The 142,241-nt window shown below is 44.7% G+C and overlaps 7 protein-coding genes and 3 pseudogenes across 23 annotated transcripts; 3 read left to right on the top strand and 7 right to left on the bottom strand.

The window, feature by feature from the left end:
* The first annotated feature begins 2,816 nt into the window (after positions 1-2,816).
* Positions 2,817-9,119, top strand: FAM111B (FAM111 trypsin like peptidase B). Of its 2 annotated transcripts, XM_045194391.3 has the most exons (4): positions 2,817-3,251; positions 4,013-4,062; positions 4,906-5,072; positions 6,596-9,119. In XM_045194391.3, exons 3-4 carry the CDS (start codon positions 4,992-4,994, stop codon positions 8,729-8,731), a joined length of 2,217 nt encoding a protein of 738 aa, XP_045050326.2. In that variant the 5' UTR covers positions 2,817-3,251; positions 4,013-4,062; positions 4,906-4,991; the 3' UTR covers positions 8,732-9,119. The 2 variants fall into 2 exon arrangements, with proteins under 2 accessions (XP_045050326.2, XP_024414908.2); XM_024559140.4 differs by lacking the exon at positions 4,013-4,062.
* Positions 9,120-11,202: 2,083 nt separating this feature from the next.
* Positions 11,203-20,660, top strand: FAM111A (FAM111 trypsin like peptidase A). Of its 15 annotated transcripts, none has more exons than XM_045194426.2 (7): positions 11,220-11,317; positions 12,805-12,834; positions 12,960-12,998; positions 13,404-13,486; positions 14,628-14,747; positions 15,299-15,384; positions 18,201-20,660. In XM_045194426.2, the coding sequence occupies exons 6-7, from the start codon at positions 15,304-15,306 to the stop codon at positions 19,950-19,952; spliced, it is 1,833 nt and encodes a 610-aa protein (XP_045050361.2). In that variant the 5' UTR covers positions 11,220-11,317; positions 12,805-12,834; positions 12,960-12,998; positions 13,404-13,486; positions 14,628-14,747; positions 15,299-15,303; the 3' UTR covers positions 19,953-20,660. The 15 variants fall into 15 exon arrangements, with proteins under 15 accessions (XP_053781821.1, XP_053781825.1, XP_053781822.1 ...); XM_045194424.2 differs by having other exon boundaries at positions 15,275-15,384; XM_045194411.2 differs by having other exon boundaries at positions 15,267-15,384.
* A 10,301-nt stretch (positions 20,661-30,961) lies between these two features.
* On the top strand, positions 30,962-58,465 carry DTX4 (deltex E3 ubiquitin ligase 4). The gene is made up of 9 exons (XM_053924362.2): positions 30,962-31,661; positions 39,751-40,474; positions 46,492-46,553; positions 46,910-47,071; positions 48,901-48,962; positions 49,855-50,007; positions 52,258-52,419; positions 56,437-56,526; positions 57,724-58,465. Exons 1-9 carry the CDS (start codon positions 31,451-31,453, stop codon positions 57,955-57,957), a joined length of 1,860 nt encoding a protein of 619 aa, XP_053780337.1. The 5' UTR covers positions 30,962-31,450; the 3' UTR covers positions 57,958-58,465.
* Positions 39,389-39,455, bottom strand: LOC112303573 (U4 spliceosomal RNA; annotated as a pseudogene).
* Positions 58,466-61,455: 2,990 nt separating the features above from the next.
* On the bottom strand, positions 61,456-65,828 carry MPEG1 (macrophage expressed 1). The gene has a single exon (XM_024559138.3). The coding sequence runs from the start codon at positions 65,762-65,764 to the stop codon at positions 63,611-63,613; it is 2,154 nt and encodes a 717-aa protein (XP_024414906.2). The 5' UTR covers positions 65,765-65,828; the 3' UTR covers positions 61,456-63,610.
* A 17,230-nt stretch (positions 65,829-83,058) lies between these two features.
* Positions 83,059-89,861, bottom strand: LOC112303557 (olfactory receptor 5A1-like). The gene is made up of 2 exons (XM_024559122.3): positions 89,729-89,861; positions 83,059-85,480 (listed from the first exon to the last, which is right to left on the bottom strand). Exon 2 carries the CDS (start codon positions 85,430-85,432, stop codon positions 84,470-84,472), a length of 963 nt encoding a protein of 320 aa, XP_024414890.2. The 5' UTR covers positions 85,433-85,480; positions 89,729-89,861; the 3' UTR covers positions 83,059-84,469.
* A 9,307-nt stretch (positions 89,862-99,168) lies between these two features.
* Positions 99,169-109,321, bottom strand: LOC112303571 (olfactory receptor 5AN6-like). 2 transcript variants are annotated; one of them, XM_053925090.2, is made up of 2 exons: positions 109,166-109,321; positions 99,169-100,604 (listed from the first exon to the last, which is right to left on the bottom strand). In XM_053925090.2, the coding sequence occupies exon 2, from the start codon at positions 100,591-100,593 to the stop codon at positions 99,769-99,771; it is 825 nt and encodes a 274-aa protein (XP_053781065.1). In that variant the 5' UTR covers positions 100,594-100,604; positions 109,166-109,321; the 3' UTR covers positions 99,169-99,768. The 2 variants fall into 2 exon arrangements, with proteins under 2 accessions (XP_053781065.1, XP_024414917.2); XM_024559149.4 differs by lacking the exon at positions 109,166-109,321 and having other exon boundaries at positions 99,169-100,704.
* A 1,915-nt stretch (positions 109,322-111,236) lies between these two features.
* LOC128780829 (olfactory receptor 5A1-like) lies at positions 111,237-112,340 on the bottom strand (annotated as a pseudogene).
* An 11,761-nt stretch (positions 112,341-124,101) lies between these two features.
* LOC128780991 (olfactory receptor 5AN6) lies at positions 124,102-133,341 on the bottom strand. Its single transcript, XM_053924986.2, has 2 exons — positions 133,131-133,341; positions 124,102-125,088 (listed from the first exon to the last, which is right to left on the bottom strand). The coding sequence occupies exons 1-2, from the start codon at positions 133,282-133,284 to the stop codon at positions 124,133-124,135; spliced, it is 1,110 nt and encodes a 369-aa protein (XP_053780961.1). The 5' UTR covers positions 133,285-133,341; the 3' UTR covers positions 124,102-124,132.
* Positions 133,342-135,207: 1,866 nt separating this feature from the next.
* Positions 135,208-136,135, bottom strand: LOC128780828 (olfactory receptor 5A1-like; annotated as a pseudogene).
* Between the last annotated feature and the right edge of the window lie 6,106 nt (positions 136,136-142,241).

Raw genomic sequence — 142,241 nt, 5'->3', positions numbered from 1 at the left:
CCCAGCTCCTTGAACCTAGCTGACGGCGGATGCTTCTCTTCTCTCTTCATTACCAGTCAGTGTCGCTTGAACTAATTAGTGAGATGCCATTTGAGGCGGCATCTCCCATTTCGGCGTGAAGTGTAAAGCTGACCCACACAAAGGAACCAACGGCCATCGGCCAGCTGGGTCAGGACCTATAGGTACAGAGCAGAGCAGCTGTTGTGGCTGTGCTTTGAGAGCTTCGACGCAAGCCCACGACAACTTGGCAGTAGTGACAGAATAAAGAGGGTTCAAGGAGGCTGTGGAGCCACCAAGGAAGCGTCAGGAAACGTCCCCTTCAGCTGATGTTTATGTGGAGCAGTTGGAATTTTTCAACACCCCTGGGAACCCTGAAAGGCCACCACTGCCCATCCCCTTGGCACTAGGGTCCTTGTTAAATGTATACAGTAAATCGTCTGCATTTTATTATAATGTAGCAAGAATACTTTTGGCCAAGTGGCAGGTGCTGGGGCAGTTTTACTGTTGTCAATCCCATACACTGGTGCAGACCACTACGTGGCTGGGAGAAGTGGGAATGCGTCGAATTCAGAGTCAGGGACAAGCCAATGCCTTTGGGTAGTGACTGTTTCATGAACCCCTGGAAGTCGCCGTACCAACAGGAGAATTACTGACACACACACTCCCACGTGCACACATACGCACCATTCATATAATACACAGCAGTCCCTCCCTCAGACTTCCCCACAAGAGTTAATACAGGCTTTATCTTTTCCTTGCTCAAGCCAAAGCCCGGGAGTCATCAAAGCAAAGCCCCCTTCTCTCTCATTTCTGGAACATCACATCCATAAACAAGCTGGTGGGCTTGCCCTTCAAAATAAATGTAGAATGAGACCGCTTCCCACAACTTCACCACTTTGAAATGCAGGGGCCCGCCAACCTTCCTGTGCATCCGCCCTCCTCCCCCCACAGTTTACTGTCCACGCTGCTGCCAATAATTTTTTTTCAAAACATAAACATATTATGTTACGCCCCTGCTTAAAACTGTTTAGAATACATCTCCCATTTATAATAAAATCCAGAAGTTTACTACCAGGTGCAGCAGCATGTGCAAGCACTCCTTAGGGTATATTTTATTCCAGGGCACATCTTCTGTCCCCAGACATGTCGGGCAACTGCCACAGCACCACTGACACCTGCCTCGTGTCCCTCCTCCCTTTTAGTCTCTACAGGTTCCGCAAGGAAAGACAAAACTTGTTCTCACCTCTGTCTGTGTGTACTTATCAGTCCCCTGTACCACTTGAGAATGATATAAGGAATAATCAGGACTTGATAAAATTATCAGTTGCTCCTTTTTTCATACTATTTTTACAGTTATGTGATTTGGTCATCGGCCTGCAGTAGCCGTGGTGTTGTGGCTGAGACGAGACAAATTCACACAGACTACCAAGTCCTGTGGAGGAAAAGGGAAGGCAGGACACTCTCTCAAGAAGACCACCCCAACCCTGCCTTGACAGGCTTTTATTGCTTTTCTGGGCACCTTACATGGAGGATGGTCCTCATTTACTGTGCACAGGTTCACTTTAGAGGTTACTTTTTACAGAAAACAAAGGACAGGTGTTGCTAATTACATCCATAAGGAAGGATATTTGCAAATGTAAAGGGAAAAGTGGTTGAACTGGTTACACTCATCCTTGGAAGGTTTAGCACAGATTTTAGAAAGTTACTTTAAAGATATGCAGTAAACATTTGCTGCCTCAATTAAGGGTGAGGGAGTTTTAGCTAAAAGCAAGTCTCAAAGCAACCTAGCAATGCAGGCCTGATTCTCCATGGGAGAACCTATCTGTGGGCTTGGGTCCTGTGTGCCGGACCTTGCTTTCCACTGGCCTTTCCAAGTGGGAGCTGGGCCCACGCCACGCAGAACAGTCTCCTATAATTATGCTCTTAAGGTTTGCTCTCTGCAAACCCCACCCAGCACCTGCAATGGGGCAGTGATTGTACTTCTCAGTGGATGATTCACATTAGGTCAAGTTAGGGAAAGCTTTCCCCTTTCAACCACCTACACCATCAACTTTCATGCAAACATCTGTTTCTCCCTGAGTTGCGGAAGGAGTTGTCACCGTCATCGCCTAGCAATTATATTCTCCCCCTTTGACCAGCTTTTCAAACATGGCACCCAATGCTGAAGGGATCTGCCCCCGTTCAGGATCTCAAACAGTGAGAGGTATTCTGAGGCCCCTTCAGAGCGCGCCTTCGACCATCCCCATCCGTTGGGAGATGCCTGACTCTGGAGTCCTCCAGCAGGACCTTCGGGTTCTGCATCTAGTGACGCGCCTCCTGCCCCCAGGAGCAGGGGTGCGGGCCTCCTCCTCCAGCCGCCAGAGTCCGCTGTGCATCAGCCCCTCGGACAATTTGTCTCACTTGCCCGTGGGGAGTGGGGAGGTGAAGTGAAGGTCCCCAAGCCCAGTAGACCCCGCACCACAGGAGCGGCTGCTTTGCGCCTGCTGTGGGGCCATTTGGTCGCCTTGAAGCCGGTGGAGCGCGGGGCACCGACGGACGCTCACGGGGCGCGGACGGCTGCCTCTGTGGAGTCTGGACGACGTTCCGCAGCAGCCGCCGGGTCGACGCCGGGATGCTGGTCCCACCGCGGTCCCCCACCCCGCAGCGGCGGAGGGCAGCGACCGCCGCGCGGCGGGGACCGGCCGTTCGCCCCGCAGGTCCTGAAGCTGGGCCCGCGGTTCCCACTCCGCTCCGCCCCGTGCAATCACAGCGGGGGAGCGGGGGGAGAATGACGTGTCACCCGGTTCCTGGTACACCCGTCCTGCGCTCCACCACCTCCGCGGGTGGCTACAGCGGACTCGGTGGGGCGGGGAAGGGATGACGAGTCGAGATTGCTCAACCTGTGTCCGGGAATGCAGAAGCCGGCTGCAGACCGAGTGTGGGAGCGAGTGGGTGGGTGGGATCCCGCAGGAACCTCACGATCCCGGGGAGGCGGAGAGAGGTTCTTCCCGGCCCCTTGCTCCCCACAGGCCAGACTGCTAGACCTTTCCCGCCGCGCCACTTGGGGGCCGCAACCTCGCCAGCTATTGGCCAGAAGCGGTGCCCGGTGTGGACCCGGGATTTCCCACTTCTTGCTGAGCCATCAGTTCACGAGACAGCCCGCTGAGCGCCGTCTCCAAATCTCCTGTCACTCCCAGGGCGGCGGCCACCACAAGGTCCAGGGCAGACTCTCGGCTTCTCGGCTTCACAGATTCTGAGTGGTTCTTCTGCATGTGAGTGGGACCTGGAGCTCTTAGGGGGTGGTTGGCGTGCACGTTTGGGGGGTCGGGGGCGGGGGAGAGGGAGGGAGAGGCCGCTTCCCACTGCGGGCAGCTCCCCACACCTGGAATGTCACTCGGAGACAGCCTAGGGAGCTGTTCCCACGGAGGTTTTGTGAGCAGCTGCGGGGCGGGAGGGGTGTGTGTTAAAGGAGCAACCAACCTCCAGGGCTGCACTCTAGACTCACTGGGCGGCGATCCTGGAGGGTGAGATCCTGTGACTTCCTTTGTCACAAGTCCACGGGCGGCAGGTAAAGCGCGGGCACAAAGTTTAATCTGAGCCAAGCTCCGTCCTCCCCAAATGAGAACACTGACATGCCCCCGTGGGGTGTAGGGACAGGGTTTGGGGAAAGGCATCCCCTGCTTGGTGTTTTGTTGAGGTGGGCTGGGGGTGGGGGTTCTTCTCTGCCCTTAGGTAGTTTCCACCGTTGCTGCCCTGTCCCTTCTTGGCTGAGTACTGGAGGGGAGCCCTCTGCCTGTGACCCAGAGCTTTGTTTCCTTGAAATCTCACCCCTATCCCCTGCAAAGAGGAACTCCAAAGGCCTCTGCCTTGCTGCCCCTTAGTGCACCCTGGCCTGGAATAGCGTCTCAGGGCCGTCACCCCCAGTAACCACAGGGTGCATTTCATCCGGGACGGTCCCTAAGTGCGTGGTGTCCAGTCCCTTGCCAGCCAAGGTTTCATTTATCTTGCCCATTTTGTCTTGTCCTGTTTCCAGACAGGAGGGTGACTCCAGTTCCTCTCACTCCATTTTGCCAAAAATCCAAGGTAATATCTGTTTCCATGTTCTTGTTCTGTCCAGGTGTCACTTGTGGGCCTGTTTCTGCTCATCGATTGATTGCTCTCCTCATTCGGGGCCGTACATCCCTGCTTCTGTCTATGCCTGATCATTTTGGATTGGATAGCAAGCTTGGTTAATGTCACATTTGGGGCAATTGCTGGGGATGCTCCTATTTCTCTCACTGTGCTTCCGCTTTGTTCTCATGCACAGTTACTGTCCTCGGAAACACTTGTGTCCTTGCAAGTCTTACCTTCCTGGTTTGTCAGGGGACACCAGAGTAGCCTTTCCTGGAGGGCTGCTTTTGTCCCGCTGTGGAGGGGACACCTGTCTGAATACTCTGCCTGGCAGCCCATGAATGATGAAGTTCTCTGGTGTGACTTTTGGGCACAGAAACCATTCTCAGCCCTGTGTGAGCCTCAGAATTGTCCTGTGTTTCCCTTTGGGGGGGGGGTCCTTCTTCTGGCTTCCAATAGCGTCCTCACTGTCCTACACTGATGGAGATTTGGCTGGAATTTCTTGGGGAGCCCACCACTGGCCTCCAACTCTCCATCTCTCTGTCTGGGTAGCTGCTGCTCTCCTCTCTCCCTAGTTCTCTGCCCCACAAACTCAAGCCCCCTAGCCCTCCCACGACTCTCAGCTTGTCTTCTCAACCCAGCGAAACTAGTAGGCTCTGTTCTGCTACCCCTCCCAACACGTGGACTAGAAACCCTCTGCAAAGCCATGAAGTCGTCCATAGGGCTTAGCTCAGTTGACCTCCCTCTCTCAGGGGTCAGAGATCATGGTCTTGAGTTGCCTGATGCCCAGTGTTTGAAAGCTGTCTTTTGTTTTAGTCTTTTCCAGTGGGAGGATCGACCCAGTCCCTGTTCCTTCTTCTGGGCCAGTAGTGAAAGTGAGTGAGATTCTCTTGGGGCTCATCATGGATTCCGTGAAATGTGAAGAGGACAAGTCACTCAGTGCCACTGAAAATGACCAGTCCTCTGGACCTGAAGTCACAGAGGTATGTCCGCACTTTGCACCTCCCACCAGGAACAGCACTCTCACCACAGGGCTGCCTGAGGGTCCTGGGAGGGGATAGTTCACATAGAATGGCAGTTATAATCCCTTCTTGTGCGCTGTCAAATTTGTCTGGGGACATCATCCACGTAAGTGCTTGTGAAAAATGAAATGATACCGTGTGAATTAACCACACAAAAAGTGCCTTGTTAGACAAGGTGACTACTCAAGAGAATATACATTTAATGTCATTGGGATCATAGACAGACGTAAATAGTAACAGTGCTAATATTTACTGAGAAGTGACTGTGTACCTGGGATTATGCCTTTCACTTCCTGTGGATTATCTTATTTAACATTTAATACAACTCTCTGCAGTAAGTATTATTGCTGTCCCCTTTTTACAAATGACGAAAGTGACACCGAACTTTATGAAAGTAACAAAAGTCATGGACTTCAGAGCAAGGATTTTTGCACCCAGTCAGTCAGGACCCAGTTTTTGATGAGCCCCCTTTTTTACTCCTAAATAGGCAAAAATGGTAATACTAAATCAAGGTAGACACAAGTGGTTGTAGGGTGCAGAGAGAAGAATGCTTATTTGTTTCTATATGGATATGCATATTTGTTTGCATTTGAATATGTCTACCTGTTGGTATAGCTAGCCAATCGTGTGATTTATCAAGCATTTCATTGTATTTCCTTATTTTTGTGGAAACTGTGTACGCATAGAAACTAAACAGATACTTAATGGGAACTTTTGAAAGGGGATGTTTCAAATGTCCACATGATGTATGAAGTATATCCAGCTTTACTAGTAAGGGAACAAGTGCAGACCGATTTTAAAACCAGGGAAATTAGGTGACATTTCATCTATCAATCGGCAAACATTTGTAATAATACCACTGAGATCCTTTAGAGAGTCAACTGCACAGCCGATCTTATTCGACAGTGGGGCAGATTGATGTGACTTATCTGGAAGGCAACTTGGCCATGGATTTGTTGTGAAATACATTGATAATCTTTGTCTCGGTATTTCCACAGAGGGGAATCTGGCCTAGGGAAATAATGAGATGGACAGACAGAAATGGTGTCACTGTAGAAATGTTTGTCATATCAAAGTAGTGAAACATTGGATACAGTCTAAATACCCAGCAATGGAAGAATAGATTAAAAATTATTGTACACTGAAATATAATATGGCCCATCGAATTCTGCTTTCAAAGGTTGTCTAGTGACATGTGAAAGCAACGGTGGATTGCTTAGTGACCAAGAAACTCTAAGATAGGTTAGTATAATTCAAGTAACTCAAGGTTTATATCTGCATATCAAATCTTTGAAGCAAAAAGAAAAATGCAGAATGATTATGTCTGGTGATGGACTAATGATGGATAATTTGCTCCATTATTCATCATCCATAGTACTATCTAATTTTTATCTAGAATATCGATAGGTTTTCCAATCATAAAAACATGAAACATCATGATTAAGAGTGATGCTTCTTGAAAGTTTCACCTTTCCTTTCTTAAGGGAGCTGTCATGAGGCAGACATGTTCGGGCACCACCGTTGATCCTTCTCCATCCGACACGGGCAAGTGTAGCAGCGCCGTTCAACGTGCAGTCCCTGGGCATGAAGCATCCCTTCAAATTCGGAACCCAGATTTGAGCAGGAGTGACAAATGTTATTTCACCTATACTTTAAAAAAAGGCTTCGGGAAATTGGACCATAGTGAGTTTACAGCACGTGGTGAACTCAATGACAGTATCTACTCAGCTCTGAGAGCCAACGACAATTTTTGTAAAAGGACGAAGAATCATTTCAATAAGAACATTTTTGTCTATGGACAGGAAGCAATAAAAGGATATATCAATTTAGGAATGCCCCTCAAGTGCCTACCAAAAGGTTCTAAACTTGAATTATCGGCTGTAAAGAGAAAAGGGAGTCAGAAGAAATATGATCAGATATTACGCCACTATGAAAATCCCAGCATCGAATGCATTCTTTTTCATGTTATGGCTATTGGGAGGACCACAAAGAGGATTGTTAACAACATGGCCCTTCATCAAAAGTCAAGTACACTTTGTATCTACGCCTTGAAGGGTGAGACTGTCAGAGAAGCCCTGTGCAAAGATGGCCGATTTCGGTCTGACCTGGATGAATTTGAGTGGAAACTCATAGAAAATCATACTATCTTTCATACAAAACAGTCCACTGTGGAGGAAGTAGCTGGAAAACTCTTAGAAATAGACATTCCTAGAAAGCCACCAGCCAGGAAACATTCCCCTCAAAAAATCAAACAGAAGGATGAAAATGCCACTGGTGAAGTCAGTCCCTGTGATGTGATGCCATCTCAGATTCAGGTCCACAAAACAGAGAAAGACGGAGAGTGTGAACATGTAGAACAGGACCGAGAAAAAGTTCTGCCACCTCAACGTCTAGGGCATGATATTGAGGGTAAGAAACGGCGAACAATTTTCAGAATTAAAAGTTATTACAGTAAAAGTTGCAAAAGCAAGCGTGGGAAACGAATTTCACATGTTCGGGAAAGGCCCCGTCTGGGTATGGAATGTGCTGTTAATTGGGACATCCAGGCAGAGGCAACTGGTCACTGGCTAAAGAACTGCCAGATGTTGGACAAAGTTATAATGCAGCAACATCCAAATTTCAGTGAAGATGCACATTGGATGAGAAATTATTTTCGAGAAGAACAGAAGAGAAGCAAACTGTCACCATTTCAACAATTCGGAATATATGAAAAGTGCTTTGGAAAACTGACTAACAATTCTACTTCAGTTGCAACCTATGAACTTCGTGCTAACCTTAGTAAGTCAGTTGGGTTCGTGAGATGGAACAATAACGGCATGAAAGGCAATGCTACTTGCTTTGTCTACAATGATGGTTACGTTTTCACCTGTCGACATGTAGTACTCTTTGTGGTGGGAGAAGGCACAGATCCAAGGTTGTGGCCACATATAATAAGCAAATGTGCACGGGTAACTTTCACTTACAAAACATTCTGCCCTCCTGATGAAGAATTCTTTTCCTTCGAGCCATGGCTTCACATGTCTGGTGAAGGTCCAGATTATGCCATTTTAAAACTAAGAGAAAATGGACATGGGTTTCCTCCAGGCCTAGTTGGACAAGTTTCCTCTCTGCCACCTAGTGGTTTGATTTGTTTAATTGGTCACCCAGAAGGCCGGACCAAGGAAATAGATGAGTGTGCTGTGATTACTGTAAAGGAACGCTTAGGGAGGTATTCCCGGCTCCACCAACATGAGGTGGCGGTGGCGGGACTGCAAGCTGCCACTCTTGACGTTTGCTCTATGTTTACCCCAAGAAGTTTCCCACCAGAGGCTTACAGCACTGACAGACTTAGTTATGATACTTGCTTTACGAGTGGGTCCTCCGGTTCCCCAGTGTTTAATGCAGATGGCAAAGTGGTTGCCATGCACTCCTTCGGGCAGTTTTATAAACGCGGAAATAAGGTGCGTGCCATCATTGAATTTGGCTATTCTATTGATTCAATTCTTTATGATCTCAAACAGAGAGATGAGCCCTTCTATACATTGTTGCATAGAGAAAACGGTAAGAACCTCAATCAAGGGGAAAATAACAAAAAAGAGTCATCACTTCAAGATGATCAGAGAGAACCCATGGAACATTAGGGAAAAAATGAGCCCTGGCCAGGTGGCTTAGCTGGTTGAAGGGCCATCCTGTACACCAAAAGTTTGCGGGTTTGATCCCCAGTCAGGGCACATACCTAAGCTGAGTGTTCGATTCCCAGTTGGGGCACATATGGGAGGCAATGAATCGATGTTTATCACTTGACAGTTTGTCTCTCCCTCTTTCTCTCTTTCTCTCACTCTCCCCCTTCACCCCTTCCTCACTCTAGCAAATTCAATAAACATATCTTTGGGAGGGGCTTAAAAATGAAAATATGTCAATAATTTAGAGCATCTAGAGCTGCTTCTTTAAGGTATAATGAACACGCTTTCTTCTTTAGAAAACTTAGAGAATTGTGTGGATGTGGATGTTGCTGAAATAAATACTGATGTTTTTTCTGCATTTGCTTATTTTTTTTAATTTGAAACAATCTCAAACCTCACTTAAAATACTTAGCTTCCTTTTTTGCATACAAAGAATTTGGCATTATCATCCTAAACGCCTGGGATGGGACCTCCACCCCATCTTTGTAACTGGTGAAATGATTCTCATTCTCTGAAAAGTTAATGGGAAAACACACCTTTAGAGTCTAGGGGAAAAGATGTATTGTTCTTCGAAACCCCCAAATTCTCTGGTAATCTTCATCATTTCCCTTCCGTGCTACCTGTGACATCAGCCTCTATTGCGAACACCAGCAGAAAACCCCAGCGTTTCCCTTCTGCCCTGGAGTTCTGCCCTCCTCTGGCAGATCTAAGGAGTGAGTCGCTTAGCCTCCAGGCCCACCCTTTCGTGCTCAGACATTTAGAGAGCTAAAAGCTAATTGGGTCTGTCTACTTTGCACTGAAGATTCTGGGTGTAAATCAGATTCATCTAAATGATACATTTGCATGTCATTTGCACACTGTCTTCTGCCCCCTCTGCTGGCACTAAGTCATAAAAAAGTGAGTGTGCGGAAATTAGAGTGTTGGCCACATTTGGAGTCAGGTCTAGTCACCAGCTACACCACGGGTATCCGGGCTCCTCACTACGGCCTACAAGATGCTTAGTGCCAATGGCATACGCAAGCACCCCGTAAAGCACATCTCATTTCTAGGGTATGCTTTGTGTCCCCAGAGATGTCAGGCAACTTCCACAGCACCGTTCTCCACCTTCTCTTGCCCCTCCTTCCTTTTTAATACCGGCAGGGTCTACAGGGAAAGACAATCAGCAAGTCCCTGCTTATGATAATTTGTTCACCACCTCTGTGTGTACGTGTGTTGGTACCAGTCAAGTGTACCACTTGAGGATGATTTAAGGAATAAGGGAGAATTGATAAAACTATCCGTTTTTCCTTTTTTTCTAACTTTTTTCATACTACTTTTACAATTATGCTCTTAAGGTTTGCTCTCTGCAAACCCCACCCAGCACCTGCAATGGGGCAGTGATTGTACTTCTCAGTGGATGATTCACATTAGGTCAAGTTAGGGAAAGCTTTCCCCTTTCAACCACCTACACCATCAACTTTCATGCAAACATCTGTTTCTCCCTGAGTTGCCGAAGGAGTTGTCACCGTCATCGCCTAGCAATTATATTCTCCCCCCTTGACCAGCTTTTCAAACATGGCACCCAATGCTGAAGGGATCTGCCCCCGTTCAGGTTCTCAAACAGTGAGAGGTTTTCTGAGGCCCCTTCAGAGCGCACCTTCGACCATCCGTTGGGAGATGCCTGACTCTGGAGTCTTCCAGCAGGACCTTCGGGTTCTGCATCTAGTGACGCGCCTCCTGGCCCCCAGGAGCAAGGGTGCGGGCCTCCTCCTCCAGCCGCCAGAGTCCGCTGTGCATCAGCCCCTCGGACAATTTGGCTCACTTGCCGGAGGGGAAGCGGGGAGGTGAAGTGAGGGTCCCCAAGTCCAGTAGACCCCGCACCGCAGGAGCGGGCTGCTTTGGGCCTGCTGTGGGGCCATTTGGTCGCCTGGAAGCCGGTGGAGCGCGGGGCACTGACAGAAGCCCACGGGACACGGCCGGCTGCCTCTGTGGAATCTACGCGACGTTCCGCAGCGGCCACTCCGCAGCCCAGGGCGGCGGGGACGGGCCATTCGCTCCGCTGCTCCTGAAGCTGGGCCGGCGGTTCCCGCTACGCGCTGCCCCGCGCAATCACAACGCGGGAAAATCGAGGGCCACTGGGCCCCTCCCCGGCCAGCCCGGGGCTCGCCCAGCTCCGCGAAGGCCACAGCCGACTCAGAGGGGTGGGGCAGGGATGGCGGGTCGGGAGTGCTCCCAGTCCTCCCCGGAGGGCAGACGCCGGCTGTGCAACCAGCGCGGGGGCGGGTGGAAGGGTGGGACCCGGCGGGAACGCTTGGGCGCCAGCGCTGCTGGGCGGGCTGGGTTCCAGACCGCGCGTCCCGGCTCGCCAGAGCTTTCCCGCCGCGCCACTTCGGGGCCGCAACCTCGCCAGCTATTGGCCAGAAGCGGTGCCCGTCAGCAGCGCGGGATTTTCCACTTCTTGCTGAGCCATCAATTCACGAGACAGCCCTCTGAGCACCGTCTTCAAAGCTTCTGCTACTCGCAGGGCGGAGGCCACGGCACGTTGGGGGCAGATTCTCGGCTTCTGTGAGTGGTTCTTGTGCATGAGAGTCGGACCTGGAGCTCTTAGAGGGTGGTTGGCGTGGAGGTTTGGTGGTTAGGGGGAGGGAGAGAGAGGCAACTTCCCATTGTGGGAGCCTCCATCTGGCTCCACGCTTCTAAAGATCAAGACTTCCAGACTGTCTAGGCCGCTGCTAACCCTGGAAGAGCCCTGTCGATATGAACGCGGAAAACCGTGCTACCGGTAGACAGGCAGTTACCCAAAGACCAGAAAGCTTTTCAAATCTCAGTCCCACCCGCTGCCTGCCCAGCTGGTCGGAGCTAACTTGGTTGCTCCCTACTGCGCAGCTCCAAGAACCGACCTCGACCTCGGGGTTAGCTCTAGATTAGAGTCCGCGTGCTAGTTGCAGGCGGGTGCTCATCAGTCTGCGGGGCTGGGAGAAGAAGGACCTGGGCCCCCCTCCTCTGGACTGCGTCGGATAGTACTGCCCACCTGCCTGCCCAAGACTGCACAGGTTTTATTTCAGTGGCTACTTCTTGTCAGGTGCTATGTACTGGGACGGAGGTGGGGGCCTGAGAGCATGGTGGTGGGCTTGATGGAGGCCTAGAGTCAGGTGGATCAGATCTCTGCGCTCTACAGCCTGGCTCAGCTCTAGCAGGCCAGGCCAGAGCAGAGAGAAGAGTGAGAAGGAGGAGTGGTTAGGGTAGGGTACGGAGACAGGGAGAAGAGAGTGGAGCAGAAGGGGAGAGAAGCAGGGGTGGCAGTAGGGTGGGAAGGAGGGAGAAGAGTGCATACTGAGCCAGAGGGAGAGGGAAGTAGTGGGGAGGAATAGAGAACACAGATCAGAGAGAGAGAGAGAGAGAGCGCGAGAGGGCGCGAGAGAAGAGATGAGGAGGGAGATGAAACAAGAGGAAGCCCTTGGGTCGGCTGGAAATGGACCAAGGACAGGCTGTATATTGCTCTGTACTGGAGGACATAGGGCCAGCCCTTTAGGTCAGCAGAGCCTTGCCCTCTCCAACCATAATGCTGGGTTTGGAGTTGGATAGCTTAGGACACTTCACATTTTGATACAGCATGGTTTAGTCTGGGTACCGAAAACTGTGTCTGGGAAGGGATGTGGAGTATTTTTTTAATCCTTTGCTCCCTCCACTCTGACTGCTCCACTCTGACAGCAACTAACTAACGTTCCTATCTTCCCAGTCAAACTCCCATTGTAAGTTTACTTTGTCTGTATGTTGTTTTTTGCTGTTCATTTTCCTGCAATTATATCATTCCAATGGAGTGTAAAACTCACAATTGTTCTTGCCCACTTTATATTTCTTTTTTGGTCCATGTGTACTAATCACTCCTAAGGCACCTAGGTCTTCTCTCAAATTCCAAAAGATGAGTCAGCAGGAGCAGACACAGCGAAACCCCACATTCTCTTAGTTTGGGGGCAGTAAGTTCCTGACTTCAAGGACCTTATACGACATGGCACATCTCCATTATAGGTATCTCATTTCTGTTTTCTTAGGGTCTCTGCTGTTTGCAAAGTCTTGCTGTGGTAAGTACATTGATGATAATAGTAATACTAACCATAGTAATACTTACTGGGCAACCTGTGCTGTGCCAGGCACTGTTCTAATGATTTTCCATTCATTTTATTCTTCGATCTTCACAACAATGGAGGCTGATCTCACTACTACTTCCATCTTAGAGGAGAGTAAGGTACAGTATTAATTAATATGCCCAAGGTCAAGCAGCTAGTAAATGGTAACCTGAAATTTGAAGCCAGGTGGACTTACAAAAACTAACACTGATATAGCACTTCCATGTTCATTATGTCATGTAGAATCATTGCCTCAGTTTACAAACAAAACTAAGGCTGAGAGAGGCTGAAGTGAGCTTGTTCAGAAGCTCATTACCAGCAAATGTTGAAGCCAGGGCTCCCACTGCACACTGGAATGGTGAAGAGACCAAGCATAGTCCCTATCGATTTGTTGTTGCCTCAAATTTTAAAATGGTATTTATTAGTGTAGTTAATAAATAGCTAAACTTGAAGCTAGTTATTCATGCTTTTTCATTTTTTTCAATTAACTGCTTACATTCAATATCATTTTGTGTTATTTGCAGGTGCACAGCACAGTAAATAGACAACCATATACTTTACAAAGTAATCCCCCCATAATCTAGCACTCACCTGCCACCACACACAGGTATTTTAATATTATTGACTATATGCCCTGTTCTTTATTTTACATCCTTGTGACTATTTTGTAACTAGCAATTGCATCTCTTAATCCCTTCACCTTTTCACCCACCTTTTCGTCAGTCAGTTGGTTCTCTGTATTTATGATTCTGTTTCTGTTTTCTTCATTCATTTATTTTGTTCTTTGGATTCCACACATAAGTGAAATCACATGGTATTTTTCTTTCTCTGACTCCTTGTTTCACTTAGCATAATACCATCTAGTCCATCCATACTGTCACAAATGGTAAGAGTTCATTCTTTTAACAGCTAAGTAATATTTCATTGTATACATGTACCAAATCTTCTTCAAAGCATAGTCTTTAGGCAAGTTCTACTTGACAAGAACTACAGGGGCTAAGCATAAATTAAGCAACAACACGAAGAAGCAAACCAGGAGGCAAACTGTCTGCTAACAATTTTTCTGTTCTTTTCTATAAATTAATTCTTTTCCTAGAATAAAAAAAACCTTAAGAGATATAATAATTAAAGACTACTTATGCACTTCACTTAGATCTTGTCTGAATAAATTAGTATTGTGATTATGTAAGAAAAAGTCCAAAATTTTTAGAGCTGGAAAGTGATCACTAAGGGTTAAAATGTCATGATATCTCTAACTGTAAAATCATCTAGTAACATAAAAATATGATGCAGATTTGCCAAAAAAATTTAGCAATTATTGGTCCTATGTGATAGGTATATGTAGGCTCATTATGTTATTCTCTTTTTTTACATAATAAAAAGTCATTAAAAGTATACTCTCTGGGCTTTGTGACCTTGAGTAAATACCTTAATGTCTCTGGGTGTTCAAGTTCTTTCCCAGTAAAATGGGACTAATCACACCTACCTCACAGGGGTGTAAGAATTATATAAGGTAGTTTATGAAAAGCATGTGAACAGGGCATAGCACGTCGTGTGCCTATGCCCTTCACTCACAGAAAGTATCTTTATAAACGTGTCTGTATTGAGGGCTTTCCACGTGACAGGCATTGTGTTAGACGTTGAGATACTGAAGACAGGCAGTTGCTGCCCACTCATGGTTTCCATTCTAGCGTATTTGTCATTATTGAAGATTTCACTCTTTTGCTTCGTTGTTCATTTTCCTCTAGGGAGACATCAGAGGACTACAGAGGGGGAAAATACCTCTTTAAACAAACAAAAAAGTCTAACAGCAACTAACTAAAGCAGCAACTAACTAACGTTCCTATCTTCCCAGTCAAACTCCCATTGTAAGTTTACTTTGTATGTTGTTTTCTGCTGTTCATTTTCCTGCAATTATACCATCCCCGTGCCATCTCTAACTTAAGTCGAGGCCATATTTTAACATTAATGGAACCAGAACACACTTTTTAATTCTCCACAGCAAACCCTCCTGAAGGGTATTTATACCTGCTCTTGATTTCCATCTCTGCCATGTCACTCTGGCCTTGGGGAGCTCACCTGCCTTCTCTGAGTTATACTTTCCCCACCTGCAAAAGCAGATGTACCTATTTTGCCTGGTACCTGTGGGTATTGGCAATTAGAGATAATTTTTGTATAGTATCCAGTATAGTTCTCCATCACGGGGAGCTTTTACTATTGGGGTGATTACAGTTGGTGGATAAACTGTCTACTTGCTAAGTTAACATCTCTGAGAAGGGCGTGGCTGGAGCTGAAGGGAAAGGTGGGACACGGGGTCCCCGTTAATCTTATCCTCTGCACAGTTAATGGTAGCTATGAAGATACTGCTCTAACTTGAGCCTTTCTAGTGTTTCAGCTGAACTGCCTGTTCCTCTTCAAGCCATCATGAGCTGTAAGAAACGCAGGTCACAGAAGGGCTCCTTGGATACAAAGGGAAACAAGAAAATTAAGGACTATTTTCCTCAGGTACAAAATGTTTGTAAATACTATTTACAGAATGTATCAATAGTAGACTTAGCCGTCCTTGACACTGGGCTTCATAGTCCTCCTGTCCAGAAATTATCCCATTGGATATAGGGAATGTTACATAAGTTAAAATCTTTCTCACTCATTTTTATTCTTTTCATTTTCATGGATGATGGTGAGGAGGAGTTTGTTTTTTTTTTCCCTTCTAGAAATAATATTTTATTTATTTATTTATTTGATATATTTATTTATTTTTAAAAAAAATTTTATTGTTATTCAATTACATTTGTATGTCTTTTCTCCCCATCCCTCCACCCCACCCCAGCCGAACCCACCTCCCTCCCCCACCTCCACCCTCCCCCTTGGTTTTGTCCACGTGTCCTTTATAGTAGTTCCTGTAATCCCCTCTTCCCACTGTCCCCACCCCTCCCCCCCCCCCCCGGCTATTGTTAGATTGTTCTTAATTTCAATGTCTCTGGTTATATTTTGTTTGCTTTTTTCTTCTATTGATTATGTTCCAGTTAAAGGTGAGATCATATGGTATTTGTCCCTCACCGCCTGGCTTATTTCACTTAGCATAATGCTCTCCAGTTTCATCCATGCCGTTGCAAAGGGTATAAGCTCCTTCTTTCTCTCTGCTGCATAGAATTCCATTGTGTAAATATACCATAGTTTTTGGATCCACTCGTTTGCTGATGGGCACTTAGGTTGCTTCTAGTACTTGGCTATTGTAAATTGTGCTGCTATGAACATTGGGGTGCACAGGTTCTTTTGAATTGGTGTTTCAGGGTTCTTAGAGTATAATCCCAGCAGTGGAATTGCTGGGTCAAAGGGCAGTTCCATTTTTAGTTTTCTGAGGAAATTCCATATTGTTTTCCACAGTGGCCTCACCAGTCTGCATTCCCACCAACAGTGCACTAGAGGAGTTTTAATAAAAATCTTAGCCATAGCAAGTCAGCCTTTAACAAAAAGCTATTGTAACACTTCCTGAACAACAACAAAAAAATCAAATATAATGTACAGTAAAATATGGAATAAAACCAAGATTAAAGTTATTTCATAGCTTGACAATATATACAATACCACGCAAATGTGGCTGATCTATTTGATAATGGCAATACAATTGTGTAAGGCTTTACAATTTATAAAACAATTTTTTAAATATTTATTCTTAATATAAGCTTATTAGGCAGGCAGGCAGGATTTTCTCATCCTCAATTTGGTTTATAAAGAGAGGAAAGAAATGAGTTTTTCCTAAGGCCGTAACGGGATGGAGACTTGGACTTAAGGTTGCTGACGTTAAGTGGGGCACTTTCTACTAACTGGGCTCTGTTATTACATCAAACCACTGAATCCCATCCCGAGTCTAAAATGCTCCTTGTGTTTATTAAGAAAAAGGCTGAGAGATGGCGAGCAATTGAGATTGCAACTTAAAAATCCCCTTTAAGTTTTGTTCTGATTCTAATTAGAACATCCAAGTAGGTAGAGAAGCCCAGCCAAGCCTGGCTCTCTTTTTCTCTGTCACACTCCATGACAGGCAAGCCAATAACCATGCAGGACCGACTCCAGGCCCCCTTTTAGGAAGTGTCTGTGTCTTCCGCAGAATCCTCTGAGTAATCCCTCAGCGTGTTCCGAGGGCTGCACGGCAAGGACGTTTCTGACAGCAGCAGGCTGAAGCGGATGCTCTTTGAGAGTTTGGATGTGTGTCCAGAATAAACTTACGTTACCTTATGTTTCTTCTCCTTTACCTAGAGTATTAGTACCATTACAAAGAAGGAAAATAAAAGTTAACCTACTAATGTGCTGATCATTGTGCTAGGCATTGTCACACACGATGTGACACTTAATTTTTACAACATTCCTGGCGTTGGTGTTCCCACTACCAGCAAGTGGCATCTGTCCCCACCCATGCCATGGTGACTATGACTTGGCAAAAATGTATCTTGTAGACGTAGGAATCAGATGCTCTTAATTTTTTATTGAATTTTTGGCATTTGATTAATCCTCCTTAGGTACTTCCTCTCCCATCCCCCAGCCCTGGTTTTTAAGATAATGCCCTATAAAAACATGAATTTACCAAAAATGTATTTGCAGTCTAATGGAAAAAACGTTGGACTGTATTGGAGTTCTCATACTCACTTCATTAATTGGTTATTGTGTAACCCTAAGAAAGGCACTTACAGGAGAAATTTTCTGTGCCTTGGTTTCTCCATTAAAAGGTCAGGAAGGCCATATTTGTTGCTCCTCATTTCATAGGAGTTTGGAATTAATTGATATAATGGGGGAAATAATTTGAGTTCTTTACATGGTAAATGCTGGGTGAATCAGGGTTTTGTTATTACAAATACAATATTATTATGTGCAAATAATTAGTTAACTGATGATGGTTTGTTTAACATTTAATCTCAATTATAAAATCAACAATGGTACTTTACTCCCGCTGATTTTGGTGTTTTAAGAACAACTTTTGGTGCAATCCATGAACTGTAGTAACAAATAGTAAAAATTACACAGCTGGAAATAGTAAACAAGACCTGAGAGAACACTGTGAGGGCTGGCAAACCTTCAAGCATCTCTGTTTTTGATGCATCTACAAAACAGTTGCTTTTCCTCATATATCTCATAAAAATGTACAAGTCTAACAGTATTCAAAGCTTATCTAACTGATGGGACAGGAAACTCACCTTATATTTTGTCTGTCAGCTCAAACTCTGATTTAATTCTATTCACTGGGGCTTTGCAGATTGGTTCTGAGTTTTCTATAGAAATTTTTGAGTTGCATTAATTGATTTACAGTCTTTAACATTTCCTTTTAGGTCAATAAAGAACAACAGGGTAATTCTAGTATTCCTCAAATGAAGAACGGCTCCAGAAGAAGCCCAAAAGATATAACTAATACCCAGGCTCAAGGACCCAAAGACCAGACTATATCCCAAAATAAGGTGCTTAACATTACTTTAGATGTACCTCACAGGAGAAACAAAAAAATGAAATACTGGATCACATGTAACGAGGGGCATACCTTATCAATGGCACTTGGTACTCTTCAGGCAGTCAAAGAAGAGAGAATAACTCAGCAAGGCAAAGAAATGCTGGTGCGGGGCACAGAAGGAATTGAAGGCTACCTAAACCTTGGAATGCCCCTCAGTTGTTTGCCTGAAAATTGCCACCTGGTAATGACATTTGCCCAGAGTAAAAGTGAGCAGAATGGAGAGAACCAGATATTTGGCCGGCATGACAAGGCATCTGCTGACTGTGTCAAATTTTTTATCCATGCAGTTGGGAAGAAGAGAAAAAGGATTGTCAAACGTGGGGAACTTCACAAAGAAGGGGTCAAACTCTGCGTCTACGCTTTCAAAGGAGAAACCATCAAAGAAGCTGTGTGCAAGGACGGCAGATTTCTTTCCTTTCTGGAGAGTGATGATTGGAAACTCATTTTAAACCTGGACTCCGTTGTAGAAAACACACAGCACGTGGACGACCTAGAGGGCAAGCTCTTCCAGGTTGAGGCTGAGGAAAGGAGGGCATCCGGGGCAGCAGCCACTCAGAGCTGTGATGTGGCAACCACTCGGAATTCGGAGTTGGAGGAAAGAAGCACCTTTGTGTCGAAAGGAGAAACTATGGCCCAGTACCCTAGTTTGCAAAGAGAAATGGAAGAAATTAGAGAAAGCTTCAAGAAAAAGATTAAAAAAAGACAGGGGAAGAAATTATATCTTGCACATAAAACAAACTTTGGGAAAGTGACAAAAAACGCTACTCCGGTTAAAACGTTCAAACTTCTTTCTCATCTCAGTGACTCAGTTGGGTACTTGTCGTGGGACAACAATGGAATGCGGGGTTCTGCCACCTGCTTTGTTTTTAGAGGGTTGTTCGTTTTCACTTGTCGGCATGTAATACACGACATTGTGGGAGAAGGAATAGAGCCAAGTAAGTGGGCAGGCATAATTGGCCAATGTGTGAGGGTGACGTTTGGTTACGAAGACAGCCAAGAAAAAGGGGACTACTTTTTCGTCAAATCTTGGTTTGAGATATGTGGTGAAACTCTTGATTATGCAGTTCTGGAACTGAAGGAAAATGGACAACCAGTACCTTTGGGATTATATAATGGAATTGGTCCTGTGCCCCTTAGTGGGTTGATATACATCATTGGCCATCCAGATGGAGAGGCAAAATCTGCTGATGCTTGTACTGTAATCCCTCAGGGTCAGCGAGTAGAGAAATATCGGGAACATCTGCAGACTCAGGGTTTCGATGAGCATATGCAGTTTATCCATATGTTCACGCAAAGAAGTTTCCAGGAAATGGCTCCCAGACCTGATATGATTACCTATGACACTAGTTTTTACTTTGGGTCATCTGGCTCACCAGTACTCGATTCAAAAGGTTCATTGGTGGCCATGCACAGTGCTGGCTTCCGTAATTACTACCAACCTGGGTTTTCCAGTATCATTGAGTTTGGCCCTACTATGGAATCCATCCTCCATGATATTAAGCAAAACCATAGAGCTTGGTATGAAAAAGTATGCATAATTTCACAGGAGGTAGAAATGGTGAGTGATGAGGATTGAGGACAGTGAGAATCCCATCTATTTCCGAGCTTTAAGACAATTGGCTATGGAATGTTATTCCACAGGCCGTGATGCTAGTTTTCTAAATTCAAAGTGGTTAATTGCTCCCTGACTGATGTAGCTCACTTGGCCGGTTCTTGTCCCACAGGGCGAAAGGTGGCCAGGTAGATTTCCAGCCACGGCACACGCCTTGGTTGTGGGCCCAGCCCCCAGTTGGGGCATTTGATAGACTTCTCTCTCTCTCTCTCTGTTTTCCTCCCTCCGTTCCCCTATCTCTGAAAGTAAGTAAATAAAATCTTTTTAAAATTATTGATTTCATCAATAAAAATCAATATTATTGACCACTTCTTTGCACCAAGCATTTCTCTAAGCCCATGTATAAACTAGTTCTAACAACTTTGTAAGATGTTATCTCTATTTTATTTCCTTTTTTAAAGACGTATTTTTAGAGAGAGTTTGCCTTTTCCAGAATGTCATGTAATGTAATCACATAGTTTATAGCTTTTTTCCGGTTGACTTCTTTCACTTAGCAATATGCAGTTGAAATTCTTCTGGGTCTTTTTATGGTTTGATAGCTCATTTCTTTGTATCACTGAATAATATCCTGTTATATTGGTATACCACCACTTGTTTATTTACTCACCTTTTGAGAGAGCTCTTACTTGTTTCTAGTTTTTGGTGATTATAAATAAAGTTCTTATGAGCATTTGTGTACAAATTTTTGAATGAACATATGTTTTCACTTCAGTTGGGTTAATACCAAGGAGTGTAATGACTGGACTGTGTGGTAGAGTCATGTTTAACTTCGTAAGTATTGTATCTGCCGAACTGTGTTCTAACGGGACTATACCACTTTGCATTCCCACAAGCATTGAGGGACAGGTTGTATTCATTCACATCCTCACCAGCATTGGGGTCTCACTTTTTTGGATTGTGGACATATTAATACTGTTGAAATGAGTGATATTCATCAGGGGGTTGTGAGATTAATTCATGAAATTGGGGCTGTCTTCGATGATTTAACATAGGTAAATATAGTTATGGTATCGGTCTATGCTCTGCCAGGAGAGTAAGAATTACTATACGTGTTACAAGAATGTGGTGTTGAGTTAGGATTAGGGGTTAGATGCGTGGGGGGAGCAGGGGAAGAGACGATCTATAAGGCTGCAGGCAGAGGAGTGAAGTAGCTGATTGACGTGGAGAAGTCTGAGACGGCCCCACCCCTTGTCACCATGATGGCTAAGTGACTACTCACAGAGAGGTTGCAAAATTGCCACGTCAGACAGAACCTACAAGTGGGAGCTTGTGTAGATATTACACAATCCTGTCTCACTTCCATGGCCGTCCAAAACATAATGCTTAACACTTCATTTTCATCTTCCCAGTTTCTTAAGAGTTATTCTCGTTGACAAATGCTGACCTTTAACACACAGAGATTATGGGAAAAAGTAGTTATCAGCTTTATAAGGAAGTGGTGTTGGCTAGGTCATACACACACACACACACTAACACATACTATATGCACATGTATACAATGATTGTTAGTGAAGTAATGCAGTTTTTATCATGAAGCGTATGTCACAACTTTGATTACTAACTGCAAAAAATCAGCATATTCCTATTGCTATTATCATGCTACATATAAATCCTATCACCAGGTGTTTTTTGTTCAGATGAAATAATCTAACACAGAGAAGTATCAAGTTAACAAATCAGGCTAAAATTTGACACAGGTAGAAAAAGAAAACATTTTCTTCCTGTTTCCTTTTGACCTTTCATACTGCCCACCTCTTTTCTGTCCTTGCTTATTTCCATATGGGAATTCCAGATGAGCTCACAAAGGCATTAAACATGGCCCTTTTTCCCCACATCGATACTTTGTTTCTTTCCTAAAGCATTCATTTTGTGTGTGTGTGTGTGTCCCCCCAAAACATATGTCCAAGTCCTAGCTGTCTGTTATCTGTGAATGTGAATTTGACTTCCAGAGATCAAGTCTTTGCAGATGGAATTAAGTTAAAGATCTCTAGATGAGATCATTCGAATTTCTGGTGGGCCTAAATCCAATGATTGGTGTTCTCAGCAGGGACAGAAGAGGGAGGTCTGACCCAAGAAGAAGGCCTTGTGGTGGAAAGGAAAGAAGACATGACTATGTCTCGGGGAGGTGGGCCAAAGGGAGAGGAGAAAGAAAACCAAGAAGCCCACCAGCTTCCCCCCAGGTGGGAACCCATTTCGAAGCCAGTGCCTCATTCAGATCCACCCTCCCTTCCTACACAGCAAGAGCCAACCTTGTCACCTGTTTGCCAGCCCCCAGGTCTCTGCAGTGCTTTCATTTCCTCTACTAAACTTCTGAACTCTGGCCAGAGCTCTCAATGCAAAGATGCTGGAATCTGTGAACAGGGAAGAGGACTCTGTCTCCATTGCATAGCGCAGGCATTTGGGAATCTGAGACCCGAGGTGTCACCAGGGCAAGGTACATGGGAAAGGGCAAGGTACATGGGAAAGGGCACGGAACTTCCTGCTCTCTCCAGGGGCTCCATTCTCCCAGCGCCTCCCTGTGTTCACCAACTGATCTTGCTGTTTGATGGCATTACTATTGAGTAGCTTGAGGTGAGCTAAAACTTGAAAGTTCATTTGGTTGAACCCATGGAATATTAGGAAAAATAATGAGCTCTAGCCATGTGGCTCAGTTGGTGGAGGGTCATCCTGTGCACTTAATAGTTGTGGTTTGCTCCCCGGTCACGGCACACAGCTAACACGCACCTTTGATCCGCGGTAGTGGTGTGAGCCAAAGGCAACTGATCAGTGTTTCTCAGTTACATCCATGTGTCTCTCTTCTCTCTCTCCCTTCCTCTCCCTCTAAAATTTAATAAACATGTCCTCCAGTGAAGATTTAAAAAGTGAAAATATGTCAATAATTTAGAGTATCTGTGGCTGCTTTCGTAAAGTGTGATGAATGCACTTTCTTAATTAGAAAGCTTAATTAGAAAAGCTAAAGCATGGAAGTTCATTTGGTTGGACCCAAAGCATCACAGCCACTCAAAACCAAAAATAAAAGCATGTAGCCCCTCTTGTCTCCCTCCTCACCAATCCCCTGGTCCCTTTTTCCACCTTCACCGAAGCCTCCGCTGCTTTTGGAAAAAGATAATTAGAGATGGACCTGAGATCCCTCTGCCCCCAAGAGATCCAAAGGGAAGGAATCCAACCTGGCCCCGTTGACTCCAGGTACCCACATTGCCTTCCTCCTCTGTTCCATATGAGGAAAAGATTCTGGGCACAGGAGAGGTCAGACACCAAGAACTGAGGGATGGAGCTGAGGCATTGGGGTGGGGGATACAGAAAGGGATCCTGGGTCTGGGTGCTCACCAGACACTGAGAGGCACCTGGGAGAGGAACGAACACTGCGCCTAGGTGCTGACCCTGGAAAAATAGGACAAGGTCGGGAAAAAGACTGGAGTGACCTTGTAGTTGGGGCTCAGTGTACAGTCAAGGGCTTGATATGCTCAATGCCAGCGCTTCTCTCTCAGAAGTGCCAGAGGGGATTCTCCTGTTCAGGAACCGCTTCATGTGGGACATATAGATGGTCCTCAAACCACTTCGCTGTCCCCTCTGAATATTCCAGCAAAAATAATAGAGAATCCTAAAAGAAGGAAGGGAAATCCCAGCTTGGGTTAAAAACGGAAAGGCTGCCAGGCACTCAGAGGCCGTTTCCTGGTACACACTGCCACCTGCCGGATGCAGCCTCCAGGGCACCCCTTCCAAACAGAAGCAGCCATTATTACCCTGTTGCTAAACTGTGTTGAAACTGATGGCTCCACCCGAGGGGGTGTCTTCCATCTGGCATTCCTTTTTGGGGGTGGTTCGACTCAGACTCATTGACTTAAAAAGGAAGGTATACTTTGGTAGTGAAATACAAATGGTGTGTGTGTGTGTGTATTCAGGAGCTCAGCCAGCCTGGCCTGGGCATCCTCTCGGATTTTACATTAAAAAAAAAAAAAGGAGGACTGTTACCTTTCTGGGGGAAACTTGATCCCGTACTCCATCATCTGGATTCTTCTCCCCCAGATAGGGGTCGCCCTGTCGTCTGACAGGCAGAGTGATGTAAGATCATCCTGATTCAGCCAGGGACGAAAGCGACTTGAGACTGAGTTACAGAAGGTTAAAGCTCTGTCTACCTCTGGTCTCTCCACTTCTTGAGTTCAGCCTTCTAGGGGTCCCTAGAAGAGCTTGGGATGTTTACTAGTACCCCTTCCCTCACCCAGCCCTGAACTCCAATTTTTATCTCGTCGGCACTATGAGTCTTTAGAGAACTCTGCCTGACTTTTCACCGACTCACCAGGATGGAGGGGGCAGGTTGCAGGGCATGAGAAGTAGTGAAGTCCTTATGGATCTAAAGACTATAGCAATAATGATCTCTGTTATATATGCATTTCACTTATCAGTCTGGCCCCTGTGGAAACCGAGTAAGTCCAGGAGAACGACAGCTGACTACCACAGGGTCAAACCAAGTGGTAGGTCCAGGTGCCGCCACTGTGCCAGGTGTGGTGCCAAATTAGCACTGCCTCGGGTGCACTGTGTGCGGCCACTGATTGAATGAATGCATTTTCTGTCACAATCAGGAAAGGGGATCCTAACCAGTTCAACTCAGATGAATGGAGTAGACAATAGAGTATGTATTTTAGTTTAACCCCAAGACTATATTAATACTCTCTTCTTTTGCTGTAATTGATAGGAAATGTCTGGACTATGTGTACTTCCTGTGGACCTCTCCATCAACCCACTCTATCAATGATCTTGTGATAATCAGGCCAGATGAGCAAGAAGTAACCAACACCCGAGAGGTCATGGTCCACACACATGTCAGATGATGGGAGATGAGCCCTATGAAGAATCAGAGGCCCACTAAACCAGGGAGATGCCCAAGACATCGATCTCATCCCCAGTAGAAGATAAATTACTGAATCATGCATACCCCACTATGGAGAAGGAAGTGCATTGCCTCTTTGGTTTCTGGAGGCAGCATATTCCACACCTGGATACACTGCTTCAGCCTATTTACAGGGTGACACAATAGGCTTCCAGCTTCAAATGAGGCTTAGATTAGGAAAAGGTCTGAAGGAGATCCTGGCTGTGGTGAAAGCACAGCTTGGACTGTGCGGCCTAGGTGACCCTATGGAATTAGAAGTATCTGATGAGGGAAACATACCGGGGGCAGTGTCTGCAAGCCCACATGGAAGAATCACAGTGCAGGCCTCTGGGGTTATAGAGCAAGGCCATCCCCTCTGCAGTGGAAATACAGACCTTTTGAATGACAACCCCTGGTGTGTTATTGGCCCAGTAAATATGGAGCACTTGACCTTGAGACATCAAGTGACTGCACATCCAGAACTGCCCATTATGTAGTGCATTCTATTAGATCTACCAAGTCATAATGTCAGGTGTAGCCAAAAACTGTCTCTTGCAGTATGAAGGCGAAGCACCCAGGACTGAGTATGAGCAGCACAGAAGATCACAAGTGAGTCATATGAGCAATGCAGGGAGCATTCCAGCTAAGACATCCGCATCCTGACTCCTGGGGCTGTGTTAAGTTACATGGCAAAGGGAAAATGTGGGGCACCTCTGATTGGCTGTTTAACTCCTGAGCTTCCTGTTGGTCAACACCGGTACAGCATGTAGTTCAGAAGGCCCTGAAGACCACCTTCAGGTTCAACAATTTGGTAAAGGAGACTCATAGAACTCAGAAAACTGTTATCGTCATGGTTATGGTTTATTACAGTGAAAGGATGCAGATGAAAATCAGCAAGGAGTGGGATTTATTCCAGGAATGCAAAGTTGATTCAACATTTAAAAATATATTGATGCAATCCATTATATCAACAGGCTATAGAAGAAAAGCAATGTGATCATATCAATACATGCAGGGAAAGCATTTGACTAAATCCATCACCCATTTATAAAAAACTCCCAGCAAAGTAGGAGGGAACTTCCTCAAGTAGACAAAGAACATCTACAAAAAATCTATAGCTAATGTCCTACTTCATGGTGAGAAACTAGGTGCTCTCCTGCTAAGATCAGAGAGAAGGCAAGGATGTCTGCCTTCATTGTTCCTATTTAACATCATACTGGAAGTTCTAGAGAATACAGCATGATAAGAAAAGGAAATAAAGATATACTAATTGGGAAGAAAGAAAGAAAACTATCTTTGTTCACAAATGACATGATTGTCTCTGTATCATGTAGAAAATACCAAAGAATCAACAAAAAAAAAATCCTGAAACTAAAAAGCAATTATAACAAAGTTGCAGAATATGCTGTTAATATACAAAGGTCAGTTGCATTTTATATACTGGCAACAAACAAATTTCGAAATTTAAAATATAATACCATTTACTTTTCCACCCCCCAAAAGAGAAATAGGCATAGATCTAACAAATAAGTACAAGACCTATATGAGGAAACCTCTGATGAAAGAGATTCTAAATAAATGGAGAGATTTTCCACGTACAAGAAGAGGAAAACACAATCTACTATAATCAATGTAATACCAATCAAAATCCCAACAAGATATCCTGTGGATATTGACAGACTGTTACTAAAGTCTGTAAGGAAAGGCAAAAGACCCAGAATTGCCAATACAATATTGAAGGAGAAGAAAAAAGTTAGAGAACTGTCGTCATTGAATTTCAAGACATCCTATAAAAGTGGCAGCAATCGAGACAGTGCAGGATAGTGAGAGACAGACAAGGAAATCAATGGGACAGAAGAGAGAGCCCGGAAATAGACCCCCACAAATGCAGCCAACCGATCTGTGATAAAGGAACAAAACAACATTTGCCACAAATGTTGCTAGAACAGCTGGACATCCCCCAAACGAAACTAGAAACAGACTTTACACCTTTCACAAAAGGTAACTCAAAATGAATCATAGACCTAAATGTAAAACACAAAAACTATAAAAGTCCTAGAAGCTAATAAAGAAAAATCTAGGTGACCTTGGACTTGGTGAGTCTCCTTAGATACAACACAAAAGCATAATCTATGAAAGAAAAAATTGTTACGTTGTGCTTACAATTAAAAATGTCTCCCTTGTGAAAGACACTGATAGGGAATGGAGGCCCAGTGCCACTCAGTGCAGAGGTAAGTGTGGGCAAGGCTGGAGGAAGTCTTGTGAGCTTAACACTGGGACTCTAAGGCGCTTCTTACTACCCCTGGGCCCTGTGACATCCACAGCACGCCAGATGTCACAAGCACCCATTCTTAAAAGAGAAAGAGAGAGAGAGAGAGAGAGAGAGAGACAGAGACAGAGAGAGAGAAATAATAAATGAAAAGATAAGCCACAGACTGAGATAAAATATTTGTGAAAGACGCATCTGATAAAGGACTGTTATGTAAAATATACAAAGATCTTTTAAAACTCAACAATAAGAAAGCAAACACCCCACTTAAAAAAAGTGGGCCAAAGAACTTTAACAGGCGTTTTTATCAAAGACAGATAGCAAATAAGCAGGTGAAAGGAGGCTCAATGTCATACGTCCTTAGAAAACTGCAACTTAAAACGGCAGTGAGATAGCACTACCTGTGTTGTGGGGTCCATGTCAAAACTCACAGAACACACAACACCAAGAGTGAACTTAATGTAAAATGGACTTTAGATAATAATAGCATAATATTGGCTCATCAATTGTAGCAAATGTACCACATTAACACAAGAGGTTACATACTCAGTGATTCCATTTGCATAACATTCCTGAATTGGCAAAATTACAGATAGGAAAAACATATTAGTGATGGCCAGGAGTTAAGGGTAGGGCGGTAGTGGGGAGGATGGGGTGCAGCTATAAAAGGGCAACATTGTGGACCCTTGTGGTGATGATAGAAAGTATACTGCACACACTTGTATATAAAATGTATATTGTATAATAACATCCATCAGGATATAACATATTATCAAATATGATTAATATAATAACACATATTGTATACTACATGATGCAGTTATATTGTTTCAATACAAGAGCAGAACTGTGACTACTCTGTATCTTCACTGTGTCAATATCAGCAATGACTACGGTTTTGTAAGTCCAGGTTTGTAAGTTGTTACCATTGAGTAACATGGGAGAAGAAGGTACGTGGTGTCTCTGTCTTATTTCTTACCACTCCATGTGAATCTACATTTATTTCAAAATTAAAAAAAAAACCTTAATTTTAGAAAAAGACAAGGCAGTTTCTGCCCAGCTCTTTCTCTTGGGCCATGCTCATTTGGAACCCAGCCACCTCTATGCAGTGAAGAAGCCAGTCGGCAACATGAACAGGCCAAGTGTAGGTGTTCGGGCTGTAGCCCTCGCTGAGTTGGCAGGTGACCACCAGCATCTACACGAGGTCCGCGAATGAGCAAGCCCACGGATGATTCCAGCTCCCAACCATCCTTTGAGCTTCCTAGAGCTCCACGTGGAGCAGAGACTGGCTGTCCTCATCAAGGCCTTCCCAAACTGCAGATTCATGTGCAAAAGAAATGCTGATTGCTGTTTTAGCAACTAATTTTAGGGCCATTTGTTATATAGTGCAATAGGTAACCGAGGCTAAAAAAAAAAAAGATAACTTTTATCTGTGAATGTTCCATGGAAAAAGAAGACAATTGGTTTTTTCATTGAAACTTGATATTAAGCAATGGTGGCAATTTTTGAAGTACCATCAAATTACAGCTTTGAACAATACAGACTGGCTTCATTCCTATCAGTCTTAATTAGTAAGGTTTTATTGTAGCTGCCATATCACAAATTACAAATTGGGCACATCATTTGGTTAAAGATTATTATGCCACTTATGGGGTGGGAACAGAAGGTAATTTAAGAAATATAGTTTGGATACCAAAATGAAATGAGTTTTTCAAGCATGGTACAGATTACTTGAAATTAGGATTGTCTTGGAAGATCTAAAAAACATAAATACACATATATTAGTATAATTATAGACTTATAAATTATAATTGCCAAGTGGATTATTATGAATTACAAATTATCATAACATATCAAAAATACACACTATCTTACAACTGTAACAGATTACTAACGTCAAGCATCTAAGTATCCACTTCTGCTTGAATATAAATCAGGCCATATACACACCCTTTCATGTGGGGTTAGGCATTTATTTTTGTTCATTTGTAATACTCTGCCACGTTTCACATGGCAGATACAAGAAGAGCAGAAACGAAACCAGGCTGGACAGAGGTAAGAGCCATTTTCTTCCTGCTTCCCATTCACCTTCCAAACAGCCTGTCTGACACTTGTCAATAACCCCCTCATCTTCTTCCGCCTGGGGATTTCTCCTGCAGCTGGTCCCGTGCTATTTCTACCTGTCCCTCCTCGCCTCCCCTTGCATCATTAGTGATAGTGTCTGCATTTCTACCTACCTGGGTCACAGGAAGTTTGCAGAGTTTCTTTATCCTCTTGGTCTCATGATTAAAAAAGTAAAAATAGCTCAATAAAATTTAGATTACTTTTTCCTCAAGTCTATTCTTGTTTTTTACCAGGACACTCTAACCTCATTTCTCCCTTTTCTTCATTTACTTTGAGAAACTCTTACCTTGCCACATCCCTTGCAATATGTGTGGGGTTGTTTTTTGTCTTTTTGTTCTTGGGGGGGGTGAGGTGGGGGGAGGATCTCAACTAAGGTTTGAATACCAATTTCCCCTCTGGCTAAATGTGTAATCTCAGACAAATTACATAAATTTCCAAAGCCCTGTCATTTTGAAATGGGAATAATAATGGCTCTTGGTAGGATTAATTGAGGTATCCTTTTCCTTTTGTCCTTCAAATCCTAAAATCTGATATTCTAATAAAAGGCATTGGTTGAGCTGGATTGGGAGACTGGCCTTAACGGAGACTGGAGTTTCTGGGGGTTATGGTGGGGAGACTTCTGGGCAAGGGCACCCACAGTGAGAACAAAGCTCAGGGGCACCCTCGAGCCTGGTGCGTTTGGAAACACAAGGAGGAGCTTGTATGATATTTTTTTTCTTTTGCTTTGCAGTGAGAACTCTGTAAGGAGCCAGGTGAAGGATGAAAGAGATATGGAAAATACCAATAATGATACTAAGAGTGGCTGTAATTCAAGAGAGCACAAGAACGAGATACGGAAAGCAGATCTTCCCTCCCAAAATTTATTGTTTGTGTGGTTGCAACCCCAGCAAAGCAAAGTTTGTATTCTCAGGAAAGAACATCTTACACTCCTGATGGCGATCTGCCCTTTTAGATTACTTCCCACATTAACTACGTAAGACCAAAATAACCGTGTCTAGCTTGTGTGTGTCCTGGCTCATTATTTTGGTCACAGAAACCCTGCAAAATAAATCAATTTAGCGTGAGTCTTCTTGATTCAAATAACTCGAAACGGGCCAGAAAAAGCACAAACGTTCTGGACGTAGACAATGTCAATCCACCACTCGCCAAATTCTGCACGCGTTCGGATTGGGGCTCCTTAGCCCTGGTTGGAGTTGAGCAGCAACTGGTGCGCGGCCATTGGCCGGCACGCGTCCCCTGGAGCCAGCAGGGGGAGAGTGAGCGCCGAGCGCTGCTCCGCATCCTTGACTGACAGCTAAGGATGCCGGCGCAGATGAGGTAATACCACCCGACCCAGGAGGGCGTGGGGATGCGGGCGCGCTTGTGTGCGAGTGCGCGGGTGCGTGACCGAGCCGGAGACGCTTCGTGTCTCAGAGCTCGCTCTGCAGACACTGATCACACTGCATTTTAAAAAAGAAGAAAAAATTCCATTTCTGGGAGGGAGGCTGCAAAGTGGCGGCCGGCGACAGCTGCGGTATCAGGGCCGTGTCATGGCGGGTCTCCTTTCGGCGTCTGGGGACTGGGGTAACCTCCGCAGGCACGGATTTGCCTTGGCGCCCCGCTTGGGAGGAGCGATTCGTTCTGGAAGCTACTGAGCAGAGCCACAGGGAGGGGGAGCTCGCGCCGAGGCGGCGACAGCCTTTCGCGCGGCGCTAGGGTGGGAAGGGAGGAGAAAGAGGGGAGGGGAACACGGTGTCATTCCGAGCGCGAGTGCGCGGCGAGATCCCACCCGGGCGACTGCAGAGCCCGAGGCGCAACTGGTGCGAGGGCTGGTGCCTCGCCTCGCTGTCAGCGCCGGCTCGCGGCCGCCGGGGCTCCCGCGGCTTGCCCGCCGGGTAGCTTTGAAAGGCGGGGGCCCGTTTGCAGAAAGCCGGACATTTGCATGAAGCCACCCGACCCCACGGAGCAGCGGCAGCAGCGGCGGCAGCGGCAGACCCCGGCGGCGGCGCGCGGTCGGAGCCGAGCGGCCCCGGTCTCCGGGCCCCGGTGGATGCGTGGCTGGGGAGTGGCCCATGGGCCGGAGCTGAGGCTGCCCGGGGCGGCGGGGCGCGGGGCGGGGGGCGCGGTCGAGGCCCGGAGGCGGCGGCGCAGAAGGAAGCGGAGGAGGACGGGCGCGCCGAGCCCCGGAGAGGGAGAGCGCAGCGCTGCAGCCCCGGGCTCACCATGCTCCTGGCCTCGGCCGTGGTGGTCTGGGAATGGCTGAACGAGCACGGCCGCTGGCGTCCCTACAGCCCGGCCGTGAGCCACCACATCGAGGCGGTGGTCCGCGCCGGGCCCCGCGCCGGGGGCAGCGTAGTGCTGGGCCAGGTGGACAGCCGGCTAGCGCCCTACATCATCGACCTGCAGTCCATGAACCAATTCCGCCAGGACACTGGTGAGCCGGCCTCCCCTGCCCCGCCCCGCCCGCGCGCACCTCCGCGCCCTGCCCCGACGTCTCCCGCCGCGCGAGCCCACCGGGGCCCACCCAGTCCGCACCTCCTTGCTGTGGTGCCACCCAGAGGTGGTCGTGGAGGGGGCGCTTTCTCCTCGAGATCCTCTTATAAACGGCTGTGTAATTAGTGTCGGTGTTCTGGCGATGCAAACCCAGCTGCAGCCTAGCCCCTAACAACTCCTCTTTTACGCCCCCTCTTAAGCACTTGGTGGGCCCAGATCCTCCCCACCGTGGACATTCTGGGGCCACCCCTCCCCACCGGCAATCCCAGCCCCTAGCAAGGGCTTCCTGCTCCCATCGCTCACTCGCCGGCTGACCCTGCTTTGCCCCTGGCACCCTTGGGCCAGCTACTCATCCCTCTCGTCACCTGCTGTACTACCTCTGCCCCTCCTGGGTGGGGTGCCTTCCCACAGCGGGGCGCTGGGTGTGGGAACTGGGGGAAGGAGGCAGGGATTCCCCGGAGGCTCTAGCGGTAGCCTGAACTGGTAAGGGCCGGGCTCCCTGAGAGGAGAGACTGGGGGGGGGGGGATTCCGGGGCATGAAGCCCCCTGGATGCTGTGGCGTTGGCGAGGGCAGCTGCTGGCGCACTCCAAGTGCTGAAGCAACAGGCCAGAGCAGATGGAGAGAAGAGGGGGAGGGACCGGGCTCCGGAATGCCTGGCAGGGAAGCCGCTCCGCTCCCTTTGTCCGCGGAGGAGGCGGCGGATTCCTAAGCAGAAACTGCCCCCAAGCTTCCTCCTGAAACCGTCGCCTAGCAGGGACGCTCTGGACTCCCAGACCACCGCTCTCCTATCTTTTAATGATAAGCAATTTGCCACTGTGGCCACCTCAATCCCACTTCCCAGCTGACCGTCCTTCCCCCGTCAGGGCAAGGAAAGAGGCGTCAGGGAGGAGGTCTGGGTGGTAGGACGCAGGGGCCGAGCAGGGCTGCATCCCTTTGCTTGGCCCAGTGTGTCTAGGATTAGTTGATGCCTTGGGCCAAGCCTGGCTCCCCTCATGGGGGTGGGGGTTGTTTCAGGAATTCTGGCTGAGCTTTCCCAAGAGTGTGAAGAGGAGCCTGGAGAGGCAGGTGTGGGGGGTGGGGGTGGTCCCAGAAGGCCGGAGAACAGCTGCAGGAGCTGGGCATCTCAGCCCCCTTGGAAAGCTCCCACATCCTGTGTGCTCATTAGGACTGTCATGGGAAAGGGGTATCTTTAGTCATGACTCCCAACAATCTCTGCCAACGGCTTTGCAGGCACTGGTGGAGTGAGGAAAGTTTTCTGGGGAAAGGCTTCCAGAAGTGTTATCGTTTGGGGGGATGGGGAGGACTTAACCCCTGGTGGGAAAGCGGGGGCGGTGGAACCCAGAGGACTGAGAGGAAGAGGGAATGAGGAGTATAGGGGAGATTGGGAAAGAGGGTTAAGGGTTAAGTGTGGCCGAGGGGGAGGGAGAGAATGTAATTGTGCAATTTGGGTAGAGGTTGTGGAGGTGAGGGGGCAGAGATGTCAGATTGGTGGGGGATAGGTGTCTGGAGAGGGGACAGCTGAGCCAGGGAGATGAGACCAGGAGTTAAAACACCTGACACCTGGGAACACCTGGGAACTCCTGTTTGAAAGAAACAGGCAAGTGTGAGCTTTTCTATTTGAAACTAAATCTCTGTGGCATAAGGAGAACTGCCCTAGTGACATAAAGGTCCCCACCCTTGTCCCACATTTGAGAGACAGTTTAATCAGTGTTTAGGGACATGGGACCTAGGAAGGGTCATGGCCTGAAGGGCCCTTTCTACAGAAGTGAAGTTCTGGAGAAAACTGGGTTGAAGGCAGAAGCTACCTCCCCCAGGTCTGATCACCCTTCCCTGAGGACCCCAGGGGAATCTGCGGGATTTCCCTGGGGCCCTCCAAAAAATAAAACTTGCGGGACCCCAGCCGCTCTTCCCCGAGGACAGGCTGACTACTACCTGGTGGTCCCTCTAGCCCAAGCCTAGGCACCAGGCGGTGGTCAGCCTGTTCTCAGGGAAGAGTGGCTGGAGTCCCATAGATTTTAGGCAGAGAGCTGGCCCTGGATCGTTCAAAGCCTGCCTCGGGGTGTGTTTCACATTCTTGTCTGTCTGCTCAGCCCTGCAGTGGGTGCTGGAGGCACTGGGCCGAATCCCAGGAATGCTGGGTCTGTCAGGGAGCTTGTCAAAGTAGAACAGGATCCCTGGGTTTCTGGACCCGGAACCCCCTTCTCTCCATTCTCCACCAACAGACACAAGTTCCCCTCAATATAGCTCGTTGATGAGGCCATGACAGAGTAGGAACTTTAAACCACCGTCTCCCAGGCAACCTTGGCCAAGCCCTGGCAATGTTTAATTAAATTACCCACCGTCCCCCCTAAGCCATAGTTTGAAGCTGGGAACCAGAAACATCCCCATAAACAAAGGAGAGCTGGAAGTCCCCTGTGTAGAGGCGATTCCTCTCTTTTTTCTTTGGTCTCTCTATGTGGGGACATTTCCTGACATGGGAGCTTTGTTCTTCAGGGAGTTCCCCCCCCCTCCCCCAAAGTAGCCTTCCCTGCCACCATGGGAGTCCTCAGACTCTCAGCTCTCCTGGGTTCCTACTTCATCCAGCTTGTCTCCAGGGAGATGGCTAGGAGGTTGCAGACACCCTCTGCCAGCTCTGTTTGCCCTGGACCCTTCTTCCCCAGATAGCCTCCCAGTTTGAGCTTATGTGCATTCTATGCTGGTCTCCTCGAAGCATGTGGGGCTAGAGAACCTGGAAGAAGGGAAGAGATGGGGTGAGATAGAGGTGACTGGGCTTGGTTGCTTCCGAAAGGCGGGTTGGGTCCTCTCCACCTACCGTCATGTACCTTGCCTGGGCTGGCCTTCTCCTGCTGTAAGACAGGAGAGCTCTGTGCTCTAGTATCACTTTCTCCTGGTCTTCCGATGCACCCGATCGCTGCCATGCCCTGGGCCCAGGCAGCAGGATGGAGGAAGACCCCCACTGGAAGGGGAGACATGACTCAGGCTCTCATCCGAGACTCACTGGCTTACAAGGTGACTCTGAGCAAGTCCCTTAACTGCTCAGGTCTCGTTTTCCTCTGCAGAATGAAGAACAGGCTTTAGGTTCCTCTGGCTCCTTTCTTCCCATCCTGCAGATGGGCGTGTGAATGGGTTTGGCCCCTTCACCAGTGAGGACCCTATTTAGAAGCGGCGCCGTGTGAGGAAGGGGTCTTTGCAGCTCAGAGTTTTCTGTGCCACTGTGGCCTCTTTCATGTCTTTCATGGGGGGAGAGGGTCAGAGGGAGAGAGATTAAAGGGTGTGACAAGCTGATTTTAGCGCCCCCCCCAATACCCTCCATCCTCACAGGAATGGAGGAGGCAAAGGCCATGATGACCACATGACAATTACGATTTTAGGGAATGCCCCAAGCACATTGCTCACATTATCTTGTTTAGTTCCGCCAGCCATCATATGAAAGACCTATTGTTTCTGTTTTATAGGAAAGGAAGCAAATTGAGAGAGATTAAGTTGTTCAAAGGTTTATAGCTAGCCAATGGCAGAGCTGAGCCTCCAGATCAAGTGCCCTACGCCCCTTTAAGTGGTGAACACATATGGAGCACCTACTCCATGCAGCCACTGTTCCAGGCACGTGGGGTACAGCAATAACACCTATGTTTCTGCCCACATGGAACATTCTAGCAAGGGTGAGGGTTGCTGGGATTTCTTGGGACAGCAGATGCTGTAACCCAGTGTTGCATAGATGTGGCGAAATGCCCTAGAGACCTCAGGTCATTCTTAGAAACTGTTGTCTCCCAAGAAATATCTTGGGTGCTTTGGGGGGCAGGTGTCTGAATTGCCAACAAAAATTGATTTTCTTTCTCCTTCTTCCTCCTTTGTCTGGGGATGTCCTTTATCTCTATCCCATTAGAGGCCTTTTGCTTGGGTCACTGCACCTTAGGGCCAAGTGGATTTCCTCAGATCATCTAGTTCACGGTTCTGATTATAGGAAGGTCCAGGACTAACCCATTCCAGATGGAACGGGCTCCAAAAATAATCTGCGAATTAAATCCCACCATCTCTGCCTCCTCAGTGCCTACAAATAAAACCATCTCTCTTGTCCCGAAACTTTGGTTCTGAGGTCTGCTTTCTGCCTATAATTAACCGGCTAGGACTGAACCGAATTCAACATTTTCCCCTTCCACACCCAGCTCTTCCTTCTGACACCCCTCTCCCTGTTGCTGGTGCTGCCATTGACCACTTGCCCATGGTCAAACTTCAGGATTCCCTGACGCGTTCTGTCACTCAGAGTCTTATTCGGGCGCCCGGTGTGATGAGAACTCAGGGCCGTTGCTCACATGCAGACCCCCAGGCCCCTTCCCTGGAGGCGCTCACTCCCAGGGCTGGAGGGCCTGACCCCCAGGAGATTCTGAAGCAGGTGATCCTGGAATCTCTCCTGGAAAGCATTCAGCTCCTCATGGTCAAGTTCCACCCATTACCTCTCTGCAGGGCACCCCAGCCTGTTTTCACTGCCAACACTCTCATTACGTCTCACTTAGAACCAATTAACAGAGCAGCTCCGGTCTTGTCACTTCTCTGTGTCAACAAACTTCACTGCCTCCTCATTGCCTACAGAGAAAACCCAGCACAGCCGGGCAGTCTGACCACCCATGCCCTGGCTCTCACATGCCTTTCCAGGCTTACCTTCCGCCACGCCCCATCTTTTCCTCTACACCTGACAAACAGATGTCTCTTTAATCCTCATGAATTCCCTCAGAGTTCTCTGACCCCCACCCCCAACTATTTACAAGGTCTCTTCAACTGAAATGCCCTCCTTTGCCATTTCTGCCTATTGGAATTCTTATCATTCAGATTGTATGCTATTTGCCATCCATTTCTTGAAATCTTCTCCAAACCATCATTACTTTATCTAATGTTTAATTGATATTTATTGAGCCCCCTAGGGCATTCCAGGCACGGGGGATACAGCCCTGAACAAACACCAGGATGCCCACTCTCGTGGGGTTGGGAGTCCAGTGGAGGGAGACGGACATTCATCAAATTAATCACACAATAAGTGGGTAATTGCCCATCAAGATAAAAGCTATATGAAAAATAGGAATGGGAGTTTGACCTGGTCAGGGTAGCGCATAGGAATCTGAAGGGTGAGCAGTGAGGAGGGTTGCCAGAGTGTCTGGGGCACGGCGCCGGCATTGTGAAAAGGCCCAGACAAGCGTGGCAGTGGGTAGAGACTGGAGGAGTCTGGGGTGGAAGAAATGTGGGCAGTGTCTTCATGTGAGGTTGGTGGGCAGAGGGGATCTCAGTCCTGAACTCAGGGGAAGTCACGGAAAGGATTTAAGCCCAGTGAGAATGTGGTCCAATTTTCTGCCAGCAGGGTGCTTTTAGCTGGCACCCTTCCTGTGGCTGTTCTGCCTCATGAACAGTCATTCACACACCTGTCTTGTGTTATACTGTAAGCCACTCAAGGAGTGCCTAGGTTTTGGCATCCCTCAGAGCAACTAGTGGGCACTCAGCAATGTGACATAAATGATGAAATGCCAAAGTAGCCAGAAGTGGTCAGTTTATCTCAGCACGCTATGGAGCCCTCACTGCTGCCAGACACTGCAGAAGGCACTACAAAGCACACGGTGGTGTCTATGCCTCCACTTAGGGCACCGCCCTGAAACGTGCTGAGATGCTGGTGCACCCCAGACTTCATGAGGGTGGGGCCAGGACTGGGAGAAACTTTCGAGAAATGGATGGCAAATGGCATAGGGCCTGAATGGCCAGGAAGATATCAACAGGTAAGAGAGGCAAAGGGGAGCATTTCAGTAGAAGAGGCCTGATGGATAGCAGGTGCAGAGGTCCGGGAACCATGAGGGAGTCCATAGGGATGAAAGGAGGGTCTGTGTGTCAGGAGCAGAGGCAACACAAGACCAGGGGAAGATAAACCTGGAAAGGTATGTGAGAGCCAGGGCTTGGTCTCCAGATGTTCTGGGACAATCCTCGGACATCTCTGAGATGCTAGCATTGTTGTAAAAACAAAAATGCCTTTTAAGCACATCAGTGAAAATTGGCCAAGCACAGTACATTGTCCCTGCTACCCTGGAAGAATATAAAATAGTGTCATTTAAGCTCTCTAAACTTAATTTTCTCATCTCTAAACGGTGTTGCATAGAATTGCTATGAAGATCCTGTGGCCTGGGATAGGTGAAGTTGTTTTCTAAGTAATAAAGATTGTATAAATATGAGTTATATACACACATTCTCTTTCTCCTCCTACCCCCCCTTCTCCCTCTCCCTCCCTCTCTCTCTCCATCCCCTGAACTAAGCTTTCCCCACAACTCCTCCATCCTGCTTAGTCATAGAATAGAAAATAAATTACGATAATAATCACCAACTTTTACTGAGCTCTTGCCACGTGACAGGTGTTATTTCAATGCTTTATATTCATTCCTTCACTCCATCCTCAAATTCACCCATTGAAGTAGCTTCCCCGGCGCCCCAAACAGATGAGGAAACTGGGGCTTCATCACACAGCTGGAAGGGGTGGGACCTTTGCCTTGGACACAAAGTCTGCTCTTTGTTCCCCAGCAAGCTGGCTGCATAGGAAGGAAATGGAAGCAAACCAGGACACTATTGCCTCCCCCTTCCTCCTGTCCTGCTAGCTAGCCCCCTGCCCCCCAGCAGAGATCCTGCTGCTGAATAGGGGATTGTTCTGCCTCTCCCTCCTGCCTCTGAATGTTGATGTTTTGGGTCATTAAGGGGCTTGGAGATGGGGTGGGGGGGCAGGTTATGACCCTGGCAAAGGCTTGAATAGCCATTGTTCCCTTTCTTCCCCCCTTGAATGGAATTCTGTCCTCAGTCCTGGTATCTCCCTCTGGGTTGGAGGAGGGCTGGGTCGAGAGGCCGAAGGAAGGGAGCCTTTTCCCACCACTGTGATGGATAGAGCTCAAGACGACAGATTTGGCAGTTCTGGCCACCCTGGAGCTGTCCCCAGCTTCCCCACCTCCCTTGAGCTGGGCATCTTCAGCCTCGATGATGATGCCCATGAAATCAGCCCTGGTTGGGTCTGAATTCAGGTTTGGGGTAGGTAGGGGAGAAAGAGGCAACAGTTACAGGTTTGGTATTCGCTTCTGGTCCTGCAGGCTCATTTCCGCTGTGCTATTTGCCTGCAATGACCCTGGCCTCGACCCTACCCCCACCCCCAGCAAGGCTGTAACAATTAAGAAGATCTCTTTAGGAGGGTTTGAGATTCTTGAAAGAAAGACATTACATAAATAGAAAATCACCCTTGTGGTCATTAGCGTGGTTGATATAAGACAATGCCGGGACGCGTGAGAGAGTGCTCTCCACCTGCTTTTCCCTTCTTGCAGTAATGGACTGGCTCAGTCACCACTGCCACTGCGCAGCCTTCCCGGAAGGAGGCAGAGTCTTCCTCTGCCCTGTAGTTTCCACGGCCCTGTGGTCTTTTCCTTCCTGACCCTAGAGGCAGGGGCATTTGGAGGAATAGGGAAGAAGGGATATGATATTTAGGAGAACCTACTGTGTGTCAAGGGGAAAGAGGAATCCAGAAGCTGGCAGAAACAAATGCATATTTGTAAAGTTAATAAGAAGCTACGATTAATTTTCACAAAAACTCAGCACAGGAGTTATTATCCTGTTTCTGAGAGGGAGAAAAGGAGGCTGAAAGGTCTATATCAGTAAGTGACCAACTTCAATTAGCAATAATCGCGCCTCGGATAAACCTCATTGGCTACGATACTGCCACTGAGCAAAGCTAGTAAGTGACAAACTTGACTGCAGACCAAAAGGTCCCCTCTCCAAGCCAAGAGGTGCTCCTTCTAGTAGCGGGCACTGCTGCCAGGTCTTTGTCCTTGTCACTCATCTGTGTTCACCCTGGTGTCACACAGACTCCTGAAAGGCGGGGAAAGAGTCTCATTCAAAGCCGATCCCTCCCCAGGCAGCCTCATGCCTGGCACACAGGAAGACTCACGTCCTGTTTGTCTGTTAAAGAAACACAATTCAGTTTCATTCTTTGCTTACCCTGACCCTTTCCTCTGTCCCCCTCTGGCAGGGACCCTCCGCCCAGTTCGCCGAAACTACTACGACCCGTCCTCGGCCCCCGGGAAGGGCGTGGTGTGGGAGTGGGAGAACGACAATGGCTCTTGGACGCCCTACGACATGGAAGTGGGCATCACCATCCAGCACGCCTACGAGAAGCAGCACCCCTGGGTCGACCTCACTTCCATCGGCTTCAGCTACGTCATCGACTTCGGCACCATGGGTCAGATCAACCGGCAGACCCAGCGCCAGCGCCGCGTGCGCCGGCGTCTGGATCTCGTCTATCCCGTGGTCACTGGCACCTTGCCTAAGGCGCAGTCCTGGCCGTCCAGCCCCGGGTCGGCCGCCTCGCCCCCGGGCCCGCCCTGCTCCTGCCCACAGTGCGTCCTGGTGATGAGCGTCAAGGCGGCCGTGGTGAGCGCGAGCGCCGGTCCCCTGCAGCCCCCAGCAGCCCGCAAGAACATGCCCCCATCCGGAGCGGTCAAGCTGCCCCCACCACCAGGACCTGGGGCCAAGCCATCGGACAGCATGGGCACCATTCGAGGCCCGGCGAGGACCGCTCCATCGCAGCCAATCCAGCGACAGGTCTCCAGCTCGCCGGCAGGGGCCACTGCGGGCCCTCTCACCAGCCCCCCAGGTGCCAACGGCAAGACGGGAAGGGTGGCCCTGGCGACCTTGAATAGGACCAACCTGCAGCGGCTGGCCATCGCCCAGTCCCGGGTGCTGATCGCCTCTGGGTAGGTGCTCGTGTGGCTGCCTCTGAGCCTTTACTCATCAGGCATAGCACGTGTCAGAGAGGAGGAGGGGCCGCCAGGACTTAAGCTCCCAGCCATCTTGTCCTACCCCCTGGCAGCAGGTGGAAGGCAGCATGGTGTGGTGGACCAGGAGGCTTTGGCCTTTGGGGGCCGAGCTCTGGATTCTCATGGAGACTTTGCCTCTTTCTGGCCCTGAAATGGGCAGTCCCTAACATCAGAGCCCCAACTTCCTCCTCTGTAAATGCTGGCAGTCATACGCAGGTCAGGGGTGCCCTGAGCACCAAAGGAGAGCACGCATCCTTAGTAATAGCAGCAACATGAATTGCGCTCCCACCGTGTTCCGGGGCGTCATCTCCTCCTTTAAGGCTTCACAGCAAATCTGTGAAGGAGGCATCTCGATCCCATTTTACACATGAAGAATCTGCAAGTTCACTTGCTCAAGGGCACATAGCTGGTCACCAGCACAGACCAGGATTCACACGCTAGGAAGTCGGGTGTCGGAGCCAGTCTCTTTCTGACTCTGCGTGTCCCTCCCTGTCCAGCATGCACCATGGTGCCTGGCATACAGTAGGTGCCAAATAAGGGTTTGTTCCTTTCCTCTGGTCTCTCTGGCACCTGGAGGGGTACCTTCAGATTAAATTAACAGCCCACATTAGTGAGTGCTTGCCACGTGCTGGGCACATTCCCTGCATTGCCTCAGTTACTCCTGTAACAACGTGGTGTGTGTTCTGTGATTATTGCTTTTTATGATCGTCTTGGTCTGCCTCTCAGAGCCACCCAACCTTCCCTTTCTCCACAGGTGCCTGGCCCTGCCTGCAGCCCAGGAGCCCGGGCAGTAGGGTGGTGTAGAGTTCGGTTGGACAGCTGAGTATAGAATTCAGGCTGCCCAGAGGGTGCCCTCTGTACAGAGAGATTCAGCACTGGGAGGAGAGAGGAAGGAGGGTATACCATAGACTGAGAGGCCTGGCCTTTACTCCCGCCTCTGCCACTCCGGTATGCCACAGAATCTTTGCAAGGTGCCGTTTCCTCGTGTGTGTATTGGGGATCATCACTCTTGCCCTGTCTACCCCAGGGAGTCCCCGTGAAAACCTCCACTGAGGGCGTTCAGCCCTTCACAGTTCACCAGGTGCCCTCCCCAGCATCACCTCCTTCCCTTACCCTGTGAAGCAAGTGTCGGGCGTGGCACTTGGCTCAGAATTAACTCCCCAATGACAGCCACATAGCTTGTGTGTTATAGGGTGAGGGTTGGAATTGAGTTTTAGTCTCCTAGTCTACTGCTTTTTTTTTTTTTTTTTTTTTGCTTAAGCCCAGCTCCTCATTTATGCAAAAGCAATTTACACATGGTCAAATGCTGGTCAGATGCATGGGATTTTCATATGACTCCCTCTGAGTGCACAGATTGTTTGGGAGAAGGGACTGGGTACCCAAACAGTGCCTCCGCTCCATTTCTGTGCATCATCACACAGTAGCCTCCTGGGGGCCTCTGCCACAGTCGGCGGGACTACCAGCATGGGTAAGAACCCCACCTCCAGGACCTGACTGTCTGGGCTTGAACCCAAGTTCCTTGCTGTGTCACAGGGGGCCGGGGGCAAGTTTTGCATCCTCTGTCTTCAGTTTGCTCATCTGTAAAATGGGAATAATAGTAGCACCTTCCTTAGAGGGTTGTCACGATGATTAAATGAAATATTTGGTGTACAGATTTAGCACAGTGCTTGATACATAGTAAGGGTTCTGTAGAATTAGCGGCTATTGTTGTTTACTTTTATTAGCCACAGGTACTTATTGAATATGCGCCATGTCCTTCTTGAAGTGAAGTCCAAGCTGAGCAGCCTTACCTCATCCCTGGCGCCCTTGACAAGTGCCAAGTGACCCCCTGCCATAATTGAGTGAAAGGAACCCCAGATCGCTTTAAATCCCAATGAGGGTGTCGGCAGCTCTTTATCTCTCTGCTTTATTCCCTCTGCCAGCCAGTAGAATTGGAGCGAGAGAATAGGCTGGAGGGCCGGCCAGTGCAGTTTCAAAAGGGCTATAGAAACAAGTTGATTTTTCTCTGCTCTGTTTTCCTGACAAGGGAGGCCCCTCCCTATCTTCCAGCCCTCTTCTTTTCACCTCTTACCACTTCCCTCACCCCCACTCCCATCTTCTGCTCCAGGCTTTCTTGGCCATTTAATTAGCGTGTTTATTCTCTTTGTCTGGTATTGCCATCGGCCTTCTGTCACCCAGTGGCTCCTCCCCTCCCCTCGGCTGCCCACGACCTCTTTAAGCAACTTTCCCACGGATAAAGGAAGACCCGGGAGGGTGGGAGAGGTGGGATGGAGAGAAGGGTTTGGGAGGAACAAAAGACCCAGTGAATTATTCAGAGACACAAACAGGGGGCTTCTAAAGAGAAGGGAGAGAAGGACTGTACAGGGGAGGGCAAGAGTCACCCCTCTGGCCCTCTGCTCCAGAATGGAAGCTTCTCCATCTCCAGTGAGGCCACTGTTGCTGGAGAGACAAGGCCATTGTTCTGTCTGAGGGTCCTGGGTTGGCCCAAGACTCCAAGGAAAACACTGCTTCTCAGCCTGGTATCTGCCTTAGACTGCCCTCCCCGGCCATCTTGCTTGCTTTTCTCTCTTCTTGGTTTTATAGTTTTTGGACATAAATTAAAACTTGCACCGTCCATAACTGGGATCAGTCCAACAGAATGGGGGCAGACAGGGTGTCCTCTGGCTGGCCAACAAGTGGCCAGGCAGACAGCTTCGCCTGCGCTGAGTTGCCTGGAGGAAGTGGAAGCATGCCTGCCATTGGGCTGCTGGTTTCTAGAAGGAGGGCTCAGGCCTCTGGAGCTGGGGCCCCAACAGGGTGTGACTGGTGTGGACTACAGGGGCCAGTCTCCCGGTTCTCGTTTTGTCTGCCCGTATCAGTGGGGGAGGGGTGGCCAGTTGCTATCTCAACAATCCTCAGTACTGTCCAGCACTGGACTTGACACTTGATATCCTCAAGAATCTGAGAAAATTGCAATATTGCAGCAGCAGAAGACTGTATCAAGCCCAACTTCCTCTTACAGTGGGGAAACAAAGATGTAAATAATCACCCGAATTTGCATAGGGCTTGGCTATTTACAAAGTATTTTCTCAAGATCCTTTATCCTTACAGGGACCCCACGGGACAGAGATGTAGGGGGCCCTGTTTACTCAGGTGTGGTCGACAAGTGCAGAGGAGCCATGTGGCCCTCTCAAAGGCACTTGCCGCTGTGCAGCTGGCCTGGAAGGCGGACTTCCTGGCCCCTTGGGGGGAGGGGCTCCTTCCTCTATACCCGTCTGTATTTCATAAATAAATATCCCCTTCCTCCCCAAGCCCCTGGGCCACCCAGAACCTAGGGACAAGCCCTTCTGCCATGCTGTCCCTTTCCTGGCATAGCAGGGACACCCACCTCTCCCACAGTATTACAAGGGTCCCCGGCCCCAAGTGCAGACCCTCCCTCTCTTCAGACCGTGCCCCCCTCACCCCCAGTTCTTGGGCTGCCTGGGGGGCGTGCTCTGCGGGTTGGAATGTTTCCTGGTTAAGCAGATTGGGCGTGGAAACCTGCCAGTCCAGTTTGTGGGAACAAAGGTAGCTTTTGTCACCCAGATCACAGCTATTCATCAGCGGGAGTGGGGGCCTTCGAGTGGTGAGGGGTCAGGCAGGTGCGGCAAGGGGGGTGGCTGGGTGGTGCCCTGCCCCCTGGTGGGGAGCAGGGGACAGGCACAGGAGATCAGACCTTCATCCCCAGCCTCTCCAGATGCAGCCCAGGGAAGGAGGCAACTCAGCTGCGGGTAGAGAACCCGGGACTCAGGCTGCCGCCCAATCTTAGGGACTGGGGTGGGAAATTGTCAAGAACTCTCCCTGGCATCTTCTAACCCCAGACTGTCACAGGTTCTCGGATAAGGAAATTGAGGCTCAGGAAAGTTAATACGCTTTGGGAGGCATTAGTGGCAGGATTTCCTGATTCCCCACCCACCACCATACCATGCCTGGCCCCTTGGGACAGGTCACAGGGTCCAGAATCTAGTATGAGCCTCTTTTTTGGGGCCTACTTTCCTTGTTTTGAATTCCCCTCCCCAACCCCCCCCATCTGTTTGATTTCTCCTGTGGACAATTTCCGAGGAAAAGTAGCCTTTGATGGCCTGCTGAGACACAAACACTTCCACATCTGTTATTTCCACATCCTTCTCACAACCCTGGTGCACATGTCATGGTCCCTGAGGAGGCACAGATGCCGTGGAAGACTCAGCATAGAAGGGGAATCAGCCCTGGGCATGCAGGGGACAGGCAGACCTACTGCTTAGCCTTGAGGTCCGTCCCTGCCCTGCTGCCTCTTAGTTGTAGGTTTATTCCCTCCCTCTCTGACCGTGTTCTCTGTCTGCGGCGTGGGGTGATGGGATGACAGAGACATAAGAGTGTCCTGAGTGACTAAAGCTGGGCATTCCTGCGTTCAGATCCTTAGCTGTGTGATCTTTATCGAGTTTGCTTAACCTCTCTGTGTCTCAGCTTTCCAGCCTGTTAAAATAACTTTGATAATACTAACCCCTCGCATCGGTGGCAGGAAGGATTGGATGATGTCTGCGTTGTGAGCAGTGAGAACGTGCCTGGTATGAGGTGGGCTCTCTCTGCCTGTGAGTGTTAAACATTGTAACACATGGGTGAAACTCACGGGCTCTCTTGCTCATGACAGACAAACAAATAATAAACAACATAAGCAAACACACCAACATGCTCTTCCTCCCTCCTCTTGTTTTCTCAGCACCACCAGACCCGCATTGCAGAATGGCCAACTTCTCAGGCTGCCTGGCTCCTGGAGTCCTCCGAGACCCAGTGCACTGGCCTCTCAAGCCCACGTCACCCTCTAAGCCCAGCTGTGGAGGCCTGAGTGGCGGGGGTTAGGAGGGAAGTGGCGCAAGACCCAGCCTCACATGTCCCCTATTTTTCCAGGAGTTGGCGCCGTGGGAGGCCTCGTCTTTCCCAGGCAGCTGCGCTGTCTCCTCTCCAGCTTGGCTTGAGTTGCTGGGAGAGGGACAGAGAGAGGAGGAGGCTTTGCCTGATATTTGTAGTTCTCAGGGAAAAGGAGAAGTGACAGCTGTTAGAGCAATGGTTTCCAAATGTTGGACTGGGGATTGGCTGCATCTGCGTCCTCTCCACAGAAGCACATAAAAATGCAAGTTCTTGTGCCCCAAACCAGGCCTCGGGCTCCGGCTCTCTCAAAGCCTCTTAGGTGGTTCTGATGTCCACCCAGGTTTGAATGTGTTTCTTTATATTTTCATTCCTTCAGCAAATAGTCATTGAGTGCCTACTCATGTTAGGCTTCTGAACAAAGTGAACAAAGAAATTTGCCCTTGTAGAGCTTAGCTTCTAGAAGGGGAGATAATAAGCAACAACTTATTTTAAAAGATTGTAAGTTCTATAGAGAAAAAAAAAAAACAGCCATGAAAGAGGGTTTGGGGCCCTCAAGGTAGGATGGATGAGTGGGTAGCAGTATTAAATAAAATGGTCTCAGGAACCTCTCTGGGAAGGTGAGATGTGAGCCAAAAGTGAAGGAGTAGTAGGAGGGAGCCGGGAATATATCTAGTGGAAGAGCATTTCAGGCAGAGGGAACAGCATACGCAAAGGCTCTGAGGCAGAACGTGTCCACTGTGTAGGAGGAACAGCTTGAGCAAAGAGGCAAGTCATATGAGGGAGAACTGAGAGAGAGGAGGAGTGGGTGGGGAGAGTGGGCAGAACATGCGGGCTGGGAACTTTGAGTGAACTGAGGAGTCATCCTGAGTTCTGAGGTTCTGAGTGGAGGAATGGCATGGTTTGACTTAGTTTTGAAGGTCTCACCTCCAGCTGTGGTGCTCAGCACTTGCTCTATCTCTGGTAAGGGTGATTAGTTCCTGTAAGAAAGGGGAACAATTCAGTGGGTGAAATTTTGGGGTCCCAGCACTGGCTGGCTCATTTTGCCTCACTTGTCAAAACCATAATGCATCTGCTCTCTCCTTCCACAGGGTCCCCACGGTCCCAGTGAAGAACCTAAATGGGTCCAGTCCTGTCAATCCCGCCCTCGCAGGTAAGAGAGACCCTGGACTGGTCTTGTGGAAGGTAGAAAACTGAAAGCAACGAAACAGGTAGTGAGCATTTGTACAAGAGAGAGAATTCTGGTGTTAATTCGAACACACGGGGATTTTAGGAGTTGGGTCAGACAAGCGGGAAGAGCTTAGGGAGAATCGGCTGCTGAAAGCAAAGCGTGATGCTGAAGGTGAACAAATGAGTCGGTTTCTGGGAAAAGAACAGAGTAAGTAGAGAACCCGCGAGTTAGGAGAACTCTGGGGAGAGGAGGAGAGGAGGTTAATGGGAGGGAGGAGTGAAGAGGGTGTCGGGGAGCTGACTCCCCAGCCCTTCCTGACTCATGCTCTGCCCTTCCAGGCATCACGGGGATCCTCATGAGTGCAGCAGGGCTGCCCGTGTGTCTCACCAGGCCGCCGAAGCTGGTCCTCCACCCGCCCCCCGTCAGCAAGAGTGAGATAAAATCCATCCCAGGGGTTTCCAACACGAGCCGCAAGACCACCAAAAAGCAAGCCAGGAAAGGTATCAGCCCCTTATCTTCTGGGGGACGGGCAGCCACAGCCTTGGCTCCCAGCCCTGGCTCTGCCTCCACCGCTGAGGGTCACCTCCGTGGCTTTCCCTCTCTGTGCCTTAACTTCTGCCTCGGCTAAGCAGGCCCGGCTCGTACCTGTTCTGATGATTAGCCCACACTAGACTGTGTATGGATTGGATGGAGACACCTTAAGAAATATAACAATGCAGGGCAGAGTTACAGAAACAAAGAAAAATGTGAAGTGTGATAAACGTTAGCGAGAAAGATCACCTTGGCATTGGAACCAAAACAGGCTGAACTCAAACCCCAACTTCGTCACTTGCAAGTCATGACCTCAGAGGACCCCTCTTTTCTCACTTTTACCTTGAGGTGAGAACAGTCACAACCAGTGCCCAGCAGGTATGCCCCAGAATGCACCCACGACAGTTAGGAGGTAGCCACAGTTCTGTGTCCCGCTCGAGCCTCCAGACGCTCTGGCTACTTAAACCCTCTTCAGGAGCTCCTTCCTGCCTGCCCATGGTCCCACGGCTAAGGTGTCAATACCTGTGCCTGCCCTGGTACCAAGGGGCCCTGCCTCAGCCCCGTGGCTGGTCTTTCTTGTCCCTGGTATTGGTGGCCAAATGCGTTGACTGTCACACTTAAGTCCCCACCTTGCGAAGGTGTTAGGAAGTTTCAGTTTGATCGTGTGGACACTGCACGTAGCCCAGGGCCTGGCAAGTCACAGGCTGGCCGTTAGTGGAAGCTTAATTCTTATAAGAGAAGCAGGACAGTGGGAAGGAAGGGCCGGCACCCAGCACTGGGCTGTTGCCTGATCCACTTCCTCAAACCCTTGTCCTACTTTTCCAGTCTGTTAGAATCTCTGCTTAAATGAACTCAATTGCCTTTGCTCATTATCTGGTAGGAAATGACAGGATGTTGCACTTTCCCACTCTTCCTGTTATTATTAATAGCCCATGTGGGATCCTTAGCTGGCAATGTGCTGAAAGGGCTGTATGTCCATTAGCTCATTTAATTATCAAAACTACTCTCGAGTAGGTGCTATTGGCTCTTCCTCCTCTAATAAGCGAGAAACGGAAGTTTAGGAAAGTTAAGAGAGTCGCCCGAGGGGGCACTGACCCTTCTTTCCTTCTCTGCCTCCTTGTGAGGCTGTATTGTCTCATTCCCCTGCCTTCAGGCTGGGCTGCTTCCAAGGGGTCCAATACCCCCCAAAATTCCAGAATCACCGCACCTGTCAGGATGCCTCCCATCAGCCTTTCCCTGCTGAGGGGCTACATCTGCTGGCAGTGACCACACTGCCAACCACCAGGGAAGACCCTTCAGAGCTGTGGTCATAACTCCCTGGCTTCCCATGAAAATAATACCAGTTTGATGCCACATTATAGACCAAGACAGTGCTTGGCACATTGTAAAATAAATGCGATAAGCCTACCTAATGTTTTTTATTTTAATTTTTTTAATCTTGTAACAGCATACAGAGCGCTTTTATTTATGCTATCTTATCGCATTGTTTGGGCAGGCCCAGGCTCTTTGATTTTATGGGAGAGAAACCCACTCAGTCTTTCTCCGTGGAAAGTGGCTTTGTTGTGAATAGCCAGGGGGTTGTCAGGGAAGGGGTGCAGGAGGTAAAGGCAGGCGGAACCACCTCCCACCTCCTCAGACCCCTCTCTGCCTCTTCTACCCCCTGACGCCCCATTGCAGAATGAATTCCTTCCCTTGCTTGCCTTAAGCCTGGTTGATAATGCTCCTCTCTGGTATGCCCAGCCTGGCGGGGGGATTGATCCCTTGTCTCGGAGGCGCTCTGATCAGCCTGTCCCCACAGGTAAAACCCCAGAGGAAGTGCTAAAGAAGTATCTGCAGAAAGTCCGGCACCCGCCAGATGAGGTGAGTGCAGGGACACAAGGCAGGGCTCCCCTTCTCCATCACCCACCGCCTTTCTGCTGCCTGCGCGGCAAGAGCTGCCAAGCCCTGACAGGCACAGAGCTGGTCGGAAGGGACGCTCATCTGGGCTCCGAGGTTGGTGGTCATGAGAGGCAGCTTAAACACTCTCACCTCCCCATACAGCAAAGAGCTGATTGACTCTAAACTGCCTTAATGTGACAGTCTGAATTTAAGAAGAACAGAAGGAGAAGCAGTGGGAACTGACTTTAAAATGGGCTGGATAAAGCTCAGTGGTTCTCAGCCAGAGGTGGTTTTGCACAGTTTGTGGGGGGAGAGGAGATGCTACGGGTATCCAGCAGGTAGAGGCCAGGGGTGCTGTTAAACACCCTCCAATGCCCAGGGAGGCCCCTGTGGCAAAGAATTATCCAGCCCCTCATGTCAACAGTGCCAAGGCTGAGAAATCCTGTTGTAGATTTATTTAAACAGCCATCCCTCTGGTGTACTAGAATTATAATTCTTCTAACAAGTCAGCTTAAACAAAGCTTATCAATGGGGCTGTCAGCAAACATTTGTTTCCTTCACAAGCCACTGATGGATGCCCAGGAAGGGTGCTGCGTCGTCACAGCCCTCGAGGAGACAGTCATTTTGTTGGCCAGCCCAAGTTAACGTGTACTGACACCAAGAGCGATTTCGGGAAGTTTTCTGTTGTGTAAAGCAAGGCACAACTATACTTAGGTTCCCAAAGGCACAGCTACCCTGGTTTGTGGGCTTCCTAGAAGAGGGGCAGTGACAAGCTAACCTGACCTCTGAGTGTTCAGGGACCAGCGTGGGAATGCAGCAACCTCCCGGGCTGGAGGAGGCTTGACGGCCTCTCTGCTTTGTCCCCTGCCCCCAGGACTGCACCATCTGCATGGAGCGCCTCACGGCCCCTTCAGGCTACAAGGGCCCGCAGCCGACAGTCAAGCCTGACCTGGTGGGAAAGCTGTCCAGGTGTGGCCACATCTACCACATCTACTGCCTGGTTGCCATGTACAACAACGGCAACAAGGTGAGTGCCAGGCTGTGGGGCTGCTGCCACCTCCCGCCCTGGGCCCTGGGGGAGCAAGACTGGGAAGGCCCTGTTGGCGTTGCACGGGGAGTTGGGGGGGGGCGAGGACATGGGGACTCTTAAAGGTGTCCCAGGGCAGTAGGAGTGGTCATTTGGGCTGTTCTGAGCGGGATCCATCCTCCACAAAATTATAATGTGGCAAAACCTGTCTTTACCTTTCCTTTGGGCTCTGCTACCCAATCTCCCGATCTCTACATGAGGCATGATGGTCAGAGAGGTGTAGACTTCTGCCCCTGAGGTTTTTGAGAAGAGTGATGCATTGTCATGGCCTATTGCTGGGCGAGGTGGGCCCCCATCAATGAGGGAGAAGGCAATTCTCATCACAGCACTGGGCCCATGGTGAGCTTCACTCACACAGGCAGAGATGGGTTTCCCAGTCATCGTCCTTCTTCTGGTTACAATTCATTCTCTTTGGATAGTTTCAAAACACCCTTGATTGCCCCTTCGAAGGCATTAGGGACTGTTGCCAAGGTCTACCTGGTAATCCCTTAAGATGCCCCTGCTGGAGGCCGGGAAGCTGCAATGCTCGTCTTGTCCATGACTGACCGTGGTGTGGTGTTCTCCGGTTAGAGCTGGTTTCTGGGACTCTGGGAATGTCCCTGGATGACAACTCTCTCCTTCCAATGTCCCAGCTTTTTCTAAGTCCTGACTTTTCTCACATTCTTTCCTGTACCTGCAATAACCTCCATTCCCTCATCTCCATGAATTTGAACCCTATACATTTCTCCAGGCCCAGCTTGGATTGCGTCAGAGTCTGAGATTTCTCTGATATTCAACCTCTTACTCATCCAAAATAAACGTCTGGCTTTCGGGGGGCTTCTGTGTGGTTCCCTTGTTGTGGGAAAGAGTGGAGGCAAGAGAGGGAGCTGACCCAAGCTTGAACCCTGGCTTAGTAGCCAGATGACCTCAGGCAAGATTTTCAACTCTGAGATTTCATTTTCCATGTGGAAGATGGAGCTACAACAATGCCTACTTTATAGGGTGTTATTACTATTACAATTTAAATTGGTATCTCCTTTGTGTTAATCATGACTATAATTTTTCCCTTCATCTGTATGTATCCCTGTGATTGAATTTCCAAAAGTGCTGAGGATCCTTCTGAGTGTCTTGGGGAGTGCACATTCAATCATTGATGGATGTTGCATACCTGGGCCCCGTGCTCACCTTCCTGACCCTAAGTAAAAGGTTTCATTGGGACTTTGCATTCTCGGAGGTTGTTTTGGATTTAAAGGCATTTCTTAACATATTCATTCCCTTTTCAATGACAGTATTCAAGAATAATCGAGTACCTTTTTGCGTTTATTTCCATGGTGCTTTGAAAATGTTTCGTTAGACATGATCTTTTATTCTCTTTGGCACTAATACTTTGAAGCATGTTTTTTTTTCCCATTTTCTTTACAAAAAGAGGAAAGAAAAGGGCCCAGAGAGAAATGGAGTGAGTCACCCAAGGTCATGAAGCAGCACATTAAGGCAAGAGCAGACAGTGGGGCCTGGCTTCCTGACCCCAAGCCTTGGGTTCCTGTTCCTTGATCACATGGAGTAATTGGCCTGAACACAAGCTATGCCTTTAAATGAGTACAGCTCGAATTGAAACGTCCCTAAATAGCTCGGCAGAGGATCCCTGCCTTCCTTCCCGAAGAGAGGCGGGTGTCCTGCAGAGCTTTGGTCCCAGCTGTGCGACAGCATTTTTTACACACGTCGCTCCCTGCAGCCTCACGCCTTCCTTCCCCTCCTTCCCTTTCTCCTTGCGAGCCTGGGAATAGAATTTACGGTCCAGGCTCTTGTCCCTCCCCTCCAGGTGACAACTCACCAGGTCCTGCTGTGAAACAGTGACCCCTTACATCACTGCAGCCAGAGTCTCCCCCCCCCCCCCCCCCCCCCCCCGCCTACCCCCAACAGAACCCTGAAGTGCAGTGCAAAGCCAGGTCTCCTCCTCAAGGACGCGTCCGCTCTTACAAGTCCCTGAGTATAGAGTAAGGGGCTGTTGGTGGAATGTACCTCCTGTTACTTTGGAGAAAGCAGAAATGGCCTTGGTAGCCCAAGCGGGGGAGGGGAACAACTAAGGTCTGTTACTCATTTTCATGCATTTTATCCCCCAGGCCCTTTATCTCTGGTACCTTTTGGGGTTGGTTCCGGAGGTCATTACTGAAACCACTTCCCAGTCTGGTTGTTCTGGCCTTCTCTCCTCAGGATGGCAGTTTGCAGTGTCCCACCTGTAAGACCATTTATGGGGTGAAAACAGGCACCCAGCCTCCGGGGAAGATGGAGTACCACCTCATCCCCCACTCCCTGCCTGGCCACCCAGACTGCAAAACCATCCGGATCATCTACAGCATCCCTCCAGGCATCCAGGTGAGCCTGCCTCGGCCCTTGACTTGTTGTTTTACATGTTTGTACACAAATGTTTGTCTTAGTCCATTCAGGCTGCCATAGTAAAGTACCACAGACTAGGTAACTTTTCAACAACATAAATTTAAGAGCTGGGAAGTCCAAGATCAAGGTGCCAGCAGATACGGTGTCTGCTGAGGGCTCTCTTCCTGGTATGTAGATGGCTGTCCTCTTCTGTGTCCTACCCGGGTTGAAGGGGAGAGGGTCTCTCTAATAAGGGCACTAATCCTGTTCATGAAGGCTTCCCTTTCCTAGTCACCTACCAAGGAACCCCCACCTCCTAATACCATTATGTTGGGGATTAAGTTTCAACCTATCAGTTTGGGGCGGTACACAAACTTTCAGTCTATAGCATTCCACCCCTGCCCTCTCAAAATTCATGCCCTTCTTGAATACATTTATTCCATCCCAACAAACCCCAAAGTCTTAACTCATTGCAGCATCAACTTTAAAGTTTAAGTCCAAAGTCTCCACTAGATACCACTTAAACCGACGTGGGGGAGACTCCAGGTGTGATGCATCCTGGAGCAAATTCTTCTCCAGCAGTGAGCTTGGGAAACCAAACAAGTTATGTGGTGGAGCCTCTCCAGTCACTGAATCTGCCAGCACCTTGACCTTGGACTTCCCAGCCTCCAGAGCTGTGAGAAATGAACTTCTGTTGTTTTAAAGCCACCCAGTTTGTGGTATTTTGTTCGAGCAGCCCAAGCTGACTGCAACAATGTTATATTCTGAAAAGTCCCCTTCCCAGTCTTGTCCCCTGTCTAAGGGGCCGGAACCACCCCCATCCTCTGCCATTGTTCTTACTTTCCTTTGTCTCCTTCCCAGGTTCTTTGCACACATGCAACAGAGACTGCATCCACTCCTCCCATTTTTACACAAAGTGTGACATATTAGACATATTGTTCTGCACTCTGCATTTTTCAATTAACAATATAGTCTGTATATCTTTTCATGTTTGCATAGAGAGAGCTTCCCCATTCTTTCTTAGCTCTGTGCGATAATCCATTGTGCAAAGCTCCCGTAATTCATATTCAACAGCCTCCGTTTGATGGGCATATGGATTGTGTCCAATCTTTTGCTACAACAAATAATGCTGTAATGAATAACCTTGTATGCATGTGAGTGTGTCTATAGAATAATTTTCTGGAAGTGGAATTTCTTTGTCACATGGTATTAGCATTTGTAATTTGATAGCTACTCCCTGGCTCTGATTTTTGCAGGCATTTCTTTCCTCTTTTGATTCTTTGAAAGATGGTCAAAGAAACAAATTGAACAATTCTCCTGGCAGTAAATACAGATGTGTTCCTTCGTCACACATGGAAGTGTTTTCTAAATGCTTTAGGGTGCCTACTGGATTCATTTCTTTAGAAAATATTTATTAGTCCACCCTCTCTTTCCCTCTCCTCCTTGCATTTTTCATTGTTTTGTTGTTGTTGTTTAACAAACGTGTGAGTGTGGACTGTGGGCCAGGCGTCTTCTAGGCGCTAGCGGAACAATGGGGTGCAAAACAGACCCAGCCCTCACTCCTCCGAAGTCCCGGTGCCAGCGAGAGGAAGAAGATAATAAAATAAACAGATAAATAAACGGGGCATTTCCAAATTGTGATAAGTCATGTGGAAGAAATAAAACAGGGAGATGTGATAGGCTATAAAAAAAAGTGAATAAGAAACATGGTACTTCTTTGAGGGACTTACCAACCAGTCAGGGGAAAAATTACTGTACATCACTAAGCTCCAGAGCAAAAAAGAGGGTGTGCACCATTAATAAAAGCTGTGGGAGGCTTCCAACATCTGGCTGATCCTCACTAGTTGGGGACTTTGGACAGCCACTTGACCTTCCTGACTCAGTTTCCTTCCTGTGCAGCTGGGAGCCTAACAGGCAGGGGTTTGTGTGCATGTTGAGGTACAGGGCACGGCACTAGGGTGCAGCACTAGGGTGCCCAGTCCCTGGGCACCATCGTCGTTGGCATGTCTTCCTTGTCTCGGTAAGGAGGAGGGCCTGGGTCCCTCTGACTGGGAGGCTTGGGGGAGACTTTCTTGTGCAGGGCAGTTGCTAGTAGAGCCTTGAACAGCGTGAGGAAATGGAGAAGAGAGACTTTAGGAGGAGGAGTGTGCAAAGTCTCAGAGGAGAGAATGTGGGGGTGTTGGAGGGCGATAAGGAAATGTTTATTTTGGGGGCCTCCCTGATTAAGGTCCTGATTTTTTATTTATTTATTTATTTTTTATTGTTGTTCAAGTACAGCTTTCTGCCTTCTCCCCCCACCCTTCCCCACCACCCCAGCCATCCCCACCTCCCTCCCCTGTTTCCACCTCCCCCCCTTGTTATTGTCCATGTGTCCTTTATAATTGTGGGTTAAGGTCCTGACTTTATTGCCCTTTCTCAGCCCGTGGAAGCTTGGGCTTCCGTGAGGAGTCCAGGCCTGTAAGCTCGGCCTTCACTGCAGGGAGCAGTGCCCTGGGGGAGAAACTGGGAGGCCGAGTCGTGACTGCCTGACTGCTTTGCTTAGCAGTGCGCCAGCAGCATGCAGCTTTGCTGGGTCAGCGCCAGGCAGGCCGGCGGCCGTGCCTGTGCCGGCCCTGCCTCCGCATCTTGTCCCAGGCGGCAGAGGGGCAGGCAGTGCCGTGGTGGGAACCGGCCCTTCCGTAAAGCAACCTGGCTGAGAAACAGCCGTGGCCACAGGGATGTTGCACCTGGGGAGCGATTTCTTACGAATATGAAATTCAGGACTGTCTGGTCCTGCATCGCCAAGAAGTCGCCGTTGCTCTTTGAGTGGGGCGTGACCTCTCCCTTCTCTGAGACCCCTCTGCACTTACAGCGCTGTCCGGCTTGCAAGGCCACAGGGGATCCCAAACTGCGCTGTTAAAAAAAAGAAAAAACAACAACAAAAACTAAACCCCAGAATTTAAAAATTATTTTGGAATCATTGCCTATAGTAAGAGAAAATGAAAAAATCTGTGCTTTCTTGCAGATTTGTCGTTCATGCGTCCGTTCTCGCGCTCATTCATTTCTTCAGCCAGGACACATGTACTGATCATCGGTGCCGGGACAAGTGTGCCATTATCAATACTATGTTGGTTTTATCTAGAAGGGATTTTAAAACAGGTTTCAGACTCCGAGGGGGTCAGGGATGCTCTGAAACGATAGACAAATATTTGTGTTTAGGTAAAAAATGTGTTACTGGGGGAAAATCCCTCACTTTTCATGAATTTCTCAAAGGGGCCAGTGGACCCACTCTGGACCCTGACTGGGAAGCCTGCTTTCTGGTTAAATTCTGCTTCGGGGTCTTTCCTACCCAGGGGCCTGAGGCTGCTTAATAGGACTGGGCCACAACAGTTGAAATGTTGTTAGATTTTTAGTCATGAGTTTCCCAGTCCATATTGTTAAACAAGGACACACACCAGAAAGCCGTGAGGACAGAGGAGAAACCCCACAGGAATCATTCAGACAACGCTGCAGGCACAGCTCACAGCTCCGAGGCCCTGGAGTTCTTCTGAGCTGTTTGGAGGTAAAAAGTCCAGCGTGTGCCTCAGAAATCCGAGGCTTCAGTTTTAGCAAAGCCATTAATTACAGACGTCATTTTGCCTCTAAGGGCTGTAGTAGTCTTCTTCTGTAAAACAAAACAGTCAGAACAGATGATGGTGGTGACCATGCCAAACATTTACTGAGCTCTTAGCATGCAAGCAGGCGCCATGCTCACTCAACATTCGCAGCAGCCGCAGAAGATGAGAATTCCACGTCCGTCCTGTCTAACGATGGGAGACCGAGGCCCCCAGACAGGGCTGCAGCTAGCACAGCTGGGAGGCTGCAGCTCGGGTCCAAGCCCAGGCCTGAGGGCTCCACTCCCGCTGCTTTTTGGGTCTGTTCTCTGTCTAGACTCTATAGCCATTATTATTGTCTTCATTCTTTGCATGAGTCACAGTGTGCATCCCCTCATCAGAAATATGTGGGAAAATGCCCTTTGTTTTCTGTCTGTGCTTTCAGGGGCCAGAACACCCGAATCCTGGGAAGAGTTTCAGCGCCCGTGGCTTCCCGCGACACTGTTACCTCCCAGACAGCGAGAAAGGGAGAAAAGTAAGAGGCGGGGCGTCAGGTCATTTACTTCTGTGTTAGGGACCCCAGTTTTGCTTCCTACGACGCACAGGGTAAAAAGAAGCAGGTCTCTCTTCACTCTAGATGCCCATGGAAGTGAGGTCATTGTTGAGTCAACCATACATAAGGGTGGATACAATTCAAATTTTTTTTGTAGGACGGTGGGGCAGGACTTTGGGTTTTTTCCTCACCTGGCTATTCCTGCAATAATTCATTTGTTTCAGAATCCTTCCTTTAGAACTTTGCTGCTTAACAGCTGGTCCTGGGACCAATACCAGTGGCAACATCTATAAGCTTGGTAGAAATTCAGAACCTTAGAACCTACTTTGTTTGATCAGGTGCTCTGAAGCACGGAATGGTAGCTCACAGTTTTCATGTCTGCTATTACTATTATTACTATTATTATGATTCCCCACCTCCGGCCCACGCCATGTCTACCGTCATTCAGTTTTGAAACCAATGCATTTTTATCAGGAATCTTCTTCATGCTAGACAATATGTAGTTTTCATCTGAGCTGAATTAGAGTACTCTTGCAAGCCCTGAGACCTCTCTGGGCCTCACCTGTAAAAGCGAGATGACAATGGCACCTGCCAGACTTCATTCAAAGTGCGTGTGTAAGGACCCGCTGAGCATTGTGTATGAAATGGCCTTGAAGGGGTCACAACACTTCAACCTTGCCATCGCAGAAATAGTACCCGATGTTAGCTGGGGGTAAATTAATACTGCTTTGAGGTGGGGGTGGGTGGCAGGCACAGCTTCAGAAGATCTCAGATCAGAAGTGCCTCCCACTCCTAGGTCCTAACTTTTAAACTGCAGCTGTGGTATCGGTAGCTAACGTGGGTTGAAGGGTGTGTGCCAGGCACTGCTATTAAAGTCTTTTTCACGCAGCACCTGCTAACCTACTCACAGCCTTTAGAGGCAGATCGTACAATTGCTGTTTTATACATAAGGAAATTAAGTCTCAGAGAGGTGGATTAACTTTTCCAAGGCCACACAGTCAGACAGGGACAGAGTCAAGACGGACCCGCAGGTCCTGACTCCACAACCAAATTGTCCCTTCACTTAGGGCCTCGCGATGCAGGAAGCGGTGGAGCCCTTGGCAAGAATCCCTCACCTGCAAAGGATGGTCTCTAGCCAACACTAAAGTCTGACTTTGGTCTCTGCCTTTTGTCTCGCAGGTTCTGAAGCTGCTGCTGGTGGCCTGGGATCGCCGCCTCATCTTTGCCATTGGAACCTCCAGCACGACGGGCGAGTCGGACACCGTCATCTGGAATGAGGTCCACCACAAGACAGAGTTTGGCTCTAACCTCACTGGCCATGGCTACCCAGATGCCAATTACCTGGATAATGTGCTGGCTGAACTGGCTGCCCAGGGCATCTCTGAGGACAGCACTGCCCAGGAGAAGGACTGAGCTGGAAGGGCTTTAGGGGGGAGGGGTTGTGAGGACCACAGAGCAGGAAATGGGGAGAGTCGAGGTAGAAGTTGGTTCCCTGTCCTCCCGACTCCCTCATCTCCCCTCTTGTCCTGCCTCCACCCCTCATCCCTCCTAGGGACAGGGGGGAGCCAGATGGAATAAGGGGACATCATTCATAAACCTCGTCCATCAGAAAAGGGACACGGAATGAAGGCCATCCCTGGTCTGTTCCTATGGAGTTTTTGGTGCTGGGTAGGCAAGAATACCACCCCTCAAGCCCTTAAGTGGGGGCATGGTCAGCACACTTAGGGTACGGGCAGTGCACAGGCACTCTGTACCCTGGCCTCGTGAAGCCTGAGGTCCATTGCCCCCGCTGGCTTCTTGCTGCTTCCACTTCCAAACGTGGAATTTCTGCTTTTCTCCCCTCCCCTGGAGGTGAGGAGCTCTCACTGTGCAAGGTTGGGGAGCAAAGGGGTGAACCACTAAACTGCTGTGACATCAAAAATCAATGCCTCCGTGTAGAGTGAGGAAGCACTTCTTGCCAAGAGGGTCGGGCAAGCAGAGGCCTCTGGGAGCACACTCAGCTCTCATGAGAGTCCCTGGCTTTTCTGGGCCCTCCTTCCTCCTCACACCATTGACCTGCCCACAGAGGCATCTGCTTCTCTCATGCGGATGGATGGGCTCTGGGGGTCCTCTCTGGGTGGCACCCCGTGATGTTTCCAGCCACTCTCCGATCAGACCGGAGCCGGCGTCCCACTTAGCATCTGCACTGTCCGCAGGGAGAGGAGCCTGAAGCCTTCTTCCCAACGCATCCCGGACCAGCTCAAAGATTCCACTAGTTTCATGAAGTCACTGTGAACAGAGCCTGTGCTGGGCTCTGTGCCTCCTGTGCGTATGCGTGTGTGTGGGTGTGAGCACGCGTGTGTGCGTGTGCGCACCGCTGGTGGACAGTCCCATCCTGTTCTCACAATCTGTTTTGCAAGATGCCAAACCCCAGATCCGATGGGGATCAGAGAGCCAGGCTGTGGCCCCTTGGCTTCTCCTACCCTTAGCCAACCCCTCCCATAGTAAACTTGGACCCTGACCGAGTCAGAACTGTGTTTGGGGAGATGTGTAAGGTGAGGGCTGGACTGACCCCTTTTTCTGTGTCTTTTGAGATTGGACGGGAGCCAGTCTTCATCCAGCCTCGTTTTTCTGAGAGCTTCAATCTGGGCCAATGCAAATTTGTTAATTAGAGCCCAGGGGTGGTGCTGGGCCTCTCATCTCCCTCATCTGTTACAGATTGACCTAGAACATGGAAGGAGACTCTTCAGCCCACCCACCAGGGTTAGGACCGCCTTGTGGTCTAGTCCAACATCTGTCTGGGTTGTGTCCCAAGACCCTGCCTGTATCATCCCCATCATTCCCCTTGCCTTGGGCTCCTGCTAAGGAATGAATCGAGGGTCAGGGAGGAGAGAAGGGGTATCAAGAAGGGAAACCCAATTCCCCCTTTGAAAGTGGGTTCTTTGAACTGTATGTTTGAGGGAATTTCCTCTGGAGACTAATTTGAATTATATACCTCATATTTTGGGGGTTTGACGTATATATATATATATACACATATACATTTCATAATATTTGGAAGGTTTTTGATGCTAGAAAAATGGAAGCAAAAGAACCTTCAAAAATGGTACTTAAATGAGAACTGGAAACCAAGGTTTCCTGAGAGCCGGCTTCAGAGCTGCTTGCTCTGAGGCCTGCAGCCATTTTTGCTGTTCGTGTGACCAGTGGGTTTACCTGCGCATCACCCAGTTCTTGGGGACATGATGCTGGTGCTGAGCCTCCCCTTCTTTTCCAAATGGCTGTAGGGACGTTCACCGGCTCCAGCAGAGGGAGCTCTGACAGGAGCAATTGTGTCTGCCCTCTTGGTTGCCGACGCTCCCATCAGTCGGCAGCCAGCCGTATATCTCACCAGCAAACGGGGAGGTCAGTCCCGAGCTCACTGTGCCGCAGAGTGATTTCCTGCCACAGTCGGGAAAGGAACATCCGAACTCAATGGAAGAGACACTGCTGCGGTGTTTAATGTCACGCCCCGTGCCCTTGCCAGGCTACCCGTGTGCTGGCCATCAGCAGAGAGCCCCCCTGTAGGCCACTACCGAATCCGCCTTCACCCTTGTCAAATCTCTGCTGGTCTTGTCACCCACGGTGATGGGGAATCGGACGGAGGGTCCGTGGGTAGAAACACAACTGTGCAGTAGGGGGTGGGGAAGAAAGAAGACGGGCTTTGACAACTGGCCACGAGCAGTGGGGAGAAGCTGATTTCCTGCGGCAGGCAGAGGAAGGAAGGTACGGGTGGGAAAGAGGACCCGAGAGTGACAAGGCAGGCAGTATACCAGGACAACACCACTTTGGGAGCAAGTCATCATGCCTTCAAGCCTCTCCCCAGGATGTTGGTTGTGTCTGTGCCCCATTCCCTTCCTCTCCGAGGATGCTCAGCAGGGGCTACCTCATCCTCATCTTCTTGTGGGATGTCTGGGCAGAAAGGGTCTTGAACTTCCTTTCTGACACTGTGCCAGCCAGGCAAGGTGGCAGGCATTCCTTTGCTCTTTCTCTTGAGCCAACTTGGAAAGGTACGGTCTCAGGTTCCGTGGCAGCCCTGCCAGCAGAGGCCCTGTGCATCCACCACTCTGACACAGGGGTGTCCCCACCGGGAAGCCCTGCTGAGCTCCCTGGCCCATGCAGGGGCTTCCCTGCCTTTCCTTTCATCGTCTCAGCACCAGCAGCCCAGTTCCTCCCTCCCTGCATCTCCAGGGGTGACAGACCCCGTCAGATGCTCATCCCTTAAGGATTAATTGTGTATATGTGGTTGTGTGTGCTGTATGTTTTATCCCTTCCCTCTGTGGTTTTAGACTTGGTCGAAAGTACTCGTCCTGGTATTGCACTGTTTGTGTGCATGAGAAGATTGGGGGGAGGCCCCACGTGGTACAGGAAAGGGTCCTGTCCCCTTTCCTTGTCTGTGGTCACTGGCATTTGACTGGGGGTGGGTTTCTGGGAGAGGGCAGGTGAATGTCCTGATGTAAATCTGTAACTGGTGTGCTTTGAAGTCCTTGGTGTTGCTCTGTGAGAGGACATCGCCACCTGGTGCTCATGAGGTGTATGTGCAGAACAATAAATGGCAAATGAACAACCACAGATTGTAGCCTTCTGCTTTCTGTAGGTCAGGGCACCCATCACGAGACATTGGGGTACGACCCAGAGCCTGTAAGCAACCACAAGCCCTTCTACTGGGTGGGGGGAGTCCCTCTTCCCTATGCTTTTCACATCTTTTTCACCCACACATTTGACCAAAGGGCCTGCCTTGACTTCTTGTTCCTCTAAAGAAAACCGACCCCACAGCAGGGGAAATAAGTAAACGAACCTGTGGGGAAAAGACCTTCTTAAAAACCCTGAATGTTCACTTAAAGCTCCCTCCACCTGACCACACTAGAGTGCACGTTTCAATAGTTTAAGGCTGTCGTTTTTCAGATAAATGTTTAATCCCGATATTCACGAGAACACAAAAATAAAATGTCACTGCACAGCCTCCCTTGTTCCCAAGTGGGGCTCCATTTCTGAAAGGCCACAGGGTGTGGTTTTCTTGGACGCCGGATTGGCCTCCCCACAGACCCCAGCCCGAGCCCAGCAGCCAGGAAAGCAAGGCCTGGGAGCTCTCCCCCCGGGTGCTGACTTGCACACTACGACCCCAGGTTCCGATTTCCTCTGGGTGAACGTTCAGACAGAGTAGTCCTTAGGTATGTTTTTTAAATGCACAGTTTTGTTAGTCAAAATATAAGTGTGGGACTTTTTCCATTCCAATGGGCAGTTCGTGCGTGGAAAGCCCGGAAGCCACCAGCCCTACTTTGTCTCTCTGACTCAGTAATCTTCAAAGAATTCGTGGGAAAATCAGTATTTGCAGAAAAGTGGTTAGCTTGGCTGACACTTACCCACAAAACACCCGGAGGGTTAGAGAAACATTTTAATGCTTAAGAGGTGGGGTTAAGTGAAGGGATTGGAGAAATCGGTGTCCCTGGCTGGGCAGTCAGGGGTGGGGGGACTCCGGTTCTGTCATGCTCTTCATCACAGCGGGAGGTGAGGGGGGCCCTTCCCATCGTCCCCCAGACTGGGGTGCTCCATGCTCCTCAGATGAAGGACTTTTTGTAAACCTCAGCTCTTGACTGTGACTGTGCACCAGGAGAGGACAAGTTGTCCCTCACAGAACACCACTCACTAATGACATTCGATTGGGTGAGAAATATCTAACTTTTAAAAGTGGTTTGGAAGAACATTAATAGATTCACCCTGGCCGTTACAACTGGGAGAGCTTGGTATTGACACTGGGCAAGGCCCCCAGAGCCAGCTGGCTGTCATGCCTCCTGTCAGCAGCAACCTGAGGGGGATCAGCTGACGCCTCTTTCGTTTCATTTAAAAGCATGGATTGGACCATGCTAGCTCCCTTTTTGTTGGGAAAAAAAATGAAGGTGAGGTGCATAATTGGTGTCTATGCCATCTGGTTTTCAGGAGAATATAAAACGTAGGTGTAGGCTTACTTCTACTTCTTGCTTTATTCCTTGTTTCCCACCCTGAGAAAAATGTAGACTTCTTGTTGGAATGTGAGGTGGGGGGGTCAGGGGGTGCATGTGACAGGAGTCAGGAAGGATAAGGTCCATTCATGGAAGAGGAAGGCGTTCTACTTTGGTAACTCAGACCAAGAAACTGTAGTGCTTGATCTATTCAAATCGATGTGCTTTCTTTTTTCTTTTTTTCTTTACCACATTTATGACAAGCTAAGAGAAAGAAGCCAGGGAGCTGGTCATAAGTAAGAATTCCAATTTCCCCTGAGCAACAGACTCTTTTCCACTTTTTACCCTTTCCTCACTCACTGCTTTTCTACAAATTACCCTTTTTCCCTTGACATCCTAATAGAACTTCATAAGGTAAAATATTTTCTGAGAACATTATGAATTAGGACGAAGTCCAAGGGTGGTCTGTCTAAGTGAGTCTTAAACTGTGGGGAAGTTGGAAAACACGGGCTTGGTATAAACAACACAGTTTTTGTTCGGAGGATGTTGAGATGACCCAGAGGAAATGACACAGGCTATCAACAGTAAGCCCTCGAACTGAAAAGCTGTGGCCACGACAGACTTCTGTGCCTTCTGGGGTTCTGTCAGCCCCCAGAAACATGAGATCCAGACAGCTTTAAAAAACAAAACAGCTGGATGGTAAGCTTTAAAGGCAGAAATTCTAACAGCACATGAATTGGAAACTATGGCCAACCTCAGATCAAATGCATCATCTACAAATTCAAATGTCAGCGTTCCCCCCCCTCCTTTAACGCATCTGCAGTCAGATGAAAATAATTCATGGTTCACATAGAGAAAAGATACCCCTTAATTTTTTACTCCCCAGGGTGATTCTTGCTTAGAAAGTCACAACTTTTCCCCACCCCCTACCTCAAAGTTGTTCATGTAGCTCTATTAATTTCCTGGCCCAGGGACATAAAGAAGTCTCGAAGTTATACCTGATTTTGATTGTACTTGCCAGTTCAGTAGTTAGGAAGCAGAAGTGGAGAGAGAAGGAATGAAAGACCTGCTTGAAGCTCTGCCCAGAAATGAAACAGTGTTCCGGGACAGATTTAGGCTGAACATTGCCCCTGCTCTTGGTCAGGGGTGTCCCCTGTCTCTGCAGTGCCAGGAGCCAAACCCTGCCTCTCGTCCTCGATCACCTGGTACCCCCTCTTCTTGTACTTCCGAGTGTGATAGATGACCAGGGCGATGAGAACTGCTAGGAAGGTGGTGACCCCCAATGTGACGCCAGCGGCCTCTCCCCCTGACAGACCACCGTTTCCGTGCATGACCTTCATGGCCCGGCGCAGCTCTACCGGCTCTCCCAACCTCCACTGGTTGGTCTGGGGGTCTTTAATCCAGGAGCTTGAAGTCTCAGTATTAGTCACCATGACAGTGTTGGTGGCAGCCTGACTCATGAGGGGTGGCCGGGTATAAGGCGGGAGCCTGGCGGGGGGCAGAGCCCCTCCTGTAAAGAGCCCAGACTTGACACAGTAAGACACTTGGCACCCATCGCTGATGAAGGCCAGGTGTTGGCTGAAGCCCCCGGGACACTTTTTCAGAGCAGGTGCCCCTAAGTCTTTGGATATGGCAGAATCCACCAAGGGGTTCCCAACCACACAGCTAAAGAACCCACCAAAGGGGACCGAAAATCTATATCCCAGCTCATAGTCCTGAGAGGCACATACCTTGAGGCTTTCAAAGAGTCTTAATTGAAAGTAGCCAGCTGGACATGACTGTGCATTTGTCAAAGGGTTAATGCTCTTACCGCTGAAGAGGCCCCCAAAAAGTAGTCCTGAGTATTCTGGTACTTGGTCACTGGCCACACACCAAAAAGCCTTAAATTCAGCCTTTGCCACTCGGAATACATCTTCACACACTGTCTTGCAGAAGACGAGGAGGGTGCACTTCCGTACACACTCCAGGCCATTGTAACCCTCCTCGTGGATCTGAGTCAGCAGGTGGACTGGGGAGTAGCCAGAGGGGCAGGAGAAATCACCAGTGAGTGGATTCTTCTGCTGCAAGTTTTGGCAGGCTTGGACAGCCCCACTCCCTGACAGCTGGGTGCACTCCTGATAAACCCCACCAAAGGAGAAGTTGGTCATTTTCCCCTCACAAGAGCCGTCATCAGTGTTGGCCTGAAAATTGAAGTTGGGCGAACTGAGATCTGTGCATCCAGGGTAGGTGTTGAAGGTGTAGTAGCGTCTCACAGCAGTTTCCACTGTCTTAGACAACTTCTTCACCAAGGGCCCTGGCAAGTCAGGCAGCATATCGGGGTTGATGAAGAAATGCAGAGGCAGGCCGGTGCGGTCTATGGCCACCAGGTTGTTGGCGATGCCCTGTTGCCAGGTCTGGAGGGTGATGCCTGGGTAAAAAGGAACCCCTCCAATGCTTTGCACCCTGGAGTTGGTTCGGTTGGAAAGGTAGCTCTTGGTGAAGGCATTCTGTGAGGTGTAGTTCTCCTCAAATTTGAAGTTCACGACATCAAAAAAGACAGCTCCAGCAGATGCAGTCACAGCACTACGGCTGCTCTGGCTGTCCTGGAGGAAGGAGGACCTGATGTGGTCCTCCTGGATGAGAACAGCCCCAGCATCCACACTGGTGATAACGTGGGTGCCATAGTTGAGGACCACTAGCTCTGCCAAGTAGGTGGCCATCCGCGTCTGGTTGTTCTCCAGACGGTCAGAGATGTCCATGAGCAGCTTCTTAAACCCCCAGTTTAGTTTTGAAACTGGATTGATTTTGACTGTGTAGATCAGATTTCTTACCTGAACCTGAGTGGTTACAGCTTGGTCCTTCACTTGAAGGGTCTTCATCTTCTGGAAGTCCAGGGAGAACTTGCCGTTGACTTTGGAAAAAAGGGAGGAGAGCTCCGTGTTGATAGAGTTGGAAGTGCTGCTCTGGTAATTCACCCAGGACTCCAGGATTTCTGAGTTCATCTCCAGGTTGCTCTGTTTCCGGGGGATGGTGAAGATTTCATTGGGGATGATGTAGTGTCCATCCTCTGTGGTCCTGCAGTTGGTGTAAGTCAAGTCCATCACCTGTCCCATGTCCACATTCCGCAGATTATCCCAGCCCCCTCCAGGTAAGACTTCCAGAACTGGTAGTTTTAAGGCACTCTTGCATGTTTGAGATCCAGCCTCATCTGTCTCTCCCAGAAGTTTGCCCATTTTAGCCCATGTTACCACTACCCAGAAGAACACAGCACCCCTAAAGCTGTTCATGGTTCAGACAGCCCCAGCCACAAGCCAGTCCTAAGGAGCAGCCAGAGAGCTTGGTGCAAACTGAACCAATGGGAAAGAAAGAAGTTGCTGAAACTACAAAAAAAAGCATAGTTCTCCTAAAGTTACCAGTTCCTCTTTAGACTAATCTAATTGCAAAATGAGGAAATGAGAGTTGATGGAATATTAGGGTCCATCAGGGCTTTTGAAAAATTATGGTGTACTAGATATCCTTAACAGTTAACTGCCCTAATGTCCCCCACTGTCCCCGAGCTGGCTCCACTGCAGCAGTAGAGGGTCCTCGGAAGAAGCACACCACACGCCTCACTGTTTCCACCCCATGAGCTCTCTGCCTGTGAAAGAAAGTTTGGTCTTGCTTTCTATTCACTCTCTTGATGTTTCACATTTTTTCCTCACAGTTCCTTCCTGGAACTCCAATGATAGTTTCCTTCTGCTGTAAATGCAGAGGTAAATGGCAACATCACTCTTGCTGAGACACCTTGCCTCTGCCACACCTAGGCTAGAGGTAGGTCAAGCCCTGGGTTTTCCCTTCACCCAAGGGTGAAGGTTGTTCCCACAGAAGAAAGGAGTGAAAGTCTTGGACACAAGTCCTGGGGGGGTTCATTGTGTAAGTCCTAGTAGTCTTGGCTTTGGAGGGTGGCCCTGTCTGGGACTCTGAAGAGGATTCCACTTGCTGTAAGCTGGGAACCTCAGTCTGCATTATCTCTAGTGTTCAGAGTGAAAGTGAGGAGTCCCTGCACTGTATTCTTATTTCTTTTCATATAGCAGTGTTTAAACAAAGAGCAAATCACACTATAATCTAGACTTTGATTTAGTAAAAGCAGACAGTGGCCAAAAGTATTTGTATGTACACAGCTATACACCATGTGCGTGTGTAGCTGGCAATGATTTGGTCCCTGCTCTTATACCTGTCATTCTATTGTTAAGTGCAGGTAAACAGTATAAGTCCATTGAAAAGAATGTGGCTCTTCATTACTCAGTTTTTTCTTAAAAAAAACAGCAATTCATTTGTTATATCATTAGAACATAATTTCAGTTTTTTTTAGTGTACTCATGCCAGGGCGTTAGAGCCCATAATTTAGAATAGTGTTTCCAGGTTCATCAATGGAGAACCAGGGTTAAACCAAACCCCGTCAACTCTTTGGGATGACCAGCATGCATCTTGGTACATTTGGTGGTAGCCAGGGAATCCAGAGGAGTCAATGGACTTCCCAATGTACTTTCATGGCTCCCCAAATCAGACCATGAACAGACACAGTGCCAAGGCTGAAAAAGTTATGCTCCAATTCATAAGTACACTCACATCTGCATGCACCTGGAAAGACTGTTTCAAAAAACAGAATTCCCTCAGATTTCCGCAGATGCAGCTGACAGTGTTTTCAGAAATTATGAGGCCAGTTGCCTACTTTCACGGGGTGAACACACTAGTTATTATTAAAATAACAATTGCATTGTGTTCTGTATACCCAGAAATAGACATTCTGGGTCTATTCATGGCTGTGTTATCATGCTTCAGGGAATTTACTTACACCCAAGAAGGATTAATTTATGAGCCAGAGTGCAGTATATACTGGGCTAGAGAAGCAAGCCTCTGCACAGGGTGTTCTGGTTAGTTTACAGAAGCGTTATAAATGTATAGCTCAGTAGAATAATCCAAGAATTAGAAAAATTATTAGAGTTGAATGTCCTTTCATTCTTCCAACAAGTTTGTTGAAACATCCACACACTTTTCTTCAAACTGTTTTCAGGGTTATTTAATCAGAATCAGAAACTCTCTTAGAGTTTTCAAGACATGCTAACAAATTTCCTACTCCTTATTTTCCCTTTAATAAATCCTATTGAGAACTCGCTCTTCTGCAGCGAGAGTATAAGCAAGGTGAATATCAACAATTCTGTGTTCAGGTGTTCCTATATCCTGAAACACCCAGCCACTGTCATATTTTGGGACACCCTTCCTCTTCTTTTTTATCATAGCAGAAATTAAAAATTGCTAAAAGAGCCAACAAGTGTGAAATTATATTGCATCCCTATGACAAAATATTTTACAGACATCGTAGTTAAATATTCAAACAATTTTCATAATGTGAGAATTCTTACGCCACGATGTTAAATGAAAAAAGCATGATATATATTCAACATGACCTCCACTATGTGTGTGTATATATGTATATAAAAATATATAAAACTAGAGGGATATACAACAAGCCCTTGACAGTAGTTATATCTGGTTGGTAAGTTGTGTGGACTCTGAGAAGAAAGAATAATTTGATATGGCCCCCCAAAAGGGGTTTATCTCCCCATGGTCAACTGAAGGCCCCAATTTTATGAATAATAGAGTCTAGTGGCCATTTACTGACAGGGGCTTCCCATGTACTCAGTACTCCAGGGAGAAACTCAGAATGGACCTTTGGTTTCCCACACTCTGCCCCACTTATTTATACCATCTGAGTCAACCACTACAGGGAAGCCCTGATTTCATCTTTTTGCCACTGGATTGAGACATGCTTGTCCAATTAGAACTATGCAAGTTATATCCAATTGGAACTATGCAAGTCATTTGCATCTGTACCAGCCAATCAAAACTGCATGATTTAGACCAATCAGAACTATATAATTTGGATACCTCGTTTACATAAACTGACCTAATTGACAAGGGGGAGATCTTTCGCTATAAAAGGTGGCCTTCCCTTTGTCTCAGTGGAACACAATTTAGATTGTTTAGACTGTACTTGAATCTGTGTCTCCCAGGCTGCAGCTCTTTTTGCCTGAAATAAATGCTTTTAATTATTTATTACAGTCTAAAATTAATTTTGGTTTATAGTTGTATGCATTATTTAAATTTTTTCCTCTTTTCTGTATTTTTTTAGTTTTCAACAGTGAGCATGTCCTTACTCATTTGACAAATTTTTATTAAGAGTCTACTAAGTACCAAACACAGGGATGGGTACTAAGTAACCATGAATTTTGTACTCAGGAAAATAACTCACACATACACATTTAAAAAATGAAAGAAGTTATTTCTGGAATTTCCATATACCTGAAATGATCCAAAGCCTATGACTGTGATTGCTGAGCTCAAGGAAGTTCTCTTTTCATTTCCCAGGAGACGATGAAAGGAGAAGTGCAAGTGACGGGAATCAGCTTAACTTAAATTTGCATGCCAGCCCCAGCCCATTATTATTGCTGCTCATAATGGTCAAGGGTGAGCAAGCAGCCCATGAGTTTGACCCATTGACCAGAGCCTTACACCCTCACTTCTTTCTTGCTTTTCTCTGCTCACCAGCAATTTCCTCTAGTTTTTTCTTGTACTGAAGAGCATATGCAATCACATAAATTCTCTAGATTGCCACACTCAAGGGCCCCTGTCTAAAAACTGCACTTTGGCCTCTAAAAGAAACAGCCAACTTTTCTACAAAAGGTATCCATCTGTGTTGCAGAAAAGCAATTTCACTTCCTCCAAAAAGAGGCAAGAGGGAAGTCCCATGTCTGCTTTCTTTCTCAATTTGAGTACATGCAACCTTCTGGCATCATCTGACACAGAGCCAAGCCATGATTCAGGTCTGAGGTTCAGTTCTGTGTGGGCCTGGAGCTGGTCCAGGTGTTTCCTGCTTCTGTATTTCACCTGTGGTCTGAAATGGTGTGTGTGTGTGTGTGTGTGTGTGTGTGTGTGTGTGTGTGTGTGTGTGTGGCGTTCGGGGGAGTCTGACTGTGTTTGCAGGGACCATTTCCTTTCTTATTTTTAAATAAGAATCTAGGAAACAAATCTGAAAACGCACAGTCAAGTAATTGCTAAATGGATCACAGCGCTATGACTTTTATAGACTCTGGGATAAACTTGGTTCTAGAAAATCGTGGAGGTATCAGTCAAACAAAATGACAACATTTTCTTTTCTGAACTGTTGATTCCTACTCTGGTGTTGTCAGAGTTGCTTTGTCAGCTTCTTGTCTTCAAAGACAGTTTTTCCCATCAGGACTTTTTGTGTCCTGACCACAAAAATAAGACCATAGTGGTTTCTTGACTCCAATTAATCTCGTGGGTAAAAACAGAAGGCCCATGTGAAACTCTGCATATTCCCATTAAAAGCAAGGCCAGAATTTGGCTGCCTTCAGTCATTTGATTTTTTTTCTTCTACTCACACTTTTCCCTCCCAATTTTCCTAATTCTTTTTCTCTTTATCGACTCTTCCCTTTCTGTTCTCTTTTCTCTTTGCCATTTCCATATGTAGGTTCTGAGGATACAAGTCTGTGATTTGACATGATACTCCCATTGCACTAAAGAAGGAAATCCTGATGTGGCAAAGACTTAGTCTTTTTTCCCCAGGGTTGTACTTTTATTTATTTTCTTCTCTTTTTACTTTTTTAATTAAATTTCTGGAGGTGACATTGGTTAATAAGGTTATATAGGTTTCGAGTGTACAATTCTATGATACATCACCCATATATCCCATCACCCAAAGCCAAAGTCTTCCCTTAAGTTGCCACGTCCACATCAAGGCAGACATCACTCATCAGTCACAGCTCTGAGGCTGCCCCAGTATTCTCAGTACAATTCTCCAGGGCATTCTAGTGGAAGCCTATTTCATCCACCCATTAAATAAATACTTATTGAGCAACTGTTATTTGTCAGGCGCCCCTAGTAAGTGCCATTTTTGGAGTAGCCAGTGTCAAATGTAAAATGCTCTTAAAATGCTCTTTTACAAAGAGTCTCGTTGACTGAGTAAGCCTTTGGAGCCACCCCTCCCTTTTCGTCTACTCTGCAAGCTGAGCTCCATAGAGACTGAACAGTTAGGGCCAACTTCCTCCCCATCTGCCTTGAGGTTTCCTAATGACATCAGCCTGGTATGAAGAGTCCCTGCTGTATTCTCCTTCAGCTGAAAGCAGCTTGTCCTGGAGGGCTTCGCATACAGCAGGACTGGAAATATGGGATTTCTCTGATATCCTCATTGCTCCGTCCCCATGTCTTTCCTGCCATGAAACTTCCTCTCTGAGGATGATTTGAGCAAAAGAAGTAACTGAGGGCACCTGACCTCTCTGGACTAACTGCTGGCACATTTCATATTTCCATATTTGTTTCATTATTGGGTAACACAAAACCAATCTAACACTCAGTTTTTCCCTTTTCAGATGAACTTTGAGCAGAGACAAGGTAAAAAATGCCACCATTTTTCTGCCTAAAATAATCACAAATAGGTTAAAGTAGCAAACAAGTGAATTAGGTGAGGTAATTCTTCCAGAGTTATGTGTAATTGGGAGCTTTGTGTCCTCCACTGAACTCTTCCTATTGTCTCTACTGTTTTTTTTTTTTTATTTTTGGTAATCTACATATGAAATTAAGAGCATGGACTAGGCTATGGGTCTATTTGGTTTCTAGAGTTTGTTGTGCTTTGTATAATTACTTAAAATATCTCAACAATGAGACTGATTAACATGAATGTGAAATAGAGCTTTCAGAATCAAAATATAGGCCCTGCCTGCTGTGGCTCAGTGGATTGAGTGCCAGCCTATGAACCAAAGGGTTGCTAGTTCAATTTCCAGTCAGGGCACATGCCTGGGTTGCAGACCAGGTCCCTGGTGGAGGGTGCGTGACAGGCAACCACACATTGATGTGTCTCTACCTCTCTTTTTCTCTCCCTTCCCCTCTGTCTAAAAATGAATAAATAAAATCTCAAAAAAAATCCATTTATTAAAAAAGAAAGAATGAAATATAGGCAACATCCTGGCTCCATACGTGACGCTGAGCAAGTTTTGGAGTTTCCCTAAGACCCCATGTTCTCAACTGTGAAACAAAGGACAGAATCTACCTCTAAGTTACAGAGGAAGTTGTTAAGAGGATTGACTGAAATCATTCATGTAAAGCAGTAGGAGACCAATGTATATTAGCCTTCAGCTTCGCTGAACTTGTTGCTGCACTCTTCAGATTGACTCTGTGGTTCAGTCCTTGCAGGATGGGAATGTGAACAAAGGTATGTTAGAGCATCTCAGGAGCCTGGCTTTCCTCCCGTCATCCATTTGATAGCATGGGAAGCCGCACTGACTCACAGAAGGCTCCTGAATATATTTTGCTGACGTCTTAAACAAAGACATGCATCTCTTTAAAGAAAACAATCTGATAGCAATACCATCTGGATTAATGACCCAGGTAAATTAGAAGTGATTGCTTGCTTTATCAGAAAATTCATCTTAGGACTCTTTAAGAATAAGGTTGAAAACTGTTTTGGTAAATGGCCAGCTGATCAACATTTTAGGCTTTGCATCTGAATGGTGTGTTATGGTAACTACTCAGCTCTGCCATTGAAGTGCAAAAGTCTATGATATGTAAATGTGTGGGTGTGGTTGTGTTCCAATAAATCTTTATTTACAAAATCAGATCAGGTGGATTTTGTCTAGAATTTGTGGTTCATTTATCCCCAATTTAGATTTATAAAATTATATATATATTTATACAATCCCATGACTAGAGAGGACCTGTCCTCTCAGCCAACACTTGAGCCTCCTCCAATACAGACTTACAAAGCCCTCACCCAACCTCTGCTAAATGACTCCAGGGCAAGGTGGTTCCCTACCTCTTCTCTGTACTTAGTTCTGATTTTTAGAAAATTTAAGTGGTCAATTAACATTTGTTGGGAAAAGTAAATAAATAAATAAATGTAAAAAATGTGCAATCTTAGAACTTTATTAATGTAACCCTGACTGGTGTGGCTCAGTGGATTGAGCACTGGCCAGCAAACCAAAGGGTCATTGGTTCAATTCCCAGTCAGGGCCCATGCCTGGATTGCAGGCCAGGTCCCCAGTAGCAGATATGTGAGAGGCAACCACACACTGATGTTTCTCTCCTTCTCTTTCTCCTTCCCTTCCCTTCTCTCTAAAAATAAATAAACAAATAGAAATCTTTCTTTTAAAAAAAGAACTCTATTAATGAGATTCCAGAATAGTTAACAACAGAGACCTACAGATCTCAGGGTGATGGGAACAGCAAGATGAGACATTCCATTTAAGAGGGGCATCCTGTATATGTTTGAAGCCGACAAGAATTCACATCCCAGAAATTATTTTATGCCAGCAGTTTGAAGCTTGTCAAATATTGAGGCTAGACAGACACAAAAGGATAAATATTATGTGAGTTCACTTATAAGCCATGCCTAGAATAAGTAAATTCCTAGAAACAGAAAGCAGAATAGTAGAATGGCATTTACTTGGGACTGAGGGAGAGAGAACTGAGGAGTTATGGGTCACCTCCCATCCCCTCCCCTCTCAGATCACTTGGCCTCCCCCAAGAAGAGATCTGCTTTCCAGCATAGTCTCCACCAGCCCCAGAGCTCCAGGACCCAGGCTCAACAAGAGGAGGGCTGCTAGACTTAGCAAACACTGATACAGGATGCCCAATTCACTTTAAATTTCAGATAAACAACAAATAATTTTTCCAGGTTTTTTTCAGCATTTTACTCTAAATTTAGTGGGGTAGCACTGGTTAATAAAATTATATAGCTTTCTAGTGCACAAATCGATGATACATCATCTGTATTTGCATGCTGTGCCCGAACACAGGGAGACTCTTCTTCCTTCCTCACTTCTGAGCTCAGATGAAGTCTTAGGCTACAGATGTGGGATATGGCTTCTCCAGTAGTTGGTCAGAGGAGCCGGATAATGTAAACCAGAAGTACAGAGGACTTAATTCCACATGCCAGTGAACATCCATGAATTAAAGATGAGAGATATGAGGGATCTGGCAAGCATTTGCTCTTCCTTTCTCCCAACAGTGAACTGCTTTGAGGATCGGAGATTTCCTGTGGTCTGTCTGAAGACATTTGCATGATGATACAATGGTCTGTGTCTTTCCTTAAGCTGTCATCAGCTCAGTGATATAGCCTCTTAGATGTGTTTGGTCTCATTGCCTGCCTTATCTTCCTTTCCCCCTTACATTTCTTGCCCTGGGTTTGTATCTCCCAATGGAACACTTATTGATGGAAAACATTAATTAATTCTATAATATCCCTCTTATGTGCTCCAAAGCATTGCTGGCATCTTTAACTGTATTTTTAATGATGTTTTATTGATGATAACACTATTACAGTTGTCCTGATTTTCCCCCCTCCACCAAGCACCCCCCATTCCCTCAGGCAATCCCCACACCATTGTTCATGTCCATGGGTCATGTATTTATATTTTTTGGCTACTCCATTTCCTATACTGGACTTTAGATCTCCACAACTATCCTCTACCTATTTGTACTTCTTCTATTTTTCTCTTTTGCTTGATTACTTAATTTTTTAATATATTGTATTGATTATGCTATTACAATTATCCCATTTCCCCCCCTTTACTCCCCTCCACCCTTCACCCCCCTCCCTCTCGCAATTCCCCCTCTTAGTTCATGTCCATGGGTCATACATATAAGTTCTTTGGCTTCTACATTTCCCATACTGTTCTTAACCTCCCCTTGCTATTTTGTACCTACCATTTATGCTTCTTATTCCCTGTACCTTTCCCCTATTCCCCTCTCCCCCTCCCTGCTGATAACCCTCCATGTGACTTCCATTTCTTTGGTTCTGTTCCTGTTCTAGTTGTTTGCTTAGCTTTCTTTTGGTTTGTTTTTTTATGTTCAGTTGTTGAAAGTTGTGAGTTTGTTGTCATTTTGCTGTTCATAATTTTGATCTTCATCTTTTTCTTAGATAAGTCCTTTTAACATTTCAGATAAGGGCTTGGTGATGATGAACTCCTTTAACTTGACCTTATCTGAGAAGCACTTTATCTGCCTTTCCATTCTAAATGATAGCTTTGCTGGATACAGTAATCTTGGATGTAGGTCCTTGCCTTTCATGACTTGGAATACTTCTTTCCAGCCCCTCCTTGCCTGTAAGGTTTCTTTGGAGAAATCAGCTGGCAGTCTTATGGGAACTCCTTTGTAGGTAATTGTCTCCTTTTCTCTTGCTGCTTTTAAGATTCTCTCCTTATCTTTAATCTTGGGTAATATAACTATGATGTGCCTTGGTGTGTGCTTCCTTGGGTCCAACCTCTTTGGGACTCTCTGAGCTTCCTGGACTTCCTGGAAGCCTATTTTCTTTGCCAGCTTGGGGAAGTTCTCCTTCATTATTTTTTCAAATAAGTTTTCAATTTCTTGCTCTTCCTCTTCTCCTTTTGGCACCCCTATGATTCGGATGTTAGAACATTTAAGTTATTACAGAATTTCCCAAGCCTCTCCCATTTTTTTTTTTTTAATTCTTGTTTCTTCATTCTGGTCTGGTTGAATGTTTATTTCTTCTTTCTGGTGCAAATCATTGATTTGAGTCCCAGTTTCCTTCCTGTCACTGTTGGTTCCTTGTACATTTTTCTTTATTTCCCTCTTCATAGCCTTCACTTTTTCCTCCATTTTGTGACCATACTCAACCATTTCTATGAGCATCCTGATTACCAGTGTTTTGAACTCTGCGTCTGATAAGTTGGCTAGCTCTTCATCACTTAGTTGTATTTTTTCTGCAGCTTTGATCTGTTCTTTCATTTGGGCCTTTTTTTGAGAGGGGAGGGTCTCAGCAGGCCTATTATGTAGTAAGGGGTGGAACCTTAGGCTTTTTCCATGGCGGGGCAACCCTAGTGGCTGCATTGTGGCGCTGTTTGTGGGGGAGGGATCCAAGAGGGTTCAGTGCTGTTTGCTTGGCTCTTGGCGGGCTTTCAGTCACTTCCTCTGCTGCCCACAAGCAAATTGGGCCCTTTTGGTGCTGATTCCTGGGTGTATGTTCTAGGACCCCGGAGGTCTCTCCAATGGACTCTGCTGTGATTCTGGATATTTCTCCCACCGCCTCAACCCCTACAGGTTTTTTCAGTCAGAGATTTTGAGGGGATTTCAGTCAGAGATTTTGATTTCCCTGCACTGGAACCCTGTCTTGCTTGGTCTGTCTCACTCCCCAGTTGTTCCTCATGGTTTATATGCATGAAAATGTGGCACTGCCTAGTCCACCAGTTGCTGCCTCACCCACCCAATTCTCCCACCGTGTTGCAAGTCCTTTCCTCCCAGCTGCCTATCTCCGCTCCTCCTACCAGTCTGGATGAATGTTTCTTCTTTAACTCCTTGGTTGTCAGACTTCCATACAGTTTGATTTTCTGGCAGTTGTGGTTATTTTTTGTTTTTAAATTTGCTGTTGTCCTTCTTTTGGTTGTGGGAGGAAGCTAAGTATGTCTACCTATACCTCCACCTTGGCCAGAAGTCCCTCCCAAATTTTTATCCACCACACATAGGTATGAGACCAGCTGGTTCTGCCTCCCTGCCCCTCCTACCAGTCTGGAAGGATGTGGTTTCTTTAATTCCTTAGTTGTCAGACTTCCATTCAACTTGATTTCTGAATGTTCTGAGTGATGGTCGTTCTATATATTACTTGTAATTTTGATGTGATTGTGCAAAAAGGCAAGCCATGTCTGCCTACGCTGCCACCTTGACTGGAAGTCCTTTAACTGTATATTTTAATGGATTTTGTTTGATTCTCTCCTTTTGTTCTTATGGGAGAAGAGTGTGTCTTTGTTTCATCATTGAATTACCAGCATCTAGTGCAGTATCTGGTACATAATAGCAGAGACCCAATCAATTGCATTAAGCAGACAAAGCTAACAATATTTCTCAAACATGTCCCTGAAAAATCAGGCCATGACTGGTTGAGAATGAACACTCAGGCTGGAAAAATGATATTATAGAAATTTTGTTTCAATTTACTTCGATATTTTTGAGCACTTATTTTGCATCTAATTTGTGTTCTTCATACTTCATATTATAAAATAACTTGGTTTTCTGGTCTACAATTGTATCTTGGGTGAAACTCTGAGAGGGTGGGGGCCTAATGTCTTACATCATAAATGGCTTACTTGTAAAATCCCAGAGGGAGAGCTAATATGTGCCAAGAGCTTTTGCCTTATTTCTTTCTGGTTTGGTATTGTATTTAAGACTCTGGCCCTGTAAGACTGAACCCACATCCATTCCAAACCCACACTGGTTCCCATCCCTGCTAAATATCTGCAGCTAGTGAGGCTGGTCTACAGGTACCCAGTCCCTTCCCCTACACAGTGTGCAGGCAGGGCTTGATGGGAGGTGAGGCAAGGTTCAGGAAGGAGGAACTATCACAAAAATAAACTGTCTCCCAATGTCTGGAAAATTACTTCCCTGACATGAGTAATTGAAAATTACTTCCAATCAGAATTGGATTCTGATGATCTTTCCATCATGCTGACAGTCAGGAGAAGGAGTAAGGAAAGCAGAGGAAGAATAAGAAGGACAAACAGGTCAGCATAATGCAAAAAGAAGATAGGAGGGGTTTATTTAAAAACTCTAGTTACCAGAGAGCCAAATCCAAGCTTTGCTAATAAGAACCAGAGCCCTGGTTCTGGGGGTTCCTGGGTCCTGAGTAGGCCTTGCTGCCCCTCTTCTGGTTCCTCTCTCAAAACTAGGTTTTCATTTCTCACTTGGGAAATGAGGGCAGCACAGGACAGTAAAAGTAACACAGGGCTAGAATTCTGGAAACCTGGATTCTATTCCTCATTCTGCCACTAACCTGCAGGTGACCTTAGACAAGTCACTTCCCCTCCCCGAGTCTCTGTTTCCCCTTCTGTAAGATAAGAAGTTTCTGAGATCTTTTCCAGCATCTGCATGATGCATGGTTCATGCCTCTGCAATCCAATTACAACCTGGAAAGCTATGGCTGAGATCTTTTACTCAAAAATTTTAAGAGTATTCTATTCCATACTGGTCAGGGCATGCACTTTTTCTCAGTGGTGTTCCTGCTGATACTTCCTCTTGTTGATTGTTTCCTTGCCTGGTTTGTAATTTATGACTCTTGAGTTCCTTTTCCCATGGGGTTGGCTGTGGGGAGCCGGTTTGCTCTGGTTCATGCAGTTATTCCTCCAAAATAATTTTAAATGTTTCTCCGCTGAGTTTTTATGCTCCTACTGGACTAATTTATGCTAATTTCTTGGTTTGGCATCTATGTGAATTAAAACCTCACATCTGTGTGAACACAAGACTGGGGTTCTGATAGCTCTTGGAAGATGACAAGCCTCCCTGCCATTTTCCACAGTTGTTTTTCTCACCTGCACGTGGTGGCTGAGACAGCTCCTCTTGGCTCCCAGGACAGTGCCAGCCACCCTTGAGCACTGCACACAGGATGGGTGGCCTGGATCCCCTCCCACAGCCCTCGAAGCCCCAGTACACTGAGACGAGGTCTACATCTGGCCCAGAAGGCCCCTTAGCCAAGGGGCTTTGGCTCCCACTCACTGCTCTGGTTCTGAGTTCTTGTTTTCTAGGCACTCAAAGAGGCCCCTTTTTTTAGGTTTTAAGCTTGAATCTTTGTTCCGAGAACTGTGTCTGTGCTATTGTCTAAGGGGAAGGAGCATCCTCCATGTGTCAGCTCGACCAGCCAAATTCTCTCTTGTTCTGGTTATTTTGTACACTTAACTTTTTCATAGCTATAAAGAGTACTTACATGTGTATTGCTGTGTTGGGATTTGGGGAAACAAACTTTCCTCCCATCACACTCCCTCCTCCCGATACAGGAACACCTTCACTGAAGTCTGACACCCTTCTTTCCATAGGGCGCACTCAAGCTCCAGTGTGATCTGCCTTTCTCTCCCACGGCACCAACTGCAGTTCTCCTGAGGTGACCGGGTCCAAACTTTTCCTGAGAGCAGGTGGAGGGAAAGAGAGCAGCTGGTCAGTGCACAGACATGGAGAGAGGGAAAGATGAAGAAAGCCGAGGTCCTGGGTGGAGAAAGGTCCGAGACTGACTGTACTAGCAGTCGGGCGTTACCAGGAACCAAATGTCCCCTCTTTCCCTTTCACTTCTATGGTGTGTGTGTGTGAATGTGTGTGTGAATGTGCTTCTCTGGGTGTATGTGTTTGCATGTGCATCAGCGTGTGTTTGTGTGTGTATGTATGAGTGAGTGTGAGTGTGTGTGGAGAAGAGTGCAGAGTGAAGGCATGAGACGTCAGGAGGCCTGGGTTTGACTCCTGGCCTCGTCCCTTTCTTGCAAATTGTTTTACTCTGGACTTTCATTTCCTTATTCACAAAATTAGAGGATTTTATTAAATTTGCAGATTATAAAACTAATTTTAGCAATGGAACCTTTATTTTTTAAATTATATTTTATGTTTATGCTATTACAGTTATCCCCACATTTTCCCCCTTTGCCCACCTCCATCCAGCTACCCCCCTGCCTCAGGCAATCCCCCACACCATTGTCCACATCCTTGAGTCATGCATATATGTTCCTCGGCTAATTCTTTCATCCAGCCACCCCCCACCCCTCTTCCAGTTGTCAGTCTGTTCCATGTATCTATGCCTCTGTTTCTATTTTGTTCATTATTTATTTTGTTCATTAGATTCCACATATAAGTGAGATCATGTGGTATTTGTCTTTCACTGATTGGCTTATTTCACTTAGCATAACAGTCTCCAGGTCCATCCATGCTGTCCCAAAAGATAAAAGTTCCTTCTTTTTTTACAGCTGCATAGTAGTCCACTGTGTAAAGGTACCACAGCTTTTTTTTTTTTACCCACTCACCTACTTATGGGCACTTAAACAGGAGCCTCTATTTTCAGATGCAAATTTGCTTTGGAAGCTAAGATATAGAACACATAACTACGGAGCTGCCTTGGTTCACCTCTTGGAGGAGGTCTGCGCAGATCCCTGGGTCCCCTAGAACACAGATCGGATTTCCGCCAATCCACATATGTTTTCTACAATTCCTTCCAGTTGAGGAGAAAACTTTCCCTAGCCATAAAATTCATGAGACAGCTTAAGCAGCAGGATTTCCCTGAAAACAGGAAGTCAGAGTCGCCAAACTGTGAAGCAAGGGTTTTCAGACCATGTGGCATTCAGCCTTATGGAGCCTTTCACCTCCTTTTGGGTAATTTGTTGACAGGCAATGGCCAGCTGTTATACAATAAATGGAAAGATTGCTGGGTTGGAATGGAGTGACTTCATTAACCAGCTGTGAGTCATTAGCAAATTATTTCACCACTCAGCTTCTATTCCTTGTGAAAAGAGGAGAGTGGGATAGACTAATCATTAGGAGGTCACTGGTACCTCTAAAAGCTTTCTGAGGTATAGTCAAATGGTTACTGTTCTCACATAAATTTGCTGTGCAAATACTATGTGTCAGGCACCACTTGGTTTGTCGGGGACATCCTAGTCTACTGGGAAGACGACCTTGAAGAAGGTGATGCGTTGCATGGAAAGAGAAGTACAGGGTGCTGAGACAAACAGAGGAAAGGACCAGGGGTCAGGGAGGGTGGTTCTTTGAGAGAAAGAGGGAGGAAGAGAGAGATGTTGAGAGGGAATTGGGAACACAATGGGGAAGAGGTCTAGGATGACTCCACATTAGGGAGATGGGTCTGCGCAGAAGTTAAAGAAATTCGTGACTTTAAAATATGACAAATTCCCTTTCTAATGCACCAACCTGGTGGGTAAAATAAACTCTTGGTCATTTGTATATTCTACTTTGCTCCAAAATGTTGAAGCAAGCAGCATGCAAAGATACATAAAAATACAAGATAACAAAGAACAGGGAAGAGAAAAAAGTAGGGGTGCAGACTAGAGCCAGGAATGAGAATAAAAGCATATGCTGGAGTGACCTAAATTCTTGCTACAGTTGGGGCACAAATTTTACTCAAAAATTCTCAGCACCCAATGTAGAAAGACTTCATGTTTCCATGTTTGGTGATACATTTCAACAGGGTCCATGGAACAAATACAGGAGAATTTTTGGGTAATGCCACTTTAAATAAAGCTCTGTCAACTGATGGTCATTTGTGCCAATTCAGCACCAACAGGAATCCCTATTTTCAGGTGTGGGGAAGAATAAAACTTTATTTGGTGCAAACAGCTCAACAGTGATACAACATTGGGCCAGGCAGTCCTGGGGCCAGCCCCTCTCAGGCTAGACAACCCTGCTCCACTTCACTCTGCTCCCTGGAGACGTGCTATGCTCTAGCAAGCCTCTTTCAACTCTAGCCAGGAAAACGCAGTCTTAAGGCTTCATTGGAAAGTGTGCTCCTCAAGCCAGAGGGGAACTGGCTTATATGGGCAGAAGTCCCTGCCCCTGGTCCCTGATTGGTCCATCCTCATGCAAATGAGGACTCCAAATCCTCACAGTTTGATTGGTCCAAAGACACTATACTGATTGATCAGAATAGAGCCACTTTGATTGGCCAGAGCTGCACAGCTCTGATTGGATGAGAAGCCTCAAACTTATCGCTTGAAACAGGATTCCAGGAAATATTTTTAAGGGCTGGCTCAGATGGCAGGAACACAGAGTGGACAGACAGTTCCATGGCAGCTTCTCCATGAAGTGCAGTTAGCTGAGAGGTCCCTGTGTAGAAATGGCTGCTAGACTCCTTTCTTAAAAAAATTTGAGCCCAGTTAGCCATCAGGAACCTCCTTAGTAGGTGTCTCTTTTTGTCCTCAGGGTTCACAGCACCTTCTGCTGCTATGTAACTTAAGTGATGATCTTACTGAAACTAACCCTGTTTAAGAGATGTCTGTTCTCCTTTCTCTTAATACACTTAAATCATGCTTGACTCGACATAGTAGTTTTGACAGACTTTGCTTTAGTATACATTTTTTTAATTTCATTTTTCACTTACAGTCGACATTCACCATTATTTCGTATTAGTTTCAGGTGTACTAATGTATGTAGCATAGTGGTTAGACCATTGTACACATTACAAAGTGGTCCTCCTGATATTTCGAGTACCCCCTTGGCACAGTACATAGTTTTAATATATTTTTCTTTGTCTCTGGATGATGGCAAGCATTTGTGTGTAAGAGTATGTACTTGCAGTTAGTGGTCTCGGTGTCAGGCAGTTATGCACTCAGGATCTCCCTGAGTGTGTGCCTTTTGTATGTTCCTTAACCTCCTTCCTGAGCTTCATACAATCCACCTCTTGGGTAAAAATGGTTAAAACCCCTATCTCATAGTGCGGTTGTGAGAACTGAAAGAAAAAACGTGTTTGTAAGGAGTCTTTACATAGGACACTGCATGTAAATAAGAACGATAAACAACCCTATCCAGCAGGGTAATTTCAAGGATTAAAAGAATATATACAGAGTGGGGCAAAAGTAAGTTTATAGTTGTTCATATGGAAAACAATACAATAACTGATGAACAATACAAGAGTTAACTCTGTGTTCTGCATTCTCACAATGCTAAACTTACTTTTACCTCACCCTGTGCAAAGAGCCCATTAGATAGGTTAAAAAGTAAGTTTGAATGATATTATCCTTCATCAAGGGTGTGCGGAGATAGGTGCCCTAGCACACTGCTGTCAGGAGCATCCACTGATAGGCACACTAGAGAAATTGGCAATGTCTATTAAAATTGTAGAATACCCATATGCTATAAGCAGCAATTCAACTTCTCAGTTTCTACCATAAACATTGCATATTAGCATGAAGAGGGATGTACAGACATGCATATTTCAACACTGTTTGTAATTAACCAGCAAAACTTGAAACTAAGTAGTTTCCATCAACGTCTGACAACGGAGGAAGAAGTATGCAAATTCTGGTGTATCTGTTCTATGAGGCAGTTAAAAAGACTGAGATAGGTTTATACGTATAGCATGGAAACAGCTCCAAGAAATAATGTTAACTTTAAAAAAAGCAACGTATGAAATGAACATTTAATACAATACCATTTATGTAAATACACATAGAGACACATAAAGCAATATTTTTGATTGTTACATATGTGAATATTTATATGCAAAAATATGTCAATTTATATACCAACATAAATAGTTGTTACCCCTCAGGGAGTCCAGGATGAAATTGAAGTTGAGGGTTATGGTCAAAAGAGAAATTTTCTTATGTATAATTTTTTAATTTATCAAGGAATCTGTGTTTATGTTAAAGAATTAAAATACATTTTTTAAATCACTGGGCACAGTGCCTGGCATATAAAAAGCACTCAGTGTTTATTCCCTTCCTTGGCACAAAATCTCTAAATTATCTGTCAAGTGAATTTGGATTTGTTTTTATTCATTGATTAAACAACTACTTATTAAGCACATAATTTGTCCCAGTCACGTCCTATGTTTTGGGAAAACAATAGAGGACAGTTTAGACAAGGATGTAAACAACTTAGGAAGAAGACAGATAACTACGCCGTGGGGACACAGTGCAGCAACTCTTACCCAAGTGGTCAGAGCACAAATCAAATAACAGCACGAACTGAAAACAGGCCTGAGGCAGAATGGTTACAGCCAAAGTAGATGCGACCTCGGGATGGCTATCATGACTCACCAGGATTCGTATGTGCACTAAAGAAGCAGAACTTCATTTTTGAAAATTAATTAATTTATTTTTATTCAGTTACAATTGTCTGCATTTTCTCCCCTTCCCTCGGGACAAATACCATATGACCTCACCTTTAACTGGAACATAATCAACAACAAAAAAAGCAAACCAAATATAACCAGAGACATTGAAATTAAGAACATTGTAACAATAGCCACAGGGGAGTGGGGAGGGGATAGAGGGGAGAGAGGTCTATAGGAGCTACTATAAAGGACACAAGAAGCAGAACTTCAAAAATGTTTGTCCTTTACTCAAGAACCATCTTGTAAAATAGAATCAGACCATTGAAAAGTCACATTCAATTCTGCTAAAAACTCTTGCAACTTGGTTGATCTCTCTCAGTTCATGACTTGGTCAACCAATCTCAGGTCATGCCTTTTCTCAGACCATGGGCCCTTCTGAAATAATTCGTGGAGATGAAAGCAAGGAGGTCAGAACCATGAGGCAAGCTGAGCTCAGATTCCAGGGATACAGGACACAGAATCCAACTCTAGCATGTGAAGTAGGAAAGAACTGGGGATGGGGTCAGGACAATAAGTGACTCAAATATCCACATAAGGCCAAGAGCGAGACTGACCTAGAAAGCAGATATGCCATCAACGTTTCTAGGGCAAGCATCTCTTTCTTGGATGTTCCTTAAACCAGGTGGTCCCACCCAGACACTAGGAGGTTCAGGCATGAAAATTAACCTGATAACACTCCATTCCCTAGGTCTTCTCACTGGGACTCTGCAGCATTGTTATCAGCTGGGTTTGCCTCCTATTTCTGGCCCCAGGGGACATTATGATTCCAGATGTGGGATCCTTGGCTCTTCTCACACATGGCTTCCAGGTGCCCTGTGGCTCTCCTGCCTCTGAGTAATCATCACTGAACCCAGCTAACTTAAACTTCCAAAGTTTTAATCCAGAGTCAGACTTCCTGGTCAGTATCAACCCTGAATAAGGATGAATCCATGGCAAGAAAAACATAACTATTGTCCCGAATGGTGAATGGATTGACATGAACTGTGTAATATTGTAAAAATTTCTCAATCGAATGCTTGTGGTCCAGGGGCCACGCCCCAGTTTTTTCTAAGGCACGGTCTCCTGAACCCACCATCTGGTGCCATAAAGCTAAGGAACGTTATGAAAAAGCACATCTATTTTCTGTTGCAGATGACCCAAATTAAAACCCTGTTGATCCATGACAAGTAAAAGGAAGACAACAAACTACTGTTGAACCTAATTGTACAGGAGACATGTACATTGGGGGTCTTATTTGAAATAGCTCCTTTAATTTATTATTCAGAGTCTGTGAATCACTTATTATTGTATTATGCCTATTTACATATAGCAAAACTTAAGACTTTTTAACTCAAGGAACTAAAACACACATAAAAGACATCTGCTTCTTCCTCTCCTTGAGTTTCTTCACTGCATCTTTGATCTCCTTGTTTCGCAAACTATATATGATAGGGTTCAGCATGGGAATCACGGCTCCATAGAGCATGGATACCACCTTATCTTGGTCCCGTGCATATCCAGCACTAGAATGAAGGTATGAGAAGAGACCAGAGCCATAAAAGAGAATAACTGTGGTCAGATGAGAGACACAGGTGTTGAAAGCCTTCATCCGCCCTTGGGTTGAACGGATCTTCATAATAGCAGTAATGATGTAGCCATAAGAAACCAGAACAGCAAGAGCTGATGTCCCGCCAACTGCACACACAACAAGAAAGTTTACTACCTGGCTGAGGAAGGTACTAGAACAAGACAAGACCAGCAGGGCTGGCAGATCGCAGAAAAAGTGGTTAATGACTCGTGGCCCACAGAAATAGAGCTGGAATATGGAAGTGGTTTGGACCACTCCTGTGAGACATCCACCAGCATACGCTGTAATGGCCATCACCACACAGAGGGTGGGGGACATGATGCTTGTGTAGAGCAGAGGGTCGGAGATGGCAGCATACCGGTCGTATGCCATGGCTGCCAGGAGACAGCACTCAGTGCCTCCCATCCCAATGAAGAAGAAAAACTGAGCAGCACAACTCACAAAGGAGATGGTCTTCTGGTCTTTGTCTTTGAAAAAGTCACAGAGCATCTTAGGAGCCACAGAGGAGGTGTATGAGATATCGACAAAGGACAAGTTACCAACGAAGAAATACATAGGGGAGTGGAGTTGCGGCTCCATCCTGATCAGGACAATAAGACCCAGGTTCCAAGCCAGTGTCATGAAATAGGTCCCCAGGCACAGCACAAAGAGGAAAATCTGCAGCTCTGGACGTTCTGAAAATCCCAAGAGGATGAAATTGGTCATCATGCTGATATTCCTTCCCATGGCCTTGTGTCCTCTTTCTGCTGCCTTCAAAGTCCCAAAGAGGGATTCCTGTGGCCAGCGAGATCCAGGTGAGGAAACCATTTCATTGTTTAAAGGAATCACAAACTCCCCGAGTCAGAAGAGACTGGGAGGCAAACATCCTACCTGTATCTGATGCAGAATTCCCCTCTACCACGTTCATTGGGTCTTTCACGGGGGTCATAATCACCCTTTCCTTGATGCATTTTTTTATGCAAAAGTGACATTCCCCAGAATAGTCTGACATTTTTGCATTATCTGGGTCATCCCCGTCACTGTCAATGTCACCACTTTACCAAAGGAAGCTATTAATAGAACCTGGACTACATACCCCTTTTTTTCAGTTGCTCCAAGTGTGGCAGTAGACTTACTGAGCTACTTGGATTTATCCTAGATACTCTGTGCTTGTCTTTAAAGGAAAATAAATATGTCAAGAATTTAAAAGCCCAGGGAGGCAATTTTGTTTTTCTTATCATCATAGTTTGTTCTGCATGGAATCAAGGTGTTCTTTCTTTTTACAGCAGTAGAGTGAAACACTTATGGTGTGTAAAACTAACTAAAACTCCCTTTAAATATTACAGAAAGGAGTAAAAAAACTTTCAAGACTGTGAAATTCTAATGTTCATTTTGCACAAATACGATCAACTTATGAAACACATGGCACCATGTGCTTTTGGAGCTAAATGCAGATGGTGTAGAAAGTAATATAACGTTACTATTTAGTTCAATATATCCCTCCTACTGCATCGGGCAGACAGCAAACAGATAAATCACAGAACAGTGGGATGAGGCTCCGTGGGTCTGGGATGTAGCAGGTGGAGGCTCCCGAGAGGAGGAGGGGTCCAACAATGAGTAAGGGGTAACCAGAATGAAAATTTGACATGTGAGGAAGTTGGGAGGTGGTTGGTTCAGAGAGCTTCACATTAAAGATGTAAAAGTCTCGAGAGAGCATAGGGTTTGAGGAACCTTAGACACGTCAGGGAGGTGGGAGCACAGGAGTGTTAAGAGAAGATAACAGAAGTCTGGTTTTGAGAGACAGTGGGAGGTGGACAGGTTGTGGAAGAGCTCCAAAAGCAAGATGGCAAGGATGTCTGTTTACCTGTTTCACATGTATACAATCACATATACTGTGTATGCAATTGTGTATACTCTGTGGATAATTGCACATGCTGCATATATAATTGCATATATCTGTGTGCACATTATATTTAATGTCAATCTTCTCTCCACTTTTAGACCTTAGTTCCCCTTTACACTACCCTATCCTTTTGATAATACCACCTTCTACCAGTGCACATAATTAATCAGTTTGTTGATTATCGATTGTCTGTCTCCCTCCACTAGAGTATAAGTAAGTTTAGTGAAGACCAGGATTTATAGGAATTTTTGTCTCCTTTGCTTATTAAAGTATCCCAAGCATCTCAACCAGTGTCTGCCACATACTAGGTGCTCAATAAATATTTCTTGAATGAATATTATTATGTTAAAGCGTTCGACCCTTCTTCTATGGACAAGAAAACTTTTGTTTTTGTTTGCTTTTCACATTTTACTTGCATCTTTGTAAACAGGGAACTAGGTGTTGAAGATGGTTTTAACTATATAACAGAGAGCAAAGTAGAGGTGTAAAGCTGTGTGAAAGATCGATGGGAGTGCAAGAGATGGACTAGGAAGCTCAGAAAGTTGCTTCCAAAGCCAGGAAGAAAGCCTGTGATGATTTGCAGTGAGACAGGTCGATTTTACAAAAGTGCTCTCTTGAGATGTGACAGCACCAGTCATTCTGATGAGAAACTGTACACGGCCAGACAGTTACCCCAGGCCCCACACCTTTGTTTTTCATATTTACAGTTACCATCGGATGTGTATTTTAGGAAGACTTATCATAATTCTTTTCTCTTTCAACCCCAATAATCTATCATATCTACTCTACTACATTTTAAGAATGTGATAAAAGCTGAAAACCATTTATTTTATATGATTATTTATGTGATTTTTCCATTTGTTAATAGCACAAAATTTTTAAAAATAAATTTTTTTGTAAAATTCCAGGATATCACATCAAGTTCACTCCCCTCTGGCTAAAACCAAGCCTTAGGGAGAGATAATGCAGGTTATTTTGACCTAAATTATCTGGAGATAAATATAAAGTATGTCATATACTCTGTTTTTCTATGTATATAGAAGTAGAAGATATAGAAGTTATGTAAATGGACATAGAGTATATGAGTATGATATAGGTGTGTGTTAGTTTGCATGTTCTGAGAAGCACCACCAGGTGCTTTTACAGCGTTTTGGGGTTGGCAGCATTTTCACATCCTTTTCCCATCTGGGGTCACCCAGCGCAGGGCTTTGATGTCGGACAGAGCTAGTCTCTCATCTGTACACCAGCACTCACTAGCTGTGGGGCCTGGGTCAAGCCGCCACATCACTCTTAAATCCACCTCCACTGCAAAACTAGAGGCAATACCAGGACTATCTCATAGACGGTGGGAATTAAATAACTCACATGACGTTTTGCAGAGAAAAAACATAACTTTTATTATTAAACGGTAATCAGCACTGCTAAGACTTGACCCCAGGTTTCTTCATCCCCAGTCCAAGGTCTGCTCTCCACTGCACCGGCTGCCTAAACCCAGGTGCCTGTACTTGTATGTCATAATAATGGCTGCAGTGACGAAATGTCCCTTACTTATGCTATTCCCAATATGTATAAAACATGTTGGCTTATTGCATAACATTTATCACTTTGTATTTACCTTTGCCTGCAAACTTGTTTTGTCTGTATTCTCAACTGTAGAGTCTGGGAAAGCATTATAACCTCAGTGCCTTGCACAGGGTCTGGTACATGGTAAACATTACATGATATTTTCTGAATAAGTTCAGTTTACAACAATTCCAAAAGATACGCACTTCAGACCAGAAGCTCACTGAGGTTATGACAACCAAACGAGTTACTTTGTGACAGAGCCAAAATTTACCTAAGCCTCAACTCTTTGATTCCAGAGCCCGTTCTCTTTCTTGAATGCTTTAAAAGAGTGTGGCCACGGGGCTGGGAAGTCCAGAAGACCATGTTATAGGTGTGACTGCAGGTATGACCTTTTCCCCATTCCAATGGACTGAACAAGATTGGAAGCTGAATGATTGAAATCATTGTTCAAACAATAAAATAAATGAAAATAAAAACATTGTAAAGAGTCTCCTTCTCCTTAACCTGGTCAGGTTCATTTTCTTTTTAACAAAGCTATAGATCAAGATAAAAAGAATGAGGTTCTAATGTGCTAACTCTCAAATGAATGGCATATTTGAAGTACAGGGGATAATTGCAGTGCAGGGGTAATGAAAAAAAATCTAGAAAGACTAGTCTGTAGGAAAAAGATGTGTTTTCTGCTTGCATCCATTCCTTCTTACCTGTTACAGTGCTACCCATATCATAGGTGCCCAGTGACTATTTGTTGACTGGTTAAGTATAGGGTTATAAAATATTTACTATATAGACACTGTAGGTTTGCCCTAACCCCAACACTACTGAACTGGTCCTATTTTAAATACTGCATGGATGTCCAGAAAATTCTGGGAATATACATAAAATAATAGGATACCAGAGGTAAAAGCCAGTTAACATAGACTTTCTCCTCTATTGACAATAAAACTAAAGCCAAAAGAGAGAGAGAGTGGATGTCCGAAGACTTGGTTGGACAAGAGGTGAAACCAGGACCTGCAACTCATTCTCCAGAAGGAACTCTTCTGCTTTACCCTATTCTAAACTTTGGGTCTCAGTGGTAACTAGATAGGATCTAAGGAAACTAGATTACTTTTTAAAAATACTAAAGACAAACTCACACATGCACACATTTATGAGTCTAGAATAGCATAAAAAGCAAAAGCCTGAAAGCTAAAAAAGAAAATGCTGATTTAATTCTTGTTTCCCGTTTTTTGCTATATGACCTTGGGTAAAATTCTTTGCACTTCTGAACTTTAATCTTCAAATCTCCTGTCTATACAAAACCTTAGCTTAGGTAACTACTTTTAAGTACACATCCTTCATTTTTTATTTCCATTTTTAAATAGCAGAACATTTTTAAAAACAAAATCTCTTGCAGAATTCCGAATTATCAGCTGAAGTCCAGCTCCTCTGGTTAAAATCAAGCAGTCAGAAGACAGGAAATCGGCACCAGGCCTACTCCACCTTCCCCTCCTTGGAAAATTTTTCTAAGTCACCCATTCTGTGACTCTAGAATTCACCAGCAACCACTCCTGAGGAAGGGCAAAGGGCACACTCACCTACAACTCCTTAAACTCTGGGTTTCAGTCACATGAGTAATACTGGAAGCTTGGAGCAAAATCCTCCTCTTCTGGCACCTGGAGCCCTGGTCTTTGCCAAAGAGATACATAAAATTTAGATGTTGTGACTTTAAATTGGCCACCAAGGGAAGGGCTTGATGGGCCTTTAAAGGAAGGCCACCTCTCTCCTAGGTACCTTTGGTCTCTCTAGGTTTGGGGCTATGACATGTCCCAGGGAGCACGGACAGGCAGGTTGGCTTGATGCCTGGGTGGTTGGTAAAGAGGATGCCAACTTTGGTTGGGTGCAATTGAGTTCCACTGGCCCTGCTTCCACTATATTCTTAGTCCTTGATCTGGTTCCAATAAGATATCCCCAGAGACAGTGAAAGCCAAGAGTGGCTTTTGGCCTCAAAGTATATAATCATTTCATCAACAGCAATTACCTTTGTAAAGCACTGGATATTTTACAGAATCTCTTCACTGTAGAAATATCTTTTGCATGACTTCAAGACTTGGAACTATGACTAAATGGGTGAAAGAAGGAAGGAGAAAGGAGGAAGGTAGGAGGGGGAGTGAGGAAGCAACTGTAGGAAAACAATAGAACAGTCTAAAAGTAGAAAAAATATTCTGGAAAAGAATAAGTTCTCCATCACTGGACTAAGTAAGTAGAAAGCAGTACACTTGACAGTGATGATCTGGCTTACATGTGGAACCTATAAAACAAACAACAAAAAAAACAGAACAAAAAACCTCAAACTCATAGAAACAGAGAACAGATTGGTGGTTGCCAGAGGTAGGAAGGAGGGTGGAGGGTGGGGGAAATGGATGAAGTGGGTCATTAGGTACAAACTTGCAGTTATAAGGAAAGTAAGTCCCGGGATATAATGTACAGCATGGTGACCATAGTTAATGATAATGTATCGTTATTTGTAAGTGGCAAAGCAAACACATCTTAAAAATGTTCCACACAGGAAAAAATTGAAACTGTGTGAGATGATGGATGTTAACTAAACCTACTGTGGGGTTCATTTCACAATACATACATATATCAGATCGTTATGTTGTGTACCTTAAACTAATACAATGTTATATGTCATCTATAGCTCAAGAAAACTGGACAAATAAAAGAAATAGAGTAGGGTAGGGGAGAATAATGGGAGGGGCAAATGGGGACAACTGTAATTGAACAACAATTAAAAAAACACAGATAGTGTGCTCAATAGAAATAAAAGATGAAAACAGATGCTTTACAAAGGAAGAAATAGACTACCAAAAAGAGAGTGTGAACTAGTGGACCTTATCGGTTCCTTAAAATTCTCAGATTCTATGATTCTGTGAAATAAAGACAAAGAGAAGAGACAGGTGAGCACTACATTTTTGGTAGTGTGGATGGGGCCTTCATACACCTGATCTCATAATATTCCTCAGAGAAGTTCCCAAAAGAAAGTATTCTTAAACACACTTTCAGATGCGAAAATGGAATTTCTGTAGGTGTCTGTCAGAAAGATCACGACAAGAACAGAGTTCGTCTTCAGGCCTTCCAGAATCCAAAGTCCATGCTCAGCCCTCTACACCCCACTGCCACCCACAAGGACATAACAAATGGGTGTCAATGGGGGAAGGAGGAAAATCACTTGATAGACCTCACTTTTCCAAAGATCAATGTGCAGGGAGTTAAAAAAAATACCCCTTTGCTGTTCGACGAGGGCCAGATGTCCCTCATGTACATGTTTGTTTATGATTTATCAAATATCTAACTTGAAAAGACTTGAGCTCTATTTGTGTGTCTTAGGGAGACACACAAGGAATAGAGGGAAGTGGGCATTGTGCAAACCCACAGGACACTGTGGCTTCTTTCAAGGGTTTGAGAAAGATGGCAGCCACACCCTGTTGATGTTGGCAGCCCTTCAACTTGCCTCCAAATGGGAAATATCTGTATTTTCCCTTCTCGGCTCCCAAACCCCTCCTACCAGGGCCATAGCCTCTTCCTCCGGGTTCCCAGATCTTGGCCTTATGCCTACATGTTGGGTCTCTCCAAGGTTTGATATACAAGAAAGGATCACTATAGCCAGTGAGGTGGTTTGTATGTGATTAACCTCTGCTAGATTAAAAATAATAATAACAAAAACAAAACAAACCTCTTCTTTCTTACTCCTTATTGCAGGATGAAGAATGTAAGGACAGAATGCTACGAGATTGTGGTGTTTTTTTTAAATTCCTACCCCTCTCCTTCCCTCACTCCATTCCTTCCTTCTCCCCAAAGCAAAATTTCAGAAAACACTCTTTTCCTTTCACATTTGCAGAATATAAACATCATCAGGAGAACCAATGAAGCCGCGTGACATCTCCACCCCAACACCTTTTTGTCACGCAGTTTTAACATAATTGTTCATGATCTTCCAAAATCTTCTAACAGGTCTTTTTGCCTTCAGACTCTCTTCAGTACAACTCCCCCTCCTTTACATGCAGATGGAGCTCCCTAAAGCACAGATCCAGTCATGTGGTTGCCGTCTTGAGAATAGTCATCAGTTTGTCATGGTTCACTAATAGCCTGATGGCTTCCAAATTCCTTATCCTGATCGTCAAAGCAGCACCCAGTGCTGCTTGTAAACATGGCATGGAACTCAAAAAGGACAAAAAGAAAAAAAAAGAACAAAAGGACATTGGATGTGGCAAGAAGGAAGGAAAGTGAAATCTTCCCAGCAAAGTTTCAATAGTTCATCCCAGATGGGGTATCTGCAGTGGTGTTCATGGGGAGACGGGAGAAAGTGAGATGCCATTTTAGCACTGAAAGAAAAGAAGGAAATGGAAAAATAGGTACAGCATCTCGAGATGTCAGGTGAAAGAATTCTCAAGACTTGGGAAGCTGGAACAGGTGTGCAGGCTGAAGGAAAGGCCACACAGAGATGCTCTGAAGCAGAGGTTCTCAGCCAAGGCTGCCCACCAGAGTGCAACCAGTCATTGGCACAACCAGAGTTCAAGTCTGTACCTCTAATCTCCAGGGACAAGGGAAGGCTGTGCGAGAACACAGAGGCAAGCAGTAATGGGAAATACAAGGAACCCAGAATCAGGAAAGGAGGGGCTTCAAATGGGAAAGGGTGGCACAGAGGGCAAAGTTATAGGACTTCATACTTTTGCTTAAAGCTAGTCTTCTCTGTCTTTGCCCAGGGTTGTTTTTAGCTAATTGCAAATGAAATACAAGTGTTCATTTTCCTGGATCCAGTGTAAATGAAGAAAGTGTTCTCTGAAATTTATTCTCAGTCTTAGAATAGATTTATATACCAGCATGGAAAAATCCTAGAAAATAGTTGCCCAGCCACATGTGTTGTGCAGATGCGGCCTTCCACACACAGTGGAAAATGTCTGTTTTTTACAGAGATTCTGGTCCTTCAGTCCAGTTCTGGTGATGGGAAAGTGGAACCTGTTCCAGGAAGACTCACTGCTGTCCTGCAAAGAGAGCCCTCTCAAAGCCTTTTCTACAGAAGCCTTTCTGAGACCAGGAACACTGACAAGCACGCAGCCAATGGGAATCACGTATCGAATTAACTCCTGTGCAGTGCAACACGGAGTTGTCCCTTAAAACAGACCTGAAAATGATCCAGAGCTGATGTGACTTGCAAAATGTACAACCACGCTGAACTTGCTTGATCTTAAATGTAACATATTGTCAGCAGGGCTCAATCCCAAGGCAAACAGGCAGCTGTAGTTGGAGGCAGGAAGTTAGGTTGATAAATGTTCACTGGAGAGGGCTATCCAGCTGGATGCCAGATGGTGGCAAAGACCCCGTGTATGGGAAGCCAGATGAACAGGGGCACATCATTCAATGAGGATGTGATAGTGTAGGAAAGGAAGAGAGGAAGAAAGGAGAAGACAGCTAAGGGTTGGCAAGTATCTGTTTATTTTACTGAATCATTAATTCATCTTGAAAATCTAAAATTAGTCTTGAAATTCTCTCTGTCAAATATGCCAGCTAGAAAGATGAGGGGCAGGGGACCCAACAGGTCTGTGTGTGCAATGCCCACGTGATCTCTCTGATTAAGGTCTTGAGATATCATTTTCTCAAGGTGATAACCAATGGGTTTGGGAAATCAGCTTCAAGACCAGATGTCAAGCTCAATAATGCAGGAACTAATTCTGGGTAGACTTCACCTCACTGTGATTACGTTACTCCTCTCTATGCTTCCCAACTCAACATTTATTTGGCCCTGTTTGTTTAAGGGCAACCAAAAAGATAAATCAGATGGTGTAAAAGTTAATACCCCTCCAAATTCCCTAGCTGCACACTCTCTTGACCTCTATACTTCCACTGACTTGAAATCCTATGCCACCCCACTCACATGATTGGCAGCCCCACCCCAGACCTCACCATAATGGGAAAGTGCTTAATTTTAAAATCTCAAACTCTAAAATTTACCTTTACCAAAACTTCCTGTTTTACTACTACACAACTCAGTACATCTATTTTTGGTAACTTCTTGCTCCTCAGGCCCACCCAAGTTCTTAAGTCCATCACTCCTTCCCTAAGTGGTTCCTGCCCTCACCCCTCTTTTCTGGATTGTAATTCCCAGACTTAGATTGCCAATGGGATCAGCTACTTAAATGTGGTCTCCAGTCCAACAAAGTCATGTATTGCTGCATAAAGTCCTTCCTGAGCTTCGTGTTGACTCCCTGTATTACTCCTCACAGCCACCCCAAAATAAACTTTCTGTTTTTAAAAAATGTACTGTAGTTCAGTTACAGTTGTCCCTCATTTTTCCCCATTGCTCTCCCCTGCCCCATCCCACATACTCCCACAGTCAATCAATCCTGCCACCCACTGTCAGTGCCCATGAGTCCTCTACTCATGTCCCTTTGCTTTCCCCTTCCCCTTCTTTCCCACACTATCCCCCATCCCCATCCCCTCTGGTCACTGTCAGTTTGCTCTTTATTTCCAAGTCTCTGCTTTTATTTTGCTCATTTGTTTGTTTGTTGATTAGATAACCTTTCTTGACACCCTCAACTGGTTATCACTTCTCTCTCTTCTAAACTCCAATAGCTTCCCGATATGATTCACATAATGCTTATTCATCTACTTGTATTTTTTTCTCTTTGAGGCCTTTTAGGGTTTTCATTCCTTATCCATCTCTGTGTCTTAGTGCTTGGCATCAAATGGATGCTCAGTGACCATATCCTGAAACAAATAGGACAAGTCTTCTACAAAGGAACTTTAAAAAAATAGCTTCATCAGGATATTCACTGCAAAAGGTCAGAAGTGGGTAGTTTTACAGAGAAGAAAATTAAAATGTGCATTGAGAATCTTAGTTTCCTGTTGCTGCATAATGAATCAGTTTAAATACAGCAGCGTGAAACAACAAACATCAGTTCTCTAGGTCAGAGGTCTGAACACATGTAACTGGGCTCTCTGATTACTGTTTCCTCCTGAACAAGGTACGGAAGGGTATTGGAGTCATCAATCCCCACTTCCCTCTTCAAGCAACATGTGACTTTTTTTTCCAACTTATGAGGTAGGGAGGGCAGGGACTATAATGTTGCTTTTGTAGATGAGAAGTGATAGGTTGAAGTTACTTGGAAAGAACTTGTTGCTCACTGCAAAGAGGAATTTTCTCACAATCACAATTTTTTATTCTTTATCAAAAGATAAAGGGACTGAAAGACGTTGTGAACCCTCTAGATGAAGAGATGTATTGAAGAAAAGTATTCTTATTGCCTGGGCACCAAGGAGAGCTGGATGCATTCAGCCTCTCTCAGATATGCATGCCACAATATTTGAAGTAATAATCCCGGCTGAAGTGGCGATTGTTGTGGAAAAGGAGTATCATGCATAGATCACTGTGGGAGAGGCATTACCAGTCCTCCCCCTGAGTGATGCAGGGACACTTGCATGCCTTGTCCCTCATCTGATGCTCGTTTGCTAGGTCACCTCAGCAAGTGGGAGCTGAAGCCCTGTTTCCTCATCTCTAAGCTGAGGGGCTCGTAGCCAAGCTGCCATGAAGACCCATGTTCGTGAATATAAACTGAAGAGTTATACATGTTAATTCCTTATCATCACCATCACTACCCACATCCACCTACTGCTCGCCTTGTCTGCTTTAATTTCTCAGTGACTCTAGTCTTGCGATGGGTCTCCCTCTCCTGGCTAATAAAAGACTATCAGGATTTCCCAGTTTGGTGTCTTATAAAAAAAAATACCGAGAGAACCAAGATGGCGGCATAGGTAGACACACTGCGCCTCCTCGTACAACCAGAACTGACAGAAAATCAAATAGCAAGGAAGTCCGATACCAAGTAGATAAAAAAGAAACATCCATCCAGACCAGTAGGAGGGGCGGAGATGGGCACCAGGGCAGAGACTCGCATGGCCATGGCGGGACCGAGACTGGCGGAGTGTGGGAAGAACGGGGCAGGCAGTCTGACCACTAGCAGACCCTGCGGCCCCACATTCACGCACAGATAAACCGAGAGGGCCAGACTGAGAGTAGCGGAGAACGGGGCAGGCAGAGCGGCGGGTGACACCCAGAGGCCCCACATTCGCGCATTGATAAACTGGGACGAACAGCGGGGAGCAAAGCACACCACGTAACCCAGGTCTCCAGTACGGGGAGGGGGGGCGGGGGGGGGAAATAAAGCCTAAAACATCTGATTGAAAACGCCCCTGGGGGTTGGGGCGGCAGCAGGAGAGACTCCCGGCCTCACAGGAGAGGTCGTTGGAGAGACCCACAGGGGCCAAGATCGTACACAAGCCCACCCACTCAGGAACCAGCACCAGATGGGCCCAATTTTATTGTGGGTAGGAGAGTGGAATGGGCGCCATTCCTCCCTCTCAGCCCCTGTGACATACAGTGTCACAGCCCAGTGATCAGCGTTACCCTGCCCCACCCCGGGAACACCTAAGGCTCTGCCCCTTAAAGTAACAGATGCGCCAAGACAAATAAATAAATAAATAAATAAGGCTCGAATGACAGAACACTTCAAAGCTCCAGAAAAAATACAACTAAGCGAGGACGAGAGAGCCAACCTATCAGATGCACAGTACAAAACACTGGATATTAAGACTCTCACAGAATTGGTTGAATTTGGTCGAAAACCAGATGAAAAAATGAAGCCTATGCTAAGAGAAACAAAGGAAAATGAATAGGGAACCAATAGTGATGCGAAGGAAACTGGGACTCAAATCAAAGGTGTGGACCAGAAGGAAGAAAGAAACATCCAACCACAAAAGAATGAAGAAACAAGAATTCAGAAAAATGAGGAGAGGCTTAGGAACCTCCAGGACATCTTGAAACGTTCCAACCTCTGAATTATAGGGGTGCCAGAAGGAGAAGAGGAAGAACAAAAAATTGAAAACTTATTTGAACAAATAACGAAGGAGAACTTCCCCAGTCTGGCAAAGGAAATAGACTTCCAGGAAGTCCAGGAAGCTCAGAGAGTCCCAAAGAAGCTGGACCCAAGGAGGAACACACCAAGGCACATCATAATTACATTACCAAGATCAAATAGGAGAGAATCTTAGAAGCAGCAAGAGATAAGGACACAGTTACCTACAAAGGAGTTCCCATAAGACTGTCAGCTGATTTCTCCAAAGAGACCTTACAGGCAAGAAGGGGCTGGCAAGAAGTATTCCAAGTCATGAAAGGCAAGGACCTACATCCAAGATTGCTCTATCCAGCAAAGCTATCATTTAGAATGGAAGGGAAGATAAAGAGCTTCTCAGGTAAGGTCAAGTTAAAGAAGTTCATCATCACCAAGCCCTTATTATATGAAATGTTAAAGGGAGTTACCTAAGAAAAAGAAGATCAAAAATAGGAACAGTAAGAATGACAGCAAACTTACAGTTATTAACAACCACACCTAAAACAAAAACAAAAGCAAACTAAGCAAACAACTAGAACAGAAACAGAACCACAGAAATGGAACTCACATGGAGGGTTATCAATAGGGGATTGAGACAGGGAGAGAGGGGGGAAAGGTCCAGAGAATAAGTAGCATAAATGATAGGTGGAAAATAGACAGGGGCAGGGTAAGAATACTGTAAGAAATGTAGAAGCCAAAGAACTTATAAGTATGACCCATGGACATGAACTATAGGGGGGGAATGTGGGAGGGAGGGGGTGGGCAGGTTGGAGTTGAGTGAAGGGGGGGAAATGGGACAACTGTAATAGCATAATCAATAAATATATCAAAAAATACACGTGTATGAGATGTTCCATTTTATTTGCTGCTTAACATTAATTGGTTAATATGGTAATCTTCATAGCCATGTAGTGTATTCCTGACAATCCATATATAACCCTAATCAGTACAAGTCAAGCTGTATTTCAAATGCATAAAGAGAAATGGCTGTTTCAAGGAAATCGATGGTAAGTCTTTTCATTTCTACTTCTGACCAAAGGGGCTGCTGTCCTCTCCTTCTCCTTAATTCTGCATTTGGCTCAGTCCTGTTCCAAGAACACTTACTTGTCCAATAAATGTCTTGCTGATGAACAATCTATCTGGACCATGTCATGGCACTACAGGCGGGGCAATTGCAATAATCCTGGCAGTAAGACCTGGAAACAGCCCAAGTGCCAGTCAGTAGGTGAGAAGATAAAAAAGACATGGTACATTTACACAGTGGAATACTAGACAAGTGTAAAAAGGAACTATTACCCTTTGTGACAGCATGAATGGAACTGCAGACTATTACGCCAAGTGCAATAAGCCAGTCAGAGAGACCAATATCATATGATTTCACTTCTATGTGGAATCTAATGAACAAAATAAACTGACAAACAAAATAGGACCAGAGGCAGGGATACATAGAACAGAGAGATCTCAGATGGGAGGGGGGAGCACAGGACTGGAGGACACTAGCCAAAGAACAAGTAGGCATATGACATGGCCACTGATAACCATATGCTGAGGGCCAGTTGGGTATGGGGGCTGGGTGGAGGGGGCACCTCAGGGAGGCAATGGGGACATCTGTAATAGCGTCAACAATTTTTAAAGAATCCTGGCCTACTGGTCAGTTGTAGCAGAACCTGAGATCCTAGACTGTGCAGGGCTATGAAAAAGTCAAAGAAAAATAATGAAGAAGCTTGCTGGTTTCCTGGCTGCCTTGGGTAGCTCTCATATCTCTGGTTCTTGAAGTAGTGTATTTTAGATAGGGATGGAATATTGAGGGGTAAGTGTGGGGGACCATTCCAAGCGTGGGAAATGTGCTCAGCCCCAACTCGGAAAAGCCAGTGGTGAGTGAGTTTGGCGGTCAGGACCCACGTCCATGGATAAGTTCTCCAGTGGGAAATCAGGCTTGCATTACACCTAGACTGCTATGAGACTTGCTCTTGCTAAAATTCCCTCATCCTGAGGCAAGCAAATATTTACTTAGTATCTTTATCTTCCCAAAATCTAGACTAGACCTTCCAGGTATGGAACCTACCCATTTCAACCACTTCTCCCTTTAAATTGCAAATATCCTCCTTTGATGTATTCAGCGACACCCTCTCCTTTGTCTGCAAAAGATAATCATCCAAAACAAATCTTTGCATAGTATAGGAGGTCCTTCTTTGATGTAAGGGGCCTAGAAAAACAATAAAAGCCTATCAAGGCCAGGGTCGGGCTCCCCCTCTTGATGGAGTGGCTGAGGGGCTCAGAGGTACTGTCCTCTTGAGAGAGTGGTCGCGCCGCGCCGTTCTTTTTCCTCCACAGGACTTCTGTAGTCCGTGTGTATTTGAATGCTGCTACCACAATGGATCCAGTGGGTCAGGATCCACGTCAGGTAAGGATGGAATATTGAGGGGAAAGGACACAGCATCACTACTAGCTGCAACAATACTTCTGAATTGCTTGGCCTGTTAATGTACTGGGTCACAAATGATGAAGGATGGACATGTTGAGCTTCCAGATACTTCTCGTGCATATTTCCTATCTCAGTGCTAGTTGTGAGTTTCTAGTAGAAAAGCAGAGAACTGTAATTCAGCCCACAGTTAGAACAGTTGTGGGTCATTGTTTTAGTTGACACTTTTCCTACCCGGGACATCTGAAGTTAATTCCAGTTACTAACGTTAAGAGAAGATTCTCTTCTTCCATCTCTTTAGGGCATCTTTGATTTCCTTGTTCCTCAGGCTGTAGATCAATGGATTCAGCATGGGGATTACAAGAGTGTATAAGACTGATGTCAACTTGTTTTGGCTCCGGGAATCTTCAGAATTAGGATACATATAAACAAAGGTAGCTGAGCCAAAGAAGAGGGTCACTGCAGTCAGGTGAGAAGCACAGGTGTTGAAGGCCTTGGACCTGCCTTCAGCTGAAGTGATCTTCAGAATGCTGCAAATGATATAACCATAGGATATCATAACAACCAGGGCAGATGTGAGCCCAAAGATCACTGTGAGCACAGAAATCAGGACCTGGAAAAAAAAGATGTCAGAGCAGGATAGGATTAGCAGTTGGGGCAGGTCACAAAAGAAATGGTTGATGATGTTTGGTCCACAGAAATGCAGCTGAAGTAAGGCACACAGTTGGATAGATGAGCCCAAGAATCCAGTGATGCAAGATCCTGCCACAATCTGCACACACAGTGTGGGGGACATAATGGCTGTGTAGACCAGGGGATTGCAAATGGCAACATATCGATCATAAGCCATGGCTGCCAGGAGACAGCTTTCAGTAAGACCCAGGCCAGAGAAGAAGAAGTATTGCATGGTGCACCCCATAAAGGAGATGAATGCATGGGTCTTGAAGAAGTCTGAGAGCATCCTGGGGGCAACAGTAGAAATATAGCAGATGTCCAGCAAGGACAGGTTACTGAGGAAAAAGTACATAGGTGTGTGCAGATGGGAGTCCATCCTGATGAGCGTGATGAGGCCCACATTCCAGGACACTGTCATCAGGTAGATCCCTAGGAATATCGAAAAGAGGACAATGGTGAGCTTTGGAAATTCAGAGAATCCCAAGAGAATGAACTTCGTAATCACAGTATTGTTCCTTCTTCCAGTCATTGCATTGATGATTCTAGGATCTGTAAGGAGAGAAGAGAGCGAATCTCTTTAAGTCATTTGCTAACTCAGTTTCTCTTGAAATACACCATCTTCTACCCACACTGAACACAGAATCAAGGAAAATATTCAGCCATTTTAGATGAACGAACCTTGGTTAACTTTGCTTCTAAGTAACTATAATGGTTTGTGCATCAATTTTCCCACCTATATAAGAGGATAATTACACTTCTCATCATTAACCCACTGGGCTCTTAAAGTACAAAAGAAAGTATATTAACCTCTAGAAGACTCTTCTCAAAAGATGCTTTAGAAATTTTAGGATATGGTCAATGGAGCTGTAACTCCTGTGTGTAGCTTAGTGACTAAGGCCTTAGATGTCATATAGCTGCTCTTGAATTGTGGCTCTGCTATCTGTGAGCTCTTTGACTCTGACAGCCTCTCTAAGATCTTTCTGACTCTTATTTTATCTTTAAAATTGGGATAATAATAATAAACCTATTTCATAGGGTTTCTTTGAGGTTAAATTAGTCCCATGATGTGCAGGGCCTGCCATGCACATAGCATTATGGGAGGTGGTGTCAGTAGGAGGTATCTTTCTAATGCAATTGTGAAGTACTCTGTTGGTGTGTGAAAAGCTTTTAAAGTTTCAATATTAAAGAGCTGGTCATGCAGATACATGGTCAGACTACAGTGTGATTAAGTGATAGATCAATAACAATCAGGTAATTAAAAACATCATAATTGGTAATGCATTACAAAATATACTTCTAAACTATTCACAGTTCAGATAATAATGTATAACAGAAATGATAAAATATTTGTAACTTAAATATAGTGAGACATACTATTTAGCAAATTTTATGGATTTTTAAATTGAAATATAATTGACACATAAACATTGTATAAGTTTAAGGAATACAATGTATTGATTTGATACTTTTCTATATTGCAATATGATGTCATCATAGGTTTAGCTAACACTTTTATCACATTATATGATTATCATTTCTTTATTTCTGAGAACACTTAACAAATCTTGTAGATTTAACTAAAAATTTATGTGGAGAGATAAAGTTGTCTTAAATGCATATAAAAGATGAAAGAAAACAAGTGATCCTATTGTAATTCTTAGACAGGAAAGAACAGATAGTTTCTAAATTATGTATGATTTCAAAATAATACAAGAAATTCCAAGTTGATCCTTGATATATCTGATGACACCAAGCCAAAACAAGAAAAATTAAAACAATGGATAAGGAGATATAGTTCCTGATCCTGGAGATGTTACTACCTGGAAGGTAGTAAGAGGATACTCTAAATAATTTTATGTCAATACATTTTAAAAGATGAATAAAATGTACAAATTTCTAGGAAAATGTAAGTTGCCCCAACTGACTTAAGTAAGAATAAAAAATCTGGTTATGGAGAACCAGCATGGTGGCATAGGTAGACACACTGCACCTCCTCGCACAACCAGAACTGACAGAAAATCAAACGGCAAGGAAGTCCGACACCAAGGAGATAAAAAATAAACATTCATCCAGACCAGTAGGAGGGGCGGAGATGGCAGCTAGGGCAGAGAGGACTCGGTTGCTGTGGTGGGACCCAGACTAGCGGAGTGTGGGACCAATGGGGCAGGCAGTCTGACCACTAGCAGACCCTGTGACCCTACATTCACACACAGATAAACCGAGAGGGCTGGGCTCAGAATGGCGGAGAACGGCGCAGGCAGAGCAGAGGGTAGCATCCCAGGGCCCCACATTTGAGCATAGATAAACCAGGACAAACAGCGGGACAAATGGCGGGGAGCGAAGCAGACCACACAACCCAGGGCTCCAGCACAGGGAAATAAAGCCTCAAACCTCTGAGTGAAAACACCCGTGCGGGTTGGGGTGGCAGCAGGAGAAACTCCCAGACTCACAGGAGAGGTCATTGGAGAGACGCACAGGGGCCTAGGGTGTGCACAAGCCCACCCACTCAGGAACCACCACCAGAGGGGCCTAATTTGATTGTGGGTAGCAGAGGGAATGACTAAAATCCGGTGGAGAGTGGACCAGGTGCCATTACTCCTCTCGGCCCCTCCCCCACGTACAGCATCACAGCACAGCAACCAGCATTACCCAGCCCGGGGGAACACCTAAGGCTCCACCCCTTTAACAGAAGCACCAAGACAAAAAAAAAAAAATGGCCCAAATGACAGAACACTTCAAAGCTCCAGAAATAATTCAACTAATCAGCAAACAAATAGCCAACCTATCAGATGCACAGTTCAAAACACTGGTAATCAAGAAGCTCACACAATTGGTTGAATTTAGTCGAAAACTAGATGAAAAAATGAAGGCTATGCTAAGAGAGACAAAGGAAAATGTACAGGGAACCAATAGTGAGGCGAAGGACAATGGACTCAAATCAACGGTATGGACCAGAAGGAAGAAAGAAACATCCAACCAGAAAAGAATGAAGAAATAAGAATTCGGAAAAATGAGGAGAGGTTTAGGAACCTCCAGGATATCTTGAAACGTCCCAACATCTGAATTATAGGGGTGCCAGAAGGGGAAGAGGAAGAACAAAAAATTGAAAACTTATTTGAACAAATAACGAAGGAGAACTTCCCCAGTCTGGCAAAGGAAATAGACTTCCACGAAGTCCAGGAAGCTCAGAGAGTCCCAAAGAAGCTGGACCCAAGGAGGAACACACCAAGGCACATCATAATTACATTACCAAGATCAAATAGGAGAGAATCTTAGAAGCAGCAAGAGATAAGGACACAGTTACCTACAAAGGAGTTCCCATAAGACTGTCAGCTGATTTCTCCAAAGAGACCTTACAGGCAAGAAGGGGCTGGCAAGAAGTATTCCAAGTCATGAAAGGCAAGGACCTACATCCAAGATTGCTCTATCCAGCAAAGCTATCATTTAGAATGGAAGGAAAGAAAAAGTGCTTCTCAGATAAGGTCAAGTTAAAGGAGTTCATCATCACCAAGCCCTTATTATATGAAATGTTAAAGGGACTTATCTAAGAAAAAGAAGATAAAAAATAGGAACAGTAAGAATGACAGCAAACTCACAGTTATTAACAACCACACCTAAAACAAAAACAAAAGCAAACTAAGCAAACAACTAGAACAGGAACAGAACCACAGAAATGGAGCTCACATGGAGGGTTATCAACAGGGGAGTGGGAGGGGGAGAGAGTGGGGAAAGAGACAGAGAATAAGTAGCATAAATGATAGGTGGAAAATAGACAGAGTGAGGGTAAGAATAGTGTAAGAAATGTAGAAGCCAAAGAACTTATAAGTATGACCCATGGACATGAACTAGAGTGGGGGAATGTGGGAGGAAAGGGGTGGGCAGGATGGAGTTGAGTGAAGGGGGGGGAATGGGACAACTGTAGTAACATAATCAATAAATATATTTTTAAAATCTGGTTATTCTATAAACACTAACAAAATTGAATCAGTAATAAAAATCTTCCTGTGACGAACACTATAGGCCCAAAATGCCGATTCAGCAAGTTGTACCAAGAGTTTAAGGAAAACGATAATTCTAGTCATACACAAAATTTTCAGATATGGAAATTTGGAATGATTTCCAACTATTTTTGTGGGACCATAATTTAATACCAAAAGGGAATAATAAAGGATTATTATAACCATACCCTTTAGAGAACTTCCTAGTTAGAAACATCTTAAACATCTTAAATTTTGACAAACTGAACCTAAAACTATATAAAAATAATACAGCATTATAAACAATTTGGGTTTATTCCAGAAAAGAAAGGTTGGTTTAACACTAGAAAATCAACTAATGTAATTTGCCACACTAACATTAAAAAAGGAAGCATTATAATCACCAAAAGAGTTAAACTAAAAAATTAATTTATGATTCTTTAAAAATAGCAAAAAGTCAAATATTTTAACTTTATAAAAATATTTTACAACTAACCTCAGTTAATTACATGTTCAATGGCAAAATATTAAAAGCAATATAGGGTAAAAACAAGGAAAACACTTCTTTATTTCTAAACTAGTTTTAATTGCGTCAAAAAAAAATGAGGGAAAAACCCTCACCATCACATATTTTATTATTCTTTTCCTTAAAGAGTCCAGTTAGTACATCAAAAATTTTTTTTAAAGACAAGAGATTTGGTGAAAATCAAGAAAAGGGAACCTTTGTACACTGTTGGAGGGAATGTAAAATGGTGCGGGCACTATGGAAAATAGTATGAAAGTTCCTCAAAAACTTAAAAGTACAACTACCACATGATCCAGCAACCCCACCTCTGAATACATACACAAAGAGAATGAAATCGGGACTTCAGAGAGATGCTTCTGCACTCCCATGTTCACTGCAGCATTGCTCACAAAGACCAGGATTTAGAAGCAACCTAAACGTCCATCAACAGATGAATAGAGATGGGAAATGTGGTATGCACATACAATGGTTTATTATTCAGTCATCGAAATAAAGGAAATTGTGCCATTTGAGACAACATCGATGGACCTGGAGAATACTATACTAAGTGAAATAAGTCCATCATAGAGGGACAAATAGCATATGACTCCACACATAGGAGGCATCTAAAGTAGCTAGACACATGGAAACAGAGGGTAGAATGGTGGATGCCAGGGGTGGAGGGTAGAGAGCAATGAGGAGCCGCTGTTCAATGAGCATATAGTTCCAGTTATGCAAGATAGATGACCTCTAGAGACCTGCTGTACAACGTTGTGCCTATCGTTAACAATACTGTGTTGTGCACTTGAAAATGTATCAGGAGGGCACATCTCATATTAAGTGTTCTTGCTGCAATGACAACTTTTTCATTTTAAAATTAAAAAATGCTCAGATATAAGAATCCAGCTGTCTTCTATTAAGCAGACATTCGTGAGATTTTCAAAACTTTAACACAATGCTACTTTTGCATGAAATATTTTTGTTTTGCAAAATAGAGTCATTGACTTGGTGTGGTTACCTTACTGAAATGATTCTTTATGTTAATACATAATCAGTGAAGTAAATAAACAGCAGAGAACCTGTAAGTGATAACTGTCCAACATCTGTCGATATTGTTTGTTGATGAGAGTTACGCATAAACATTAGCAAACATACACAGGGCTAAGTTACCACCACACAGCCATGCTCAGAATGGCTATGCCCAGAATGTCATTGAATAATTCATGAGTACTTGCATAGAAAATAGCAATTTCTAGAATGCTGTAGAGAGAGAGAAAATGAAAGATAGACAAAGCAGTGATGTGAGCCCCCTGCATTTTGCCTATTATCCTGCATCTGTTCAGGTTACACAAATTTATCCAAATGCACTCTTCAATATCTTGCATCCCCATACTGTTGTAATATGGGGGCAGAGGATGGAATTCCCTGCATGTTTCTCTCTAGTCTTTCTGCAACTCACTGGTCTTAACCTGAAAAATATCCCTCTAAAACAGAGCTTCTTAACCATGGCTGGACATTAGAATCATCTAGAGCACTTAAGAAAAACCGAACCATGCATAAGGCTGCATCTCAAACCAATTATTACATAAGCATCTCTGGGGCTGGGAGCCAAGCCTTAGAATATTTGGTAAAAGTCCACAAGTGTGGTCACACTTCAGTGTGCATAAGAATCACCCTAAGGGCTCATTAATGCGCATGTTGCTGGGCCCTACTTCTAAGAATTTCTGATATAATAGGTCTGGTGTGGAATCTGAGTTTGCATTTGTAACAAGTTCTCAGGGGATGCTGTTGCTGCAGGTCTCAACACTGCACTTGGAGAATTTTGCTCTGTACAATAAATGAGTTAAGTAAGGGTTCATTACTGGAGTATAAACAACTGTTTTTGAAAGTCAACAGACTGGTTGGATGTAGCTCACATATTCTAGAGGAGGAACACACTCTTGTGCTATTGAAGGAACACCGCAGTCTTTGACAGAACTTAAGATTAAGCTAATGCTTCTAAGGCATAATGTTATAATTTATTTCTATTAGCCCTTTAAACTATGTAGAACCATGATGGATTTTCTTCATGTTGCAGAGAAATCACACTCATAAGGCTAAATGAGAATTTGAAGAGTTGGTTTCATTCATTGAAATAGCATCATCCCATTTGAAGGGAGGAGGTGTGTGTGTATTTAAAAAGTTTTCTATCATAGAATGAGAAGCAGAATTTGAGTTCTCTAGGCTAACAGCTTCCATTAAAGTGGGAAAAAACAGTCAGTGTGTCTTGGGCATCACTGTTTGTCCTTATGACTTGTGCTGAACCAGCCTCAGGGGCCACAGGATGCAGAAATCCTGAGACAATAAAGATGTTGGGAACTAAAGATGTTGCTTTCAGTAAAGTTGATTTACTGTAGGCCTATCATGTAGAAAATGGTGCTGTGATTTGTAATGTTTGTAGTGACATATTAGAAACTATTGCCCAAAGGAAACTTCTTAAACTAGCAAAGGAAAGGATGTCTTCTCATCTTTAATAGTTATTTTCTCTGTCACTCCTTGAAATTAGGAAGGAAGGGAGGGAGGAAGGAGGGAAGAGAGGAGGACAGAAGCAGGAAGAAGGAAAGAAGTCCATATTTAAAATTCAAAGACAAAATAACCCACTTACAAAGGCAGGTCATGCAGAACAACAATGAGGAACACTTAGTTCATCAAGTCTTAAAGTTTGTCATATTTCAGGATTCGGTAGAGGATGGGCTAGTTCACTTGCACATTGTACCATTTAATTTCTAACTATACACTTTTTTTTCATTTTTAAATTTATTTACTTATTTTCATTCAGTTACACCCTTATATGAATTTAGTCAGATACAAGAAGCTAACACATGTGAATTAATTGTTGAATTTTACTGAAATCCTGAGGCAATATGACATGAGGTATGACATGATTTTACCATTGAAAGGTTTGCATCTGACATGCTTTATTTTTTAATTTAATTGTTCATTCTATTACACTTGTCCCAATTTTTCCCCTTTGCCCCCTCTCCCCAGCCCACTCTTGTGGCCCACAGTCTATCCCCTCTCTCTTGCCCATGTCCAGGAGTCATTCATACCTGTTCTTTGACTATTCTCTTCCCCTTCCTTCCACTGTTCCCCCTTCCCTCCTCCCTTCTCCCGCTGTCAGTCTGTTCCATGTTCCCATGTCTCTGGTTCTGTTTTTCTCATTAGTGTGTATTGTTCATTAGAAACCAGTTATAAGTGAAGTCATGTGGTATTTGTGCATCTGACAGGCTTTGGACAACTATAAATTTCAGGGTTCAGTCTCATAAATATCTACCCTTTCTTATCTGTTTTAATAATAGTAATAAATATTTATTGAGCACTTACTGTCTACTCCTTTTTTCTAAAACATACATTAATCCATTTAATTCCCACAGCAACCCAATGATAACACAAGCTACATAAAGCTATGGGATTTTCCCAGGTATCCAGTGCGAATGAGTGACCTACTTGGGAACCCACTCAGGTAGACTGGCTCCAGAGCTGGGCATTTAGCAATCACTCCATCTGCAAATTTACATTAAAAGTGGTTGTCTCTTCCATCTTCATTTTCCTAGTCATTAGCATTGTAGTATTTAATTAAATTTATAGATTGTTAAAGATTGAAGATCATTTTTAAAGAATAAATAAGAAAAGAATAAAACTAGGTCAGGGCAAAGGTTACATTGGCTCAGAATCAATTGTAGCTAATGTATGTCACACTTTTTGTCAACTATTACAATGACCAATAGCCCCAGGGTTCCAGTGATGGCAGTCAAGGACAAGTTCTAAAATTTCAAAAAGCTACTAAAATTGTATATTTACGCAACATGACAACACCAAATTGCTTGGGAGGAAAATTACATCTATGCCTTCTGGATACTCTATTTCAGACTAAGCAAGAGTTTCAACTATCTCTGATGAACATACATGGGAAAGTAAATGAACTGCTGAGAAGCAGAGCATTCTGGCTCCACCATTTACCAAGTTTATGATTTTTGGAAAATCACCTCATCTCTGTGTGACCCATTTCTTCATCTGTAAGGGAAGAATGATCATCACTTCATAGGATTTGTTTGAAGACCTATATAAGTATGGTATGTAAAGTAGGTAATAGAGTGCTAATCACATAGCAAGCCATCAAATGAATTGTTATATTAATATTGAACAATAATGATTGTATCATGAAGGTATTTCACTAACCACCGGTCTCTTACAAAGGAAAAATGGATTATTTGGTGGAAAAAATTGGTGATTCCTTGGCCCAATTGATGTGCTGTCAGCAAAGCTCAATGCCCTCCAATAATTTGGTTCCTGTTAAAATTCAAATAACCCTATTGGGATTGGGGGGAGGGAATGTGGTTATTGTGAGAAAATAAATTAGTCATTGAACCTGAATGCATGTCTCTGGGTTAAGGGCATAGGAAAACAGGGTAGTGAGAAGAAGGCAGAAAGACAAATTGAAGAAAGAAAGCGATTTCTATTTTACCCACCCAGGTTTTCTTCTAGATACTCTGACGGGTATGTGTTGTAGAAATCTGGGAAGTGCTGCCCCACGGCTGCCTTTTGCTGCCTCTGAATCTTGACCAAACTCTGGTGTCCAGATGAGAATACAGTTTTTCCAGGAATTAGAGCATATGGACATCATATAAGCATTCAGGTTGAAGACATTTACATCCCCTAGGCTCTGTGTCTTTGGCCATGGCTTCTACTAACCACTGCTACAAGAGAAGTACTTCCAACTAAAGATTCTCTTAAATGTCTCCTTAGGGTCTGTTGTGCAGAGAGATGAGGCAATTAACAGAAAGCACTGTTTTCAGTTAATTACTCTCTAGAGTGATGGTTGGAAAAACCAAATGGAGAAATGGTCCCAGATGATTCCTGTTCTCCACACTCTCATGTGTTCTCCATGACCTACTTGAATCCAGTTTCAACCTTCCTTTCTAGACTTTTCAGAATCACGGCATCTGGGAAGGACTCTCACCACGGGGTGACCATATCATTCATTCTCTAAACTGGGCAACTTTGGTCATGAGAAGGAGACTTATTAACAACCATGTCAGGACAATAAGCAGAATTGTCCCAAGCAGACCAGGCTGCACGGTCACCCGACATTTGAGGTCTTTATCAAAACAGTCATTCACTGTGGTTTTGGTGACTATGTGCTCAGGCTCTGGAGAGAACTACTTGGGTTGAATTCTGACTTAATAACCTTTGATCCTTTTACTTAATCTCGTTGTGCCTTGGTTACTTAGTAAAATGGAGGGGATAGATACCACAACTACCTAAAAGGTGATAGTGAACTTAAATGAAATAATACGTGTCCAGTGCTTGGAAGCACTTATTATTACTAATATTGTCATTATTGTCATTTCTCTATTTTTCTGCTCATATTTTTAGAAAACTGGGGTCATGTTGATATCTTCTCCAACTGGGATTGAATCTTTGAGGGGTTCCTAGCAGTCTCTTAATAATGTCTGTGTGCTTCTTCTTGGCTTGGAAACACTTGGACTAAACAAGTTATCTATTTTCCACACACCCAATATGTGATGATGGAACGTGGACAGGATAATGGGAATAAACAAAGCTCTTTAGAAAGCGAAAGAAGAGGAGACATAATTCATGAAGATGAAAGCAAGGATGTCAGAACCATGAGGCAAGCTGAGCTCAGACTCCAGGGATACAGAAGACAGCATCGAACTCTAGCATGTGAAGTAGAAAGAACTCTGGATGGGGGGAAGACAAAAAGTGAGTCATATATCCACATAAGGCCAAGAGTGAGACTGACCTAGAAAGCAGATATGCCATCAGTGTTTCTAGGGCAAGCATCTCTTTCTTGGCTATTCCTTAAACCAGGTGGTCCCACCCAGTCACTAGGAGGTTCAGGCATGAAAATTAACCTTAAGACACTCCATTCCCTAGGTCTTCTCACTGGGACTCTGCAGCATTGTTATCAGCTGGGTTTGCCTCCTATTTCTGGCCCCAGGGGACATTATGATTCCAGATGTGGGATCCTTGGCTCTTCTCACACTTGGCTTGCAGGTGCCCTGTGGCTCTCCTGACTCTGAGTAATCATCACTGAACCCAGATCACTTAAGCTTCCGAAGTTTTAATCCAGAGTCAGACTTCCTGGTCAGTATCAACCCTTGAATAAGGATGAATCCATAGCAAGAAAAACATAAACGTTGTCCCGAATGGTGAATGGATTGACATGAACAGTGTAATACTGTAAAAATTTCTCAATCGAATGCTCGTGGTCCTGGGGCCACACCCCAGTTTGTTCTAAGGCATAGTCTCCTGAACCCACCATCTGGTGCCATAAAGCTAAGGAACGTTATGAAAAAGCACATCTATTTCTGTTGCAGATGACCCAAATTAAAACCCTGTTGATCCATGACAAGTAAAGGGAAGACAAAAAACTACTGTTGAACCTAATTATACAGAAGACATGTACATTGGGGGTCTTATTTGAAATAGCTCCTTTAATTTATTATTCAGAGTCTGTGAATCACTTATTATTGTATTATGCCTATTTACATATAGCAAAACTTAAGACTTTTTAACTCAAGGAACTAAATGACACAAAAAAGACATCTGCTTCTTCCTCTCCTTGAGTTTCTTCACTGCATCTTTGATCTCCTTGTTTCGCAAACTACATATGATAGGGCTCAGCATGGGAATCACGGCTCCATAGAGCATGGGCACCATCTTATCTTGGTCCCATGCGTATCCAGCACTAGAATGAAGGTATGAGAAGAGACCAGAGCCGTAAAAGAGAATCACTGTGGTCAGATGACAGGCACATGTGTTGAAAGCCTTTATCCGCCCACGGGTTGAATGGATCTTCATAATAGCAGTAACGACGTAGCCATAAGAAACCCAAACTGGCTGGGGTGGGGTGCAGGGATGGGGAGAAAACGCAGACATTTGTAACTGAATAATTTTTTTTAAATGGATGATTATTACAACCTCTGTAAAAAACGTATTTTGAAATTGTTAATAAAAAATTATCACTAAAAAAATTAAAAATTAAGCAATAATGCTGAAGAAAAAAAATAGCAAGAGCTGATATCACACCAACTGCACACCCAACTACAAAAGTTTACTACCTGGCTGAGGAAGGTACAAGAACAAGACAAGACCAGCAGGGCTGGCAGGTCACAGAAAAAGTGGTTCATGACTTGTCACCCACAGAAATAGAGCTGGAATATGAAGTGGTTTGAACCAATCCCGTGAGAAATCCACTGGCACATGCTGCAAAGGCCATCACCACACAGAGGGTGGGGGACATGATGCTGGTGTAGAGCAGAGGGTAGGAGATGGCAACATACGGATTGTACACCATGGCTGCCGGGAGACAGCACTCAGTGCCTCCTATCCCAATGAAGAAGAAAAACTGAGCAGCACAACTCACAAAGGAGATGGTCTTCTGGTCTTTGAAAAAGTCACAGAGCATTAGGAGCCACAGAGGAGGTGTATGAGATATCCACAAAGGACAAGTTACCAACGAAGAAATCCATGGGGGAGTGGAGTTGCGGCTCCATCCTGATCAGGACAATAAGACCCAGGTTCCAAGCCAGTGTCATGAAATAGGTCCCCAGGCACAGCACAAAGAGGAAAATCAGCAGCTCTGGATGCTCTGAAAATCCCGAGGATGAAATTGGTCATCATGCTGATATTCCTTCCCATGGTGTGTGTCCGCTTTCTGCTGCCTTCAAAGTCCCAAAGGGGGATTCCTGTGGCCAGGGAGATCCAGGTGAGGAAACCATTTCATTGTGTCATGGAATCATAGACTGCCCGAGTCAGAAGAGACTGGGAGGCAAAGGTCCTACCTCTATCTGACGCAGAATTCCCCTCTAACACATTCACTGGCTCTTTCACGGGGTTCATAATCACCCTTTTCTTGATGCATTTTTTTTATGGAAAAGTGACATTCCCCAGAATAGCCTGACATTTTTGCATTATCTGGGTCATCCCCGTCACTGTCAATGTCACCACTTTACCAAAGGAAGTTGTTAATAGAACCTGCACTACATACCCCCTTTTTTTCAGTTGTTCCAAGTGTTGCAGTTGCCGTACTGAGCCACTTGGATTTATCCTGGATACTCTGTGCTTTTCTTTAAAGGAAAATAAATATGTCAAGAATTTAAAAACCCAGGGAGGCAATTTTGTTTTTCTTATCATCACAGTTTGTTCTGCATGGAATCAAGGTGTTCTTTCTTTTTACAGCAGTAGGGCAAAACACTTAGAGGTGTGAAAAACTAACTAAAACTCCCTTTAAATATTGCAGAAAGGAGTAAAAAACCCTTCAAGACTGTGAAATTCTAATGTTCGTTTTGCACAAATACGATCAACTTATGAAACACATAGCGCCATGTGCTTTTGGAGCTAAATGCAGATGGTGTAGAAAGTAATACAACATTACTATTTAGTTTGATATATTCCTCATACTTCATCGGGCAGACAGCAGACAGACAAATGACAGAATAGTGGGATGAGGCTCTTGGATCCAGGATGTAGCAGGTGGAGGCTCCCGAGAGGAGGAGGGGTCCAACAATGAGTAAGGGGTTACCAGAATGAAAATTTGGTGTGTGAGGAATTGGGAGGTGGTTGGTTCAGAGAGCTTCACATTAAAGATGTAAAAGTCTCGAGAGAGCATAAGGTTTGAGGAACCTTAGCCACGTCATGATGGTGGGAGCCCAGGAGTGTTAAGAGAAGATAACAGAAGTCTGGTTTTCAAAGACAGTGGGAGGTGGACAGATTGTGGAAAAGCTCCAAAAGCAAAGATGGGAGGATGTCTGTTTAACTGTTTCACATGTATACAATTACATATACTGTGTATGTAATTGTGTATACTCTGTGTATAATTGCACATGCTGAATATTTAATTGCATATATCTGTGTGCACATTATATTTAATGTCAACCTTCTCTCCACTTTTAGACCTTAGTTCCCCTTTACCCTGCCCTGTCCTTTTGATAATACCACCTTCTACCATGTCTGTAATTAATCGGTTTATTGATTATCAATTGTCTGTCTCCCTCCACTAGAGTATAAGTAAGTTTAGTGAAGACCAGGATTTATAGGAATTTTTGTCTCCTTTGCTTATGAAACTATCCCAAGCACCTCAACCAGTGTCTGCCACATATTAGGTGCTCAATAAATATTTGTTGAATGAATATTATTATGTTAAAGAGTTTGACACTTCCTCTATGGACAAGAAAAGTTTTGTTTTTGTTTGCTTTTCACATTTTACTTGCATCTTTGTAAACAGGGAACTAGGTGTCGAAGATGGGTTTAACAATATAACGAAGAGCAAAGTAGAAGTGTAAAGCTGTGTGAAAGATCGATGGGAGTGCAAGAGATGGACTAGGAAGCTCAGAAAGTTGCTTCCAAAGCCAGGAAGAAAGCCTGTGATGATTTGCAGTGAGACAGGTCGATTTTACAAAAGTGCTCTCTTGAGATGTGACAGCACCAGTCATTCTGACGAGAAACTGTACACGGCCAGACAGTTACCCCAGGCCCCACACCTTTGTTTTTCATATTTACAGTTACCATCGGATGTGTATTTTAGGAAGACTTATCATAATTCTTTTCTCTTTCAACCCCAATAATCTATCATATCTACTCTACTACATTTTAAGAATGTGATAAAAACTGAAAACCATTTATTATATATAACTGTTTTATGTGATTCTTTCCATTTGCAAATAGGAAAACATTTTAAAAACAAAATTTTTTGCAAAATTCCAGGATATCAAGTCAAGTTTACTCCCCTCTGCTTAAAACCAAGCCTTATGGAAAGATAATGCAGGTTATTTTGACCTAAATTATATGTAGATAAATATAAAGTATGTCATATACTCTGTTTTTCTATGTATATAGAAGTAGAAGATATAGAAGTTATGTAAATGGACATAGAGTATATGAGTATGATATAGGTGTGTGTTAGTTTGCATGGTCTGAGAAGCAGCACCACATGTTTTTACAGCGTTTTTGGGGTTGGCAGCATTTTCACATCCTTTTCCCATCTGGGGTCACCCAGCGCAGGGCTTTGATGTCGGACAGAGCTAGTCTCTCATCTGTACACCAGCACTCACTAGCTGTGGGGCCTGGGTCAACCCCACACATCACTCTTCAATCTCCATCCACTGCAAAACCAGAGGTAATACCAGGACTATCTCATAGACGGTGGGAATTAAGTAACTTACATCACGTTTTGAAGAGAGAAAAATAATATTTATTACTTAACAAGTAATCAGGACTGCTAAGATTTGACCCCAGGTTTCTTCATCCCCAGTCCAAGGTCTGCTCTCCACTGCACCGGCTGCCTAAACCCAGGTGCCTGTACTTGTATGTCATAATAATGGCTGCAGTGACGAAATGACCCTTACTTATGCTATTCCCAATATGTATAAAACATGTTGGCTTATTTCATAACATTTATCACTTTGTATTTACTTTTGCTTGCCAACTTGTTCTCTCTGTATCCTTGACCATAAAGTCTGGGGAAGGATTATAACCTCAGTGCCTTGCACGTGGTCTGGCACATACTAGACATTACATGATATTTTCTGAATAAGTTCAGTTTACAACAATTCCAAAAGATAGGCACTTCAGACCAGAAGCTCACTGAGGTTTGACAACCCAAAGAGTTACTAAGTGACAGAGCCAAAATTTACATAACCCTCAACTCTTTGATTCCAGAGCCCGTTCTCTTTCTTTTTTTCTTCTTCTTCTTCTTTTTTTTTATAAAAGAGTGTGGCCACGGGGCTGGGAAGTCCAGAAGACCATGTTATAGGTGTGACTGCAGGTATGACCTTTTTCCCATTCCAAAGGACTGAACAAGATTGGAAGCTGAATGCTAGAAAGCATTGAGAAAACATTAAAATAAATAAAAATAAAAACATTGTAAAGAGTCTTTTCTCCTTAACCTGGTCAAGTTCATTTACATTTTAACAAAGGTATACACCAAGATAAAAAGAAATGAGGTTCTAATGTGGATATTCTCAAATGAATGGCATATTTGAAGTACAGGGGATAATTGCAGTTCAGATGTCTTTGTAGGGTATGATGAAGAAAATGTAGAAAGACTAGTCTGTAGGAAAAAGATGTGTTTTCTGCTTGCATCCATTCTTTCTTACCTGTTACAGTGCTACCCATATCATAGGTGTCTGATGACTATTTGTTGACTGGTTAAGTATAGGGTTATAAAATACTTATTATATAGCCACTGTAGGTTTGCCCTAATCCCAACACCACTGAACTGGTCCTATTTTAAATACTGCATGGATGTCCAGAAAATTCTGGGACTATACCTAAAATAATAGGATATCAGAGGTAAAAGCCAGTTAACGTAGACTTTCTCCTCTATTGACAATAAAATTAAAGCCAAAAGAGAGAGAGAGTGGATGTCCAAAGACTTGGTTGGGACAAGAGGTGAAACCAGGACCTGAATCTCATTCTCCTGAAGGAGCTCCTTCTGCTTTACCCTATTCTAAAACCTGGGGTCTCACTGGTAACTAGAGAGGATCTAAGGAAACTAGATCTTTTTAAAAAATACTACAGGCAAACTCACACATGCACACATTTATGAGTCTAGAATAGCATAAAAAGCAAAAGCCTGAAAGCTAAAAAAGAAAATGCTGATTTAATTCTTGTTCCCCCTTTTTTGCTATATGACCTTGGGTAAAAGTCTTTGCCCTTCTGAATTTTAATCTTCATATCTCCTGTCTATACAATACCTTAGTTTACGTAAGTTCTTTTAAGTACACATCCTTCCTTCTTTCTTTCCATTTGTAAATAGCAGAACATTATTAAAAACAAAATCTTTTGCAGAATTCCAAATTATCAGCTCAAGTCCAGCTCCTCTGGTTAAAATCAAGCAGTCAGAAGACAGGATGTCGGCACCAGGCCTACTCCACCTTCCCCTCCTTGGAAAGTCTTTCTAACTCACCCATTCTGTGACTCTAGAATTCACCAACAACCACTCCTGAGGAACGGCAAAAGGCACACTCACCTACAACTCCTAAAACTCAGAGTTTCAGTCAGATGTCTAATACTGGAAGCTTGGAGCAAAATCCTCCTCTTCCGGCACCTGGAGCATTGGTCTTTGCCAAAGAGATACATAAAATTTAGATGTTGTGACTTTAAATTGGCCGCCAAGGGAAGGGCTTGATGGGCCTTTAAAGGAAGGCCACCTCTCTCCTAGGTACCATTGGGTCTCTCTAGGTTTTGGGCTATGACATATCCCAGGGAGCACGGACTGGCAGTTTGGCTTGATGCCTGGGCTGGTTGGTAAAGAGGATGCCAACTTTGGTTGGGTGCAATTGAGTTCCACTGGCCCTGCTTCCACTATATTCTTAGTCCTTGATCTGGCTCCAATAAGATATCCCCAGAGACAGTGAAAGCCAAGAGTGGCTTTTGGCCTCAAAGTATATAATCATTTCATCAACAGCAATTACCTTTGTAAAGCACTGGATATTTTACAGAATCTCTTCAAGGTAGAAATATCCTTTGCATGACTTCAAGTGTTGGAACTATGACTAAATGGGTGAAAGAAGGAAGGAGAAAGGAGGGAGGTAGGAGGGGGAGTGAGGAAGCGACTGTAGGAAGACAATAGAACAGTCTAAAAGTAGAAAAAATATTCTGGAAAAGAATAAGTTCTCCATCACTGGACTAAGTAAGTAGAAAACAGTACACTTGACAGTGATGATCTTGCTTCCATGTGGAACCTATAAAACAAAACAAAACAAAACAGAACAAAAAACCTCAAACTCATAGAAACAGAGAACAGAGTGCTGGTTGCCAGAGGTAGGGAGGAGGGTGGTAGGTGGAGGAAATGGATGAAGTGGGTCACTAGGTAAAAACTTGCAGTTATAAGGTAAATAAGTCCTGGGATATAATGTACAGCATGGTGACCATAGTTAATGATAATGTATCGTTATTTGAAAGTGGCAAAGAAAACACATCTTAAAAATCTCATCACAGGAAAAAATTGAAACTGTGTAAGATAATGGATGTTAACTAAACTTACTGTGGGTTTCATTTCACAATGCAAACAGATGTCAAATCATTACATTGTGTACCTTAAACTAATACAATGTTATATGTCATCTATAGCTCAACAAAACTGGACAAATAAAAGAAATAGACCAGGGTAGGAGAGAATAAAGGGAGGGGCAAATGGGGACAACTGTAATTGAACAACAATTATAAAAACACACATAATGTGGTCAATAGAAGTAAAAGATGAAAGCAGATGCATTAAAAAGGAAGAAATAGACTACCAAAAAGAGAGTGTGAACTAGTGGACCTTATAGGTTCCTTAAAATTCTCGGACTCAATTATTCTGTGAAATAAAACAAGGAGAAGAGACAGGTGAGCACTACATTTTGGTAGTGTGGATGGGGCCTTCATACACCTTATCTCATAATATTCCTCAGAGAAGTTCCCAAAAGAAAGTATTCTTAAACACACTTTTAGATGAGAAAATGGAATTTCTGTAGGTGTCTGTCAGAAAGATCACGACAAGAACAGAGTTCATCTTCAGGCCTTCCAGAATACAAAGTCCATGCTCAGCCCTCTACACCCCACTGCCACCCACAAGGACATAACAAATGGGTGTCAATGGGGGAAGGAGGAAAATCACTTGATAGACCTCACTTTTCCAAAGATCAATGTGCAGGGAGTTAAAAATAATAACCCTTTGCTGTTCGACTAGGGGCACATGTCCCTTATGTACATGTTAGTTTATGATTTATCAAATATCCAACTTGGAAAGACTTGAGCTCTATTTGTGTGTCTTAGGGAGGGACACGCAAGGAACAGAGGGAAGTGGGTATTGTGCAAACCCACAGGATACTGTGGCTTCTTTCAAGGGTTTGAGAAAGATGGCAGCCACACCCTGTTGATGTTGGCAGCCCTTCAACTTGCCTCCAAATGGGAAAACTCTGCAGTTTCCCTTCTCTGCTCCCAAACCCCTCCTACCAGGGTCATAGCCTCTTTCTCCGGGTTCCCAGCTCTTTGTCTTATGCCTACATGTTGGGTCTCTCCAAGGTTTGATATACAAGAAAGGATCACTATAGCCAGTGAAGAGGTTTGTATGTGATTACCTGTGCTAGATTAAAAATAATAATAACAAAAACAAAACAAACCTCTTCTTTCTTACTCCTTATTGCAGGATGAAGAATGTAAGGACAGAATGCTACGAGATCGTGGTGTTTTTTTAAATTTCTACCCCTCTCCTTCCCTCACTCCATTCCTTCCTTCTCCCCAAAGCAAAATTTCAGAAAAGACTCTTTCCCTTTCACATTTGCAGAATATAAACATCATCAGGAGAACCAATGAGGCCGCGTGACATCTCCACCCCAACACCTTTTTGTCATGCAGTTTTAACATAATAGTTCATGATCTTCCAAAATCTTCTAATGGGTCTTTTTGCCTTCAGACTCCCTTCAGTACAACTCCCCCTCCTTTACATGCAGGTGGAGATCCCTAAAGCACAGATCCAGTCATGTGGTTGCCGTCTTGAGAATAGTCATCAGTTTGTCATGGTTCACTAATAGCCTGATGGCTTCCAAATTCCTTATCCTGATCGTCAAAGCAGCACCCAGTGCTGCTTGTAAACATGGCATGGAACTCAAAAAGGACAAAAATGAAAAAAAAGAACAAAAGGACATTGGATGTGGCAAGAAGGAAGGAAAGTGAAATCTTCCCAGCAAAGTTTCAATAGTTCATCCCAGATGGGGTATCTGCAGTGGTGTTCCTGGGGAGACGGGAGAAAGTGAGATGCCAGTTTAGCACTGAAAGAAAAGAAGGAAATGGAAAAATAGGTACAGCATCTGGAGATGTCAGGTGAAAGAATTCTCAAGACTTGGGAAACTGGAACAGGTGTGGAGGCTGAAGGAAAGGCCACACAGAGATGCTCTGAAGCAGAGCTTCTCAGCCAAGGCTGCCCACCAGAGTGCAACCAGTCATTGGCACAACCAGAGTTTAAGTCTGTGCCTCTAATCTCCAGGGACAAGGGAAGGCTGTGTGAGAACACAGAGGGTAGCAGTAATGGGAAAAACAGGGAACCCAGAATCAGGAGGGGAGGGGCTTCAAAAGGGAGGGTGTGGCACAGAGGGCAAAGTTATAGGACTTCATACTTTTGCTTAAAGCTAGTCTTCTCTGTCTTTGCCCAGGGTTGTTTTTAGCTAATTGCAAATGAAATACAAGTGTATTCATTTTCCTGGATCCAGTGTACATGAAGAAGTGTTCTCTGAAATTTATTCTCAGTCTTAGAATAGATTTATATACCAGCATGGAAAAATCCTAGAAAATAGTTGCCCAGCCACATGTGTTGTGCAGATGCGGCCTTCCACACACAGTGGAAAATGTCTGTTTTTTACAGAGAATCTGATCCTTCAGTCCAGTTCCGGTGATGGGAAGGTGGAACCTCTTCTAGGAAGCCTCACTGCTGTCCTGCAAAGAGAGCCCTCTCAAAGCCTTTTCTACAGAAGCCTTTCTGAGACCAGGAACACTGACAAGCATGCAGCCGATGGGAATCACGTATCGAATTAACTCCTGTGCAGTGCAACACGGAGTTGTCCCTTAAAACAGACCTGAAAATGATCCACAACTGATGTGACTTGCAAAATGTACAACCACGCTGAACTTGCTTGATCTTAAATGTAGCATTTTGTCAGCAGGGCTCAATCCCAAGGCAAACAGGCAGCTGTAGTTGGAGGCAGGAAGTTAGGTTGATAAATGTTCACTGGAGAGGGCTATCCAGCTGGATGCCAGATGCTGGCAAAGGCCCCTTTTATGGGAAGTCAGATGAACAGGGGCACATCATTCAATGTGGATGTGATAGTGTAGGGAAGGAAGAGAGGAAGAAAGGAGAAGACAGCTAAGGGTTGGCAAGTATCTGTTTATTTTACTGAATCATTAATTCATCTTGAAAATCTAAAATTAGTCTTGAAATTCTCTCTGTCAAATATGCCAGCTAGAAAGATGAGGGGCAGGGGACCCAACAGGTCTGTCTGTGCAATGCCCGTGTGATCTCTCTGATTAAGGTCTTGAGATATCATTTTCTCAAGCTGATCACCAATGGGTTTGGGAAATCAGCTTCAAGACCAGATGTCAAGCTCAATAATGCAGGAACTAATTCTGGGTAGACATCACCTCACTGTGATTACCTCACTCCTCTCTATGCTTCCCAACTCAACATTTATTTGGCCCTGTTTGTTTAAGGGCAACCAAAAAGATAAATCAGATGGTGCAAAAGTTAATGCCCCTCCAAATTCCCTAGCTGCACACTCTCTTGACCTCTATACTTCCACTGACTTGAAATCCTATGCTACCCCACTCACATGATTTTGCAGCCCCACCCCAGACCTCACCATAATGGGAAAGTGCTTAATTTTAAAATCTCAAACTCTGAAATATACCTTTACCAAAACTTCCTGTTTTGCTACTACACAACTCAGTACATCTATTTTTGGTAACTTCTTGCTCCTCAGGCCCACCCAAGTTCTTAAGTCCATCACTCCATCTCTATGTGGTTGCTACCGTTACCCCTCTTTTCTGGATTGTAATTCCCAGACTTAGATCGCCAATGGGATCAGCTACTTAAATGTGGTCTCCAGTCCAACAAAGTCATGTATTGCTGCATAAAGTCCTTCCTGAGCTTTGTGTTGACTCCCTGTATTATTCCTCACAGCCACCCCAAAATAAACTTTCTGTTTTTAAAAAATGTACTGTAGTTCAGTTACAGTTGTCCCTCATTTTCCCCATTGCTCTCCCCTGCCCCATCCTGCATACTCCCACAGTCAATCCCCCCACCCACTGTGAGTGCCCATGAGTCCTCTACTCATGTCCCTTTGCTTTCCCCTTCTCCTTCTTTCCCACACTATCCCCCACTCCCACCCCCTCTGATCACTGTCAGTTTGCTCTTTATTTCCAAGTCTCTGGAGTTATTTTGCTCATTTGTTTGTTTGTTGATTAGATAACCTTTCTTGACACCCTCAACTGGTTATCACTTCTCTCTCTTCTGAACTCCAATAGCTTCCCGATATGACTCACATAATGGTTATTCATCTACTTGTATTATTTCTCTTTGAGGTCTTTTAGGGTTTTTGTCCTTATCCATCTCTGTGTCTTAGTGTCCGGCATGAAATGGATGCTCAGTGACCATTTCCTGAACAAATAGGACAAGTCTTCTACAAAGGAACTTTAAAAAAATAGATTCATCAGGATATTCACTGCAAAAGTTCCGAAGTAGGTAGTTTTACAGAGAAGAAAATTAAAATGTGCATTGAGAATCTTAGTTTCCTGTTGCTGCATAATGAATCAGTTTAAATACAGCAGCGTGAAACAACAAACATCAGTTCTCTAGGTCAGAGGTCTGAACACATGTAACTGGGCTCCCTGACTACTGTCTTCCTCCTGAACAGGGTATGGAAGGATATTGTGGTCATCAATCCCCTCCTCCCTCTTCAAGCAAAATTTGACTTTTTCTTTTGCAAACTTATGGGGTAGGGAGGGACTAGACTACAATGTTGCTTTTGTAGATGAGAAGTGATAGGTTGAAGTTACTTGGAAAGAACTTGTTGCTCACTTCAAAGAAGAATTTTCTCACAATCAGAATTTTTTAATCTTTATCCAAAGATAAAGGAACTGAAAGACGTTGTAAACCCTCCAGGTGAAGAGATGTGTTGAAGAAAAGTATTCTTATTGCCTGGGCACCAAGGAGAGCTGGATGCATTCAGCCTCTCTCAGATACGCATGCCACAATATTTGAAGTAATAATCCCGGCTGAAGTGGCGATTGTTGTGGAAAAGGAGTATCCTGCATAGACCACTGTGGGTGAGGCATTACCAGTCCTCCCCCTGAGTGATGCAGGGACACTTGCAGGCCTTGTCCCTCATCTGATGTTTGTTTGCGAGGTCACCTCAGCAAGAGGGAGCTGAAGTCCTAATTCCTCATCTCTCAGATGAGGGGTTCGTAGCCAGGCTGCCATGAAGGCCCATGTTTGTGAATATAAACAGAAGAGTTATACATGCTAAATCCCTTATCATCACTACCACTAGCCATATCCACCTACTGCTCACCTTGTCTGTTTTAACTTCTGAGTTACTCTAGTCTTGCAATGGGTCTCCTTCTACTGGCTAATAAAAGACTATCAGGATTTCACAGTGTGGTGTCTCATAAAAAAAAATACACATGTATGAGATGTTGTTCCATTTTATTTGCCACTTAATATTAATTGATTAATTTGGTGATCCTCATATCCATGTAATATATTCCTGACAATCCATGTATAACTTTAATCAGTACAAGTCAAGCCATATTTCAAATGCATAAAGAGAAATGGCTATTTCAAGGAAATCTATGGTAAATCTTTTCATTTCTACTTCTGACCAAAGGGGCTGCTGTCCTCTCCTTCTCCTGAATTCTGCATTTGATTTGGTCCTGTTCCAAGAACACTTACTTGTCCAATAAATGTCTTGTTGATGAATGCTCTATCTGGACCATGACATGGCACTAGACACGGGGCAATTGCAATAATCCTGGCAGACCTGAAACACCCCAAGTGCCCATCGGTAGGTGAGAGGATAAAACAGACATGGTACATTTACACAGCGGAATACTAGACACGTGTAAAAAGGAACTATTACCCTTTGTGAGAGCGTGAATGGAAGTGCAGACTATTAAACAAAGTGCAATAAGCCACTCAGAGAAAGACCAATACCATATGATTTCACTTCTAATAGAATCTAATGAACAAAATAAACTAACATACAATGTAGGACCAGAGGCAGTGCTACATAGAACACAGAGATCTCAGATGGGAGGGGAGAGGATGGGACTGGAGGAGACTAGCCAAAGAAGAATTAGGCATATGACATGGCCACTGAGAACCATATGCTGAGGGCCAGTTGGGTGTGGGGGCTGGGTGGAAGGGGCAGCTCAGGGAGGCAATATGGACATCTGTAATGGTGTCAACAATTTTTTAAAAAGAATCCTGGCCTACTGGTCAGTTCTAGTAGAACCTGAGATCCTAGACTATGTAGGGCTATGAAAAAGTCAAAGAAAATAATGAAGAAGCCTGCTGGTTTCCTGACCGCCTTGGGCAGCGATCATATCTGTGGTTCTTGAAATAATATATTTTAGGTGGCAATGGATTATTGAGGGGTAAGGAGGGAATATTGAGGGGAAAGGACACAGCACCACTACTAGCTGGAACAATACTGGTGACTGCTTGGCCTGTTAATATATTGGGTCACAAATATCTGGACATGTTGAGCTTCCAGATGCTTCTCATGCATATTTCCTATCTCAGTGCTAGTTGTGGGTTTCTAGTAGAAAAGTAGAGAACTGTAATTCAGCCCACAATTAGAACAGTTGTGGGTAATTGTTTTAGTTGACACTTTTCCTACCCGGAACAACTGAGGTTAATTCCACAGTTACTAACATTAAGAGAAGATTCTCTTCTTCCATCTGTTTAGGGCATCTTTGATTTCCTTGTTCCTCAGGCTGTAGATCAATGGATTCAGCATGGGGATTACAAGAGTGTACAAGACTGATGCCAACTTGTTTTGGCTCCGGGAATCTTCAGAGTTAGGGTACATGTAAACAAATATACCTGAGCCAAAGAAGAGGGTCACTGCAGTCATGTGAGAAGCACAGGTGTTGAAGGCCTTGGACCTGCCTTCAGCTGAAGTGATCTTCAGAATGCTGCAAATGATATAACCATAGGATATCATAATAACCAGGGCAGATGCAAGCCCAAAGATCACTGTGAGCACAGAAATCAGGACCTGGAAAAAAAAGATGTCAGAGCAGGATAGGATTAGCAGTTGGGGAAGGTCACAAAAGAAATGGTTGATGATGTTTGGTCCACAGAAATGCAGCTGAAGTAAGGCACACAGTTGGATAGATGAGCCCAAGAATCCAGTGATGCAAGATCCTGCCACAATCTGCACACACAGTGTGGGGGACATAATGGCTGTGTAGACCAGGGGATTGCAAATGGCAACATATCGATCATAAGCCATGGCTGCCAGGAGACAGCATTCACTCAAAGCCAAGCCAGAGAAGAAGAAGTATTGCATGGTGCACCCCATAAAGGAGATGAATGTATGGGTCTTGAAGAAGTCTGAGAGCATCCTGGGGGCAACAGTAGAAATATAGCAGATGTCCAGCAAGGACAGGTTACTGAGGAAAAAGTACATAGGTGTGTGCAGATGGGAGTCCATCCTGATGAGCGTGATGAGGCCCACATTCCAGGACACTGTCATCAGGTAGATCCCTAGGAATATCGAAAAGAGGACAATGGTGAGCTTTGGAAATTCAGAGAATCCCAAGAGAATGAACTTTGTAATCACGGTACTGTTCCTTCTTCCAGTCATTGCATTGATGATTCTAGGATCTGTAAGGAGAGAAGAGAGCGAATCTCTTTAAGTCATTTGCTAACTCAGTTTCTCTTTAAATAAACCACCTTCTACCCACACTGAACACAGAATCAAGGAAAATATTGAGCCATTTTAGATGAACGAACCTTGGTCAACTTTGCATCTAAGTAACTACAATGGTTTTGTGCATCCATTTTCCCCCATATATAAGAGGATATTTACACTTCTCATTATTAATCCACTAGGCTCTTAAAATACAAAAGAAAGTATATTAATATCTAGAACACCCTTCTCAAAAGATGCTTTGGGAATTTTAGGATATGGTCAATGGAGCTGTAACTCCTGTGTTTAGCTTAGTGACTAAGGCCTTAGATGTCATATAGCTGCTCTTGAATTGTGGCTCTGCTATCTGTGAGCTCTTTGACTCTGAACAGCCTGTCTAAGATCTTTCTAACTGTCACTTTATCTTTAAAATCGGGATAATAATCATAGAACCTATTTCATAGGGTTTCTTTGAGGTTAAATTAGTTCCATGATGTGCAGGGCCTGCCATGCACATAGCATTATGGGAGGTGGTGTCAATAGGAGGTATCTTTCTAATGCAATTGTGAAGTACTCTGCTGGTGTGTGAAATACTTTTAAAGTTTCAATATTAAAGAGCTGGTCATGCAGATAACATGGTCAGACTACAGTGTGATTAAGTGATAGATCAATTACAAACAGGTAATTAAAAACATCATAATTGGAAATGAATGACAATATATACTTCTAAACTATTCACAGTTCAGATAATAAAGTATAACAGAAATGATAAAATATTTGTAACTTAAATATAGTGAGACATACTATTTAGCAAATTTTATGGATTTTTAAATTGGAATGTAGTTGACACATAAACATTGTATAAGTTTAAGGAATACAATGTATTGATTTGATACTTTTCTATATTGCAATATGATGTCATCATAGGTTTAGCTAACACTTTTATCACGTTATATGATTATCATTTCTTTATTTCTGAGAACACTTAACAAATCTTGTAGACTTAACTAAAAATTTATGTGGAGAGATAACAGTTGTCTTAAATGAATATAAAAGATGAAAGAAAACAAGTGATCCTACTGTAATTCTTAGACAGTTAGGAAAGAACAGATAGTTTCTAAATTATGTATGATTTCAAACTAATACAAGAAAATCAAAGTTGATTCTTGATATATCTAATGACACCTAGCCAAAAAAAAGAAAAATTAAACTAATGGAGAAGGAGATATAGCTCTAATCCTGGAGATGTTACTACCTGGAAGGTAGTAAGAGGATACTCTAAACAATTTTATGTCAATACATTTTAAAAGATGAATAAAATATACAAATTTCTAGGAAAATGTAAGTTGCCCCAACTGACTTAAGTAAGAATAAAAAATCTGGTTATGGAGAACCAAGATGGTGGCATAGGTAGACACACTGCCCCTCCTCGTACAACCAGAACTGACAGAAAATCGAACGGCAAGGAAGTCCGACACCAAGGAGATAAAAAATAAACATTCACCCAGACCAGTAGGAGGGGTGGAGACGGGCAGCCGGGGCGGAGAGGACTCGCGTTGCCGTGGCAGGACTGAGACTGGCAGACTGTGGGACGAAAGGGGCAGGCAGTCTGACCACTAGCAGACCCTGTGGCCCCACATTCCCACAAAGATAAACCAAGAGGGCCGGACTCAGAGTGGTGGAGAACGGGGCAGGCAGAGCAGCAAGTAACACCCCGAGGCCCCACACTCATGCACAGATAAACCAGACAAATGGCAGGGAGCGAAGCAGACCCTGCAACCCAGGGCTCCAGCATGGGGAAATAAAGCCTCAAACCTCTGATTGAAAACACCTGTGGGAGTTGGGGCGGCAGCAGGAGAGACTCCCAGCCTCACAGGAGAGGTCATTGGAGAGACCCACAGGGTCCTAGAGCGTGCACAAGACCACCCACTCAGGAACCAGCACCAGAGGGGCCCAATTTGATTGTGGAGGGAGTGATTGAAATCCAGTGGAGCCTGGAGCAGGCGCCATCGCTCCCTCTCAGTCCCTCCCCCACATATAGCGTAACAGCCCACCCACCAGTGTTGCCCAGCCACCAGTGCTACCCCAACCCAGGGAACACCTAAAGTGCCACCCCTTTAAATAACAGGCACTCCAAGACAAAAAAAAAAAAAAAAAAAAAAAAGGCCCAAATGACAGAACACTTCAAAGCTCCAGAAATAATTCAACTAAACAGCAAACAGATAGCCAACCTATCAGATGCACAGTTCAAAACACTGGTAATCAAGAAGCTCACACAATTGGTTGAATTTAGTCAAAAACTAGATGAAACAATGAAGGCTATGCTAAGAGAGACAAAGGAAAATATATAGGGAACCAATAGTGAGGCGAAGGAAACTGGGACTCAAATCAAAGGTGTGGACCAGAAGGAAGAAAGAAACATCCAACCAGAAAAGAATGAAGAAACAAGAATTCAGAAAAATGAGGAGAGGCTTAGGAACCTCCAGGACATCTTGAAACGTTCCAACATCTGAATTATAGGGGTGCCAGAAGGGGAAGAGGAAGAACAAAAAATTGAAAATTTATTTGAACCAATAATGTGGGAGAACTTCCCTCATCTGGCAAAGGAAATAGACTTCCAGGAAGTCCAGGAAGCTCAGGGAGTCCCAAAGAAGCTGGACCCAAGGAGGAACACACCAGGGCACATCATAATTACATTACCCAAGATAAAGCAGAAGAAGAGAATCTTAGAAGCAGCAAGAGAAAAGGAGAGAGTTACCTACAAAGGATTTCTCATAAGACTGTCAGCTGATTTCTCCAAAGAGACCTTACAGGCAAGACGGGGCTGGAAGGAAGTATTCCAAGTCATGAAAGGCAAGGACCTACATCCAAGATTGCTCTATCCAGCAAAGCTATCATTTAGAATGCAAGGGAAGATAAAGTACTTCTCAGACAAGGTCAAGGTAAAGGAGTTCATCATCACCAAGCCCTTATTACATGAAATGTTAAAGGGACTTATCTAAGAAAAAGAAGATAAAAAATATGAACAGTAAGAATGACAGCAAACTCACATTTATTAACAACCACACCTAAAACCAAAACAAAAGCCAACTAAGCAAACAACTAGAACAGGAATGGAACCACAGAAATGGAGCTCACATGGAGGGTTATCAACAGGGGAGTGGAAGGGGGAGAGAGGAGGGAAAGGTCCAGAGAATAAGTAGCATAAATGATAGGTGGAAAATAGACAGGGGGAGGGTAAGAATAGTGTAGGAAATGTAGAAGCCAAAGAACTTATAAGTATGACTCATGGACATGAACTATAGGGGGGGAATGTGGGAGGGAGGGGGTAGACTAGATGGAGTGGAGTGTGTGGGGGGGAATGGGACAACTGTAATAGCATAATCAATAAATATATTTTTTAAAAAAAGACAAAAAAAGAAAAAAATATTTTACAACTAATGCCAGTTAATTGAATGTTCAATGGTAAAATATTAAAAGCAATATCCTAAGGGTAAAAACAAGGAAAACACTTCTTTAGTTTTAAACTAGTTTTAATTGTGTCAAAAAATGTGAGAAAAAACCCCTCACCATCACATATTTTATTATTCTTTTCCTTAAAGATTCTAATTAGTACATCAAAATTCAAAAAAAGACAAGAGATGTAGGTGAAGATCAAGAAAAGGGAACCTTTGTACACTGTCGGTGGGAATGTAAAATGGTGCGGCCACTACGGAAAATAGTATGAAAGTTCTTCAAAAACTTAAAAGTACAACTACCACATGATCCAGCAATCCCTCCTCTGAATACATACCCAAAGAGAATGAAATCGGGACTTCAGAGAGATGCTTCTGCACTCCCGTGTTCACTGCAGCATTGCTCACAATGACCAGGATTTAGAAGCAACCTAAATGTCCATCAACAGATGAATGGAGACAGGAAATATGGTATACACATACAATGGTTTATTATTCAGTCATCGAAATAAAGGGAATTGTGCCATTTGAGACAACATTGATGGACCTGGAGAACACTATATAAGTGAAATAAGTCCGTCATAGAGGGACAAATAGCATATGACTCCACACATAGGAGGCATCTAAAGTAGCTGGACACATGGCAACAGAGGGTAGAATGGTGGGTGCCAGGGGTGGAGAGTAGAGAGCAATGAGGAGCTGCTGTTCAATGAGCATATAGTTCCAGTTATGCAAGATAGATGACCTCTAGAGACCTGCTGTACAACGTTGTGCCTATCGTTAACAATACTGTGTTGTGGACTTCAAAATGTATCAGGAGGGCACATCTCATATTAAGTGTTCTTGCTGCAGTAACAACTTTTTTATTTTAAAAATTAAAAAATGCTCAGATATAAGAATCCAGCTGTCTTATATTAAGCAGCCATTCATGAGATTTTCAAACAGCTAAAACAATGCTACTTTTGCATGAAATGATTGTTTTGCAAAACAGAGTCATTGAGTTGGTGTAGTTACCATACTGAAATGACTCTTTATGTTAATACATAATCAGTGAAGTAAATAAACAGCAGAGAACCTGTAAGTGATAACTGGCCAACATCTGTCGATATTGTTTGTTGATGAGAGTTATGCATACACATTAGCAAACATACACAGGGCTAAGTTACCACCACACAGCCATGCCCAGAATGGCTATGCCCAGAATGTCATTGAATAATTCATGAGTACTTGCATAGGAAATAGCAATTTCTAGAATGCTGTAGAGAGAGAGAAAATGAAAGATAGACAAAGCAGTGATGTGAGCCCCCTGCATTTTGCCTATTATCCTGCATCTGTTCAGGTTACACAAATTTATCCAAATGCACTCTTCAATGTCTTGCATCCCTATACTGTTGTAATATGGGGGCAGAGGATGGAATTCCCTGCATGTTTCTCTCTAGTCTTTCTGCAACTCACTGGTCTTAACCTGAAAATTATCCCTGTAAAACAGAGCTTCTTAACCATGGCTGGACATTAGAATCACCTGGAGCACTGAAAAAAAACAAACCATGGATAAGGCTACATCTCAAACCAATTAATGCATCAGCATCTCTGGGGCTGGGAGCCAAGCCTTAGAATATTTGGTAAAAGTCCACAAGTGTGGTCACACTTCAGTGTACATAAGAATCACCCTAAGGGCTCATTAATGCGCAGGTTGCTGGGCCCTACTTCTAAGAATTTCTGATATAATAGGTCTGGAGTGGAATCTGAGTTTGCATTTGTAACAAGTTCTCAGGGGATGCTGTTGCTGCTGGTCTCAACACTGCACTTGGAGACCATTGTTCTGTAGAATAAATGAGTTAAGTGAGGGTTCATTACTGGAGTATAAACAACTTTTTGAAAGTCAACAGACTGGTTGGATGTAGCTCACATATTCTAGAGGAGGAACACAGTCTTGTGCTATTGAAGGAACACCACAGTCTTTGACAGAACTTCAGATTAAGCTAATGCTTCTAAGGCATAATGTTATAATTTATTTCTATTAGCCCTTTCAAGTATGTAGAACCGTGATGGATTTTCTTCATGTTGCAAAGAAATCACACTCATAGGGCTAAATGAGGATTTGAAGAGGTGGTTTCATCTACTGAAATAGCATCATCCCATTTGAAGGTAGGAGCTGTGTGTGTGTTTAAAAAGTCTTCTATCATAGAATGAGAAGCAGAGTTTGAGTTTCTCTAGGCTAATAGCTTACGTTAAAGTGGGAAAAAACAGTCAGTGTGTCTTGGTCATCACTATTTGTCCTTATGCCATGTGCTGAACCAGACTCAGGGGCCACAGGATGCAGAAATCCTGAGACAATGAAGATGTTGGGAACTAAAGATGTTGCTTTCAGTAAAGTTGATTTACTGTAGGCCTAGCATGTAGAAAATGGTGCTGTGATTTGTAATGTTTGTAGTGACATATTGGAAACTATTGCCCAATGTAAACTTCTTACACTAGCAAAGGAAAGGATATCTTCTTATCTTTAATAGTTATTTTCTCTTTATCACTCCTTGTAATCTGAAAGGAAGGGAGGGAGAAAGGAGGGAAGAGAGGAGGAGAGAAGAAGGAAGAAGGAAACAGTCCACATTTAAAATTCAAAGAACAAAATAACCCACTTACAAGGCAGGGCATGCAGAACAACAATGAGGAACACTTAGTTCGTCAAGTCTTAAAGTTTGTCATCTTTGAGGATTCAGTAGAGAATGGGCTAGTTCATCTGCATGTTGTACCATTTAACTTCTAACTATACCCATTTTTTAAAAAAAATTTAAATTTACCTATTTATTTTTATTCAGTGACACCCTTAAAAAGAATTTAGTCAGATACAAGCAGCTAACACATGTGAATTAATTGTTGAATTTTACTGAAATCCTGACGCAATACGACATGAGGTATGACATGATGTTACCATTAAAAGGTTTGCATCTGACATGCATTATTTTTTTCTTTAATTGTTTAGTCTATTAAGTTGTCCCAATTTTTCCCCTTTGTCCTGCTCTGCCCAGCCCACTCTTGTGGCCCACAGTCAATCCCCGCTCTCTTGTCCATGTCCAGGAGTCATTCATACCTGTTCTTTTACAATTCTCTTCCCCTTCCTTCCACTGTTCCCCCTTCCCTCCTCCCTTCTCCAGGTGTCAGTCTGTTCCATGTTCCCATGTCTCTGGTTCTGTTCTTCTCATTAGCATGTTTTGTTCATTAGATGCCAGTTATAAGTGAGGTTATATGGTATTTGTGCATCTGACAGGCTTTAGACAACTATAAATTTCAGGGTTCAGTCTCATAAATATCTACCCTTTTGTTTATCTGTTTTAATAATAGTAATAAATATTTATTGAGCACTTACTGTCTACTCCGTTTTTCTAAAACATACATTAATCCATTTAATCCTCACAACAACCCAAAGATAATACGAGGTACATAAAGTTATGGGATTTTCCCAGGTCTCCGGTGCTAATGAGTGACCTACTTGGGAACCCACTCAGGTAGACTGGCTCCAGAGCTGGGCATTTAACAATCACTCCATCCTGCAAATTTACATTAAAAGTTGTTTTCCCTTATATCTTTATTTCCCTAGTCATTAGCATTTTAGTATTTAATTGAATTTATAGATTGTTAAAGATTGAAGATCACTTTTAAAGAATAAATAAGAAAAGAATAAAACTAGGTCAGGGCAAAGGTTACATTGGCTCAGAATCAATTGTAGCTAATGTATGTCACCCTTTTTGTCAACTATTACAATGACCAATAGCCCCCAGATCTGTAATGATGGCAGTCAAGGACAAGTTCTAAAATTTCAAAAAGCTAGTAAAATTGTATATTTATGCAAAATGACAATATCAAATTGCTTGGGAATAAAATTACATCAACTACCTCTGGCTACTCTATTTCAGACTAAGCAAAAGTTTCAACTATCTCTGATGAACATACATGGGAAATAAATGAACTGTTGAGAAGCAGAGCATTTTGGCTCCACCATTTACCAACTTTATGATTTTTGGCAAATCACCTCATTTCTGTGTGACCCATTTCTTCACCTGTAAGGGGAGAATGATCATACTTCATAGGATTTGTGTGAAGACCTATATAAGTATGGTATGTAAAGTAGGTAATAGAGTACTAATCACATGGTAAGCCATCAAAATGAGAATTTGAACAATAATGATTGTATCATAAATGTATTTCACTAACTCCTGGTCTCTTACAAAGGAAAAATGGATTATTTGGTGGTAAAAATTTGTGATTCCTTGGCCCAGTTGGTGAGCTGTCAGCAAACCTCGATGCCCTCCAGTCCTCATTCCACCTGCTTGCTAATGCCTGAAATTCCACCTTAGATGTTTTCCTGAAGTTCCAATACTTTGGTTCCTGTTAAAATGCAAATAACCCTATTGGGATAGGGGAGAGGGAACATGGTTATTGTGAGAAAATAAAACAGTCATTGAACCTGAATGCATGTCTCTGGGTTAAGGGCATAGGAAAACAGAGTTGTGAGAAGAAGGCAGAAAGACAAATTGAAGAAAGAAAGCTATTTCTATTTTACCCACCCAGGTTTTCTTCTAGATACTCTGACGGGTATGTGTTGTAGAAATTGGGAGGTGCTGCCCCACGGCTGCCTTTTGCTGTGTCTGAATCTTGACCAAACTCTGGTGTCCAGATGAGCATACAGTTTTTCCAGGAATTAGAGCATATGGACATCATATAAGCATTCAGGATGAAGACGTTTACGTCCCCTAGGCTCTGTGTCTTTGGCCATGCCTTCTACTAACCACTGCTACAAGAGAAGTACTTCCAAGTAAAGGTTCTCTTAAATGTCTCCTTAGGGTCCGTTGTGCAGAGAGATGAGGCAATTAACAGAAAGCACCGTTTTCAGTTAATTACTCTCCAGAGTGATGGATGGAAAAACCAAATGGAGAAATGGTCCCAGATGATTCCTGTTCTCCATACTCTCATGTGCTCTCCATGACCTACTGGAATCCAGTTTCATCTTCCCTTTGTAGACTTTTCAGAATCACGGCATCTGGGAGGGACTCTCACCACAGGGTGACCATATCATTCATTCTCTAAACTGGGCAACTTTGGTCATGAGAAGGAGACTTATTAACAACCATGTCAGGACAATAAAGAGAATTGCTCCAAGCAGACCAGGCTCCACGGTCACCCGACACTTGAGGTCTTTATCAAAACAGTCATTCACTGTGGTTTTGGTGCCTATGTGCTCAGGCTCTGGAGAGAACTACTTGGGTTGAATTCTGACTTAATATCCTTTGATCCATTTACTTAATCTCATTGTGCCTTGCTTACTTAGTAAAATGGAGGGGATAGATAGCACAACTACCTAAAAGGTGATAGTGAACTTAAAGGAAATAATACCTATCCAGAGCTTGGAAGCATTTATTATCACTAATATTGTCATTATTATAACTTTTCCATTTTTCTTCTCTATTTTTAGAAAGTTGGGGTAATATTGATATCTTCTCCAATTGGGATTGAATCTTTGAGGGGTTCCTAGCAGTCTCTTAATAATGTCTGTATGGTTCTTCTCGGCTTCGAAACATGTGTACTAAAGAAGTTATTGGTTTTCCACACACCCAATATGTGATGATGGAACGTGGACAGAATAATGGGAATAAACACAGCTCTTTAGAAAGCGAAAGAAGAGGAGACATATAATTCATGAAGATGAAAGCAAGGACGTCAGAACCATGAGGCAAGCTGAGCTCAGACTCCAGGGATACAGAAGACAGCATCGAACTCTAGCATATGAAGTAGGAAAGAACTGGGGATGGGGTCAGGACAATAAGTGACTCAAATATCCACATAAGGCCAAGAGTGAGACTGACCTAGAAAGCAGATATGCCATGAATGTTTCTAGGGCAAGCATCTCTGTCTTGACTGTTCCTTAAACCGGGTGGCCCCACCCAGTCACTAGGAGTTTCAGGCATGAAATTAACCTGATAACCCTCCATTCCCTAGGTCTTCTCACTGGGACTCTGCAGCATTGTTATCAGCTGGGTTTGCCTCCTATTTCTGGCCCCAGGGGACATTATGATTCCAGATGTGGGATCCTTGGCTGTTCTCACACATGGTTTCCAGGTGCCCCAAGGCTCTCCTGGCTCTGAGTAATCATTGCTAATCCCAGCTCAGTTAGGCTTCTCAAGTTTTAATCCAGAGTCAACCTTCCTGGTCAGTATCAACCCTTGAATTTGTATGAATCCATGGCAAGGAACATAAAAGTTGTATGGAATGCTGAATGGATTGACATGAACAGTGTAATATTGTAAAAATTTCTCAATTCAATGCTTGTGGTCCTGGGGCCATGCCCCAGTTTGTTCTAATGCATGGTCTCCTGAACCCACCATCTGGTGCCATAAAGCTAAGGAACATTATGAAAAAGCACGTCTATTTTCTGCTGCAGGTGACCCCAATTAAAACCCTGTTGATCCATGACAATAAAGGGAAGAAAACAAACTGCTGTTGAACCTAAGTTTACAGGACACATGTACATTGGGGGTCTTATTTGAAATAGCTCCTTTAATTTAGTATTCAGACTCTGTGAGTCACTTATTATTGTACCATGCCTACTTGTATATAGCAAAACATAAGACTTTTTTACTCAAGGAATTAAAAGACACATAAAAGACATCTGCTTTTTCCTCTCCTTGAGTTTTTTTTTAACGCATCTTTGATCTCCTTGTTTCGCAAACTATATATGATAGGGTTCAGAATGGGAATCACAGCTCCATAGAGCATGGACACCACGTTATCTTGGTCCCATGTGTATCCAGCACTAGAATGAAGGTATGAGAAGCGACCAGAGCCATAAAAGAGAATCACTGTGGCAAATGACAGGCACAGGTGTTGAAAGCCTTCATATGCCTTTGGTTGAATGGATCTTCATAATAGCAGTAATGATGTAGCCACAAGAAACCAGAACAGCAAGAGCTGATGTCCCACCAACTGCACACACAGCAACAAAGTTTACTACCTGGCTGAAGAAGGTACTACAACAAGACAAGACCAGCAGGGCTGGCAGGTCACAGAAAAAGTGGTTCATGATTCATGGCCCACAGAAATAGAGCTGGAATATGGAAGTGGTTTGGACCAGTCCCGTGAGACATCCACCAGCATACGCTGTAATGGCCATCGCCACACAGAGGGTGGGGGACATGATGTTGGTGTAGAGCAGAGGGTAGGAGATGGCAGCATACCGGTCATATGCCATGGCTGCCAGGAGACAGCACTCAGTGCCTCCCATCCCAATGAAGAAGAAAAACTGAGCAGCACAACTCACAAAGGAGATGGTCTTCTGGTCTTTGAAAAAGTCACAGAGCATCTTAGGAGCCACAGAGGAGGTGTATGAGATATCGACAAAGGACAAGTTACCAACGAATAAATCCATGGGGGAGTGGAGTTGCGGCTCCATCCTGATCAGGACAATAAGACCCAGGTTCCAAGCCAGTGTCATGAAATAGGTCCCCAGGCACAGCACAAAGAGGAAAATCTGTAGCTCTGGGCACTCCGAAAATCCCAAGAGGATGAAATTGGTCATCATGCTGATATTCCTTCCCATGGCCTTGTGTCCTCTCTCTGCTGCCTTCAGAGCCCCAAAGGTGGATTCCTGTGGCCAGGGAGATCCAGGTGAGGAAACCATTTCATTGTGTCATGGAATAATAAACTTCCCGAGTCAGAAGAGACTGGGAGGCAAAGGTCCTACCTCTATCTGACGCAGAATTCCCCTCTACCACGTTCATTGCATCTTTCACTGGGGTCATAATCACCCTTTTCTTGATGCATTTTTTTATGGAACAGTTACATTCCCCAAAATAGTCTGACATTTTTGCATTATCTGGGTCATGACCTTCACTGCCAATGTCACCACGTTAACAATGGAAGCTATTAATAGTACCTGGACTACATACTCCCTTTTTTTCAGTTGCTCCAAGTGTGGCAGTTGACTTACTGAACCACTTCGATTTATCCTAGATACTCTGTTTTTTTTTTAAGGAAAATAAATATGTCGAGAATTTAAATGCCCAGTGTGGCAATTTTGTTTTTCTTATCATCATAGTTTTTTCTGTATGGAATCAAGGTGTTCTTTCCTTTTAAAGCAGTAGAGCAAACCACTAGATGTGTGCACATGAACAAAAGCAAAGACAAAAACCACTTGATCATATCAATAGATGCGGAAAAAGCATTTGATAAGGTACAGCACCCATTTATGATAAAACCCTCAACAAAGTGGGAATAGAGGGAGCATACCTCAATATAATAAAGGCCATATATGAGAGACCTATAGCCAACATCATACTCAATGGACAAAAACTTAGAGCTTTCCCACTAAGATTAGGAACAAGACAAGGATGCCCTCTCTCACCACTCCTATTCAACATAGTACTGGAAGTCCTGGCCACAGCAATAAGACAAGAAAAAGAAATAAAAGGCATCCAAATTGGAAAGGAGGAAATGAAACTGTCACTGTTTGCAGATGACATGATAGTGTACATGGAAAATCCTATAGACTCCACCAAAAAACTACTCGACCTAATAAATGAATTTGGCAAAACAGCTGGATACAAAGTCAATACTCAGAAATCAAAGGCATTCCTGTATACCAAGAATGAAACATCAGAAGCAGAAATCAGGAAAAAAATCCCATTTGATATAGCAACAAGAAAATAAACCACCTAGGAATAAACCTAACAAAGGAGTTGAAAGATCTGTACTCAGAAAACTACACAACACTGAAGAAAGAAATTAAGGAAGACACAAACAAATGGAAGCATGTACCATGCTCATGGATGGGAAGCATTAACATCATCAAAATGGCCATACTACCCAAAGAGACTTTTAGATTCGATGCAATCCCTATTAAAGTACCTATGACATATTTCACAGATATAGAACAAACATTTCAGAAATTTATATGGAACCATAAATGACGCTGAATAGCTGCAGAAATTTTGAGAAAGAAGGACAAAGCAGGAGGGATCACAATACCTGACATCAAACTGTATTACAAGGCCACTGTAATCAAAACTGCCTGGTACTGGAGAACCAAGATGGCAGCGTAGGTAGACACACTGCGCCTCCTCGCACAACCAGAACTGACAGAAAATCAAATGGCAAGGGGGAGAGACACCAAGGAAATAGAAAATAAACATTCATCCAGACCAGTAGGAGGGGCGGAGACGGGCACCGGGGTGGAGAGGACTCGCGTGGTTGTGGCGGGACTGAGACTGGCGGAGTGTGGGACAAACATCGCAGGCAGTCCGAGCACTAGCAGACCCTGTGGCCCCACATTGGCGCACAGATAAACCCAGAGGGCCAGACTCAGAGTGGCAGAGAATGGGGCAGGCAGAGCAGCGGGTAGCACCCCGCAGCACAACATTTGCGCACAGATAAACCAGACCAACGGCTGGGAGCAAAGCAGACCATGCAACCCAGGGCTCCAGCACGGGGGGGGGGGGGGGGGGGGGGGAATAAAGCCTCAAACCTCTGATTGAAAATGCTCGTGGGGGTTGGGGCGGCAGCAGGAGAGGCTCCCAGCCTCACAGCAGAGGTCGTTGGAGAGACCCGCAGGGGCCTAGAGTGTGCACAGGCCCACCCACTCGGGAACCAGCACCAGAGGGGCCCAGTTTGATTGTGGGTGTCGGAGTGAAAGATTGAAAGCCGGAGGAGAGTGAGGCGGGCACCCTTGCTGCCTCTCGGCCCCTCCCCCACATACAGCGTCACAGCACAGCGACCAGAGTTACCCCGCCCCGTTGAACACCTAAGGCTCCGCCCCTTTAAGTAACAGATGCAACAAGACAAAAAAAGAAAAAAAAAATGGCCCAAATGACAGAACACTTCAAAGCTCCAGAAAAAATACAACTAAGTGAGGAAGAGATAGCCAACCTATGGATGCACAGTTCAAAACACTGGTTATCAAGACGCTCAAAGAATTGGTTGAATCTGTTTGAAAACCAGATGAAAAAATGAAGCCTATGCTAAGAGAAACAAAGGAAAATGTACAGGGAACCGATAGTGATGCAAAGGAAACTGGGACTCAAATCAAAGGTGTGGACCAGAAGGAAGAAAGAAACATCCAACCAGAAAAGAATGAAGAAACAAGAACTTGGAAAAATGAGGAGAGGCTTAGGAACATCCAGGACATCTCGAAACGTGCCAACATCCGAATTATAGGGGTGCCAGAAGGAGAAGAGGAATAACAAAAAATTGAAAACTTATTTGAACAAATAATGAAGGAGAACTTCCCTAATCTGGCAAAGGAAATAGACTTCCAGGAAGTCCAGGAAGCTCAGAGAGTCCCAAAGAAGCTGGACCCAAGGAGGAACACACCAAGGCACATCATAATTGTATTATCCAAGATTAAACACAAGGACATACATCCAAGATTACTGTATCCAGGAAAGCTATCACTTAGAATGCAAGGGAAGATAAAGTGCTTTTCAGATAAGGTCAAGTTAAAGAAGTTCATCATCACCAAGCCCTTATTATATGAAATGTTAAAGGGAGTTACCTAAGAAGAAGATGATAAAAAATAGGAACAGTAAAAATGACAGCAAACTCACAGTTATTAACAACCACACCTAAAGCAAAAACGAGAGCAAACTAGGCAAACAACTAGAACAGGAACAGAACCATAGAGGTGGAGATCACATGAGGGTTGTCAATAGGGGAGTGGGAGGGGGAGAGGGGGGGAAAGGTACAGAGAATAAGTAGCATACATGATAGGTGGAAAATAGACAGGGGGAGGGTAAAAATAGTGTAGGAAATGTAGAAGCCAAAGAACTTATAAGTATGACCCATGGACATGAACTATAGGGGGGGAATGTGGGAGGGAGGGGATGGGCAGGATGGAGTGGAGTGTGTGGGGGGGAATGGGACAACTGTAATAGCATAATCAATAAACATATTTAAAAAGAAAAAAAAAACTGCCTGGTACTGGCATAAAAACAGGCACAGAGACCAATGGAACAGAACAGAGAGCCCAGAAATAAACTCAAGTCTTTATGGTTAATTAATATTCGGCAAAGGAAGAAGGAGCATAAAATGGAGCAAAAATAGCCTCTTCAACAAATGGTGTTGGGAGATCTGGACAGCTATGTGCAAAAAAATGAAACTCGATCACCAACTTACACCATACACAAAAATAAATTTAAGATGGGTAAAGGACTTATATATATAAGTCATGACACCATAAAAATCCTAGAGGAAAACATTGGCAGGAAGATCTCAGACATTCCATGCAGCAACATCCTCACAGACATGTCCCCTAAAGCGAGGGACATAAAGGAAAGAATAAACAAATGGGACCTCATCAAAATAAAAAGCTTCTGCAGGGCTAAAGAAAACAGTATTAAAATGAAAAAAGACCCAACAATATGAGAAAACATATTTGCCAATGATACCTCAGACAAGGGCCTGATCTCCAAAATATATAAAGAACTCACACGACTCTACTCCAGGAAGACAAACAACCCAGTTGAAAATGGGCAAAGGACTTGAACAGACACTTCTCCAAGGAAGACATACAGAGGGCCCAGAGACATAGGAAAAGATGCTCAGCATCACTAGCCATCAGAGAGATGCAAATTAAAACCACAATGAGGTACCATCTCACACTGGTTAGAGTGGCCAACATAAACAAATCAACAAACAAATGTTGGAGAGGATGCAGAGAAAAGGCAACCCTAGTGCACTGTTGGTGGGAATGTAGACTGGTGAGGCCACTGTAGAAAACAGTATGGAATTTCTTCAGAAAACCAAAAATGGAACTGTCCTTCGACCCAGCAATTCCACTGCTGGGATTACACCCTAAGAACCCTGAAACACCGATACAAAAGAACCTATGCACCCCAATGTTCATAGCACAATTTACAATAGCCAAGTACTGGAAGCAACCTAAGTGCCCATCAGCAAATGAGTGGATCCAAAAAGTATGGTACATTTACACAATGGAATTCTATGCAGCAGAGAGAAAGAAGGAGCTTATACCCTTTGCAATGGCATGGATGGAACTGGACAGCATTATGCTAAGTAAAATAATCCAGGCTGTGGGATAAATACCATATGATCTCATCTTTAACTGGAACATAATCAACAAAAGAAAAAAGCAAACAAAATATAACCTGAGACATTGAAATTAAGAACATTGTAACAATAGACAGAGGAGAGTGGGGAGGGGATAGTGGGAAGAGGGGTCTATAGGAGCTACTATAAAGGACACGACAAAATCAAGGGGGACGGTAGAGGTGGAGGAGGGAGGTGGGACTGCCTGGGGTGGGGTGGAGGCATGGGGAGAAAATGCAGACAATTGTAACTGAATAAAAATAAATAAATTTTAAAAAATGTCATCACAGGAAAAAATTGTAACTGTGTGAGATGGTGGATGTTAACTAAACCTACTGTAGGGTTCATTTCACAATACATAAATATATCAAATCACTATGTTGTGTACCTTAAACTAATACAATGTTATGTGTCATCTATAGCTCAACAAAACTGGACAAATAAAAGAAATAGACCAGGGTAGCCGAGAATAATGGGAGGGGCAAATGGGGACAACTGTAACTGACCAACAATTTAAAAAACACAGATAGTGTGCTCAATAGAAATAAAAGATGAAAGCAGATGCTTTAAAAAGGAAGAAATAGACTACCAAAAGAGAGTGTGAACTAGTGAACCTTATAGGTTCTTTAAAATTCTCAGATTCTATGATTCTGTGAGATAAAGACAAAAAGTAGACACAGGTGAGCACTACATTTTTGGTAGTGTGGATGGGGCCTTCATACACCTGATCCCTTAATATTCCTCACAGAAATTCCCAGAAGAAAGTATTCTTAAAACACAGTTTTAGTAGAGAAAAATGGAATTTCTGAGAGGTGTCTGTCAGAAAGATCACGACAAGAACAGAGTTCAATTCAGGCCTCCCAGAATCCAAAGTCCATGCTCAGCCCTCTACACCCCACTGCCACCCACAAGGACAAAACAAATGGGTGTCAATGGGGGAAGGAGGAAAATTACTTGATAGAACTCACTTTTCCAAAGATCAATGTGCAGGGAGTTTTGAAAAATAATCCTCTGCTGTTCCACTAGGTCCAGATGTCCCTCATGTACAGGTTTGTTTATGATTTCTCAAATATCCAACTTGGAAAGACTTGAGCTCTATTTGTGTGTCTTAGGGAGGGACATGCAAGGAACAGAGGGAAGTGGGAATTGTGCAAACCCACAGGATACTGTGGCTTCTTTCAAGGGTCTGAAAAGGATGGCAGCCACACCCTGTTGATGTTGGCAGCCCTTCAACTTACCTCCAAATGGGAAAAATCTGTATTTTTCCTTCTCTGCTCCCAAACCCCTCCTACCAGGGCCATAGCCTCTTTCTCCAGGTTCCCAGCTCTTGGTCTTATGCCTACATGTTGGGTCTCTCCAAGGTTTGATATACAAGAAAGGATCACTATAGCCAGTGAGGTGGTTTGTATGTGATTAACTTCTGCTAGATTAAAAATAATAATAACAAAAACAAAACAAACCTCTTCTTTCTTACTCCTTATTGCAGGATGAAGAATGTAAGGACAGAATGCTACGAGATCGTGGTGTTTTTTTAAATTCCTACCCCTCTCCTTCCCTCACTCCATTCCTTCCTTCTCCCCAAA

The sequence above is a fragment of the Desmodus rotundus genome, chromosome 5 (genome assembly GCF_022682495.2).
Source record: "Desmodus rotundus isolate HL8 chromosome 5, HLdesRot8A.1, whole genome shotgun sequence".
Taxonomy (NCBI): Eukaryota; Metazoa; Chordata; class Mammalia; order Chiroptera; family Phyllostomidae; genus Desmodus; species Desmodus rotundus.
The sequence above is the reverse complement of the archived record's forward strand: the minus strand, read 5'-3'. Positions and strand labels throughout refer to the sequence as shown.

Coding starts and splice junctions, on each gene's coding strand:
- FAM111B (XM_024559140.4), top strand. CDS start 4,992: ATGGATTCCGTGAAATGTGAAGAGGACAAGTCACTCAGTGCCACTGAA. Junction 5,073..6,595: donor CTGGACCTGAAGTCACAGAG/GTATGTCCGCAC, acceptor TCCTTTCTTAAG/GGAGCTGTCATGAGGCAGAC.
- FAM111A (XM_053925845.1), top strand. Junction 12,835..15,266: donor GTTTGCAAAGTCTTGCTGTG/GTAAGTACATTG, acceptor GAGCCTTTCTAG/TGTTTCAGCTGAACTGCCTG. Junction 15,385..18,200: donor TTAAGGACTATTTTCCTCAG/GTACAAAATGTT, acceptor ATTTCCTTTTAG/GTCAATAAAGAACAACAGGG.
- DTX4 (XM_053924362.2), top strand. CDS start 31,451: ATGCTCCTGGCCTCGGCCGTGGTGGTCTGGGAATGGCTGAACGAGCAC. Junction 50,008..52,257: donor TGTACAACAACGGCAACAAG/GTGAGTGCCAGG, acceptor TTCTCTCCTCAG/GATGGCAGTTTGCAGTGTCC. Junction 56,527..57,723: donor ACAGCGAGAAAGGGAGAAAA/GTAAGAGGCGGG, acceptor TTTGTCTCGCAG/GTTCTGAAGCTGCTGCTGGT.
- MPEG1 (XM_024559138.3), bottom strand. CDS start 65,764: ATGAACAGCTTTAGGGGTGCTGTGTTCTTCTGGGTAGTGGTAACATGG.
- LOC112303557 (XM_024559122.3), bottom strand. CDS start 85,432: ATGGGAAGGAATATCAGCATGATGACCAATTTCATCCTCTTGGGATTT.
- LOC112303571 (XM_024559149.4), bottom strand. CDS start 100,704: ATGACTGGAAGAAGGAACAATACTGTGATTACGAAGTTCATTCTCTTG.
- LOC128780991 (XM_053924986.2), bottom strand. CDS start 133,284: ATGATGTCCATATGCTCTAATTCCTGGAAAAACTGTATGCTCATCTGG. Junction 125,089..133,130: donor GTATCTAGAAGAAAACCTGG/GTGGGTAAAATA, acceptor CTCTCCTTACAG/ATCCTAGAATCATCAATGCA.